Source organism: Jaculus jaculus, chromosome 4 (genome assembly GCF_020740685.1).
Source record: "Jaculus jaculus isolate mJacJac1 chromosome 4, mJacJac1.mat.Y.cur, whole genome shotgun sequence".
In the NCBI taxonomy this organism is placed as follows: domain Eukaryota; kingdom Metazoa; phylum Chordata; class Mammalia; order Rodentia; family Dipodidae; genus Jaculus; species Jaculus jaculus.
This window is the reverse complement of record NC_059105.1, coordinates 125939104-126083282: the sequence shown is the minus strand read 5'-3', so window position 1 is coordinate 126083282 and position 144179 is coordinate 125939104. Positions and strand designations below refer to the sequence as shown.

The following is a 144179-nucleotide window of genomic DNA, read 5'->3' as shown; positions in this document are numbered from 1 at the left end:
AATCATGGAAAGTGTTAATAAAAAATGTGAAATGAAAAAAAAATAAAAATAAAGTTAGAGCCCTCAATCTGTTGGCTACAAGAAACCCATCTCACCACTAAATACAGACACTTCCTCAGGTTGAATGGGTGGAAAACAATATTCCAAGCAAATGGGAATAAGAATCATGCAGGCATATCTATATTAATATTGGATAAGCTGGGCGTGGTGGTGCTCACCTTTAATCCCAGCACTTGGGAGGCAGAGGTAGGAAGATTGCCATGAGTTCAAGGCCACCCTGTAATGACAGAGTTAATCCCAGGTCTGCCTGGACCAGATTGTGACCCTACCCCAAAAAACAAAAACAACAAACAAATATATATTTATATATGGGATAAAATAGACTTCAAACCAAAAATAATCAAAAAAGACAAAGAAGGCTACTTCCTACTTATCAAGGGAACAATCTATCAAAGCTAAACTCAGAGTAGATTAATCACCTCAGTTAGCCCATCACACTCATGGAGATGGAAAATGTAATTAAAAAACCTCCCCAAAAAGCAGTGTCCAGGACCAGATGGCTTCTCAGCTGCATTCTATCAAACCTTCATGGAAGAACTCAAACCAATCTTCCTCAAACTGTGCTACACAATTGGAGAACAGGGAAAGCTACCCAACTCCTTTTATGAATCTAGCATCCCCTTATTCCAAAAGCAGGCAGAGATGCCACAAGAAAAGAAAACTACCGGCCTATTTCCCTAATGAACTTAGATGCAAAGATCCTGAACAAAATCCTCACAAACCGAATCCAACAACACACCAAAAGCATTATCCACCTTGACCAAGTGGGATTCATCCCAGGAACACAAGGGTGGTTCAACATATGGAAACCTGTCAAAATATAATACACCAAATAACAAGGTTAAACATAAAAACCACATGATCATTTCAATAGATGCAGAAAAGTCCTTTGACAAGATTCAACATCACTTCATGATCAAAACATTGGAGAGAATTTCCATGTTTGGTTCATATCTTAACATAATAAAGGCAATATGCAAAGCTCCGAAGGCCCAAATAATACTTAATGGAGAGAGACGGGAGGAATTCCCATTAATATCAGGAACAAGACAGGGTTGTCCTCTCTCATCTCTGCTTTTCAATATAGTACTGGAAGTCCTAGCTCAAGCAATAAGACAGGAGAAGGAAATAAAAGGGATACAATTTGGAAAGGAAGAAGTTAAGTTAGCTCTATTCACTGGTGACATGATTGTATATGTAAGAGACCCAAGAGACTCCATCCCAAAACTCCTGAAGGTTATTAACTCCTATAGCAAAGTGGCAGGATACAAAATCAATGCACAAAAATCAGTAGCATGTTTATATGCAAATGACAAAGATACAGAGAAAGAAATAAGGGACATAGTGCCATTGTCAATAGCAACAAAAAAATAATAATAAAATACCTTAGAATAACGTTAACCAAGGAAGTGAAAGATCTATACAACAAAAACATAAAAACACTCAAAACAGAAATTGAGGAGGACTTGAGAAAATGGAAAGACCTCCCATGCTCCTGAATAGGCAGAATTAACATTGTGATGATGACAATCCTACCAAAGGCAATATATAGATTTAATGCAATTCCAATTAAAATCCCTACAGTGTTCTTCACAGAGATAGAAAAACTGATCTCAAAGTTCATATGGAAAGGTAGACGGCCTCGCATATCCAATAATATCCTCCACAAAAGAAATACCTCTGGTGGCATCACCATACCTAATCTAAAGCTATATTCCAAAGCCATAGTAATAAAAACAGCATAGTACTGGCATAAAAACAGGAGTATAGACCAATGGAATAGACTTGAGGTCCCAGACTTTAGGTCAAGCAACTATAGCTACTTGATATTCTACAAAGCCCAAACAATATAGGCTGGAAAAAAGACAGCATCTTCATCAAATGGTGTTAGATAAACTTGATAACTACATGCAGGAAACTGACTTGATCCACACATTTCACCATGCACTACATTCAAATCCAAATGGATCAAAGACCTCAATAGAAGACCAGAAACTCGAATACTACTGGAAGAAAATTTAGGAAGTACTTTCCATGATATAAGAATGGAAAAAGACTTCCTGAACAACACCCCAGTAGCTCACGATCTTAAATAGTCACTCAACCAATAGGGTCACATGAAGCTGAAGAGTTTATTTACAGACAAGTATATAATAACCAAAGCCAGTCGATTATACACAGAAATGGAGAAAATATTTGTGGGTTATCCAACTGATAGAGGCTTAATCTCTAGAATCTACAAAGAACTCAAAAATCTAAACAGTAAGAAGTCAAACACCCCACTCACAAAATGGGGCAAAGAGCTGAACAGGCAGTTCACAGAGGAAGAAATACAAATGGCAAACACACACTTAAGAAAATGTTCATCATCCCTAATAATCAGAGAAATGCAAATTAAACAACTATGAGATTCCACCTTACCCCAATAAGGATAGCAAATGTCAAAAAATCAAACAAAAATAAATGCTGGCAAGGATGTGGAGAAGTAGGAACACTCATCCACTGTTGGTGGGAATGCAGGATGGTACAACCACTTTGGAAATCAATATGGAGACTCCTGAAAAAGCTGACTATAGAGATACCAACAGACCCAGTTATTCCCCTACTGGGCATTTACTCTAAAACCTTCAAACCACAGGCCAGAGAGATTTGCTCAACCATGTTTGTAGCAGCTCAATTCATAATAGCAAACAGCTGGAATCAATCCAGATGTCCATCACTAGAAGAATGGATAACTAAGATGTGGTATATCTACTCAATGGAATTCTATACAGCAGTAAGAAAATGGCACAAAGAAGTTTGAGGTAAAATGGTTGAACCTGGAACAGATCATTCTCAGTGAACTTACCCAATCACAGAAAAAAGCACCACATAGTCTCATTCATCTACAGCACCTAACTTGAATCTACTCAAGATGCCTTATATACCCAGCAAGCATCTCATGAACTAGACACTAGAATGGATGGGGAGGGAGGAGAGGGCATCAAAGGGGTGGGAAACACTAATCTAGACCCAAATGGTAATGGTACCATAAAATTCTACTTCCTAAAAGGCAGACCAAATGGCTGAACCTTCACCAGGCCCTTACAGGAAACACCTGAACCACAAGACACTGGAGAGGGTAGGATCAATCTAACCTAAACCTTCTACATCTTCCTTCCCTCCTTCTCCCTCTCCCTCTCTCTCTCTCTCCCTCTCTCTCTCTCCTCCTAACTCTTGTATATTAGTTATATTCTTCCTCATTTTCTTAGTGGGCACTGACCTGTGACTCCCAGTACCAACATGGGGCTATCATCCACAATGAGCTTTTGATCAGAGAAGCCTACAAGGTTTCCTAAAAGAAGGACAGATTTCTTTCAGAGTACTTGATGACCCACCAAAGGTTAGTGGTAAGACCCTATTGCTGAAGACTCCATATGCAGCTGACACATAAAATGGAACAGCATGGCTGGAAGCCAGGAGAGAGACAGTCCCCAGACAGTCAGTGCATCTAGTGACAGAAGGTGCTACATGGGCGGCTGGGGGAAATAACCAATATCTTACCAAGCAACTCATGGTCTAACCTACTTACCAGCAAATAACCTGTTGTGATGCCCACACAAGTGCAATAGTGGCACACACCCATGGTGGGGGACCAATTGCTCTTGATTTGGCTAACTTATCCCCTCAGTAGTAAAAGACCCATAGCTGGAGCTTGTAAACAAGTCAGAACCATATCCAAACATAACCCCACTCTCCAATATCAAGCTACCATCAATTATGGGCTACAAGAGGGCATACACCTATTAAACTCTCTATTAAAAAAAGTAAGGGTTATCTCATTTGTCCTGGTGCTAACTTACTCTCCGCTGGAGAATCTGCTTCTCTTTTTCAGATAGATGCAGATCCTAAGGAGAGAGCCACTCCATCATATCTCAAAAGGGCCCCGGCTGAAACTAAGGAAAACTGGTGAAACAAGCAAGGGTGCTGTTTTCCTGATGAACCGGATACCAGCACAAGGGGGAAGGAGACCAACGCAGAGAAAAATCAACTCCTACCAAATCAGAGAGCCAGAGCTTCAGAGGCCCCCAACACCTTAGCACTGAAGCAGACCAAAAATGAACCCAACATGGTTCAGAGACATTTTGAGGAAGAGAGGGCTGAAAGAATGTCTGAACCACATGTTGGGTCATGATATGCAGAGACATTTATCATACCAATAACTGTGGGCTAACTCCACAATGCACTACTCATATACCTCAACAAGGAGGGGCCAATAGGGAGGGAGTAGGACATGGATGAGCCTAATAATGGTACCAAACTGCCTGGATTTGCTGAATACAAAACTAATAAAAAAAATTAAAATTTTTAAAAAAGAATACTTTCAGGGCTGGAGGGATGGCTTAGTGGTTAAGGTGGCCTATTAAGAACCCAGGCTCAATTCTCTAGGACCCATGTTAGCCAGATGAACAAAGGGGCACACGTGTCTGGAGTTCTTTTGCAGTGGCTGGAGGCCCTGGTGTGCCCATTCTCTCACTTTTTCTCTGTATATTTAAAAAAAAAATAACTTTCATTCAAAAAAGAAAGACAAATCCATCGGCCTAATAGAAAAGTGACAAAACAGATGAGAAGATGCTTCTCAGATGACCAATAAAGATGTCATTCACAAATGATTAATAAATATATGACTAAAACATTACTTCATCACTAATCAGAGAAAAGAAAAAAATGAAATCACAGTGAGATTGCATTTTATAGCCATAGCTGTTTTGTTTTGTTTTGACAATAATGCTAAAGAGGAACGCTTAAGAAACTTGTCAGAATAAGTATGCAAAATAAAGCAAGCCTTCTGAAAAACTACTGGGCCGTGTGTGTGTGTGTGTGTGTGTGTGTGTGTGTGTGTGTGTGTGTCATGATATATACACATGTTTGGGTAGACATGCATGCCTCATGTATATAGGTGCAGAGGATGCCACAGGTGGTGTTTTCTTCTGTCACTCATCTTCATATTTCCTTGCATCAATCTCTCACCTGACCCAGACTACCTGACCAACAAGACCCAGAAATTCTTGAGTCTCTGCTCTACACTGGACTGGGGTGACAGGCATATATAGTCAGTGCTTAGCTGTTTATGTAGGGGCTGAAGAATCAAACTCGGGCTCTCTTAAGCCCTCAGGTTTGCAAAATAAGTGTTCTTACCTGCCAAGCCATCTCCCCAGCTCCAGTCCCAGCATTTTGTTGGTTTGTTTGTTTGTTTTATGTACCTGTCAGTCTCAAACTTCTGATCCTATCTCAGCCTCCCAAGTTACAGAATTACACGCATGATCCACCACATCTGGTTCAGTTTGGCTTTTTTAAAGCAGAAAGTATCAGCTGAATGGTGTGGGTCATTTCTATTATCCCAGCACCCAGGGTCTCATACAGAAGGAGAGCCTGGGCCATGTTCCAAGATTGTCTCAAAAAAATAAATAAATAAAGCATAAAGGGCTGGAAGATGGCTCATAAGTTACAGGTGCTTGTTCACAAGCCTTCTGTCCCAAGTTCGACTCAACAGCATCCACGTAAAGGCACACAAACCAGTACATATGTCTATGCTCCAAATGTACCTACCACAATGGGAGATAGAGCTAAAATAATCCAAAAGTCGTAGGCCAACTCAACTGGTGAACATGAAGCAAAGCATCAAAATCAAAGCAAAGGAGACCCTGTCCCAAGCAGGGGAGGGTGAGAACAAACACCCCAAGGTTGTCCTCAAACCTGCATACATGTTCCATGACATACACACGCACATGCATGCATGCACACACACACACACACACACACACACACACACACCATACACATCTACACATAATTTAAAAATAAAATGTAGAGCAGAAAAGAAAGTGTGTATACATATGTACCATTAGATATGTATAAGAAAGTTTGTGGTAACACTTTTTTCTAACAACAAAAAATAACACAAACAACCAAAGATTGAATAGCATAGCACTCATACATTGACATGGATAATTCTCTTAATGAATGTTAAATTAAATTCACAAAAGAATTCATTAAATTTGATTCCAGTTATATTTAGCTGAAAATATGCAAAATTAAATACATCATTTAGGAATTATCTACACATGACTTAAAACCTATAGATAAATAAAACCCCCAAAGATAACCTTAAGAAATCACTTATCTCTGGAGAGAATAAGAAATTTGTTATAACAGGAACTCATACAGGCTTCAGTTATTTTGACAGAGTGCTGTTCCTAAACTAGAATGTGAGTAGAAAGTTAATTGTTTCATATTATTCAAAGAAACTACAATTGCTACTTAGTCTTTTATATAAATGATATATTTAAGTTTTCCAAATGCAGTCACATGTCACTTAATAACAGCTATGTGTTAAGAAGTATGCTATTAGTTAATTCTGACATTATGCAGAATATACTTCCACAAATCTGTATGATGTGACCTCGTGCTCCCAGACTATTAACCCATACTGACCCATTGCTATAGACTTCCAGCGTGTTCTAACAAGTACACTTGTAACTCAATGGCCTTTATATATCTAATCCTAGAAAAGGTGCAGAAAAAAACACACTTGGTGGTAGAAATTTTTTGACTTCATTGTAATCTTGTGAAAACAGTTTTCCTGTATATATGATACACTATTTACTGAACTGTTATAATATGGTGCATGACTATAAATATAAAATGTAAACTATCAAACATATTCTAAACATTAAAAGGCGATGACAAAGTAAAAGATATTATATATCTACTAGACATTTTTTAATTCTATGAATAAAGTTAATATAAACTATATTAAATACTAAAAAATAATAAAAATTATAGGCATATGAGTAAATATATAACAAGACAAAGGAAGTGAAGATCAAAACATGAATGCTTCTGTCACTGCTAGCCTGACAACCAGCTCCAGGGAGATAGAGTGTCTTGGGACACTCAAAATGCCTCAAGCATAAATTCAGAGACTGTAGAGAGCTTACCACTAAAGTTGTCTTATAACATACCTGCCAACACTGAAGGAACATTACAGATTATGGGGTGGAAGGATTTTAAGAGACAAAGTCAGAAGGAGTATTCTGCGGCATTGCCCCTTCCCCCATCACAGGGAACATCAATAACTCCACCATGGGAGGAAAAGGATATGAGTATAACCAGATGGAGAGTACGACCAATACCTAGCAGAGTCATATAATAAAATTTGTAATCGATTTAAAATAGTATAGGGACTAGTTTGAAGGAGGACAGGGGCAGAGGAAGGAGTAGGGATTGGGTAAGAGACAGATAGAGGGGAGGCAACTATGATCTAAGTATGTTTTGTACATACATAAGAATTGTCAATAAAAATAGAAGAGGAGACTGAAGAAATGGCTTAGCAGTTAAGGTGCTTGCTTGCAAAGCTAAAGGGCCCACATTTAATTCCCCAGGACCCATGTAAGGCAGATACACAAGGTGGTGCCCGCATCTGGTGTTCAGTTACAGTGGCCGAAGGCCCTAGTACACCATTCTCTCTCTCCTTCTCGACCTGCCTCTTTCTCTCTCTTTCATAAATAAATTAGTGAAAAAAATATGAAGGACTATCTGTAAAGAAGGGACTCAGTGGAGGGGACATAGGAGAGGGCAAAAGCGGAGGATGAAGGAAGGGGACTATGATTATGGTATATGTTCTATATGTTTGAATGTTTTCAATAACATGTTTAAAGTTTTTGAACCTCACTAGTCATTAATGTACCATAAATCAGAACAACCATATGATGTCATTTTCAATAGTGAAGACATCAAACTAAAAAAGAAGAAAGTATGAAGGGTTACTTATGCTCATCAAGAAGATGATGTTTTCATAAATTAGTTTTCATAAATGAACACAAATGTAACCAAAGCATATGCCATACATACTTTCTTCATTTATTCATCTGTTGATAGACATCTAAGCTAGTTCTATTTCTTGTCAATAATGCAACAATAAACATGGATTTGTAAGTATCTCTGTGGCATTCTGACCAAGAGTCATTTTGAGCATATATCTGAGTGATCTACATAAAGGAAATTATTTATTATGTATTTTTTCTTTGGGTCAATTTGGCAACAGATGTCAAAGGCCCTAATATATGCTTAGTAATCTAGGAATTATGCTTCTAGAAATTTATTCTAAAAGTGAATTATTTCCAGTAACACTAATAAGAAAACTGTCTATAACAATATAAAGTTGGTAACAATTTAAATCATCAATAGTTAAGGACCAGGTAAATAAATTATTGAATGCTGCATATCACATTACACAAATATTATCCTTAGTTGTAGGAAGGAAATGTATTGATAATAATGCGAAACATGAAAAATTGGGATATAGGTAGGATTACTATGACTATTTACAATATGTGCATGAATAGAAAGATAGTAAAAGATATATAATAAAATGTTAACACTTGTTACTTCTAGATAGTTAGATTTGAGCTGATTTTAATATACCTCTTATCTTTTGTTTTTTATAATTATAATGATTAACAAATATTTTTCAAGCTCTGTAAATATAGTACTTAAAAACTAATATTGTATATAAGCCACATCAGATAATATATGTTTTATGAACTGCATACTTTATGGAAAAGCTGACACTTTTTTTTAAATTTATTTATTTGAGAGTGACAGGCACAGGGAGAAAGACAGATAGAGGGAGAGAGAGAGGATGGGCGCGCCAGGGCTTCCAGCCACTGCAAACCAACTCCAGACGTGTGCGCCCCCTTGTGCATCTGGCTAACGTGGGACCTGGGGAACTGAGCCTCGAACCGGGGTCCTTAGGCTTCACAGGCAAGCGCTTAACCACTAAGCCATCTCTCCAGCCCCAAAAAGCTGACACTTTTTAATAGGACAACCTTAAGGCTCAAAAGTATTATGGAGTCCAATTTAACAATATTCAACCATAAAAGATGAGATCACTGCTGAAGCAATTTATAAAAGCCCTATTAAAATGAAGTGACAGATTTAACATAAAAAGAGGCATGAGAACTGGAGAGAGGGCTCAGCAGTTAAGGCACTTGCCTGCAAAACCTAAACACCAGAGTTCAGTTCCCCAGTACTCATGTAAAGCCAGATGCACAAAGTGGCACATGCATCTAGAGTTCATTTGCAATAGATAGAGGCCCAAGTGTGTTCATTCTCTCTCTCTCTCTCTCTCTCTCTCTTTTTCTCTCTCTCTCAATCTTTCTTTCTGTGTGTGTGTGTGTGTGTGTGTGTGTGTGTGTGTGTATTTCTGCTTGCAAATAAATAAATATTTAAATATCAGGAAAAAAAATCTGAGAAAATTTAAAAAGTTATCAGGCTGGAGAGATGGCTTAGCAGTTAAGGTGCTTGTCAGCAAAGCCAAAAGACTCAGGTTTGATTCCCCAGTACACACATAAAGCCATAGATGCACAGGGTGATGCATGTGGCTGGAGTTCATTTTCAGTGGCTAGAAGTCCTGGTGCACTCATGCTCTCTCTTTCTCTCTATCTGCCTCTTTCTCCCCCTCAAACAAACAAATAAATAAAATAATTAACAAAATAAGTTATTAAAGTTCAGTGACAACATCTATTAACTATAAGCCTCCTCCCTATTCTATGAGGAACTTTTAAAGCTATACATTGTTTAAACATTGTTATTCCACTATGGGAGTTTAAACTACACCCCATTGATGCACAATTAATAATGTAATGAGAAGAAAAACAAAAGGGAAGAAGCCATGTGAAGATTAGTAATACAACCCAGGGATTTTCACCACTAGTTCATTGTTGGAATTTAGCCTAGATCAACGATGACTAATAATTATAACCTACACTTCATTCCTAGTAATTGCATGATCCCTTTGCCTTGAGACAATGTACTGTATCCAAAGAACTGGTACCACAGTGCCACTCCTATTGGGGCCCATGATGCTGCAGAAATGACTTTTACCTTTCTCTAATTGGAAGGATGGACATTTTAGGAAGGCAGATGACTTAAACTGTAACCTCTATCTTTTGGCTCAACCTTTCTCACAGTGCTGGTAAGTTTTCACTAGCCACTCAAAAGTATTCTGTCATTAGAAATCAAACTTGATCTGTTCAAAGATACTGTAACTGTCATATTAAATTTGATCCACAGGCATAAAATGTCCAAGCTTTGCTGGGTGTGGTGGCACATGTCTTTAATCCCAGCACTCGGGAGGCAGAGGTAGGAGGATCACCATAAGCTCGAGGCCACCCTGAGACTTCATAGTGAATTCCAGGTCAGCCTGGACTAGAGTGAGACCCTACCTCGAAAAACCAAAAAAAGAAAAAAGAAAAAAAAAAGTCCAAGCTTTCTGTGAGGTCTAATGCATGACTTAAATTTCCCATTGAGGGGTCCCATTCAGTACCTGCCTCTCATATGTTTTATCTTTTCATAGCCAAACATTTTCCCACATTAGTTAGTAGTTGTAATGAACCATTGTGCTACAACTTGCTTAGCAAATGTTCCTTATAGTTTTTTGTTGTTATTGTTGGTTTTGTGGGGTTTTTTTTAATGATTAAGACCCAATGAGTTGTATCTGCTTGGCTTATGCTGGCCTGCCTTCAGAGACTGAATTTATGTGACAAGACACATTCTTTTCTAGAGATATGACTTTGACTGGTGATTGAATAATGCTAAGTATACATGGCGAGGATCCCAAAATCTGACAGAGATGACTGCTTATAGAAATTTAAATTCCATTTGTGAGCATCTCATAGTTCCCAAGAGCCATCACAAACTATTGTTTATTCATGACTAAATATGACAAAATTAATAGGTAGAGGGTTGGGACAAGGGTAGGAGGTTACTGGAAGGATAAATCTGTCAGTTATTCTTTCAGCTAGGAAATGATTTGATAACTTTCTAATGGGAGACTTATTTGGTAATTTATGAAATGCCAGGGTAAAAGAGCATTGTGAGAGCAGCAGAGCACTATAGAATAACAAGAGCTCTGACAAAACCACTTGTTTCAAACCTCTTTCCTATCAAATTTCTCAAGAAAAGAAGCAGAAAAGGAGAAAAAAATCAAGTAAGACTACTTCAAAGAAAGATGTTACTAAAACTAAGTGGATTCTACCTGATCACAAATACTGAATCTTTTTAAAATATTTTATTTATTTATCTTTTTATTTATTTGATAGAAAAAGGCAGAAAAAGAGAGAGAATGGTGCACTACGGCCTCCTACCAATGCAAACAAATTTCAAACACATGTGCCACCTTGTGCATCTGACTTAATGTCAGTACTAGGGAATCAAACTCAGGTCCTTATACTTTGCAGGTCAAAGCCTGAGTCATCTCTCCAGCCCTGAATCTTTATTTTTCTCAAAGATCAGAGCTCATATTTGAAATATGGAAGTAAAGTCAGCTTGGTGTACCAGGTGTTCTTTATTGCTGGGAAGGAATAGGAGAATGCTTAATTGTCTGGGGGAAAAAAAAAAAAACTCTAATAAACAATCCTTTCCAGGTTTCTGGAAAGAATTCTGAAGACCAAAGATCATCCTGAAAACATAGCCACCACAGGATTCAATTAAAAATATTCTTGGTTCTACAGGACAACACAATTCCTTCTAGATAATATAAATGCTTTGACAGTTAGGCAAAAACTGGGATGAACTATTCCATTATTCAGATAGCTTTAGAATGAATGAGATTGCCAACTGCAGTCATGTGTACTACAAGTCCTAATCACACTGAATATTTAAGTGAAAAAATAAATCTCAGGCTATTTTATGACAATAAACATCTTGATTATGTTAAATTATATCTGTTCAAAAAGTCTAATAAATATTTTGATACTTTTTATCCTGTGGCAATAATTAATTTAAGATCATCTCTCTTATTTTGTCAAAAAACATTAGTTTTATCATTTTTCTCTTAAAAAGCTAAGTTCCCTGAGTCCTGCTGAGGGTGATAGAGATGACTTATTTACTACAGAAACAATGAGTGCTTCTCTAACTGCTGGCCTGAGAATCTTCTCCTTAGAGAAGACACTGAGGAAACTCAAAACTCATCCTAGCAGAAAATAAGAGACCGTTGAGAGCACAACACTAAATAAAGCATCTCTATTACAACCCGAAAGGCTCAGAGAACATTTTGAAAGAGATTCCAAAGGTCATGGGAGAAAGAATGTAAAAGCCATGGGTAGGAAGAAGTACTTTGGTTCACTGTCCTTAGGACATAAACTGACTGTACATTCATGACCTCACTGTGGTTGTCCTTACCCCACAAGACCTGCACAGTTCTAAGTTGTGGTGGTTTGATTCAGCGTCCCCCATAAACTTAGGTTCCCCAGGTGATGGCAATTGGAAATTAAAGCCTCCTGGAGGCAGTGTATTGTTGGGGGTGGGCTTATGGGTGTTTCCTCATGCCAGTGTTTGGCACACTCTCCTGTTGCTATGGTCCACATTATGTTGGCCAGGGGGTGATGTCCACTTTCTGCCCATGTCATCATTTTCCTTGTCATCATGGAGCTTCCCCTCCAGCCTATAAGCCAACATAAACCTCTTTTTCCCACAAGCTGCTCTTGGTTGGGGGACTTCTACCAGCAATGTGAACCTGACTGCAATGTGAGCCCATCAACATTTTCATATTAGAGAACAGAGGAGGGTAAGAAACAAAGAATGACTGCTTGGAAAGAGAAAGGTGCTCAGTGGAATGGGTCCAGGGGCAGGGGGAAAAGGCAATGTGTCAGAAATGCAATCAAATGTTCATGTATTAATGTTCCCAATAAAAAAGTGTTTAGTCTTTAAAAACATATTGAAAGCAATAAATACTTATACCCAGATAATGCTAAAAATGCTAACTTCCTGACAACCACTCAAATGTACTAGCAAGATTCCAATTTTTAATAAATCATGGATTTTTGAATGGCTTGTTACTTTTTCTATAAAAAGATAATAAAATGCCTGAGGAAGAAAATCCATTATCAAAAAGACAGCAAAATGGTAAGCTGTCTTTTATATGCCAGTAACACCACAGATTCCTTCCTGAAGGCTTTAATTCCCTATTCCTGTGTAGAGCCACAGCCTCTAATAGTGCCAATGAACAGGGTTATTTGCCTTGGGATCTGTCTCCCTATTAAGAGTTTAGTTCAGTTATACAGCAGACAATCCGGCTGCCTTGTCATTAACTGCTGAACAGTCAGACTCCGTCTGACTCGGCTTTCTGTTGGCCCTGGCTTCCTGTTTGTGCCATGCACATAGTAGTTGGTCCTAGGACAAAATATAACTATGATGAGCTTAAACCTAGCTCACAGTCAGCCTTAAAAATCTGAGAATAGGGCTAGAGCAATGGCTTAGTGGTTACAGTGTTTGCCTGCAAAGCCAAAGGACCCATGTTTGACTCCTCAGGACCCATGTAAGCCAGATGCACAAGGAGGCACACACATCTGGAGTTTGTTTGTAGTGGCTGGAGGCCCTGGCATGTCCATTCTCTCTCTCTCTCTCTCAAATAAATAACTAAAAATAAAAATATTTTTAAAACTTGAAAAATAAAATCTGAAAATAACATATTTTACTAGGTAACAAAGCTGCAGAGTGGTAAAGCAGTTTAGGTGTAGGAAGTTCTTATTCCCTATTTCTTTTAAGAATATTCTGTATTGGGCTGGAGAGATGGCTTAGCGGTTAAGCGCTTGCCTGTGAAGCCTAAGGACCCCTGTTCGAGGCTCGGTTCCCCAGGTCCCACGTTAGCCAGATGCACAAGGGGGCGCACGCGTCTGGAAGCCCTGGCGCGCCCATTCTCTCTCTCTCCCTCTACCTGTCTTTCTCTCTGTGTCTGTTGCTCTCAAATAAATAAATAAAAATTAAAAAAAAAGAATATTCTGTACTGAATTAACTCCTTTTATAATTTAAGTATGTTTCTCCCTTTATTAGTTTCTTTTTTTTTAATGTGGACAATTTTTTTTCAAATTTTTATTAACAACTTCCATGATTATAAAAAATACCCCATAGTAATACCCTCCCTCCCACCCCATTTTCCCCTTTGAAACTCCATTCTCCATCATATCCCCTCCCTATCTCAATCCGTCTCTTTTATTTTGATGTCATGATCTTTTCCTTCTCTTATGATGGTCTTGCGTAGGTAGTGTAGGGCACTGTGAGGTCATGGATATCCAGGCTATTTTGTGTCTGGGGGGAGAACGTTGTAAGGAGTCCTACCCTTCCTTTGGCTCTTACATTCTTTCCACCACCTCTTCCGTATTAGACCCTGAGCCCTCCAGTCACTTCTTTCCAACACCATGTTGCCTTCTGAGTCATCCCAAGGTCACTGCCATCTGAAAAGAGAAGATTCTCTATCAAAAGTGAGAGTATCACTAATATAAGGGTATGAACATTAAGAGAAGTGCTTACTGGGCAGTTTGATAAGCATAGTATATACATTTAGCCAGACAGTAGCAGACATTTCACCCCTAGGGCTCATGTCTACCCCTGTTTTAAGTTTTCAGTATCAGGGATGTATTCCCTGCCATGGAGTGGGCCTCCAGTCCAATAAGAGGGCAGCTGGTTTCCACCATGAAAGATGTGCCACTATTGCATCTGTTGGCTCATTTGGCCTGGCTGGCTAAATATAACACTTGCAGTATCCACTGTTGAGTATCTTCACTGGTGATTTCTCTTTCCTCCATTGAACTGAACTCAGTAGCAAAGGCCAGTAAACTATAAAAGAAATATAAAGGGAACAGAAAGGAAGGGAGGGGGTTACCTAATAGGATGGTACAATTTTTATGTACATAGTGTATTTTGATCATAGCTCCTCTCAACACATTATTTTGTCACCCTCCCCTAATCTCCTTCCACTGAATCCCCTCTGTGATAGTTAAGGTGTTGTCAACTTGATCTGTTTAGTAATCCACAGGCTGCTTCTAGGAAGGATCAACTCTAAAGGAGGAGGTCTTTCTCCCAGGGTGAGCCCTTCCCCCAGAGTGGGCGGTCCCACTCAGAGAGGGACTTGATATAAGGAAGCTCTGGGTAGAAGAGTTCCCTTTTTTCCTTCCTTCCTTCCACTTGGCTTCCGGAGCTGCTCCCTACCTTCTAGCATGGATTGAAGACCAGTGCGGACTAAAGACCAACATCAACTGAAGACACACGTGGATCGAAACCCAGCGGCTCCTCAGGAAGCCTCCAGGCTTTCTGGCTCCTCAGGAGGCCTCCAGGTTTTCCGGTACCATCTGCAGTGCCGGTCGGGACTGCTGAGGCATCTGGCCACGTGGACTGAGCAGCTACCAGGTTCGGTGATTCTCAGGCCTGCAACTGCTATTGGACTACTGTAAGCTAATCCAATAAATTCCCTTTATAAAATAATTCATTCTAGTAATTCTATTCCTCTAGAGAACCCTGACTAATACAGATTTTGGTACCAGAAGTGGGGTGGGGATACAACTGGTGCTAAGGGAGGGCAGGTCATATTTTCATCCAAAACATCTTCTTCAGAATCTAACACTTCAATGTCCCCAGGTTCTTCAGGGTCTTCCCACACATCACCATCCCAAGTCACAGGATCCCACTCTTTTCCAATCAGTGCCCTCACTTTAACTTCTGATAGTTGGTGAGGCTGGGATTTAAGCTTACGTTGCAAGTTAGCTAATCTCATAATGAGAGCTTGGGTTTGGTTTTCTGCAATTTGAGCCCTGTTCTGGCTAGAGAGGAGACTCTCCTCCAGAGCACCTTTAGAAACCTTGAGATCATGTATGTGGGTCTTAAGCTTGGAATTTTCCTTTTTGAGCTTCTGCTGTTCCTTCAGTAGTTTGTCTAAAGATGCTAAAAGCAACCAACCAGCCTCATCATTGGTCTTACTTTTCCACAAATATTCAAATGTTTTAAATACAGAGTCACTAAATTCCTTGCTCCTCACAAGACATGAGTCAGGGTCACCAAATACATCTATCTCATGGAGTTCTTTAAAAAGTTCACACCATGGATTATTAGTGCCCTCTTTATTTCCAGTACAGGCACTCTCCTTATCACCAGTAGGGCCTTTGGTAGCACTGAAATTGGAGAACCAACCCCAGATAGCACTAAGCCCATTAGAGAAATCCATCCTTACAATTCTGTTTCTCTAGAACCACTTAGAGAACCCTGACTAATACACCCTCTTTTTAACTAGTCTCTCTTCTACTTTGCTCTCTTTTTCTTTTTCATTGTTGGTGGTGGGGGGTGGGATTCCTGAACTGTGGTGGTTTGAATTAGCTGTATATGTTCTGAATGCTAGGTCGCCAGTTGATGGCAATTTGGGAATGGTAGCCTTTTTAGAGGAGGTATGCTATTGGCTTATGAGTGTTATAACCAGCTCCCCCGTATCAGTGTTCAACACACTCTTCTGCTATTGACTGCCTTATGTTGGCCAGGAGGTGATGCCCAGCCTCTGTCCATGCCTCATTTTCCCCTGCCATCATGGACCTTCCCCTTGAGTCTGTAAGTCATAATAAACCCTTTTCTCCCACAAGCTTCTTTTGGTCAGGTGTTTTGTGCCAGCAACATGAAGGTAACTGCGACAGCCATCATTCATGACAGAATTATGATGGGCCTAATATTGTGCAGATCTTATACAGGTAACAAAAGTCACTATGAGCTCATGAACACAATGGCCACTTCCTGTCCAGAAGACAGCATTCCAAAGCACTCCTCCGTATCCTCTGGCTCTTATACTCTTTCTGCCCCCCTCTTCCTCAATGCTTCCTGAGCCTCAGAGGTCATTATAGACATGTCTTCTTCAGTGCTATACACCAAAACATCATTATTCTCACCACTTTGATGTGTTTTTGTTTCCCTAGTAGTCACTACCATCAGTAAAAGGAAGCTTCTCTGACCAAAGGAGAGAGCAGAACTAATCATGCCTTCTTTTCCTTCTTCTATGTTTCTATGCCCAAAATTCTTAGACTTTTACCTCTTCATAGAGTCCCAATTGTTTTGAATTCCTGCTCATACCTTCTTAATAATTTTTTCTCTTTTTGGCATGTTTGAAATCCTCTACCTTGTTTTCAAGCTTAGATACTCTCTCCTCTCCTTGATCTATTCTATTGGTGAGGATTTCAACAAGCTTTTGAATTTGACTTATTGTGTTTTTCATTTCCAGTATATCAAACTGGTTTTTCTTCAGTATTTCTATTTCCTTACTTATGCATCTTATATCAGCTTCCTTGTTTTGTTCAGCTGATTGATTTCCTGTATTCTTTTGAGATTCCTTCTTGAGTTTGCTTTTTCTTTGATTCCTTTGGTTTCTTCTTCGAACATACTTGTAATCATTCTTTTGAGTCTGCTGTCTGACATTTCACCCAATTCATTCTTGCTGGAAGCTGTTACCAGATTCATAATTTTTGGAGGTGTTATGTTTCTCGATTTTGTGTGTTTTCTTATATAACTGCATTGGGATTTTTATATCTTGGGTTATTTCATTCTAAAGTTGTTCCTCTGTCCAGGAGCTCATGTTGTGCTAAAGTGATAGCATCAAATTAACAACAACGGTACCTTTGACTTCTGTAACTGTTTTTGGATAAATTAGAAAGGCTGGTATGGAGACTAGGATTTTGGCTACTTACAAGTGGGAGAGATATAGGGTGATCCATGATGGGGACTAGAATTAATTTTGAAAAAGATAGAGCTGGCATAAGTATCTAGGACAAGAAAGTTGGGATGCTGTTAGGTTCCACAGATTCTAAAGGAGGTTAAGGCCATAGAAGTTGATAGTTCTAGAGAAGAAGATTAAGGTATAGTGCAGAAGTTGGAAAAAGAGGGAAAATATATGAGTTGCGTATGGGAAGAATAGTAGCGAGATCACAATAGTAAACATGGCAAATATATGCACAATAATCTCAGAAAACAAAACCAGCATTGTTAAAAGAGATTATTTTTACCTTCTTGTGTAGCAGGCCATAAACTCTGAACACTTTTACTTCAGGTTATATCCTCCACTCTACTTCAGTAAGAAAAGCAACCAAAATTAACACAGGAAAATAAATTAATACAAACTATCACACATAGCTAACTTATTATTACAGTAAACCTTAATTCCATACTAATTCTGTGTTGGACACATTTACTTGAAATGTTCCATCAAATAATTTCTTAGCAACAACCCAAGTCTCTATCACATTAGGCTGTATTCACTCTCCAATCTGCTATGCTCCAGATTGCACTACAAACCCTGTATACACAGACGGTTCTCCTCAAGATCAAAACATTCCTTGTTTCAAAATCCAGTCTACAGTTTTTTCAATTACAAGCAAATCCTTTCAAATCCCTTTTGGCACAATGTAGCTTACACTGCCTCATATGGCAAACAAGGGCCTGCATAACCCAACTATGGCTTGTTTCTCCTGCCTTGATCTTCATTTTTCTCCTCTATACCTCCTTACACCCTTAATGCTAAACTATTCATTCTCAGTACAAATAAATGACATTTGAGGTTGAATATACCTACCACACTGATCTTATTATTACTCACTACCTATATGCCTATATTGAAATATCTGTACCATTAAATGCACATATATTGTTGATTAAAATGCTTTAAATATTAAAAATAAGTAACATACCATTCAGGCACAAATCATTCACATGATTTTCCATAGACATTTAACTAAGTTTCACTTTCTATTCATAAATATCAATTACAACAATGAGCATGTCTTTAATAATTTCAAATAAAATGCATCAGCACTTAGCCACTACATAATCAGCTAATTAAATTTAATTGTCAAATTAAGCACTGGTATGTTGGTATGCCTGTACAATAAGTTAGTATACATTATTGTTCACAAATAATTCATCTATTAGTTTTTATTTTCCATAGGATTTACTGGCTTACTGGGCTACCTAAAGATAATTCAGTCATAGGATTTATAATGAGTTTGTAATTTTGGAGTACTTTATTATTCAATTTCAGATATATAACTAAGAATTTTCCCATATAAATGTTGTAAACACAAATTTAAGGCCAATCCAACTTAAAGCACTACTTGAGACAAATAATATTCAAAGTACAAGTTTATTTATTTATTTTGGGGGGCTCTTTGGGTTTTTTTTGTTTTTGGTTTTTGGTTTTTGGTTTTTGAGGTAGGGTTTCACTCTAGCTCAGGCTGTCCTGGAATTAACTATGTAGTCTCAGGGTGGCCTCGAGCTCATGTCAATTATCCTACCTCTGACTCCCAAGTGCTGGGATTAAAAGCATGTCCCACCACACCGGCACAAGTTTATTTTTTGGGGAACTTTTTGTTTGGGTATATCTTAAATATTCTATGAGTGGGTTCAATGGATAAAGAATTTGCTGTATAAGCATAAGGACCTGAGCTTGAATCCCTAAAATCTGCAAAAGCCATAAGTGAGTGTACAGGTCTGTAATCCTAGCACTCCTACAGGGAGATGAGAGTTTCAATCAGGAGAATCTCTGGAAGCTCCTGGGCCAGCTAACCAGGTCTTAGGCAGCAGTAAAGAACAAGAGACCCTACCTCAAATGAAGGAGACAGTAAAACCAACACATGCATGCCTTGGCATGCACATACCCACACTTACACATGTGAACACACACACTCATCATACACAGTTAAAAATACACAAAGATAAAAATAAATTTTAAAATATGTTCTATGTGTTTTCAAATCTTAGCAATGTCCAAATTAATTAGGAACTCAAAATATCATACACACTTAGAAATATTCAGTTTAAGTAATGTAATTAGAAAGATGGAAAGATAATCAAAATAGACTTATGAAAGGAAACTGACAAGCATTGTTGCTAACTGCTCTTGACAAGTAGCTGGGTAAGAGGCAAGAGTTTTCCTGACAATACCCTCCAGGGTAGGTGTTCTGTGAGGTCTTCAACTAAAGCACAGCTTCCAAGACAAACTTAACTACCCATTCAGTGACTCATTCAACACATTTTCATAAAGAATCACTTTCATGACAAGCACTGACATAGCAGCAACCCTCTCTCCTGTGTGTAGTTTAGTGTCAAATGGGATGAATATTTGATAGGAGCTTATTACTACAAAAAGCAAACTGGCAAGCTGAATTTCTGGATTCTTACCACAGTAGGATGTCCCTCTACTTTACACATATATATAAACTATTCCCCAGGCCTGGATAACTATAATTCAAGTTTGTTTTTTTGTGTCTTGAAAGATAATAGCCAGCATTATAGATCCATTAATTTTGGGAGGAATAAAATTTCCTCACTCATGATCAGCTTTTCTCTTTTCTTCCATTCCCAACTCTCAGCCCTATTTCCTTCTCACTTTTTCTATTGGCTAGTTATACCAGCATCTATTTGGTCTCCCAAGAATGAATTCCAAGTCATCTAAGCTTTCTTCCTCCAACCATATCATGTCTTGAACATCCTGCTTTCTTTGTTTTATTGAAAACTTCCTTTTCCTCCACCCAAATTCCCCCCTCAACTGAATGCCATCTTTTTCCCACCTAGTCTTTCTTCTATTTTGATGAAATCATTATTTCCCTCCTATTATGCAGGTTTTGTGTAGGTAGCATCAGCCACTGTGAGGTCATAAGTATCAAGGCCACTTTATGTCTGGAAGACAGTACTGTATGAACTCCTCACCTTCCTTTGGATCTTATATTCTTTCCATCACCTCTTCTTCAATGGTCCCTGAGACTTGGAAGATGTAACAGAGATGTCTCACTTAGTGATCAAATCTTTACTGTCACTTCTCAGCACTTTGGTGAATTTTGAGCCACCCCAGTGGTCACAACCATCTGAAAAGAGAAGCCTCTCCAACCAAAAGTGAGGGTAGCATTAATATATGCATATATTTGGAGGGCACTTTGATGGACATATATATTTAACAAGAGAGCAATAGTAGTTTTCCCCCTGGGGCTTATGACCTCCCTAGCCATAGGTTTTTCAATAACAAGCAGGAATTCCCTCTCATGGAGTGGGCCTCAAGTCCAATCAGAAAGCAGTTGGTTTCCCCCATAATAAACCATCATTGCATGAGCTGATATATTTGGCCTGGCTGGCCAGCTGTAAAGCCTGCAGGGTCCATTGCCGGTTAACACTATTGACTAATTTTATCCCCTGACAGACTGTATATGTATTTCCAGCATACTGACAGCTAGTTAACAGTGAGGAGGTTGCCAGCTCAAGTCCAGCTTGATTTCTCAGTGACTTGCAGCCCAAACATGTGGGGTCTTCAGCAAAGGGGTCTTACCATTTAATTCTGGAGGGCAACTAACTTTTCTGCTTTCTTTATGCCCTTTAGCCTGACATTTTCTCTCTATAAATACTAGAAAAATTTAAACAGGATTCCAAGTACCTCAGAGATCACCCCTCACCCCTTTCACTACCAATAACCAATAACCAATAACCAATGTAATATTTTCAATATTTAAGTCTATTCAGTCATTTTCCTAAATTTTCTACCAGTGCCCACCAACCATAATTCCAAGCCACTCTTTCAGACCCAAAAGGCTACCACTTTTTGGATCTGCACCTCCAACCTGCCCAAACTTGAATCTATATTTAAACAAACTCAAATGTTCCCATGATAAAATAATAATGCCTTGGTAGCTTTGTATATGTCATTTCCTCTCTAAAAAAAAAAAAATCCAATCCTATTTTTCTGTGAAAATTATGGCAGACAGGATAATGCAGCAAAAGTATGAAGCAGCTTGTCACATTGTGTCTTTAGTCAGAAAGTGGAGTGTGATAGATGTTAGTGCTCAGCCAGCTTTCTCCTTTTAATCCCTTCCAAGATCCCAGCCTATGGGTTTTCCCACCTCAGTTATGCTATCGTGGGGAGAGATTTGATGGCATTTTAAGAAACACAAGACATTTCTTTTGTAAGGTATAAGGAGCAAATTTACCTCAGTTCTTTAGAAGACATCCTGATAGTAAGTACATAAGCCCAGAGGTTGGCCTAATTTAAATGATCCCTCACAGGCATACCCAGAGACTTGGTTCCTATGTGATTCTAGGTTCTGTCAAGTTGATAATCAATATAAACTGACATACACCTCAACCCTTCTTACCAGTTTGCAGCAAGCAGCAACAATCACTGATTGGCTTTGTGCATGTTAATATAGAAAATTCTTCATATCTTGTAGTTCCATTCCCTTCTCTTCTAGCAGACCCTCCTAAAGCTGACTTCATTCATCTGAGACCTTCCCCAGGACATCATATTCATTCTGCCCTTTTCCAGTTTCAGTGTTTGTGCCTTTTCATAGTGGTCCCAGTGCCAAAAGGTGGCACCTCTCTTTTGAAAGTCTCACATCTAGTCCCTTGTGGAATCATCAGGAGTTTCTTTCGAAAAGGTGAGATGACCCTTTTTGAAAGTCACACCTCAAGTCTCTTATCCACCTTGGACCCTTTTTCCTTGGGGAGGGATGCCCTATTAGAAATTTTCTCCACCAATCACCTATATAAACTTAGATAAGGCCCTTCTGTTCCTTCAGACTTACTATCAGGATGTCTTCTAAAGAATTGAGTTAAATTTGCTCGTTATACCTTACAATGGAAAGGTCTTGTATTCCTTAAAACGCCATCAAGTCTCCCCACCATAGCAATGTGTCTTGATTCTAGCTCTCTACCTACTAACATGAGCATGTTTATTTTTCTCCTGTCTTTCCCAATTCACTGTGACATAAATAAGTAGTTTTCTAAACTCTCAAAGCTTGAAAAAAGGCATAAAAAACATTCAATTTATAAAATTATATAAAAATTAGGGATACAAAAATATTTTAAAGATTAAAGAAAAGGAAAATGCTTTGGGGAGAAAGGAATTTTATACAGCAAAGTATTTTGTCCTAAAATCAAAGGATTGTCCCAAGTGGAACTAGATAGAAGCAAAAGGCTAAAGTAGATATTAAGAAGGTTTGTAAAGGAACAAACTTAAATGTTATATCTATGATGATTAAAAGTCAATACATTTTCTAAGGTTAAAGTCTAATACACTAATATAAAATGAAAATCTAATCCTCTGTTTAAACCAATAAGGCTCTCTTATGATAATGATGTGCTCTTATTAACATTTATAAGAATTTGCTTGAAAATCAAAGATTTTATGTTTTAGTAAGATGTCATAACAAAGTCAAAATTTATTTGAAAAATCCTCTTGTATTTGTCTAAGCTTTGCTGAAATGTTACACTGAAGTTAAGTCTAAAACTAATGGCTGGTAAGATTGCCCACTGGCTGTTCAATAGTCAAAGCATGGGGTGAAAATCAAAGGGAACAAAGGGGCTAAGACCAATAGTCTGGCCCTTTCCACAGATCAGATAGGTCCAAGGAGACCCAGGGATGATGAGGCAACTCTAACTGAGTCTTTCAACTCCAGGAAGTTCCATCTTTTGATCAGAGAGGTCTTGGAGACCCAGAGTTTGGGCTTTAGCCACACACTTATCCTCAGGCTTGGTCTACACTGTCTGTAGTTTAACTCACTCTTTAAAACATATCCATTAATTCATCCTATGAGTCTAATGCCACAGGAGTGGGAACCCCAGGACATCACTTGTCAACCAGCACACACTAACTGGCCATTCTTGAAATAGTCTCATCCTATGGCTGCAGAGATTGCTTAGTGGTTAAGCACTTGCCTGTGAAGCCTAAGGATACCAGTTTGAGGCTTGATTCCCCAGGACCCACATAAGCCAGATGCATAAGGGGGCCTATGCATCTGGAATTGGTTTGCAGTGGCTGGAGGCCCTGGCGTGCCCATACTCACTACCTCTCTCCTTCCCTCCCTCCCTCCCTCCCTCCCTCCTTTCTCTTTCTGTCTGTCTCTATCAAATAAATAAATAAATACAATTGTCTCATCCTGAATCTCTCCTACTTCTTAGGGGTTTCCAAAAAAATGTGCCCTTGAGTCACAATAAGCTCTTGCCTCTCATGGTGCTTTAAATCAGATGTCCCCCATAAACTCATATTTTCTGAATGCTTGGTCTCCAGATAATGATAACTTGGGAGGTGAATCCTTGCTGGAGTAGTTGTGTTGTTGGTGGATGGGCTAAAGGTATTATAGTCAGCTTCCCTTTTTCATATCCAGCTCATTCTCCTACTGCTGTTTTTCACCTGCTGTGGTCGATTTGATGTTCAGCCTCTAATCATGCCATGCTTTCTCCTGTCATCATGAAGCTTCCCATTGAGACTATAAGTCAAAATTTAAAAAAAAAAAAAAAAAAAAAAAAGTTTTCTCCTCCTAGCTGCTTTTGGGCAAATGTTTTGACCCAGCAATGAGAAGATAGCTACAACAGAAAAGTGGTAACAGTGGAGTGGGGTAGTTTCTGCCAAAAACCTAACTAGGTGGATTTTAACCTTTTGGAACTGATTTGTGGGAGGAATATGGAAGGTTTTGAAAACTCTGCCTAAGAGACGTCTAGCAGTGCTCTATGCAGTTTGACGGACAATTCTGGTTAGAGTTGAAAGATCTGAATATAGTAAAAACGGTGGACTGTGAGACTTGGCTTATGAATGGAAGAAATTGGGTTTTTTGGATTGAGCTAGAAGCAGTTAGTGTGAGTGTAAGGCTTGCTGCATTCTGTCTGTGTCATGAGAAGTTAAGAAGGGTTGAATTATAAAAGAAATGAGCTGATGTGAGCAGAAGGATATGTCACAGAAAGAAATGAAAGTTTTGGGGAGGGGAAAGCAGCCCAATTTAGATGCAATTGTTTGGGAAATTACCACCATTGAGATACAGCAAGCTGTTCTGCATTAGGACAGCAGGAAGAATGCTGGCTTTTTAAAAGTAGATTGTCTAAATGCTGAGAAGTTTTCCTGTTGCTTAAAGTCAGCTTTATTCCCCTATGGATTAACAAATTCGATAGCCTACCTAGTACTATGGATATATATCAAATACAGGAAAGAAACGCTTATTAAATTTGCAACATGTTCTTTTGGAAATGGCTACTGGATAATATGAGGCAAGGTTATTGAAGTCACTATGTGGGAAACTAATGAAGTTATGAGGATGAACTGTGGGTTGAAGGGGCAACTTCAGAATTGTGGAGATGCCAGGACCATGGGATTGCTGCCAAGGAATGCTACTGGCATTGGATGGCATTTATCCCAAGCCTATGGGTAGCTCAGGTGGAGGGGCAGAGTTGGAGCCCCAGGAACTTTGTCACTGAATCTAGATGTCAGACATGGAGCTACAGGATTTGATGTGTGCCTGGTTAGTTTTAGATCTTTCACTGGTTCAATATTTCCTTGAAATGCCATCTTTTGTAGGATAAATGTTTACTCTATGACATGTGTTTTTATAGTCTAACAGCTAAGAATCCTTGAACTATGGGAGTGTTTTAACAGTGCTAGAATTGATATAAGCTATGGGTAATTTTAAAATAAGACTGAATAAATTCAATTTTACATCATGAATTGTTGTGAGTTTATGGGGACCAGAAATGGAATGTGATGTTTGAAGGTTATTCCCCATAACCTCAATGCTTGGTCCCCAGCTAAGGACAACTTGGAAGATGAATCCTTCCTGGATGAGGTATGGTTCTTGTGGTGGGCTAAAGGTATTATAATCACCTCCCCTCAATAGAATCCAGCTCATTCTCCTGATGTTGTTTTCTACTTGCTATGACTAGAAAGGCATGGCTGAAGGAGCATGAGATACTGCTTATCCTTTGTCCATAGTCAGAACACACACACAGAGATGTAGGAATTGTGTTCAGCTCATTTTCACCTTTTTATTCAACCTGGAATCCTAGCCTGTGGGCTTGTCCTGGCCACATTCAGTGAGTCTTCCCTTCTCAGTTAACCATTTTTGGAAACACCCTTATGAACACACTTAAAGTAGTGTTTATATGATGATTCTAAATCACATCAAGTTGACAAAGTTAGCCACCATAAGTCTTCCCCTTGTCAATTTAAAACCCAAACACATCAATTGTAGATTATAATAGTCCCCTGGCCTCTATAGGCTCATGGTCATGTCATCATGCAAAATACATTCATTCTGACTTTAAAAGTCTCCATAGTCTTTAACAGTCCAAACACATACTTCCAATGTGCAATGTCAACTGAGTAGACACTCTAATTCTAAAAAGAAAGAATGGAGATCTTGCCAAAGCAAAACTGAAACACCGTAAAGAAAATACCAAATCCTATAGGCCTGTTTCCAGGACTTGATGCTTATGATGGAATCATCTGGTGTGCAGTGATTTCAAGCAGTTCAAATCCTCCAGCTCTTCTGCTGACAGCAAATGTAGTTCTCAGGCTGTCTGAAGCTTGGTGCCTGAAGCTTTCCTAAGCATATGCCCCACCATCCTGGCATCTGTAACAATTCAGGATCTCCACTACAACTGTGCCTCATCTTCCTATCTTCACTCATATAAGGTCTGCCAGGGCTTATTTATAGTAAAATGAGCTCACCACACATTACTGACCCCCCTCACTCTTGCATCTTCCATGTCTGCGCATCCAAAACCAAATGGATAATGCTACCAAGTTCTGCTGCCAACTTGAGACGTAATTTTTCACCTTAAGCCACATTTACAAAGGTCTCTATATGCTAACTCGGGGGAAATACTTCTTTAGGCTATTGGTTTTGAGAGGGAAACTCCTTCCATGGCAGTCTCAATGCAGACTCCCTCCTTCTAAATGAATTTTTTCATGATAGAGCCTTCAGTGGGTGGAGTCTTACCCTCAGGGCACCTTTACTGTTATCCTAGTGAATAGCATGAGGTTTCTCTTTAGTGACTCTAACCTCCTTAATAACTGCACATACTTTTTCTGTACCACCTTATCAGCAAACTTACTCATACTCTTACCCTTTTCAAACTTTATATTTTCACAACTTCCTGTTTTCTTTGTGTAGATCTGAGTAAAAACAGTGAGCAGAAGCCATTCTATATCCTGAATGTTATCCTGTCTTAAAATTTTCTCTGCCAAAAAATTAGCCCATTGTTTTTTGTTTTGGATTCAATTGAGTTTTACTGTAATTAATTTATTTATTTACTTATGCAATGATCTCACTCTAACTCACATTGACCAGGAACTCGCTTGTAATGCAGGCTGGCCTCAAACCCACAACAATTTTCCTACCTCAGCCTCCTGGGATTATAGGCATGAACCATTAAGGCCAACCCCAGTCAATTACTTTTGAATTCAGTTGCACTCAGGTTCTCAGGGCACAGATAGAATTCTTTACTAGAATAAAACACAAACTGCCTCTAATGCAATTCCTAATAGAGTCCTTATTCTCCTTTGAAATCTTGGGCCTCCACTGTCTGCATTTCCCTTTGTATTATAGTCTTTCATACTCTGTGTCCTTTATTCTAGGGCTTTCTAGCACACAGATGCAGACTACCACATTCTTATCATAAACTAATTTCAAATGCTAAGAACCATATGGTTAGGCTTATCACATCATTGTCCCACTCCTCCAAGCCAATTTTCTATATTAGTTATTTTTTGTTGTGACAGCATTCCTGATAAAGGTAAGTTAAGGAAGGGAAGCTTCGTTTTGGCTCAAATTATGGTCTGTGGGTCCAATGATGTTAAGAAAAGCATGATAGCAGGAGCATGAGATAGCTGCTCACTTTGTGCTCAGTCAGAAAATAGAGACAGATGAAAGCTGGTGCTAAGTTCATTTTTTCCTTTTCAGTCCATGACCCAAGCCAATGAGCTGGTACTGGCCACACTCAGGGTGGGTTTTCCCTCCTCAGTTAAAGCTTTCTGGAAATATCTTTGTGGTGCTTTGATTCAGGTATCCCCAATAAACTTAGGTGTTCTGAATGCTAGGTTTTCAACTGATGGAGATTTTGGAATTAATACCTCCTGGAGGCAGTGTATTGTTGGGGGTGGACGTATAGACATTAGAGCATTATAGCCAGTGTTCCATTGCCAGTGTTTGGCACACTCTACTGTTGCTGTTGTCCATCTGATGTTGGCCAGGAGATAATGTCCACCCTCTGCTCATGTTTTCCCCTGCCATTGTGGAGCTTCCCTTTGAGTCTATAAGCTAAAATAAACCTTTTTTCCCCACAAGCTCCTCTTGGTCAGGTGTTTTCTGCCAGCAATGCGAACCTGACTGCAACAATCTTTTTTTTTTTTTTTTAAATTTTATTAACATTTTCCATGATTATAAAATATATCCCATGGTAATTCCCTCCCTCCCCACCCCCACACTTTCCCGTTTGAAATTCCATTCTCAATCATATTATCTCCCCATTACAATCATTGTAATTACATATATACAATATCAACCTATTAAGTATCCTCCTCCCTTCCTTTCTCCACCCTTTATGTCTCCTTTTCAACTTACTGGCCTCTGCTACTAAGTATTTTCATTCTCACGCAGAAGCCCAGTCACCTGTAGCTAGGATCCCCATATGAGAGAGAACATGTGGCGCTTGGCTTTCTGGGCCTGGGTTACCTCACTTAGTATAATACTTTCCAGGTCCATCCATGCAACAATCTTCATAGACATATCCAGAAGTATATTTCATAATGATTCTAAATTCCATCAAGTTGATAATGAAGATTAACTATCACGGTGTCCATCCTTCTCAAAGTTTTCCCCAGTCAAGAGTGCATGCTCCTACTCGTATATACCTCTCTGGCCCAATCTAAAAGAGCAGTGCCTAGCTCATTGCTTTTATCCCTTGGTACAGGAATGTGAAGCCTTATAAACTCTATTTTCATTACCCAAATGCTATCATTAGAACTCACAAACCAAATACCCATACTAGCTCAAGAACTTGGAATAATGTAAGAAGAGTTTAAAACCCTCAGTCCTTAGATTGACTGGCTGGTGCTGTAGGTACCATGTTAAAGGAATGATGTTGCTTTTATGTCAGTAAATCTAGACAAATAAAAAATGTAAAAAATTTCAAATATACCAATGATTTTTGGGAACAGGGAGCCAAGGAAGGATTTTCCTGGTAGGATTTTTATAACAAATGTTTGATCTTGGTTGTCCTGTTTGCTTCCCTTTATGGGGCACTTGTTGCCATCTGTCTGCTTCTTTAAGTTAGTCACTGCATTGTGTGTGTGTGTGCGTGTGTGTGTGTGCACATGCGCGTGCATGTGGGTACAAATTTGTGTATGGATGTACATGTACTCCTCCAGCCTGCATGTATAAACTTAAGAATTATACTCTTTTATTTTTAAGACAGTCTTCCATTGGCCTACAGTTCACCAGTTAGGCTAGACTAGCTGGCAGCAAACATTAGGGGGCCTACTATCCCCCTCACCATCCAAACCACCACCAAGGACTGAGATTATCAGCCCATGTTACTATGCCCCACATTTTTACATGGGAACTGGGAATCCAAATCAGATCTTTAAACTTGCAAGGCAAGCACTTTACCAATGAAGTTATTGTCAAGTTCCTCTGGTCCCTACATTTTTAAACTATTTGTCAAGTTTGTTTCTTCTAGGGTCCTACCATTCCATCACAAGATTACACTTTGGCTAGGGTTTGAACCCTACTGCTATAAACCCACTTCCCTCAGGCCTCCAGGACTTTAAGCCTTCTACAACAACTGTTCTGAGGTGTGATTTTCAATCCAAGAGATTCCACAGAGCCCCTGCCAGGGTAACAAACAATAAGTAGAAACATGTTCTAAAATAAATACTAAAGAAAGACCTCCAACCAACTTTACAACATGTATTTATTGTTGTCAGAGTGGATTGTGCACAAAAGGCCATGATTGAAAGATTAGAAAAGGAACAGGTCACTATGATGGAATTTTCAGAAGTCACTTGTCAAAAGTCAAATATTGACCAATCAGGACTGCCCTTGTTTGTATAGTGGGAATTGAATTATGTAAACACTAACCAAAAAGGGAATCATTCCCAAATAAAAGCTGTCCAGCCCATTGTCTTGCACAGGAGGAAGGTGGAAACTGGAGTAGAGAAAGTGAAATGTTCCAAAGATAGGAGTCAAGACCTTGGGTCTGTACTAAATAGTGTTAAGTTGAACAACACATCTAAGCTGAACGTCTCATGAGGAAGTAGAAACAAATGGTTGTTGAAATCCCTTTTTCTTTTTTTTTTTTTTTCATTAAAAAATGAATTCATCTATTCTTATGACTGGAAAGTCCTTTCTAATCTCGTCCTCTTTCCAACTAAATTGAATAAATTCAATGCTGTTTTATAATTCTTGGCACTTTAAAAAATTAACTACAATGGAAGCATCTGCTTAAACAGAGATGTTAAAGAGAAAGAACAAAAAACAATCTTAAATCCCAGCAATATCCTTGTTATATCTCTCTTGTGGATATGTAAACTTTTAACCTCTTACCTTGAATACAGTTTCCACATTTGCCCTGCTCAATCAACAATAAAAGTTAGCTATGTCATTCCTTATATTTCTTCTATTAACAGTATACTATAAATTGTAAATTCTAGGAGGGATTTCCTTTGGTTATTCCACATTCTGCAGTGAGAAAGAAACTAATGCTCACTTATCAAAATAACTTATGTTTTAAAATTTTTAAAAAACAGAGAGAAAATAATAATGTCCATTCTATTTTTAGGTTTTGGTCTCAGGAGTTCCATTGGTATAGGATATTACATACTCAGGGAAAGAATCACAAATCTAGCCAGGCATGGTGGCGCAAGCCTTTAATCCCAGCACTTGGGAGGCAGAGGTAGGAGGATCACTGTGAGTTCAAGGCTACCCTGAAACTCCATAGTGAATTCCAGGTCAGTCTGGGCCAGAGTGAGACCCTACCTTGAAAAACAAAGAATCACAAATCTATCATACTAAAGCAATTACACATTTTTTAAAATGATAAATTTTAAAGTCTTTAAGGGTTTTGGACAATGGCACCATAAAAATTAATTTAAATATTTTTAGAGATTTTGAGACATGTCTTATTTGTAATCAATGTAAAATTTAATGTTCACTAAAGAATAAATAAAGTAAACAAAGATGAAAACCAGAGCATTGAGAATTCTTTTTAAAAAATCAACAACAGGGCTGGAGAGATGGCTTAGCGGTTAAGCGCTTGCCTGTGAAGCCTAAGGACCCCGGTTCGAGGCTCGGTTCCCCAGGTCCCACGTTAGCCAGATGCACAAGGGGGCGCAGGCGTCTGGAGTTCATTTGCAGAGGCTGGAGGCCCTGGCGCGCCCATTCTCTCTCTCTCCCTCTATCTTTCTCTCTGTGTCTGTCGCTCTCAAATAAATAAATAAATAAATAAATTTTAAAAAATATTTTAAAAAATCAGCAACTGGGTTCACATCATCTGGTCTGAGTCCCAGGGTCTGCATCACAGGGTCCTGCCATTTGGCCCACCTCACAGGGTCCACGCCATCAGGTCCGCATCACAGCCTTTGCACCATTGGGTCCCCCCATCACAGGGTCTACACTGGGCCTGTGTAGTCCAATTCCCATGTGCTGCACTATACCCTTACTCTGCCACCCACCTATGGATCAGCCCCATCCTATCCTCCCACCCAGCAACCTGCCTCCAAGACTGTGAGATCTCCAGGCTCCTCTCCCCACTCTGCCACCAGGTCTCCAGGTCCCTATCAGGGTCTCTGGGACTCCTCCCACTTGAGCAGATGGGTCCCCTTGCCATCAAAAGCCTAATCTAGTCGAACCTACAAGGGAACAATCACTAAAGACACTTCATTGGTAAACTACAGCTTCCCCCTGAATTAAATAAGGTTCCCACACTGTGATGGGCAGACCACAATGCAAAAGGAACAACATGAAACAGCAAATGGAAGTAACCCCAACAAGTTTGCCTAGTCCCACAATGGAAGGCTCTAATCAAAACATAGAAAAAAAAAAAAAACAGGACAAAACCCAAAATGAAGGCATAAGCTATGTGACCCTGGCAAGCAATTGGCAGAACTTGCAGAAAATCAACAAAAGACCAACAATTGTGTGACCACTGTCCTTGCTAAGTTGGACCTAATGGGAAAGAAAGAAAAACAGAGGGTCTTCCAGAGACAATTAAGTTAGCCGAAGAAGAGCCAAAAAAGAAGGAGAAGGAGAAGGAGAAGGAGAAGGAGAAGGAGAAGGAGAAGGAGAAGGAGAAGGAGAAGGAGAAGGAGAAGGAGAAGGAGAAGGAGAAGGAGAAGGAGAAGGAGAAGAAAAGAAAGAAAGAAAGGAAGGAAGGAAGGAAGGAAGGAAGGAAGGAAGGAAGGAAGGAAGGAAGGAAGGGAGAAAGAAAGGAAGGAAGGAAGAAAGAAAATAAATCAGCTGGCTAAGCTCGATGAAGACATAAATAAATGCAAGAATGAATTCCAAGAAGCATTAAGAAAATCAGGAAATGAGGTAACAAGGGAACTCAATAGAGGGGTGTATGCTATACAGAAAAAGGCAATAGAAAATACAAACCAAATTGAACAAGTCAAAATCACTCTGGAAGCCATCAAGAACAGAGCCTGTCAGGTGGAGGACAGAACCTCAGAACTGGAAGATAAGATAGAACACTTCACAAGTCCAAAAACTTGAATGAGTTCAAAACATTTTGTGAACAGAACATGAGGAAACTGTGGAATAGCCATAAATGTCCCAACATTCAGATCATGCATATATCAGAAGTTGAAGAAACTCAGACCAAATGCATGGAGGACTTATTCAACAAAATTATCAAATAAAACTTTCCCACCATGTCAAAAGAGAGTCCCCTCAACATACAAGATGCTAACAGAACTCCAAACACACTGGACCATAGGAGAAACACCCAAAGATATATTATCATTAATATTCTAAACAATGAAAACAAAGAGAAAGTCATAAAAGCAGCAAGAGAGAAATAACATACTACGTATATATGTAACCCCATTAGAATTACCTGAGATTTCTCAATGGAAACCCTGAAAGCCAGAAGAGCCTGGAATGGAACACTGCAAAGTTTAACCACCTATGGCTTCCAACCCAAACTACTGTACCCAGCAAAAGTATCCCTCATCATAGATGGTGAAAGGAAACCTTCCACAATAAAAGTCAGCTCTACTAATATATGAACACAAAGCCAAGCTTACAGGGAGTACTGCAGGGAATTTGCCACACAGAAGAGTCAAACAACGAAACTCAAGAGCCTATAAGAAGCAGACACAATAACTAAACCCAGAGAAGGCTCAAAAACTACAAAGTCAAAGAAAACACCAAGCCCATAAAGTACTACAATGTTGCAGGGATTAAATTAAACCTCGCAGTTATTACCCTCAAATTAATGGCCTTATTTCACCCATCAAGAGACACAAGATAACAGGGTAAATTAGAAAAATGGACAACTCAATCTGCAGTCTTCAAGAAACCTACCTCACCAATAAAGACAGGTCCTTCCTCAGGTTGAAAGCATGGAAAATGAAATTCCAAGTGAAAAGAAGTAAGGAATAAGCAGCTGTTGCTATATTAATATTGGATAAAATAGACTTCGAACCAAAACAAATCCAAAAAGACAAAGAAGGCCACTTCTTACTCATCAAGGAATGATCCAACAAGAGGACATCATAATCATCAATCTTTATGCACCAAATGCAGGTGCAACACAATTCATAAAACAAAACCTACTTGACAACAAAACAGAAGTAAACACCAACAACATCATAGTCAGGGACTTCAATACTCCACTATCAGCAATAGATAGGCCATCCAAACAGAAAATCAACAGGGAAGTATGAAAGCTCAGTCACACCATAGATCAACTAGAACTAATGGACATCTACAGAACATTCTACCTGAAATCTACAGAATCGACATTCATCTCAGCAGCCCATGGAACCTTCTCCAAATAGATCATGTACTGGGCCATAAAATCTGCCTTCATATATTTAAGAAAATCAACATAATTTCCTGTATGACATCAGACTAAAATTCTGTAAATCTAAAAATTAACAACAAGAGATGTGTCAGGAACTCTGTCAGCTCCTGAAGATTGAACTACACACTTTTAAACAATAAATGGGTAGCAGATGTAATAAAAAATAAAACTGCAAAATTTTTAAAATTGAATGAAGATGAGAACACATTGTACTAAAACATATGGGACAATATGAAAGCAGTCCTCAGGGGAAAATTCATAGCACTAAATGTCTTCATAATAAAGACAGAGAGATCCCAAATCAATAACTTAACCATCCACTTAAAGGCACTGGAAAAGCAAAAAGAATCCAACCCAAAAAGCTCCAGATGGAGAAAAATGCTTAAGGTCAGAGCAAAAGTGAATTGGAAACTAAGAAAATTGATGAAAAAAGAACTGGTTCTTTGAAAAAATAAACAAGACTGGCAAACCCCTGGCCAATTTGATCAAGTGAAAAAAAGAGATGCTTCCAATTAACAAAATTAGAAATGAAATAGGAAAGATCACAGCAAACATAAATGAAATTGGGAGAATCATAAGGACTTATTTAAAAAACCTCTACAAAACTGGATAATATGGAGGAAATGGATGACTTCCTGTACACATACCACCTACCAAAGCTAAACTCAGACCAGATTAATCTCCTAACCAAGTCTATCATATCCATCAAGATTGAAAACACAATCAAAAACCTCCCCCAAAATTAGAGTCCAAGACCAGATGATTTGTCAACTGAATTCTATCAAACCTTCATTGAAGAACTCAAACCAATCTTTCTCAAAATGTGCCACACAATCAGAGAACAGGAAAAGGTTCCCAACTCCTTCTATGAAGCTAGTATTGCCCTAATACCAAAGCCAGGCAGAGATGTCACAAGAAAAGAAAACAACAGGTCTATTTCCCTGATGAACTTAGATACAAAGATCCTGGGCTGGAGAGATAGCTTAGCGGTTAAGCGCTTGCCTGAGAAGCCTAAGGACCCCGGTTCGAGGCTCGATTCCCCAGGACCCATGTTAGCCAGATGCACAAGGGGGTGCACGCATCTGGAGTTCGTTTGCAGTGGCTGGAGGCCCTGGCATTCTCATTCTCTCTCCCTCTCTCTCTCTCTCTCTCTCTCTCTCTCTCTCTCTCTCTCTCTCTCTCCCTCCCTCTTTCTCTCTCTGTCTGTCACTCTCAAATAAATAAATAAAATAAAATAAATTAAAAAAAAACCAAAGATCCTGAACAAAATCCTCACAAACAGAATCCAACAACACATCAAAAGCATTATCTACCTTGATCAAGTAGGCTTCATCCCAAGAATGCAGGGGCAGTTCAACATACAGAAATCTTTTAATGTAGTACACCACATATCAAAACTTAAACAAAAAAACCACATGATCATTTCGATAGATGCAGAAAAGACCTTTGACAAAGTACATCACTTCATGATCAAACATTGGAGAACCGGGTGTGGTGGTGCACGCCTTTAATCCCAGCACTTGGGAGGCAGAGGTAGGAGGATCACTGTAAATTCAAGGCCACCCTGAGACTACATAGTGAATTCCAGGTCAGCCTGTGATACAGTGAGACCCTTCCTCAAAAAGTTAAAAAAAAAACATTGGAGAGAATAGGCATGGACAGTTTATATCTCAACATATAAAGCACCTAAATCCCAAATAATACTTAATGGAGAGAGACTGAAGGAACTCCCATTGAGATCAGGAACAAGGCAGGGGTGCGCACTCTCACCTCTGCTCTTCAACATAGCATTAGAAGTCCTACCACAAGCAGTAAGACAGGAGAAGGAAATAAAAGGGTACAAGTTAGAAAGGAAGAGGTTAAGTAATCCCTATTTGCAGATGACATGATTCTGTACATAAGTTATCTGAGACCCTCCTTTTCAAAACCCTTAAAGGTGATTAATTCCTTCAGCAAAGTAGCAGGATACAAAATCCATACACAAAAATCAGTAGCCTTTCTAAATGCAAAGTACAAAGATACAGAGAAAGAAATTAGTGACATTTTCCCATTTTCTATAGCAACAACAAAAAAATAAAATACTGTGGAATAACACTAACCAAGGATGTGAAAGACTTATATAATGAAAACATAAAAACACTCAGGAAAGAAATTTAGGAGGACTTGAGAAGATGAAAAGACCTCCCATGCTTCTGGAGAAGCAGAATTAACATTGTGAAAATGGCAATCCTACCAAAATCAATATACAGATTTAATGCAATACCAATAAAAATCCCAGCATTATTCTTCAAAGAGAGAGAAAAAGGGATCTCAAAATTCACATGGAATGGAAACAGGCCTCAGATATCCAAGCACATCCTTAGCAAAAGAAACACCTCTGGAGACATCACCCTACCTTATCTAAAGCTATGTTACAAAGCCATAGTAACAAAACCAGCACGGGACTGGCATTAAAACAGGAATATAGACCAATGGAACAGAACTGAGGATCCAGCATTAGGTCAAGTAACTACAGCTACTTGATCTTTGACAAAGGTCCTAATAAGTAGACTGGAGAAAAGACAGCATCTTCAACAAATGGTGCTAGACAAACTGGATAACCATATGCAGAAAAATGAAACTAGACCCACACATCTTGCCATGCACAAAAATCAAGTTCAAGTGGATCAAAGACCTCAATATAAGACCAGAAACTCTGCTACTACTGGAAATAAAAATAGGGAGAAATTTCCATGATACAGGAATGGAAAAAAACTACCTTAACAAAACCCCAGTAGCTCAGGAACTTAAACAATCACTCAACCCTGGGGATCTCATGAAACTAAAAAGTTTTTTCATGGGCAAACATATCATAAGCAGAGCCAATCGACTAACCATAGAATGGGAGAAAATCTTTGCTGACTATACAACTGACAGAGGCCTAACTTCTAGAATCTACAATGAACTTAAAAATCTAAACAATAAAAAAATCACAAACAACCCACTCACAAAGTGGGTCACAAAACTGAATAGAGAGTTCTCAGGGGAAGAAATACAAATGGCAAACACACAGTTAAGAAAAGGTTCAATATCCCTAACCATCTGGGAAATGCAAATTAAAACAACGAGATTCTACCTTACCCCAGTAAGGATAGCAAACATTAAAAAATCAAACAAAAACAAATATTGTCAACGATGTGGAGAGATAGGAACACTCATTCCCTGTTGGTAGGAATGTAAGCTGGTACAACCACTATGGAAAACAATATGGACACTCCTGAAAAGGATGAATATAGAGCTACTGTTATTCCTTTACTGAGCATTTACCCTAAAGCTCCACACTTCGGTTCAGAGATATTTGCTCAGCCATGCTTATAGCTGCTCAATTCATTATAGCTAAGGACTGGAATCAACCCAGGTGCCCATCATTGCATGAATGGATAACCAAGATGTGGTATTTCACATATGGAATTCTACTCAGCAGTAAGAAAGCAATGACACAATGAAATTTGTAGAAAAATGGTCAAACTTGGAATAGATCATGCTAAGCAAACTTACACATTCACAGAAAGTCAATCATCACATGATCTCACTCATCAACAGTTCCTAACCTAGATCAGCCCAAGTTGCTGACATACCTGAACAGCATCTCCAGGCTTGAACAATAGGGAAGGTAGGGCTTAGGGGAAGGGTGGCAGGGACACAAAACTGAACCCATATTTAACTGGTACCATAGAATCCTATATCCTGGAAGTTAGAGTAAAAGAATGAACCCTCAGCAGGATTTTAGGGGGAGTACCTGAATCAAAGGGCCCCAGAGAGGGTAAGGTGAAGCCTAACCTTAAATTTATCCTGCTTCTCTTTGTTTCTGTGTTTTTCCCCCTTAGCACCTGCCTTTAATTCCTGTACCAGGATGTGGTTAACATCCACAATGAGCTGTTGATCAAAGAGACCTACAAGGTCTCTCAAAACAAATAAGACAGTCTTCTGTCAGAGCACTTGATTAACCCACCATAGGTTAATGGTTAGGACCCTACTACTGAAGACATCATACACTGTCAACATGGACCATGGAGAGACCTGGCTGGAATCCAGAAGAGAGCCAGTCCCCAGACAGTGAGCCCATCTAGTGCTAAATGATGCTATACAAGCTACCAGGGCAAACTGGCCAACATCTATTTGATCAACTCAAAATCTAAGCTACTCAGGAGCAAACAACATGACATGATACTCACACAGGTGCAATAGTGGCACACAGCCATGGTGGATAACCAACTGCACTTGGATTGGCTAACAGATCCATTCAGTGGAAAGGAAAATGTATCTGTAATGGGGAAACAAGTCCAGAATCATATCCAGATAATGAGTTTACTCTCTAATATCAAGCTCCCACTAATCTTGGGCTATAAGAGGGTCTACACCCTTTAACTTCTCTCTAAATTAATAATGGTTATCCCATTTAACCAGTGCTCACTTCACTCTCCGTTGAAGATTCTACTTCTCTTTTTCAGATGGGAGTGGGATCTAAGGAGATAAATGATCCAGCACACTTCACCCCCAGCCCCAGCTGAAACTACAGAGGAGTTGGGGAAATGAGTAAGAATGGTCCTTTCTCAGTAAACCTGATATCAGCACAAGAGTGAAGGAGTCAGACTCTGAGGACACTTAACACTTAGCAAAGTAGAGATCCAGAGGTTTCTAAGAGCTCATCACTGAAGTAGACTTAAACAAATCCAACATGGCTCAGGGAATTTTGTGGAAGAGGAGGCATTCCTAATAAGGAGGCTCCCTTTGCCAGGCGGGGGGGCATGAGGATAAGGATGGTAGCAACAGGTACTGTTTACATATCGAGTATGTCTATAACTAATAAAAAATTTAAAAATTAACTAAATAACTAAGTTACAAAATCAACAAAATATTATGGCAAGGTTCCAAACTGGCAAAGTGGAAGACTATTATTGATCAAGTTCTTTAAACTGCATATTGAAATAAAATAACCAGTTTGCAGAGGGTTTCATTTCTAACTTCATGCTCCATAATACAATTATGGTGAAATCCATCAGCCTGACTCAGCCAAGTGAAGGTTCCAGAAAACTAAGTTTAAAACAAGGAACGATGGACTTGTAGCCCAAAACAAAATAAAACTTCCCATCTGTGTCAGTATCTGAGCTTGCGTATGATAAGTTGTTAGAAAGCACTTTCTTGCAAGGCAATGGATTTACATCATACACTTTCATCTCTCTAAGGAAATTCTAATTACTGGTTCCAATCATTTCTGATTGATTTGACTTTTATTTGTCCAAGATAGACTTTGCTCTATGATGAAATCAAGCCTCTAATAAAATTCCAAATATTTCAGAACAATTTACAAGCTCCAGATGACTGAAAGCTTTCTCATGTCCATTTGGCATTAAGGAAGAGAGTTTCACAGAATATTTTCTGAAGAATGACACATCTGGCAATTGCTAAAATGAAGGTCTCACCAATGACATACTTGAAGCCAATTAGTGCTACATAAGTGCAAAGTTGTCAATATTCTGTGAGGCCCAGCTTCCATGCAGCCACCACATAATTTAGTGAGCCCTCTTCTAACATGCTGGTCACCAGTCCCATGGGGTCCTGTTTAGAGGATATTATAGTGATCAACTAAACAAACACACAATTTGTTCAGTGTACAAGTTTGTAACTATTGGTTAAGCCAAGTATAGTGATGCACATCTGTAGTCTCAGCACTCAGGAGGAAAAGGCAGGAAGATCAGGACTTTAAGGCCATCTTCAGCTACCTAGCAATTTTAGGGCCAGCCTGGGCTACACAAGACTCTTCCAAAAAGTCTAACATATTATACACATACACACATATATATAATGTATTGTATGATATGACAGTATAATAATATAGTGTGTGTTAGTCATGTTATGTGGCCTAGGCTAGTCTACAGCTCAAGACCTCTTGCCTCAGCCTTTGGAGTGCTAGGATTATAGGACCACGCCACTATATCCTGCTGCCTTACCTAGAATGTAATTTATTTATTCAAGAAGACTTCACATCTGTTAAAAGTTCACTTAAATTAGCCCTTCCTTTTGCCTTTATGTGCACTCCAATTCAGGGACAAAAGACAACACAGAATCAAAAATTTTAACAAGGGCTTGCTTTAATCCTGGCTACTATGTCCGAAATCCATATGTGTGTTTATTGGGAGAATACTTACATAATGATGGACAATTTAGTATTATAAAATAATGAGTTTTTTTTAAGCATCACCATGAAGAGCAGCCCAATAAAATAAAAATTTGAACAACATTAAACTTTCACAAGAGTACATAATAGGCAGGGCTATTTATATATTTATATATCAGTCATCATTTTTATCAATTCATTAAGCATACTATAATGTGGCCATTAAGCATACTATTATGGATTAGTGATTAAGGAATTTGTCTGTGAAGCCAAAGGACCCATGTTCAATTCCCCAGGACCCACATAAACCAGATGCACAAGGGGCACATACATCCAGAGTTCATTTGCAGTGGCTAGAGGCTCTTGTGTGTCCATTCTCTCTTTGTCTGTCTCTCTTCTATCTCACTCTTTCTGCTTGCAAATAAATAAATAACTTTTTAAAAAATGTTATAAAACGGCTGGAGAGATGGCTCAGCGGTTAAGCGCTTGCCTGTGAAGCCTAAGGACCCCGGTTTGAGGCTCGGTTCCCCAGGTCCCACCTTAGCCAGATGCACAAGGGGGTGCACGCGTCTGGAGTTCGTTTGCAGAGGCTGGAAGCCCTGGCGCGCCCATTCTCTCTCTCTCCCTCTATCTGTCTTTCTCTCTGTGTCTGTCGCTCTCAAATAAATAAAATAAAAAATAAAAAAAAGTTATAAAAGAATACTATGATTTAACAATGAACTCTTACTACATAAATAGAGATTAATTCATCCAGTCTGGCTCCAGCTATGGCTTCTCTTTCAGCACCTTCATAAGAGAATACAATTTTTCAAACTGTGTGAATCTGGATATTGCCTATTTTGGGTTACAAGGCCAGAAACTGGGTGCTAAATCAGTGATTCATGATTTGGTCTCCAGCATCCCAAGAGTACCCACTCTGGTCCCTCTTGGACTCCATTAGCCTACACCACTACGAGCCACTCATAGAAATGAGCAGCAGGACACATTTGATCCAGACATAAAAGAAGAAGCAAACAAGCAAGATCACTGACAAACAAGGTCAAGAACTAACACCATAATCATACTGAATTAAAGGCACAACTGCATAGTGCATGGTCATCCACACCTGTGACTTTCTTCTGAAATTGAGAATATTTTTCTACCAACAGTCTTAAAATTTAATGTCTCAGCTTCTCCTGAGCTCAGAGTTTATCCAGGTAAATTTATTGGAATCGCCAAGTCCATTCTGTTCAATCTCACATATCCAGATTGAATCTCAGTTGCTGTGTTCCATTGAATGTACATGTGTGGTTCTTTATGTGCCTGTCATACTGAAGTTTCTTAGAGGGGTGGAGAGAAATATGTTAAGCAGAACTTCTAGCAAGGATTCTGAAACTGTAAAACCTGCCTGTGACTCACTGATCTGCTGCTCCTCAGCTGGGTGACCTTGGGCAGGTTATTCTCTGCTACAATTTCCTTTTAAAATACAAATATAATAGTGCTTTGAGTTAGAACACAAAATTATTAAAGTTTCTGAGCCAGTGTGTTTTATCTACTTACCAAAAGTAAGGAAGTATAATTTATCATGCTTTCAATTTTTTTAATAAATGCAATTTTTTTTAATTATTTATTTATTTATTTATTTATTTGAGAGCGACAGACACAGACAGAAAGACAGATAGAGAGAGAGAGAGAATGGGCGCGCCAGGGCTTCCAGCCTCTGCAAACGAACTCCAGACGCGTGCACCCCCTTGTGCATCTGGCTAACGTGGGACCTGGGGAACCAAGCCTCAAACCGGGGTCCTTAGGCTTCACAGGCAAGCACTTAACTGCTAAGCCATCTCTCCAGCCCGTCATGCTTTCAATTTTTGAAATTCAAAAAGCTAATTATCTCAGGTCCATTTATTCCAAAAAAATCTTCATTTTATGATATTGCTTATTATAGGCCCATATTTTTCCATGACTTAGTCATCAAACTATAGCAGACTGAGCACCCAGAGCTTGATTCTTCTAAATACTCTGTAAAGGAGAGGAGAACACAAAAAATATGATGAAACTTTCAGAATTAATAATGTACCCTATCATACAATGAATCAAATTGACTATCTTAAGCTCATAGTAGGCCAGCATGATCAATAATAACAGTAGCAATAGTTAGATATAAGTAACTATAGTAGACAAGTCCATGTTAGTGGGATGAATATCCAACCATACTTTAGGGGAGGAAAGGATTGATTTCAAACTTTCGGATCCAGGAAAGTTCTATCAGTGATTGAATAAGCTGTTTCCATACAAGCAAGCATACAGAAACAACAAAATAGCCAGCAAACCAAAAGCAAAAAAAACACTAACTGGCAACAAGTAGGTCCCTCAAACCTCTCTGCATATCTTTGGGCTAGAAATCAGATCCACCCTCAACACACCTTAGGACTGAACCCCAGGATCCACCCCAGTGACACCTCCTCTAGCCAGGCTGCTAGAAACTCAAGTTATAAGCTTTAATAAAGCACCTGAGTCTATATGGGACATACATTCAAACTACCACAGTAACTTCACTAAAGAGCTGTATATATATATTTAATTTAATACTTGTAAAAATCTATAGCATAAGAACTATCATTATCCCCCCTTTTACATTTACGGAAAGTGAGGTGCAGTGAGGTTAAGTAACCTTTCGAAGTTCATATAGTCAAAAAGACTTTTAGTCTATAAAACTGATGTCCCACCCCTACCTCATTAGGGTATCTGCCATTCCTGAGCCAAGTACTGTGACACAGAGATTTGATGCTATAACTAGCAAAGCCTAGTCCATGCTCACTGATAAATTGGAAAAGAAAAAGAAACCAGTGCAAATCACATAGACTAAAAATGTTCTCTGCCAAACTATGATGCCTGGATTCAGGGATAGGTTATGTATGATCTAGGCAAAGGATAAAGTTAAATAAGGACTGGTAGCATGCCCCTGCTTCTAGTCTGCATCCAGGCTGACATGAAGACTGGACATCTTGGTATCACAGTTAGAAATAGGCTATCTTCTATGTAAGGAGGAGAGAAAGATGCCCTTTGTGTCTTAGGTCTGACAAGCACAGAAATGATTTAAACCACTATTGACGGCAATAATTCTGCCCAGTGACAAGGTTCTGGGCCTTGACCTGCTTGTTGTGCTGACACTGGCTTATTTTCCTTTATCTATAGTGTGGGCCTAGGAGGGGTGTGTGTGTGTGTGTGTGTGTGTGTGTGTGTGTGTGTGTGTGTGTACATTTAGGGGCACTCAGTGAACAGACCTGGTCAAGAACTAACACCATAATCATTGTTTCCAAAGGAAATCCAGGAAACCATGCCTAGAAGATAAAGAAAAAGCAGTGTGATCACTACAGGTAAGCATGCTATGATGAAGACAGTTAAATACAATATAATGACTAGAGATCCGCCTTTCTTTCAGGGATAGGGCTATAGGTAGGTAATAGAGCAACTGCCTAGTCCTGGGTTCAATCTATGGCACCATAAAAAAAGAAGCAAACAAGCAAAAATAAACCAACAAAAATTTTCTTTTCAATTCTTATTAGTCTCACATGCTGTGACAAAGCACCTGACTAAAAGCAGCTGACGAAAGAGAAGTTTTTAATTTGGTTTACAGACTCTAGGAGAAGCATCATGACGTTAACAGAAAGCATGATATGAGCAAAAGCTGGACTTCACTTTCGGTACAGAAGATGGAAAACGGCAGCAGGGGAGTGAGCCAAATAACACTGGCAAGCTTGGGGGCTAATAAATCTCAACTTCCACCCCCAGCAACACATTTCCTCCAGCAAGGTGCCACCTCCCAAGTTGCTCTCATCTGTGAACAAAACATTTAGAACACATGAGTTTGGAGGAGAGGATATCTGATTTAAACTACAACATTCTGTTCCTGGTCCCCATAAATTCATGACCTTCCATGATCTAAAATGCAAAGCATTCAATCCAATTTTAAAAGTCATTATAGGTTTTATCAATCCCAACACTGTTCAAGAAGCCACATAGTGCAAGGTCTTTTAACTGTGAGCCTGTAAAACCAAGAAGGCATAATGGCACAGGGTAAACATTCACACCTCAAAAGATGGCATTGCAAGGAAATATTGAACCAACACAAGATCTAAAACAAACAAGGCAAACATCGAATCCTATATATCATGGTCCAACATCTGTAACCAATGGTGAAGTCTCCAAGTTTCCAATTATGTCCCTCAAGCTGGGTTACCCATAGGCCAGGAAACACTCCATCCCAAAATAACATCTCTCCTTGCCAGTAGTCCCCTAATCCTGGCATCTCCACTATCCTGGGATCTCCAGTGCAATCCATAGTTATTCTCATGGCTCCATTGGACCTCCACAAAGGGGCTCTACAACCCTGCCTCACATTGCCCAGTATTTATTTCAAAAAAAAAAAAAAAACCTGCATTTATCCAGGTGTGGTGGTACATGCCTTTAATCCCAGCACTCTGGAGGCAGAGGTAGGAGGATTTCCATGAGTTTAAGGCCACCCTGTAACTACATAGTTAATTCTCAGTCAGCCTGGGCCAGAATGAGACCCTACCTTGAAAGAAAACAAAAAAAAAAACACTGCATTGTAAATTTTATAATCCTTTCTTTCCTGCATTTGTTATACTTCCATAATATCAGATGCTCTACTAACTTTGTTAATCCAGGAAGCAATAAAGCTGACTTTGAAGAACAGGAAAACTTCTTCACCATTCAGTCCCCTACTATCAAAAGAGCAGCATTCTTCCTAGTCTCCCAATGCAGAACAGCTGGCCCAGTCTCAATGGTGGTAGTCTCTCAAGCAATTGCAACTGGAGCAGGCTGCTATCTCCTGCCCAAAACTTTCACTTACTTCTGTGTCATATCCTTCTGCTCATGTCATTTAATTTCTTCTATATTCAAGTCTGCTCAGATTCTTAGGACAGAGGCAGGACATACTAGCATCTCATACAAACTTCCTCTATCCCAGTCCAGACAAGGCTGTTTCTTCCCCTCATAAGCCAAGCCTCACAGTCCATAGTTCTTATTGTACTTAGGCCTTTCAACTCTTACTAGAATGGTCAAACTCTGCTTTAGTACTGCAAGTCATATGTTGAGTTTCAAATCCTTCCACATTCCTTCTGCAAATTAGTTTCAAAGGGCCAAAAGGCACACAGTCATGTTTCTAGCTGCCTGTTCCTCTGGAAACAATTTTATGTTGTAGCTACTTTTCCCATTGCTGGGACACAACACCTCAACAAAAGCTGCTGATTGGAGGAAATTTTTTATTTTGGCTTATAGTTTCAAAAAGGAAGCATTATGATGGCGGGGAAGCATGGCATGAGTAGAGGTTGGGCGTCACTTCCCGGGCACATCAAGTATAAAACAGCATCAGAAGAGTGAGCCAATCTCTGGCAAGGGGGACGTAACCCTAGGCCCACCCCCAACAACAAACCTCTTCCTCCCAAGTTGGCATCGGCTAGGGACCAAGCATTCCAAACACATGAGTTTATGAAAACATCTGATTCAAACCACTACAATGGGATAATGGCCTATCCTTGAAATACACCCATAAGCTCCATTGCAGGATGAATTTCCTTTACACCAGTCATCAGGTACCCCTAGTGTTAGGACAGTGAATCATATCTATTAGAAGAGAAGAATTATCTAGGAAAACCTCTCCCTCACCAGACTTTCTAATATTGAAAAACAATGATTCTCATGTAGCTAATATTCTACATGGATTCCTCATTCAAGTCTCAAAACAGCCTAAAGAAGTAGAGACTATTATCCTTACCATTTTACAAAGTTGTACCAAAGTTTACAGACCTTAAAAGGTTTGCTCTTGACAGATTTCTTCAGTAGAACAGAAAAAGGTAAAATATAAAAGAAAAAAACTAAACCAAAACTATTGGCTGCCAAAGGCTAAAGGTGGTAAATTAAAAAGATAAGGCAGGGCTGGAGAGATGACTTAGTGGTTAACGCACTTGCTTGTGAAGCCCAAGGACCCATGTTTGACTCCCCAGAACCCACATACGCCAAATGCACAAGGTGACACATGTGCAAGGTCACACATGCGCACAAGGTGACACATGTACAAGGTCACACATGCACACAAGGTGGCACATGTGCAAGGTCACACATGCGCACAAGCTGGCACATGTGCAAGGTCACACATACACACAAGCTGGCACACGCATCTGTAGTTCGATCATAGTGACTGGAGGCCCTGGTGCACCAATTCTCTCTCTCTCTCCCTCTATCTATCTCACTCTTGCTCTCTCCCATAGAAAGGGACATCAGTCTGTTGGGCTTGCCTCAAAAGGAAAAGAAAGGAGAAAGAAAGAAAAGGAAAGGAAAGACAAGGCAAAGAGGAAGAGAAAATGTTCAGTATATATCTGATAAGGACTTGGAGAAAGACTTTTTTTTTGAGGCAAGTCCAACAGACTGGCTTTTCTTTTTTTAGTGTGAGAGAGAGAAAGAGCACTGGCATCTCAGGGCCTCACGCCACTGTCATTGAACTCCAGGTGTGTGTGTAACCTAATGCTCTTGTGTCACCTTGGGCATTTGTGTCACTTTGCGCTTGGCTTAGGTCAGACCTGGAGAGTCGAATATGGGTGGTGCTTAGGCTTCCCAGGCAAGCCACTTAACTGCTAAGCCATCTCTCCAGCCCCAAAAAGACTATTTTTAAAAACTAACTATTAATAGGACTAACAATAATGGTTGGAATGGACTCTTCAAAAAGGAAATTAGATCCATGGACAATAAGCAAATGAAAAAATATATTCAGCAGTAGGCATTAGGGAAAGATAAAATAAAACCACAACGAGATACTACTTTGCCACCAGACTGGCTAATATTGTGAATATCTGACAATACTAAATGTTGGTAAGGGTGTGAAAGAAATGGAAACTTATGTGTTGCTGGTGGTAATGTACAATCAGACAATTACTTTGTTTATGTAAAAGAAAATTTTCACATACCCATGTGAGAATTTCAAGATAAATGCTTGAAACAGTTTCATTCATAACCAACTCGCTAATCTCTCAATAAGTAAACAGAAAATTGAGATCTATCCACACAATGAAATGCTATGTAGCACTAAAATGGAATGAAATTCTACACAGATGCATCTCAAAAATATCCTGAGGGAAGCCAGAGTCAAAACAGTATGATTCCATTCATGTGAATTTATGTAGAAAATCAGTGTGGTGGGGGGCAAAGCTTTAAGCAGGAAGTCAGATTATGAGACTGTTTTAAAAAATCTAGGTAGAAAAAAATGTAATGCTTTAGATCAGGATAGCTACAAATGTCAGAGTGGTCAAATTCTTCATATATTCGGAAGGCAACAGAACCTTTGGGTGGCTGATGTAGAACGTGTGAGATGAACTAGAGGATGACCCAAGGTAATGGATCACAGAAAATGGGATGATGAACTTTCTAATAACTGAGATGGTGGATCTGGCTACAAGAGAAAATGTTAGCAGAGTCATGCTCACTCTGAAGTGTCTGCTAGATGTCTAATGTCTAGAAGGCAAGACAGCAACTGCATACCCGGGAAGATATCAGGCTGCAGATACAAATTTAAGAGTGTTTAACCTCACTTTTTTCACATGAAACAGAAGCAAACACCTGGATAGATCTTACTGCACTAAAGTGAAAATCTATTTTTTAAAAAAGGAAATAAAAACAGTTTAGGAGTCCTTAATGAATGCTGGTGGAGCTATTAGAATTTTCGTAATAAAAATCTTTATTACTGGGCTGGAGAGATGGCTTAGCAGTTAAGGCATTTGCCTGTGAAGCCAAAGGACCTAGGTTCTATTCTCCAGGACCCACATAAGCCAGATGTACAAAGGGCACATGCGTCTGGAGTTTGTTTGCAGTGGCTAGAGGCCCTGGAGTGCCTCTTTCTCTCTGTTTCTCTCTGTCTTTCTTCTCTCTCTCAGTGCTTGCAAATAAATTTTTTTAAAAATTAATCTTTATTACAATTATGACACCCTGTACGTTCAAATAAGGATCGAGGCAGCTCACAAGACATTGTTTACTGTGTCCTGTCCCCTGACATCTGCACTCTGGACTGTCTACACCTACTGCCCACTTTGATAAGCCTTTAAGCCCTTCAAGTTTGCAAGTTATTTTACTTTTTAAATTATATTTGGCTGTTTGGTTCTTAAATGGCATAGCTGCAGTGAAAGCATTTAGAGTTGGAGTTGGAGTATCTGAGATAACTACAGCCTGTGTGGCATGAGTTGATGAAGGAGGAAAAACATATTTTCCTCTATCCAGATTCCTGAAATTCCACCAGTGGTATAAAAATGGCAGCAAAATGTCTAACTTTGGATGCACAGTGTTGGAAATTCCAGCAAGTGGACGAGAGGAGGAAAGAATTGTAGATGGAAAGAAGACTTATTTTAAAAGAGTGTTTGAAAAACCAAAAACAACCCTCTCCACCCCCTACACACAATTTTCTTAGTGTGAGTTCCACTTGGCCCACTGCCAACACCTGGACCCTAGTAGGCCACAAACTTGAGGAAGCCAACTAATTAAATAAATAATCTGAAATAGAAAAGCAAAGGACCAAGGTTAATTTGCTCTCCTAGGAGGCACTTATTTGAGTTAAAAAAATTTAATTCCTGGGGACCCCAAGTAGCTAAGAAATGTTTGCAGGTGAGCCAAGGCAGCAGCGCCTGGCCGGGCTCAGGGGCGCGGGCGCTCTCCCGCCGGGCTCGCTGCTTGGCTCGCCTTTGCGCCTCCCTCCGCCCTCTCTCCCTCCCTGTCCCCTCCCCCTCTCCCTCGTTCTCCTCCTCCTCCTCCTCTTCCTTCCGCAGCCGCGGCCAGACCTCGCCACTTCAGACCCACCGGGCTGTGCTCCCCCGCGCCCTCCTCGCTGCCCAGGCCCGGAGCTCGGCGCAGCGGCGCAGGTAGGAGCCGGGGACTGTGGTTGTCCCCGCGCGCCCTGGAGTAACTTGGGGTGACCTGAGGTGGCCAAAACACCCGCGAAGTGTCCCTCACTGTGCAGGACTGGGAGCGGAGGTGCGCACGGTTGGAGTGCGGTCTGTGTCAGCGCGCGCGCGCGGAGACCCGGGTGACATCTGTTGGCAGGGGTGCCAGTGAGCACGCTGGGCGGATGAACGTGGTCAGGAGGTTCGGGAGACAGAGAGGAGAGACTGAGTGGCATCTGGATGCCACCGGAGCGCTGCGCAGTTCCCGCGGACAGCCGCTGGCGAGCTAGTAGTAAAGAAACGGAACCTGCCCCCCTGGCGGGCGCCTGGTCGGCTACGCCAAAACTGGTACCTGGGGCTGCAGTGTCTGCCACCATCCTGGTCCTAGACAACCCAGACCCTGTAGGTACCTCGGCCTGGACCTGGGGGCTGATGAGACACGAGGGAGCTAGAGGCTCTGGGCTGCGCCTTTGCACATCCCCACCTTTGAAACCCAGTGGTGTGCAAAGAGCAACCTGGAAATGCCGGTGAGAGTGGTGAGAGTTCGTGCTGGGGAGAGGGAGGCTCTAACAGTCTGCTTGGAATTTAGAGATTGCACTGAGATGTTTGCTTTCCTATTTCTTACTTGCAAAAAGAAAAAGAGAGAAAGTTTGAGGTCATTATCTCTTTTCGGCCTTTTGGCTAAGATCAAAGAGAGTCTGAAGCCATTAATAAATATTGATTTGCAGGTAATTTTGCTGAGCTGTGCCAGGAACTTCACTAGCTAGAGGTGAGCATATAGGAAAATCATTAATGTTTAAGAGAGCAGAGATCTGCAGTCCCACTTCTACCTCCAGGGGTAAACGTACACAATCGTTTTTTAGAATGAACACACAACGCCTTGATCCCTTTTTATGGAACCTGCTGTAATTACTATAAATGCACCCCAAATGTCCTCTATATGTATGTAATAAATACAGTCTTGCAGCAGTTTTCTCTTGGCTAAGAGGAAAGTTGAGGAAGGGAGAAAAAAAACACATTGGAAATTGGGTATCCTGTAATGTTAGCTTCCCAACCTCCCTTTCTTGCCTGTTACTTCCCTGCTAAATTTTTTATATTTCCCCACAGCAGATACTAAATTTCATATATATCCTCTGTTTCCCTTGAGTTCACGATGTTAAAAGCCCTTTTCCTAATGATGCTGGCTCTGGTGCTGGTCAAGTCCCAGGACACGGAAGAAACCATCACGTACACGGTAAGGGGTGATGGAATCTGAGTGGGATCCTATGACAGGAGAAAGGCTTTTCCAACCCCAACCAGTATACATGGGCTGTACTCTGTGAAACCGAATAAATTAAGTAAGACTTTACTATGGTTTAGAGCTGAGATCTTTGTAAACTGCCTTGGACTCTTTCAAAAAGTTTGTTTAGAGACTAAAATGTAATGATTTGTACAAGGTCCTCCCCAAATACTCTTAAAACTAAAATCAGTACTCTATGTTTGCAACACATTCAATGAATTAGCCGGTGTCAGGAACCCGGAAGCCTGGAACCCAGCATGCATGCAGATGAAATCAATGAATGCAGAATAGCACTCAAGTCAGTAAGAATGGTGTACATTATGTAAGGACAGTGGCTCATTTGTGCAGTCATGTTCTCATGGAAACGATTTGTATTGAAGTCATGAATCCTGTGCATTCATGTATGGTATAACTCGTGAGTACCTTTTTCAGATACAGTTTATGGTATGTATCACAAGGGTACACTATTTTGCTGAAGTGGGTTAAAAAATGCACTGTGTGTGTCTGTTTTGCAGTTAATTGTTAGCAACTCTGACATTTCCAAGTAATGTTTGATTAATAAGTTAATTTTATCAGCATAGTCAATGTTTAATAAACATTAAAAGTATCATCAGAACACTCCCATTACCAAAAAATCTAGATATGGGAGAAAAGAGCAAGGTGGAGAAGTACTTACCTCGCTGATGAGTTTCTTTCCACCTCTGCTTTGGGTTTCCTAGTTTTCACTCAATGCTGTGAGATGAGTGATATGTGTTCTGGATGAATATATATTAAAAACACATTTTTTCTACTTGTTTCCAATTTCAAAAACTAAATAGTCCTACTCAAAAGAATGTGAAATTTTTTTCAGACTAAAACTCAAAAGTGAGCTAATATCAGTTATTAATAAACCTTATCTCACTTTTTGTACCAGATTATCCTAGAATGCTGTTGTTCACTTGGCAAACATTCCTTTTTGTTGTTCACATCAACTATAAATAAAATAGTTTAATGTAAATATTTTGGTAACAATATTAAATGCAGTTTCTTCCTCTGCTGGAGACAAATAAAGCAAGAGAAATGAATGCATACACTGTTTGTCTTCAAATGAAAATGTTTTGTTATTCAGGCTAAACTTTCTACCTTCTCAGTAAACAAAGATTAAATTTGTTATGCATTTTTATAACAATTTAATAAAAGATTTTGTTGCTTTTTCTTCTGAGACAGGGTCTTGTCTAGGCCAGGCTGGAGCTCAATGTGCAAATCAGTGTAGCCTTGAACCCACAATCTTCCTGTTTCATATTACTGAGTGGATTTTATTATAAATTATTTATCTTATACCCCTTCCTTTTCTAATCACTTGAATCTTATTTACTTATTTATTTATTTATTTTTACTTTCGGCAAAAAATGTTCCCCATGGGTTAAACACTACGGTTTTAAGACTGTTATTGTTAACAGGTTTCCCAGTTATGATGCCCGTTCTGTGCTAAAGTTAGAGCTGTCTGTACCTGTGTATACCTAATAGTTCACAGTAACAGACAAGAGGTAACTCTTCTTGAGTACCTCACTGTGAAGATACTCTCTTTTCATCCTTGTAACCAAGTATGAGGTAAGTGGTATAATCCTTCTGCTAAGAAGAAAGGTGTCTACCTTGCTCAAGGTCCACAGCCAGCAAGTGATGAAGCTAAGTTCTCTTTAGGTTTGTTTAATAGTAGACCACACTAAATGCACAAGTGTAATATACTGAATATACAGCAAACAGTAAGTCTTCCCTATTTACCATACAACTTATTCAAATGAATCGATATTTTTTGTGTGATTCGCAAGATACAGTTCAGAGAGATGAGTTGGTATCCACAAGACAGCCTTATATTCCCTTTCCATATTAAACATAGGGTTTATTCAGCTACTTTTTGGACAAGTATCTACATATGCAACTCCCTTCACTGTCAAAGGAATTTAAGTTTCTTTGTTTACTGAGAAAATTCAACCTTCTGCATCAAGAAATTTTCCCTGGTAAGATGGTATTGAAATCTACAAATAAGATTACTATATAGGTTATACAAATTGCTAAAGAAATAGAAAGGCAAAGAGGTGACTAATGTCAGTAGTAACATATAAGAGAAGCTAGAACTTTGTGCTACTTCTTGAAGGAGGATATGAGCTCAGATTGCAAAAGAGGCCCTGAAGTCAGAGAGGGTGGCATTAGCAAAAACTGGGTGTTTAAAAGAACTAAGAGAAGTCAGGAACTGATGTGGTCAGATCAGCTGGAATAAGGCTGAATAAAAATGCTGCTGAAGTCACTGTGAGCTCAAATAAAAGCAAAAATGACCATCATTGGTACTGTGTGTAAAATATAAAGTCTTGCATCCTCATGAGGTCAAAAATGCTCACAATAATATAGTAATTACAAAAAAGAACAAATTTTTGGAGCTTGAATCATAATAACTGGAGAAGTGGGAGCTGATGTTCTTGGGTCTGGGTTAAAGTAATGGCACTTTGGATAGTGTTGGGGAAAACAAAAGTCTTGGAGGTAACATGAGTTTAATTTTCACCCTGGTACATTTCAGGTATCAGTAAAATAGTTGAATTGATGTCCAGGCTACTTACTTCCTAAGGATTTGTTTACATAATCAATTCTCTGCTCTATAAAACCAATTTGTCTACTCTACCATTGCAGTCTTCTCTGAAGCATCTTCCTTCCTTCACTTTCTCAAATTAATATCTACCAAATTGTTTACTGGGTTTAAAAAATCTGCAGAGGCTTCTCATCATCTGCTGCAGTGTTCTGAAGACAGAGCATATAGACAACTGGAGCACATAGACACTCATCTGGGGTGCTTTGAAAGAAATTCAGATTCCAGGCCTCCTTCTTAGACCTACAAGATCAGAACTTTTGGGATTGCCTAAGAAATCTATATTTTAACAAGCACTCTGGGTAATTCAAAGGCATAATAAACTGTGACAGTCACTAATCTTCAGGTTGATTCTGTTTCCCTCTAGTTAAGGAGGCTTCTAGATGTGGCCCTGCTCAGTTTGCTAACCTTAACCTCCACCCAGAACTATTTTCATTTCTTTCCCTCTCCCTATTTAATAGATTGTGCCTTTGCTCAAAATGGTCTCCCTTCCTAGAATTCCCAAGTCACCCTAGAAAATTCCTGTTCACTCTATGTCATACTTAGCTAGTTCATTTGTCACCTCCTCTGTTAGGCCTTATATTCTGTCCAAACATGCCAGCATCCCTGCCCCTTCCACAAATGTTCCTGTTGTGCTACTAACAAGTTGCTCCAACTTACCCATCCACCCACCCATCTGCTCTTCTGCCATGAGATAAATGATACGGTTTTCACGACCTTACATCCCAGGTCCTGGGATGGTGACTGGTTTGGTGAGTGGATCAGGAGGTCCCAAAGGAGCCGAATGAAGCTCAGAGGCACAGCAGGGCAGGAGAGGGGTTTTAGAAGCCTAAGAAAGCCATCAGGTGCTCTGATGCTTAAGATTTACAGAGGGATGGAAGAGTTCAGAGTGGGAAAAGATGCAAGAAATCTGGTTTTTATTTACTTGTTTCTTTTTGTTAATGTGGATAAACTTAGAAAATAAAAAAAGAGCAATCAGGCATTTAGGAGATTAGTTTCAAAACAGACAGAGAAGGATTCCAAGAAGATGGTGATAGACAGCTGTACCAAACCCAACAGAGGACTCAAGACACCTGAGGAGTGAGAAGAAACTCCAAAGCTATCCAATGAACAGACTTGTATAAAAGGGAAAAGACTAGTGTGGTAGTTTGACTAGATGGCCCCCAATATATCCAGTGTTTTATTAGTTTGTAGTTTGCATCTGCAGCCACCTGGCTGGAGGAGGTGTCACTGAGTGGATCTTGTGATGGTGGGTTTGAGATTTCAATCTAAAGAAGTGTGCCTAGCTGGAGTTCCTGAAGTGTGCTGTACTGTGTGGCTTTTGGTTGTTAGGCTGTGCTTCTCTCTCTGTGTTTAGTCCTGTAAAAGCAGGCCAGCTTCTTCTGCTATTAATGGAACTTCCTCTGGATCTGCAAACTTCAATAAATCCCTTCCTCCATAACTGAGCCTGGTCTGGAAGTTCATCTCAGAGAACCTGAAGCTGTCTGCAACAGCTAGAGAATATTCAGCCACTCATGTCATCATCTATGTAGGATTCTAGACCTAAGAATGATGCTTTCAGAATGACTTCATAGGAAACAAATTGTCTCCTGGCCCCATCTTTCATGTTTTCTTTACAGCAATGCACTGATGGATATGAATGGGACCCTGTAAGACAGCAGTGCAAAGGTGAGCCAACTTCAGACTCCCTATGTGGCACATAGGTTCTCTTTCTATCCTGCATGTATATACCAAAAATATTTGTGCATGTATTTCCATGTTCCATTTCCCCTCTCAGATTACTGACTTATTTTATTACTGACTGCAGATATTGATGAATGTGACATTGTCCCGGATGCTTGCAAAGGTGGAATGAAATGTGTCAATCACTATGGAGGATACCTTTGCCTTCCTAAAACAGCCCAGATTATTGTCAATAATGAACAGCCACAGCTAGAAACATCAGCAGCTGAGTCATCCTCTGGGACCACCACTGGGAGTGTAGCTGCCAGTAGCGTGGCAGCCAGTGGTGTCCTGCCTGGGGGTGGTTTCATAGCCAGCGCTGCTGCAGTGGCAGGCCCTGAAGTACAGACTGGTCGAAATAATTTTGTCTTCAGAAGGAACCCAGCTGACCCTCAGCGCATTCCTTCCAACCCTTCCCATCGGATCCAGTGTGCAGCAGGCTACGAGCAGAGCGAGCATAATGTGTGCCAAGGTGAGTGTGACTTACTATACTAACAGGAAAGTTCTTGCCTAAGTGCATCTCCTGGTGAGGATGATAATTGTAGCTCCCATTCATGAAGGGCATCTTCCCACACTTTGGACATTTGCTAAGTGCCTCCTCTATGAGAAGAAGTGAGGCATCTTTGTCAGTTTAGAGTGGGTGGGCTCCTGAAAGTATAAAACAGGAATGTCTCTGGGTCTATCTTTGCAGTATTCACCACAGTGATCAAAGTATATCTGACTTCAGACAGCCTGAACCCCTCCTGAATTTCCTAGAATTTAAATCTAATCCTGACATTGTGGTTTGGTCAAGTTTAGCCCCTAGAACTTGGCATCATGGCTAGCCTCTTCCTGAACTAGCTTCTAGCCCATACCAATCAACAGTCTATCTGGCTCACCTATTCATACCAGAAGGTAGAGTCCACCACCAAAATAAATACATTTACCAGGGGGAGAGCAAGATCTTTTGGCCAGCTCCTGAAATTGAGGTTGTGGTAATCTTCCCATACCCTCACATGGGTGCTCTATCTGCTCCTGCCCTTCATATGGCAGGAGCTATCTGTACTTTCTCTTCTTTTCTCTCTAAATCTCTTTTCATTTTTCTTTTAGGCCCACATGGGCTCTCAGACCATGTGGGTAGTAGATTCATTTTCCTTCCCTTGGTTTTGATATTATAATTTAATAATTATTCTTCTGAGTTTGGTTTGCCCACTACTTTGGTTAAAAACAAACATGAACCCAGGGTTTGGGGTTCAAGGACTCTTCCTAAACCCCTAGTACCCCATTTCAGTCTGTAGTAGCACATTTAGTCATTGTCATACTCCTAAAAGGTAATAGCTATCAAAGACATTATCATTTTCCCTTGAGCAAATGTAGTTCAGAAAATGTGACAGTGGTTCCCACCTTAGGAGCCTTATTTGTAGTCATTTGGGAGACATTAAAGCTTCTTAGTGGCCAAACCACACCCTAGAACACTCCCTAGAGGTGAATTCCAGGCATCAGTACTTTTAAAAGCTCCCAGTGTGGTTCCAGCATGCAGCCAGGTTTGAGAACCAAAGTTCACACAGGTGTTAAGTGCAGAACTTGCTTTCTAAACTTAAACAGGAGGGTGCCAGAGTCACAGCTGTGAAAAGAGGAGTTATGTTATTTCACTGGGAATTTGAAAGTATGTTATTGAGCTAGTCCATAAATGCCCCCCTTTGGTGTCTCAAGCTTTTTGCCACTAGACTTACCACTAACTTATTTCTCTTACTGGGGAATGAAGAACAAGAGCTCCTGCTTCCCTAGGAGGGAGACTCCCCTTCCATTTCTGTCCTTTTCAAGCTCTTGTTTGAGCACATTTTGCTTCTATCACTTGCACCATGGCACCATCTGCTTGAGCTCTTCTGTTTATTTTCACAAAGAGTACATATCACTGTGTATTCTACAAACAGCTGTAGACTCATGCTAGCAAAGTGATAAGAATCTCAGACTTTGAAGATATAGAGGATAATAGCTAAGTGGACCATGCTAAGCAATTTTGTTTCCCTTTTCCATCTCAACAACTCTTTCAGAGCTGCCTGGTATGGAGATTCTTTTCCTGAGATGGTGTCCTAGGAGCCTGCTTACTCTCTCACACTGCTAGGGGCTGACTAGGCAGACCCCATATGACAGGGCTTCCTGTCAGCACCACTTAGGTATACAGGCCATGACCAGTAGGAAGCTCTGTACTTCTACCTGGTCATGAGAAGGAAGAGAGTGCCTCCTCCCTCAGCTGCTGGTCCCACTAAGCTGTGACATTAGTGGAATATGCACTCCTTACGCCTGCTGAGCAGCTCTGTGCTCCGGGGCGTCGCTTTATCTTCTGGATAGACAGTAGATTTTAAATGGCTTATAAGTGAGGTCAGGAAATCTTCCTTGCTCTGGCTTTTATTATTTCTTATTTTGTGTGCAAATTTTCAGTGACCCCACATCAAGAGCTAACCCTTGGGGTGATGGTGTCACTTTTCATAGGGAGCATCACATGAGCATCTGGTTTGTGTTACTATCATGAGTCAGAATTCCAATATTGATGATGAATGCTTCAGCATGTGCTTGATATTCTGATACTGAATTTAAGAATTATGTCAAGGAGATAAACTGATGAGATGGTTCTTATATATGTATTTGGTAGATTTTGATGAAAAATATCTTCAGCTTATTTGAATATGCCAAGTTTTAGTTGTGTTACTTAAATATATTAGATTGGAAGGCATGGTGTTATTTTTATGAAATTAAGAAATATTGAAAAAATTTTAATATAGATTTTTACACTCTGAATTATTTCTAGCCCTTCAGATATTGTATACTTTAATGATAATTGCAAGAGGAAAAAATGGTTAAATGAATGGGTCATTTTCCAAAGCTTGAATTCAAGAAAAAAAAAAAAAAGCCTAGAACTGGATGAAAAGTTCCAGGGTAGCATATATTCAAAACTTACAAAATATGTTGGTTACAGTAGAAACTATACTGTGAATCATAATGATGAAATTCTATTTAATTTTTCTTTAAAATACTTAGGAGGCCTTATAATTTCTTTTACATATTAAAAAATGTAGTTCTCTTTCCTTTAGGAATTTTTTAGTTATAAATAAAAATTATTAGGTACTTTGCTTGTGGAGGACATAAATATAGTTGTTTATGTTAGAAACACAGAGTATTTCTAACCCAAGCTGTTCTGAATAATTTAGCCAGTTTCTAAATTTTGGGACTGGGGTCTATACCATTGAAAGCAGGGTTAAAAGTTTTTTGGATGACTTAAGACTTAAGTTGTATTTATTCCCACCTCCCAATTTTGCAAAGTGCCCATAAATGTGGATTTACTTAATTGTTGATAAAAGGGGATTATTTCATATGATAACAAAATTATCTGTCTAGGGAATCTGACTAACATAAGTCGAGTCACACTTTTGCCCATTTATTATTGAGCTAATCAAACATGCAGCCCAGCTTCTAATTGCCTGCAGATGTATGACATTCTTATTCCAGGCCAGCGGCACAAAAATAATGCTTTATAACCAATGTGAAAATGTGGGGACATCTGCTTAAACATTAATGTGCTCCAAGGACCTATATTCCTGGCATCATCATACAGTTTGAGGAGCCTTCTGTTTTAATAAAGATCTCCACTCTATTTTAAGTGCTGCATACTTATGTACAGTAGACCAAACATCTTTACCATGGTTGGCTGGATCAGAATAAATTTATGCCTACATGTAAGTCATATTTGTATTAAAGTCTTTTTCACATATATTTTTAACAGGTACACTTTACCATTATATAACCTAAAAGAGAATGTTTGTTATACAAGGGCTGTTTTAGTCTTAATATGAATCGACTATGCCATCACAGAGAAACAACATGAGATTTTTTTTATGTATGCTGTTTTATAAATGTATAATCAAATGTCTATGCCTTAACAGTTTAGTAAAATATGGTGGGATTTTTTTCAAGTAATTTTTACCAAATAAGGTTGCACTAGGAGAGCCATTCACACCAAGTTTCAAAGGACTAGCATCTGAAGCAAAGAAATACATGATCATTTGAGTGTTACATACCTGGAGCTATGTGTAGGTAAATTTTTAGAAACTATTTCCATGTGATATCATTACCTCAATGACAACAAAAGGAAATTGGATGAAAATGAGATAAATTAGAACTCATTAATAGGGTATCTTTGGGCTGGAAAGATGGCTTAGTGGTTAAGCGCTTGCCTGTGAAGCCTAAGGACCCTGGTTCGAGGCTTGATTCTCCAGGACCCACATTAGCCAGATGTACAAGGGGGCGCATGCATCTGGAGTTCATTTTCAGTGGCTGGAGGTCCTGGTGCACCCATTCTCTCCTCTCTCTATCTGCCTCGTTCTCTCTCTGTTACTCTCAAATAGATAAATAAAAATGAACAACAACAAAAAACTTTGAATAGGGTATCTTTAGTCTTCTTTTTAAAAATATTTATTTAGTTAGTTAGAGAGAGGGAGCAGATAGAGAGATAATGGACGTACCAGGGGCCTCTAGTCACTGCAAAAAAACTGCAGATGCATGTGCCACCTTGTGCATCTGGCTTAATGAGGGTTCTGGGGAATCAAACTGGGGTCCATTGACTTTGCAGGCAAGCACCTTAAATGCTAAGCCATCTCTCCATTCCATTCACCCCTAGTTTTCTATGTTGTTAGTCTGTATGAGATTGTCCTAAAAGGAAGTGAAATTAGGAATTACTAGTTCAAGTCAAAATTTGTTTGTTTGTTTTCCCTAGCATACTCCACTTTCTCAAAGTCCCAAGTTTGTAGGAAAAACAAAAAGTCACTTGGTAATTGGAAAGAAAGAAAAAAATAACAGCTACCCAACTTTAAGGAGTTTGCTTAATTGAACTTAAAAAATTAAACATAGAACATTTTGCATAACTGGTAATTAAACCATTATCAACTTGGTCACAATTCATAGGCACACAAAATTGCAAAATAAACTGGGCAATCAAGAATAAACTCAGAAAAGATGCCCAGCGAAGCTGATTATAGAGTCAAGTCCAGAGTGTAAAGCCTGACCAATTTCTGTGTGATGTATGTGTGCACACCATAAGGTGTCATAGAGAGGTATGAAAGCATACCCTAGGGTTTCTAGTTATTTTTGTCTTCCAAAATGATCTTGATATTAAAATTGCAAGTTTCATTTCACCAGAATAGCCTCACACTAAGTCAAACAGGATGCGTGTTCATCCTAGCACAGCTCTATAACCAAACCCCATGGACTGCTAGCAAGCCAAGAGTGAGGAAGTCCTAACTGTAGAAGCATTTTTCAGATTAAGGCAGTGTAGGACCAGTGAAACTACTAAGTTTATTTGAAACTTTCAAAAATCCAACCAAACTTACTGATTTCTTCCTTGCAGCTATTTTCCGTGTGCCATTGAGCAAGTCTGCACACTGAGACTTTACAAAGGGAGAGTACAGAGGCCTTGGACCTGCATGCTTAGATACATGCCATACCTTAATTAGCTCATCTTTTTGTATTTCCAATCGGCAAATACTTCAACTTTAATTTTTCAATTTTATAAAGTTTTTATTTTTTCAACCTATATTTTCATTGATTTTTATTTTATCTTTATTATCATTACCTATGATGTAGAAGCAACTAAAACACTGACAAAACATTCTGATCTTATAAAGTCTAAAGGACAAAAACATACTCAGGGTCAAAAGAAAATTCTTTTCTTGGGGACATTCTATCATCGTCTGCACATTTCTTTATAAACAGGATAGCTAAATTATAATTTTAAAAGGAAAGAAGTAATTATCTATACATGTACATTAGAAAAACAGTTGCAATTTGTTTTTCAGTATCGGGATCCAACATGAGGCCTTGCACTGGTTACGCAGGTATTCTGCCACTGACCTTGTACTTTAAAAAGAGAAACTGGAATTAACATGTCCAGCTTCTCAGATACAGATACCTTTCTTTGATTTCCTTCATCCTAAATTTAACTAGATGTAGTATAATTGGATGGCTCAACACACCTGGCATTATCCTTAGCAAACAGTTTTCAAATGCTGCCCCTGTGTTGACGTGACTAATGTTAATAGGAACTCTTGCTGCTTGGGTGAGTTTTATGAGGAAATGTCTAATTTTTCCTTTGTGTATAATTACATAGCCTAATGAGGAGCTTTGATATAAGAAAACATATTTTACCAAAGGAAGAATATAATTGAGTAATAATGATATTAACCTAAAAATATTTCAAGCAAAAGGAAGAATGGTCATTTAGCCTGCTTATAATCCTTCATTGTTTTCAGTTAATTATCTTTGAGTACCTTGAAATTCTCTAAAGCTATATTAATGGATAAGACTTGAGTTTATAGGGAAAACTTAAATTACATTTTAAATAAGCCACTGCAGTGTGATAGAGGTCACTGATTTTCTCCTGAAAAATATTACATTGTTTTATAACTTACTTTTCAAAATACTGTAGTCACTGAATTTCTAGTGGATTTAAGATAGTTTTCATTTGCACTGGTGAAAACATGTGTACACATCTGACTCATTCACCAAAGGTGTCCTAAAAATTCTTTCATAAATATGATAACTGTCTGCAGTAAAGGACAGAAGAGACCAATCTGAGACTGGCCATAAGACTTTGTCATCAAACTCCCTGATTGAGTGATTCCCAATGGGCGGTTGTCAGACCAGAAGCAGCAAACTTACTGGGTAGCTTATTAGAAATGCATATTTCTGGGTCTCATACCACACATGCAAAATCAGAAACTCTGGGAGTGGGGTCCGGCTACCTGCATTTTAACAATCCTATAATTCTGATGTTGCTCAAGTCTGAGAACCAATGTCCTAACTTAATCTTAGCTTTAGAAAGCTGCATCAGCTATATAAATCAGAGGACAGTGTCATAATATTCTATATAAGCAATGCATAGTAGTAACATGAAAGCATAAAGATTCTATAGGGTAGAATAACATAGTATTTTCCCTTACCACTGTTAGCACTGGTACTCTGATTCCTGAATGCATGGACATTAATCCCAGCTACGATTGTATTCTTGAACCAAGAAAATGACATGTACAATCTCAAGAAATTTTAAATTGTGTTCTGGCTGTGAGTATTGATGCTCAGTAATACCTATGTCCTCTCTAAGGATCCCCCATCAGCTCTTGGCTCAGGCTTGTGATATGAATCAGTGTGGTTTGGAGGTTCAGTTTGTGTGGAGCCACAGAAAGGAAGGAAGCTGACCCTGGCTATGGCCCTAAAGGATTTTTCAGTCACTAAAGCACTAGGGAATCTTTCCAATATCAGACGTGCAGATGACCATCTCATTCCATTCAGATTCTGTGAGTCATCAGATATTTGAAGCATATTCACATGAGTATCTTCTGTTCAATTTAAACTTGATCAAAGATGTACTTCCCATCAAAGATGAGGAGATTCTTGTTAAGACTAGTTAACACTTCATCTGTGGAATGAACTTCCCTCTCCCCACACAAGTACAGAGAAACAGATTAGAGTAGAATTGCAAGCTTGGATAACTTCAGGAATGTGCCCCGGTACTGGTTCCTTATTTCTTTCTTCAGCAGAAAATCTCAAGCTCTGAAATCAACAAGCCCCCTTTTGTAAGGTTTGCCTTTGCACTTGTTGAATTTCTGGCACAATTTATTCTTTGAAACCAAAAAAGTAAACAAAATTTGTCCCAAATGTGTTTGATTTTGCACAAATGTACAAATAAGTTATTCACACCACATCTGAAATTCATTAGCATGCTGCTTTTTCCAGGAGGTAACTGCAAATTGTACACTGAGAAATAAAACTGATCAAGAAAACTGCATTCAAACACTGTCATTGGCAGAAGAAACACTGTCATTACAAGCATTTAGAACAACTGCAGGTTTGTAGTCTAACCCTTGTTGATATGTAAACATTTAATAAAGACAAAGAAAAAAAAAAAACTTGAAAAGAAGCCTGAGTGCCAAAGTATTAGCAACAGCATAGATGGTTTACTTCATCTGAACAGAGATTAAAAGGAGGGAATGACAGTGAATCAATGTTATATGATTATGTTCTAAATAAACTAAAAAATTGAGATTTCACTCAAATTCTGAAACTCTACATTTCAAGTAATTGTACATTTATGCTATTCCAGGGTAACTAGGCAATATTTCAAGTGAAATTGAACAAACATAACCCAAAACTATCCAATAAGGACTCAACAAACTTGAGTTTGAGAGCCACTTTATGTTGTGGTTTGATAAAATCAAAGTACATGGAAGGTGCTTTGATAGAGTCAAGGAAAAGGCAAGAATGAGCATAGAACCTAAGGAACTTGATACTTGACCCACAAGGGACCAAATTACATTGAAACCACAGCTGCTTAACAAAGTACCACCAGATGCACATAATGAGTTGTCAAGTCAAAGGAAATCTAGTTTGTGACAAAGGTAGTCTTACCATTAACTAACATACATACTTAGACCAAAAAAGATGTACCACCAGAAATATGGCCAAGGATAAAAACCTATTTCCTCCGTAAAATGTAGCAGTTAGGAGACACAAAGAGAACTTGAAATTTAAGGCCCAACCATCACAGGAAATAACCATCCTGTAGCCAAGCAGAACCAATAACAAGGATTGTGTCCATGTCCCTTCCATCCAAGAATGGAGAGGTCTCAAGAACAGTTGCTTCTGATGGGACTGGTAGCAAGGAGGGAAGAAAAGCCAGGTCAGAAAGAATGGATGATGCACAGTACATACTTATTTTTGGTTCCATGCCAGTAATTCTCCCCAACAAAGTACTTCACTGAGTCCTGGCTAAGCACCTTCCAAAACTGTTTTATTTAATATTTAAAAAGCACTCAAAATGTTTTCTGAATATGAATGAACAGGTTTTAATTGTAGAAGAACTAAGACTTAAGCCATCTTGGAAATGAACCATTGAGAACCACATGTCTAAATTATCCCCTTCCTCCAAAAGTAAATAAATAAATAAATAAAGGTATGGTGGTCACACTTACAATCCCAGTAATTTGTGAGGAATAATAAGATGTTTGTGAATTTAAGAGCCAGCCTGTTCTATATAACTAGCTCCAGGTCAACCAGGAATACAAAGTTAGACCCTGTCTCAAAAGCAAACTACAATTCCCAATTGTGTTAAAAACAGTCAGCCTGGCTAACATATAGTTATTAGAAGAGATATCCCACCCCTTTAATAAAGAATATCTAAGCTTTATTCCCACTTTAAGTTTATCTCAAAGAAGAATCCATAAAATCTGTTTTTCACATCTGGGTTTATCAGATTTTGATAAACATTAGTAACTAAACAGGCTGTTTTTATACTTATGGAGACACTAAGGGAAAACACTGAAATTATTTTCTGACAAGCCATTTAACTATTGAATGCATGTCTATGCCAGATATTTCATTCCCCAGAAATATTCTGGTGATTAATGAAAATATACATGAGGTTGTTGATATCTGTAGTAAGAAAATCATAAAGCTGAAATTTTTTAATTTAAAAAATGACACTGTTGGAGATTGAACCCAAGGTCTGCATGTGCTAGGCAAGTATGCTAACTCTGAACTACATTCCCAGCCTATAATTTTATTTTTAATTGGCAAGTAATAGTTGTATATACTTAAGGGATATGATGTAAGTTTTGTAGGTGTGTGTGCATGTGGCATGTGTACCTGTATGCATACATGCTTGTGTGCATATAGGCCTCACATGTCTGGGGGTGCATGAACACATGTACATATACATATGGAGGCCAGAGGTTGACACTGAGTGTCTTCCTCTATTATTCTACATCTCATTCTTTGAGATAGTGACTCTTGCTGAACCAGGAGTTCACTGATTCAGCTAGACTAGCTGGCCATTGAGTCTCATGAATTGCCAGTGTCCTCCTCACCAGCACTTGGATTACAGGCATAGTTAGCATCTTATTACTGATATTAAAGCACCTGACCAAAAGAAGCTGAAGAAAGGAAAGAGTTTTATTTTGGCTTACTAACTCAAGGGGAAGATTTATGATAGCAGGGGAAAGCATGGCATGACCAGAGGCTGGGCATCACCTCTGCCACAGCAGGTGGTAGACAGCAGCAAGACAGGGAGCTGAGCTTTTATGTGGGAGCGCTGACTATTAACTCTGCTAAGCCCTCCCTAGTAACACATCTCCAGCAAGGCTTCACCTCCCAAATCACCAACATCTGGGGACTAAAAATTCAGAACACATGAGTTTGTCAGGGCATCTGATTCAAACCACCACATCCCAATCCTAACCCTCATAAACTCATAATCATCTTATTATGAAAAAATGCATCCAGTCTAACTTGAAAAGTTCCCATTGTTTTTTTCATCCCAACAATGTCCAAACATCCACATGTTCCAAAGTCTCTTAAGTGTGAACCTATAAAATCAAAAAAGTCACATACATAAAATAGCACAGAGGAAACATCCACGTATGACATTGGGCATGGAAAAGAAAGATGGAACCAATGCCAGACCTAAATCCAACAGGAAAAACAGCAAATCTTGTAGCTTCATATGCAGCATCATCAACCAGTGACAAAGTTTCTGAGGTTCCAATTCCACCCTCCAGCTGGGCTGTCCAGTCCAGGGAAAAATTCATCTTTGGTCGATAGCTCTTTTTGATATCTTTCCCATAATTCTGGCATTTCCAAAATCTTGCTGTCTACTGCAACACATGTTTTATCCTCACTTATCCATTGGGTTTCCATGCAGAGACTCCAACAACCCTTAATCTCATTTCCCAGTGTCTTATTTCCAAAAGAAAACATCTTGCAAATCAAATGACCCTCTCCTTCCTGCATTTGTTATACTTCCAGTACCAGTACCATGTGTATTTTGCTGCCAGTTTGTTAATCCTGCGGGTAATAAAACCAACTTGAAGCGTAGCAAAACACCTTCAGCATTCTTTCTTCAGGCTTCCTGCTTTCAAAAGAGTCAGCATCCTTTATGTTGTCCCAATATAGAACAGCTGGCTCAATATTAATGGTGATAAATCTATCAAAAACTTACAGCTAAAGTAAGCAGATGTCTCCTGCTCAAAACTTTCAATTTTTTTCTGTGCCATATCTATCTGCTCATAGCAGTTCATTTCTTCTAAATTCAACCCTGCTCTAAGTTCTCAGAATATAGGATGGGCACAGCCACCTCTTATACAAACTGTTCTACTCTAGTCCTGACAATGCTCTTTCTTCCTCTCAAAGCCAAACCTACACAGTCCACAATTCTTTCTGCATTTAAGTCTCTTAATTCTAACCAGAGCAGCTAATCCAACTATACTTACAGCTCTGCAAGGCGTCTCTTAAGCCCAAGGCTTCAGATTCTTCCACATTCCTTCTCCAAGTCAGTTCCAAAAGGCCAAAAGCCACAGAGTAAGGTTTCTAGCACCAATGACTCTATTTTCATTGCTTGGACAAAGCACTTGACCAAAAGCAGGTGATAGGAGGAAGGTTTTTGGCTTAAAGTTAAGAGCGGAAGTGTCATGATGGCAGGAGAAAGTATCATATGAGCAGAGGCTGGACATCTCCTCTGCCACAGCCAGTGTGAAACAGCAGCAAGAGAGTGAGCTGGATTCTACCAAAGGGGAGCTGACTATAACTCCAATAAGCCCAGCCCTACCAACACATCTCCTCCAGCAAGGCCCCACCTCTCAAACTGCTGTCAGCTGGGGACCAAGCCCTCAGAACACATGAGTTTATGGGACTATCTAATTCAAACCACCATAGGTGTGTACTACTATGCCAGGCATGCAGTGTTATTTTTGATGCATGTATATATTATGGATTAATTAAATCAAGCAAAATAACATATCTATCACATTGCATACTTCCTTTCTTAGCAATTTTGAAATATAAATTATGATTGACTACAGTTGCCAGTATGAACAATAGATCTCAAAAATTCCTCCAATCTAACTGAAACTTTGTATACTTTAACAATTCTCCATTCTTCTCCCAGCCCATCCTCTGGCTTCTGACAACCATGTTCTTCTGTTTTGATTAGTTTGGCTTAGATTCCACATATAAGTGAAATTTTGCAATATTTGTCTGCCTATAAGACTCAGAGATATTAATGTGAATTTTGAGATTCTGAAGAAGTTCAAGGCTTTTGATGAAAGTCTGTAAAATAAGAGAAAGGAAAAAGAGATTTGAGAATTCAGCCTTTTAAACTTATTTATTGATTTATTTATTTCCAAGCAGAGATAGAGAAGAGAGAGAAAGAATATGAGTGAGCACACCAAGACCTCTGGTTTCCATAAACTCCAGATGATATGCCACTTTGTGTATCTGGCTTTACGTGGGCACTGGGGAGTTAAAACCCTGGTCATTAGACTTTGCAAACAAGCACTTTAACTGTTGAGCTATCTCTCCAGCCCAGAACTCAGTCTTGTATTTGACATTTCTTTGTACTACAGGCTAAAAATAATCCTTTGCCTGTAGGATCCAAGAAAGACTCTTAGTTGTGTATAGGTGGTTTAGGAAAGAGCAATTCAGAGATGATCATGGAGGAGAAAGAACTTAATCTCTAGGGAAGCAAAAAAGAATACCAGATGTCAGGGCCCCAAGAACCTAGCTTGTTGAAGGCCTCTTGAGAGTTTATAACTGGCTTCTACTTGAATAGAAGGTAAAATAAAAGTGAAACAGAAACTATGGATAGTTTTATCCATGCCCAGCTAACATGAGAGTCATGATAGAATTTGGAACTGACTGTGTGCTGACAGTTAAATCTTAAAAGGTACTGAGGACTATAGTAAAAAAAAAAAAAAAATTTTGCTCTCAATGGCTGTGTGTGCTGTAATGAATCCAACCCTATTCCCTTAAGTGGAGCCACAAAACATAATCCTTAATGGAAAATAATTCCTGGAGTCCCATTTGGTTCCTCGTTGCAGACCAAGTACACCCCAGCCCAGCTTAGAGGGCATTTTTATCCATGATGATCAGATATCACTTGTGACCAATTTTACAACATAGCCTTTCTAGTGCACATACATTCACACAAGCATGCCATTAAATCCTTATTTTTCTTCTACTCACTACAGACTTAAATATCTCAATTTTTTTTCATGTTACCAACATTACAAGTCTGTTTTTTAGAGTTGGTGTTAAATCGTTAGAATTATTGTTGACTTGAAGCTTCTTAGAAAATTCTTAGATAATCATTCTACTAAAATATGTGAGTACTTTAGGGTTTAGGTATCACTCAAGTTTGTAAAACTCATCAATGAACATTTTTCTAATCACTTCTTTTTATAATTTAAGGGCTAAAGAGATATTGTTGTATAATGTGATTTATCTATCTGTCCATTTTCTTTCCTGAGAAGTTTCTGGTACAAAAGGACCCTACACTAAAAAAAGAAATTGTTAAATGATTGTTCAGAAACCTGCCTATTCATTCTGACTGCCCTTTTCCTGCCTGGAGTTAGTGTATTCCAGAAATTTATAGTCATGTATGTGTACACATACAAACACACACATGCATACACATACACACACATGTAGTTATTTGCAGTGACAGTATAGCATCTATCAAAATTAAACTTATTAAAGCTGATGATGCTTTGGAAATAACTCCAGATGCACTTCCACTTTCACCTGTATGAGCAACACTGGTCCCTGTTTTCCAAAGGCAAGCCTTTACTTCTTGAGAGAAGATAGGACACCTTTGGAAGCTGCTGCACTATGTGTTCAATGAAGAATTTTGTTAGCCAGAATACATGGAAATGGCTAACAAAATAGATACAAAGTCACTAAATCATAACCTCTGAGACTTTGTCAGCTTACACTTCTGAAGCACTAGGTTCAATTCTTTACTAGTCTTTCTGAGAATTTTTAACAAAATTAATTTTTTGAGACTACTATTAAATCACCAAGCTCTTACTTTCTGTTGACTTGGGTAATTTTATCATCAGAAATAACTTCAGAATGAAACCACACTAAATGAGTAGGGTAGAAAATCAGTCATTTAGGATGAATTAAATATCCCACTAAAAGTTGTGGGCCTTTTTGTTAAAACATCTCAACACCTGGTATATCATAAGAACCATAATCCAGGGAGTAAGCCTAAGAGAAATTTTCTCCTGTTCTGGCTGGTAAAGGTGCACAGCTTTATTTTGAACTTCAGTTGTATGACCTCCCTCCTTCAGTGATAGGAGATATAAGGAGTAATGATAAAAAGAAGCTAAACAGAAGATGGAAATTCAGTTGTGTGCAATTTAAGCTGCCAATGAGAGTCCAGGAAAACTAATGAAGATTGTTTGGTGAATAGCTCATTTATAAAAAGTTAAATAGAAAACCATTCTAAATTAGAATTCAATTTAATGCAAACTTAAAAATCTTCTCATTGATTTTTCAATTTAAGCATGAAAAAGTATTGTGTAAGTATAACAAGGCAGTAGTTTCCAATAAACTAGCTTATCACAGATGGCTAGCTCCCCAGACTATTAGAGAAAGAGCATTGGCTGGTTGTGATGGCGCACGCCTTTAATCCCATCACTTGAAGGCAGAGGTAGGAGGATCTCCATGAGTTTGAGGCCACCCTGAGACTCCATAGTGAATTCCAGGTCAGCCTGGGCTAGAGTGAAACCTTGCCTCGAAAAGCCAAAGATAAACACAGACACAAATTAAAAAAGAAAAGAAAAAGAGCCTTGACTGTTTAATTGCTATTTTGAAATCTGGCCAGATACACGAGAAGGATGTTAATAGGTAGTTTTAAAGAATTATTGGGGAAACTGCTTATAATATAAAACCAGAAATTTAAAAAATATGCATTACCACAACTTTTATGAATCTATTTCAAAATCATTTTGATCATGTATTATCATAAGTAAAATTCAGTTTCTGGTCTCAGATTTATAGTAACAGGGTATAGTGTATAGTGAACAAGAGAAAATAAAGAAGACCCCAGTAAAGACCTCAAATGAATTGTTTTATTTAAAAATTAATTGTGTTTGGGAGTTTCTCCAAAGGGGGAAAATACATATGAAAGTGAAAAATTGATGAAACTAACAGCAAACAATGGGTCTACCTAGTCCTTAATATAAATCTTTTTTAATGTATAATTTTGTATTGACAAGTCTTTTTAAAATTACATTTTTGCATGTGTGCTTGTATAATGTGTGGTGTGTGTGGAGTACATTAAATGCATGTATGCAAATAGGCGCATCCTGTGCACACACATATGGGAACCAGAGGAGAGCATAAGGTGTCCTTAATTGCTCATCTGCATGTTTGCTTGAGATAAAAATCTCTTATTGAACCCAGCGCTGCTGTTTTTTTTTTCGGTCAGACTAGCTGACCAGTGAGCCCTAATGATTCTCCACTCTCCACTCCCCACAGGGCTGGGATTATAGATTTGCTTGGCCACACTCAGCCATTTACATGAATGTTGGGGACGTGGAGCAAATTATACCCTCTCAGGCTTTCACAATAAGTGCTTTTACACCCCGAGTCATCTCCCCAGCTCCTCTTAATATAAATCTTGAATTAGAAGAATCAATGCAGATTTATATGCAAACCAAACTTTTATATTTGAATGCAGGAGACATTGGTTATTAATTATTCCATAGAAGGCACATCACTGTTAGGTCAAAGCTATTACTCAGCAGATAGAGAAGGGAAGAAATAACTTTTCTCCTCTATACAAAATTAGACACTAGTGAGGGAGAGAAAGCAAAAGAGATCTATTGTGGGGATTGTCTTGTGATTATTGAGGTGAGGAAATCCCACAAATACACCACTGCAAGCTGGAGAACCAGGAAAGCCAGTGCTATGATTCAGTTGAGTCTGAAGGACTGAGAAGAGGGTAGAAAACAGGAGCCACTAGTGTAAGTCAAAGAGTTCAAAGGCCTGAGATGGATATCTGATATCTGAAGGAAGGATAATGTCCCATCTCAAAGAGAGATAGAGAGAGTAAATTTACCCATCTTCTGCTTTTCTGTTCTATTTGGGTTTTGGATTGAACTATATCCACCCACATTGATGGAGACTGTCTGCTTTCTTCAGTCTATCAAGTCCAAAACCATCTCTTCTGGAAAAAAAAAAAAAAGCACTCATGGATACACTCAAAAATAATATCTCACCAGCTATCTGGGAAACTGACACATAAAACTAAGTGGTATAGCCTCCACCTCTCCAGAGAAGCTACCATCACTGAAAATGCATGACTTTTGTGAAACAATCACCATTTAGGATGAAATGGTGAAGCTAACCATTGGACTTCCAGGATTCCTCTGTGATATGACTCAAACATCTAATAAATCAATTTTACTATCCTTTGTAATATTAGCTACAACTATTTAACTTCAAGATGTGGTTTAATATGTTTTTTAATTTCTCTGTATCATGAATGCTAGAACAATGGCTCCCATTCTTCTAAAATGAAAATTCTTAGGACATCTGTTCAAGTGTTTAGGGATGACTTTCAATAGCTGACAGTGTGCTTCCTACCAAGAAGTTACTATGTCCAATGGATTTGTACACTACACTTCCCACAGTAGCAAAGTATGGCATTATCTGGGTAGAATCATAATTATGAGTGGTGATTTTTCTCCTTTGCTTAGATACTCGGTTTCTAAATTACCTTGTAACAACTGAAGCTTAAGTACACAGATATTTCCATTGCTAATTAAAAGAATTTTCTCCTGTAATGGAATGCTTTCATGCTTGAATGCTCATAAGGACTCCAGAAAGTAGTCTTTAGCAGCAAAGAGTACTAGGAAACTCTATGAAACTAAGCAAGAGACTTTCATATGAGTCCTCTCCTAAGTAATTTGTTGACCTATCAAATTGGTTCATCTCTCTGAGCTTCAGTTTTCCTAGTTATTAAATTGCACTATCCTATCTAGCTATTACTGGAAACAAAGTAGAGGGAAGGAGAGAGAGACCACAGCACATAATCTGAGACTAGACTTTCTCTAGGTGCTAAGCCTTGCAGAGATAGGGCAGCACTGTGATTCTTGATTGACATGTAAACTGTTCCTACTTATGGCAGTTCTTCTTTGCTTCTGATGGCATTTTGATCATAAGTGCATACCAGGGCAAGTTAAAATCTGCCCTGGGAAGAATGCAGGTGCATTCTGTAACTATAATAATATTAATGACTCAGAAACAGAAACCCAGACACCTCTGATGTCCTGGAGCTTTATTGACAAAACAGGTGACATTAGTACTGGATGTTTGCTGAATGTCTGAGCCAGATCACTGAAGCCCTAAGATAAGCTCACTGCAACCTTATCCTTAGGCACTGACATCAGTAATTACTGTTGTTCATAGCACAGTGCAGGTTCCATGTCAGCCCTAGCTTGGAATGGAATTATCTAAACTTTTGTGCATGGCAAATATACTTTTGCACATATTAATGTGAACATCTTTAAAATGTAAAGGTTCTAGCACTAAATATAACCAGTATTCTATTGTTTCCTGATTATGAGTTGAGATTCTCACCTTCATCAGAGAAAAGAGTGCCTTTCAGTAAAGAACGTTCTATTTAAAGTCCACAAGTTGTGTCCATTTCAGTTTTTTTTTTTTTTCTTTTAGCTTTGGACTTAAATCAGGCAAACAACCAAAGCAAGATGTCCACAAGGAATGCTATATTTGAGCTGTCTGTTGCTGTGTATATAATACTCCAAAACTCAGAAGCTTAAGTAAACAAAAATTTATTCTCTCCCAGCTTCTCTGGGCCAGGAACATAGGTGTGCATGGCTGGCTCCTTGGCTTTGGGTCTTTCACAGGGTGGCAGTCAGTTATATGAAGGCTCACTTGGGAAAGATCCACTTCCCACCTTGCTCATTAGTGATTTTTGACAGGACTCACAACCATCTCAGTTACACATGAGCTCTAATCCCTTCCCTTATCACATTAGCACTTCTGCATGAAGCATCTCCTAATACATAGCTTTCTTCATTAGAATGAGGGAAGAGAGGGGGCATCCACAAGAGAGAATGATAGTTAAATGAAAGTCACAGTCTTTGTTACCTAATCAAAGTAGTGACAGCCAATCACTTTTGCCATTTTCTGTTCCTTACAAACAAGTCAATAGATCTAGCCACACTCAAAAGCAAGAATGTTTGGAGGCTGCCATTATTGGGAGCCAGGTCAGAAGCTACTCACCACAACATGTAATTAAAATGTCTCCTGAAATGACTGTAGCCAAACTTTACAGTTAAATCTAAAATCTGAAATAGTTCCTTAAAGTTAAAAGCAACATGCATGTCCCTCTGTCCAGCACTGCCAGAGACAGGATGGTCCATTCAGAAACACTGCCCAATAGGTGAGGTCAGCAATAAGGTGTAGTCATGCCCAATAGAAGCATCTGGCATTTCTAGTTGCTACAGCTTAAGTTCACCTTTCTGTCCTTCACCAACATTCATCTTCTCAGGTACTAGCAACTCCTCCAGATTCACTCCTAAATAATTCTATCACCTTTAATTTTAAAACTTTTATTATAACCTTCATTTACTCCACTCTACAAATAAACAAAACCCAGGAAGCAGAAACTTAATGAGCAAGCATTAAAAATTCCTTTTAGTTTTATAGATTAGCATGTGCTTGCATGTCTGTTACATAAAAGTATTGTGCTAAGCACTATTCTTACTTTATATTAACTTTTGTTCTAGACACTCTGATATTTGTGTGTTTCTTTAAAACCACAGAAAAATGTCCTTCACCTCTCTCACCAAGATCCCTATTCCATTTTGATCACAGTTTTCTTCCCACAACCTACTTAGAAGCCTGTTCCTAGAATCCTGTTCAAGTTTAAATATGTTTACATCTTTACTTTTGCCTCAAAACTTTACTAGGAGATATGTACTGAACACAACCTAAGGTTATAGCAGCTTATATAACAGTTGAAAATTCAGAAACAACAAAATTCTACATGAACTTTCTTGGGGTTCCAAGAAATAGGAATATTTATAAGATAGGGACAGAATCCAAATAGCACTTCACAGGAGAGAGAATATGACAAAAGCAAGAGAGGAACAGAAAGGGAGGGCGAAGTGAGAGAGGGAGGGAGGGAGATCTCAGTGGAGAGAGAACCAAGCGCAAGTTAACTGGTGACCTGAAGGAAGGGAAGGCCATTAGTCACACCTATTCTCTCCCAGCAGAATGGTCTAGAAGCCAGATCGTGAATTAACTACAGAAAAAGAATAAAGAAGAGCTAATGAAGCTATTAAGAATAACAAAAATCCAAAGGAAGTTGTTTTGTTTTTTTTTTTTCCTCTTCTTCTTCTTGGTAAAGAAGTTTGAAATGGACAGAGTGATCATAAATTGCTTTGGAAAGTGCATGAAACAGCTGTTCATGAAGCACAGTACATTTACTCTTAGTTCATTCTCCTCCAAATTACTTTTCACACTTGCCTAGGTATCTCTTACACCAATAATAAAAACCTCTATGGGCCTGCTGATGGGTAAGTGGGTGACTCACGGCCAGGTAAAGGACAGCCTTTGGCCTCTGGTGAGAAGCATCCTGGGTTGGTTGGTCTGATCCATAAAGCAGGCAGTGAGAACTAACACAGACCTCAGGGGGCTCCTAGTCAGATCTAGTTCCCTTTACTAGCCCAGGGGCAAGGAGGAAAGCACTGTGCTCATAGGCTTGCCTCATATTCAACCATCCATTTGCTAATACATTTTCTTGACATAAGCAGCCCCACTAAATTCCTCTTTCCTCATCACTAACTCTAAAATGACAGGTTAAGGATTATCTTTTCTGCCACTTACCATGAAACAATTCCAAGCCAGTTTGTTATAGGTTTCTGAGCTTAACCACATAGCTCATAACTGAGTGGATAATCAATCATTCTTTGACTAAATCCATCTGGAACAAATTTGAAGAAGTAGCCATATAGGCTTCTTTGGGGAAAAATCCTAAACTGAAAGCAGAGTTGATCTTTTCAAAAGATCACAAGGAAAAAAATATTAAAAACTTAGCGGTGACTCCCACACCGCCCCTGAGAATTCTCAGAGTGAGGTTTCCTCGGCCTTGCCCCCATTACACATGGCATTTAATCCTTCAGAGACTCTTTGCCAATGAGGAGGAGAGTACACTTCCCAGAGTGAGATCATGAGCTTTTCTATGGTGAAGCAGGAAGGGGACATGGTGTCACCAGATTGTCACCATGGCCTCATGTTGCTTTTACATACCCCCCCCCATACACACACACAGTGCTCAGCCAGGGAATTTTGAAAGCAAGAGACCTTTTCCAGCCCATTCTTGGCTAGATCACTACTTTTTTTGCTTTGTAGGCATTAAAAGATAATTTAACCATCAAGAACCTTAGTGTTTAAGAACTCCTTCTCTGCTAGATTCCAAGCTGTTTGTGTATAATTAGTATATATTTCTGCTGTGCTCTTAAATCTGTACCATTCTTGCATTCATTAGTTCAATTTGTAGTCTTTTATTCTTGGACTCCTGTGCTGATTCATTCAGTTACTGTGTTTAAATAACATTAGATACCTAGGCACAAGGTAGGGTGTTTGTTATTTTTTAATTATATCCCATAGACAATTCGGCTCAATGAGTCATGTCAACAACCCAGTTGAGAGCCTCTATTCCCAGGATCCAATAATAAATGGTAGCTTCCAAACAAACTGGAGGAGTGAGAGGAGAGCCTGGCTTCAGCAACCAGGTGGCAATAAAGGATTTTTCATAGAATTAGTGTTGTATAGGATGGAAAACTAGACTAAGAGAATTCATGTTTCACTGGATGAACATCCTGGATGCAGAATAATGATGGAACAGGTGCCATTGTGGGGAATGAGGGCAACTGTGAGAATAGCAGAAGTAAAATTGGGCAGTCACTGGAAGACAGTTTAGGATCCTGTGTTCTTGGTCATTTTGATTTGGTATTGTCATAAGAAAGAGTTTCATCAGAGAGTGACACAGTTAAAAGACTACTTTCAGATAACTGTAGGATTACAAGGAAAGATGGTTTACATATGTGGTTAAATGTGTCAACCCATTCTAATTAGTGATGAGAGGTGGAGAATGTGAATGTCAGTCCCATTTATAGAAAAGTGAGTTTCACCAGAATGAACTGTATTACTCTCAAGTACTATCTATACATCAACAATGCTAATAAGAGGCATAATATGGATAAACTATTTCAGGAACAGAATTATTAATTTAAAACTATTTCTAATGAGCACATTCATTATTTTGCATTTCCTAATAAGTGAGTGGTTTTAAAGAAGTATTACTCCAAGGAGGTAAATACCAATTACAAATTAATAAACTGCTGGGATTTCACTTTCCAAACTCTATTAAATAATCAATTAAGGGCTGGAGAGATGGCTTAGTAGGTAAGGAGCTTGCCTGGAAATCTAAGGACCCATGTTCAATCTCTCTGCAGATCTCACATAAGCCAGATGCACAAATGTAGGGCAAGCACAAGGTCACACATGCCCACTAGACAGCGAAAGTGTCTGGAGTTTGATTGTAGTGGCTGAGGCCCTGGTGAGACAATTCTCTCTCTCTCTCTCTCTCTCTCTCTTTCCCTAAAATAAAAAATTTTAAATTAAATAATCAATTAAGAAGTAACTAAACCCTTAAATAATTCCTTGAACAATCAGTCTTTCTATCTAATGGCCACATATCCTTAAAACTAATGTTCATTAGTGGTAATATATGACTAGAGGAATGTGGAGCCTCTTCAACTATAAACTATGTCTAAGCAAGACTGTTATTACTATTATTTTTACATTTATATTTTCCATTATATTATTTTATATTTAAGCTGTGATTCCTCCAAATGAAATGAACTCAACCTAAGCAGAGGCAAGCCTTAATGTTGAGTTTTTGCAATTATCAGAAATTATGACCAAAGGCAATTATCCATAGGCTTACTCCCCCCCCCCCCACACACACACCACCACCACCTCTTCCATCCTGCAGATAAACATGAGTAAGGAATAGATAGGGCAAACAGTGCATTTTCCTGATGCTTCTAAGGGAAATACATTTTCCAGTTAAAAATACTTCATTTTAAAATAAGAATTTTAAAGGTATACAGAAAGAGAAGCTGTAATTTGGGAGGCACAGTGAGGATGGGCTTCTAAGCTTCTAAAACAAGAATTTAAAAATATAAGAATATAAAGTTTGTGAAATATAATCCAAAGGAATGTTAGCTGATTTAGATCTCATTTCACTAAGCTATGACTGATTTTACTGAACACTATCCTACAGCTACTTTGCAAAGGTGAAAACACCTGGATTGTCCCTCTGTTGACCTATTTAAGTTTCCATTCTGAAACACCTCATAAATAACAGTCATACATGGACTTTTCCTCTGGAAGTTGGGAGTCTTCTGAGATGATAGTTTGGTTGTCTGGATTTCATACTTTATTGTGCATTGGACTCTGGAATAAGATTGGGAGTTAGATGGCTTTATTATTGGTGGGAAAATGACACCAAACCACAGATGAGGGGTCCTATTGCTAGTTTCCCTAAACATTATTTCAGAATGTGAAATTATTCACCAAGCCTTAATTGAGGTACAGCTGTATAAACTTAGTGGGTACTAAGAATACCCAGATAGGGATGAAAAGATGGCTTAGGTGTTTGCCTGTGAAGCCTAAGAACTCATGTAGCCAAACACAGTGACACAAGCACACAATATCCCATGTACACAAGGGGACATATGTGTCTGGAGTTCATTCACAGTTGGCTGAAGACCCCAGCATACCCATTCTCTCTCTCTCTTTATTCTCTCTCTCTCTGCCTATTGTGTGTGTGTGTGTGTGTCTCTCTCTCTCCCTCTCTCTCTCTCTCTCTCTCTCTCTAAATAAATAAATAATACTAAAAAATAGAGTCAATTTAATTAAAAAAAAAAAAGAGGGCTGCAGAGATGGCTTAGCAGTTAAGGCACTTGCCTACAAAGCCTAAGGACCCATGTTTGACTCCCCAGATCTCATATAAGCCAGATGCACAAGGTGATATATGTGTAAGGTTGCACATGTGCACAAGGTGTTGCATGTATCTAGAGTTTTATTACAGTGGCAGAGGTCCTGGTGCACCAATTCTCTCTCTTTTTCTCACATTCACTCTCACTCTCTCTGATAAAAAATAAAATAAAATAAAGCTAGTTTGTTGAGCTTACCTTAAAAAAAATACACAGATAAAACTTATGGGGCCCATGTACAAAGAGCTTACATGAGGAAGCAGAGTGGCATTAAGAATACTGAGTCTTGGGCTGAAGAGATTGGAGAGCTGGCTTAGTGGTTAAGGCATTCAGTGTGAAGCCAAAGGACCCAGGTTTGATTCCCCAGGACCCACATAAGCCAGATGCACAAGGTGGTGCATACATCTGGAGTTTGCTTACAGCAGCTGAATGCCCTGGCATGCCCATTCTCTCGCTCTCAAATAAATAAAATAAAATGAGTAAAATACAAAATCTATGAATGAAATTTTATAAAATTTTAAAATTTATAAAATTTTTCCTTTAAAGGAAAAAATTATAAAAGAATGAATCTGGGCTGGAAGGATGCTTAGCAGTTACAGAAGGCACTTGCTTGCAGAGCCAAAGACCTAGATTCAATTCCCCAGGACCCATGTAGGCCAGATGCACAAGGTGGCCCATGCATCTAGAGTTGGTTTGTAGTAGCTGGAGGCCCTGGTACACCCATTCTCCCTCTCTCTCTCTCTTTCCCTCCCTCTCTCAAACAAATAAATGAAAATATTTTAATAAGAAAGGAATACTGAGTCCTATTTTAGGGTCCTAGAGAATGTGGCACCAGGCTTCAGTCTTAGAAAGCTGTAGGAATGAGACTTTAGAAACCTCGGGAAAGGAAGAGCAGAAAGAATGTTTAGCAGAATGAGAAACATGTTCAGTGGAAGACAGGAGAAGGGAACAGCGTTGTTTTGAATGACTTTAGTGTAGTGTGTGAGGGTAGATGGGAGACAAAGCACAAAGAGACTTGTATGTCATGTATTAATAGTTAGGGTACATCCTGAAGATGACAAGAAGTAAAATAATCAGTTTTCCTCAGTGTAAACTGACTGATGCTCCTTATCAATTAGAAATTAACATATGCAAATCCAGATAAAGCTATCCTCTTTGCTTACAGGAAAATTAAGTGTGCAAAATAAATTCTAACATTTGCTTCTGAATTATAAATTAAATAATTAAATAATTTTGTTGTAACTAATTAGAACTGGTTTTATTTTCCACTTATAGTAGTGCTACATGGAAACTTAAGTATGCACTTCATTCTAAAAATAACACAGGTCTGTTTGTAAGGCTAATTTTTCATCAAACAATTCAGTGGAGAAAATAGTTCAGGGAAAAGCTGCAGGAGTCAAACCAGCTTTACAACCCCTCCTAGTACTTAATGCATCATTCCTAGCCACTTTCTTAACTGTGTCTTGAAGAGTTTATATTTTTTTGATGTCTGTTCTATTTTAGAGCTTCCACTAAAATTTATTGGACACTGATTTGAAAACAAAACTGAAATTCAGGCTTTACAGAGGCTACAAAGGTTCTGTATACTCCCCTTATTTGCATCCTTTATGTAAAAAGAAGTTTGTCATAGAGACAAATTAATTATAAAAGTACCATGGAGGAATCAGACATTATTTATCTTAAGTGTATTACTTCTTTATAATGTAAGAATGCTAGAATTTGTCAAATCTTGTGGAGAACTAATTGCTGTCTTTAACTAGTTGAGGCTATAAAATTATACAGGCTTCTGATATGTGCCTAGGGTTATACAGCTGCTGGCTTCCTATATTAAAATTCCAGAATTTATTTGTCAGAAAATTTACACAGAGGCTTGGACCAAATGATGTACCATGAGTCGGATGCTTGGAGTGACTTTAATTAAACATGAGGTGGAAAACACCCAGCCGTAACCTCATCAGTTCAAGTTTGCTAGTGCTACTCTTTTTAAACAAAGATAGTGTGTGACTAAAGCTATCAAAAGCCTGTTGGACAATAGGATTCTCACATTGGTCAAAGGAACCTGGGAAAACGAGCACAAGGTTAGCATGAGCTCAAGGGGAATATGTCCTGGCAAGGTAGAGGGCTAGGGGAAGGCTCGCAGACAGAAGCAGAGAAGTGGAAAGAGTGGCCCTGTAAGATGTGCTGATGAGCTGGAGCCCAAGAAAGACTGTTTTGTCTATGGAACTACCCATAGCACTGCCGTGAAAGCTGATCCTACAGAACATGCCATGGCACGGGCTAGATGAGAAGTACCCACAAATCTATGGACTCTAGTCCTTACCACAGAAGTTGCAGCAGTAAGGGCTTTCCAATGGAGAATGATCTAAAAGATAATATGATAAAAATGAATAGTAATATTAATATGATAAAAATGAATATTAGACATCAGAAATGCAGGACAGCTCCCAGTAATAAGTTCCCTTGTTATGGGAATAAGAGACAGTCATACATGAATATAATTTACCCATATTATTTATTGTCCAAAGAAATCAAAATTAACTTTCCAAAACAATACTTTCAGTGTGCTATGATATTACTCTTATTAGTTGGAAAGTATCTCAAAAACTGAAACTGACACTCAGTCATACTTTCCTGTGTCTTATGACTAAGTGGAAGTTTCAATAATGCATAGGTAGGTCCAAGTGGAATAGATCACTAGCATGTTTTGGACCTCCTTATTTGGAGGTTGAAGCATTCCGTGAATCCAATCCATTCATCTTAGTGTTGAACTCTGAGCCTTGACCTTGGAACAAATGTCCAGAAAGTCTTGTCCTGTCTCTATGTGCAGTTATTTTGGTGATATTTGAAAATATTCTATTTTTCTCTAGTTCTGATATAATTTCATTACTGCCTTTAAAATGATAGCTATAATGTCCTTAATATATAATTAAGTAAATAATAATTGCTACTAAAATTTCCATTTTTCTTAGCTAGAATCTACCCATGCAGTAGTTCTCTCTGGCAGTTGGTGCTGTGTTTGCCAAGTAATCTTTATAAATGCTAACCCTCTTTGCCATGAATGGGAACTGTAGCCATGAGAATTCCTCTCCTATCACAAAATATTATGAGCTACAAAAGATGTTTGTCAGAACCCTTTTGTTTGAATGTTTACAATTTCCCTAATGAAAAATAGTTTAAGAAAAAAAAGGCTGGCTCTGCCTGTTCTCATGTCCTCTCATCTGGAATATGTCAAGGGAGGGAAGGTCATGCTGTGCTGGGATCATCCTCTTCATTGGGCTTCAGTCATGAGAACTAGATTCAAAACATAGCAGTCAGCAAGGAAATGAAGATAGCATTCTGATTGTATGCATGCATATGAAAACTCTATTAGAAGTCATGACTTTTGTAATTTTCTTATTTCCTTCGATTTGTATACAATAGAAATATCACCCTGATCCACTATCAACTTTTAGCCTTTCCACTAGAATTCACTGAGCACTTACTATGACCACATCGCTATTTGGGAGTGTGTACTATTTCAGGTAGTCCTCAAAATAGCATCATGAAATTGGTATCTTCCCTACTTGATAGATGTGGCACTGAGACTTTGAAAGGTGAAATAAGTTTTATAGGACACAAAATAGGAATGCAACATTGTATTTGAATAGAGACATCTTTGTTTATAATCTCTTCTGTCTCAATCATATTTATGTCAGTGAACTGCACAGAAAAATTATTCTGCAGCTCTGAAACTTCTAACAAGATCAAATCTTCCCTTCAACTCTTACTACATGGTATCAGAAATTATATACATGCATTCTTATAATAACAAGAATATAAAAAGTTAGAATAAATAACTATAGAAAGAGCAATCTTAAATAATTTAGAACTTGAAAATACAGTGAGAGAATATGCTGACTTCTCTACTTTAGAAAATAAAAAAAGATCAACAACTAAAAGTCACTGACAAGGGACTGCCTTTGCACCCTTCATGGCAGGCTTACAGTCAGCCACATTGACACATGTGTGCCTGAAGCCAAAAGCTTTCAGTTCAGGTTTCCATAAATAAATTATTACATTTCTAGAGAAAAATAGTCCTAGGGTAATTTTTAAATTAATAATATGAATTGCTCAATTTTTCCATTTTCTTCTAAAATGAAAGTTTGGAGTATGATAGACTCCATAGATGTGACCATGCAAAGTACATATAAGAGAGCTGAGAGCATAGAGGGCTTTTCATCTGTGTTTACTTGTGCCAAGAAATCCTCTTGAAGACTGACTTAGTTTGGCATCTATATTTAATACATCCAGCATGAGACTGGCATAAGTCCATCTTTCTTTGCACCCCACCAACACAGAAACCATATGTGGTATATGTCTCCCCACATTTTAGATTATATCACTATGCAGACATTAAGCTAAATATCTGGCAAGTATGTAACTTTACAGGTATATAGTTGTGTATTTAAACATGAAAAAAACCTTTTAGTCCTTCCTTGCTGCTAACATCCATTTACTCCTGACCAGAAAGATGATGTCCATTGCAGGCTCTCCTTTGGTCCTTCCAAATAGAGGGAAAGAGAAGTTTGATGGAAAATGAAATGAGAGTTAAGAAGAAAGAAGCCTATAACCCTGGCCTCAAGAAATCAAGAGTAGGTTTTCAGATGCCCAGGAGCCAGCACTTTATGTTAGAGAGGGGAGAAGAAATTAGAACTAGGAGATGAATTCCTTTTAAACAGCACCCAAGGATTCTTCAAAGAAGCCATTATTTTAGATTCACAAAAATGAAGATCACCAAAAATATATAGTCTAAATTTATCATTCCCACTAAGGAAATATAAGATAAAATGCCCCAGGTTCATTTAAAAGTTCAAAGGCTTATTTCATATGTTGGTTTGGAGAAATCTTCAGAACTAAAACTTTCACAGGACCAGAAATTTTATTGAACAGGCTTCCTATTGTCCCTATTACCTTCAGACACTCCTTTATCTAATACTTGGAGTTCTTTGCATGTTCTTGGTTCACCACACTGAGAAGGTTTTAACTCATAAAGTGAGAGGGGGCCAAAGGGGAGGAATCCCACAGTCTTAAGTCAACACAATTTATCAGAAAATTAAATTTAAGTGTGTGGGATAATTCATGGTAAGTGGGGGGGGGGATGGTAATGATAATATGAATTTGGAACAAACCCAAGAAATCCAATCCTCCTTGGTCTAATGGTTCTTTAAGAAAGAATTGGGCACAATCCAATAGCTGCTCACAGTTAACATTTTGGTCACTGAATAGCCTTATGCCTTAATATGATAGAGTGCCAAGTCCTCCTTCCTGAAAAATTCTTTTTACAGGGCAGAAAGAAGGAAGTAAAAGACTGTTTTTCTGCTCAAGGGGAGAGTGAAAGAACATACACTTCAGATGAGATCTTTCCCTGCTACACTTTATCATCAAGCAATTTGTCAGATGTTACAGAACAAATTGTAATAGTTAACATCCCCACTATACAAAGATGTGTGTGTAATGAAAAAAAATGTACAAATGTTCAATTCTGTTGAATCTTTGCAAATTGCTATATTATGATAGATGTAGCATCTTTTTTATTTTTATAGTTAATATATCAAACTTAAAGGAAGAGTTAACTTGACAGTACAGCGACCTTTAGACACCTACCAACTACATTAAAAAAAAAAAAAGAAGAAATTATTAGCACTGCAGCACTTGCATGTAATGCCTTAGCACTGTTTTCAAACCCAGGTGACTAGCCAGATCCCTGGCCACCAGCAGGGCTCCCCATGTGCCATTGGTGTATTTCCAGAGATAAGATGCTCATTACTTCTTCATACTTTAAAATGTCTAGAGTCCAGCCACTGGGTGTTGAGAGCTGGCTCACTCAGACTACTGCCTGGTTGCTGATATACAAAAACATGACCAGGTTTGTCTACTTGACAATGCCTTTGCCACCATGATGAAACTTCCCCTTGAAACTGTAATCCTGAAGTAAACCTTTACTCTGTCCACCCACCCAAAAAATGTCTAAAGACCACAGTATCTTTTCTTGAGTGTTGAACTAAAATCTATCTTCCTTGAATTTTTTTTCATTTGTTCTACCTTTTGGACACAACATGGTTAAGCTCCTTTATTCTAAATAGTCCTTCAAAATCTTGAAGTTAGTCGGGCACAGTAGTGCATGTCTTTAATCCCAGCTCTCAGGAAACAGAGGTAGGAGGACTGCTATGAGCTCAAGGCCAGCCTGAGACTACAGTAGCCTGGACAAACCTGAGTCCATGCCTTGAAAAAATCAACAACAGCAAAAAAAAAAAAAAAAAAAAAAAAAAAAGCCCTGCAGGCTCCTCTTAGCCAACTGTGACTTACTGAGCACAGAGCAGAAGAACAATGTAAGAAAGAAGAGAGGGACCCTGGGCCCTCTAGGGAGGGGACATATAAATGTTGGTGTTCTTCAGATTGTGATAATCTCCAATTTCACTTTTGTCATCTTCTTTAAACCATGAGCTCTTTTTGAAATACCTTCCTTATTTTCCAATACAAGGCTTCCCCCCAATATTGACATTGTCCTTTTTTTATTGTTAGAGAACATAATCTGTAAATTGCATATACTGTTTTCTTTTAATGTTCCTTCTATACTTCAAAAGGCTATGTATTCCAGACAGTGGTATATATGTGTGTTTCATGTTTTGGTATTTTCTCTCTATTTCTGAAAAGTTTTGTTGGTTTTTTTCAGTTCCTTAATATCTCACCATAATTTTGTTTTGTCTGTTTTACACATTAGTTTTTTTTATCAAGTTTTGCTTTACCTATGCTGAGTCTAAATGACTAAATGCATTTAAATTTAGAATTTCTACATTTTTCTGATGAACTGAAACTTTTGTTATTAGTAGTAGTCCTTTTTTTTTCCTCTAATAACATTTATCCCTTAAAGTCAGTTTTGCCTGATATTATGATTGTAAAGCGAGCTTTCTTCTGGTTATTATTCACATACTTGATTATCTTGTTTCTTAATAACTGTACCCTTATAGGTTTCTCTGGAAACAGTATATTTTTGCTTCTGAAATCAGTGTGGTAATCCCTGGCTTTGTGGAGAGCACACAGCACACCTACATTTACAGACGTGTAGGATGTTTAGACTCTGAGCTACCACCCGCCACTTGCTTCAACTTGTCCTGTTCAGCCCAGCTTTCTTTCTTCCCTTTCTTGCTAAATTCATGGCATGTTTTTATGGTTCTGTTTTCCTCTCAATTAGCTTTCTAGTTTTATGTTCTACTGTTCCTTTATGTTTCCCATAGAGATTATTCAAACATGCATCCCTGAGTGATAAAAATTCAAAATGAATTGGAATTTTTAACCCCTCCTCAATAAGTACAAGAATCCTAAATACATAAACCTGTTTACCCTCCTGCTATTTTGTATGCATTTTAATTTTAAATATTTTAAATATCTCATGCATTAATGGGTTAAATCTTAAATATTTTATAAATTTCTAAAACCCTTTTCAGCTTTTAAAAAATATTTTATTTTTTAATTTTCTTTTATTTTATTTACTTTTATCTATTCACTTGAGAGTTAATATGAGCATGCCATACCAGGGCCTCTTGCCACTGCAAACAAACCCCTGACACATGTCCTCCTTGTGCATCTGACTTTACGTGGGTGCTGGGGAATTAAACCTGGACCAGCAGGCTTTGCAAATAAGCACCTTTAAACACTGAGCAATCTTCCCAGACCCTACTATTGTTTTTCATAGTCAGTCTTCACTTTGATTTACCTACGTATCTGTCTTCCACAACTCTTCATACTGTTGGAATTGAATCAAAAAGAGAAAAAGAAAAGAATTCCGTCCAACTTTGGTGAGTCCAGCAACCCCTACCCTTCATCCTACTCCCCTATTCCATTGTAATTCAGAAAACATGTGGGGAACATATATAACTAGCATCAGATATGATAAAATGCGCAAAGAAATACACACAGGAAGGTTGACAAGACAAAAGGCACAAAGATATACTTTATTGAAAAAAAGTAGTTAGTGCTCGCTTTGGCAGCACATATACTAAAAATTGGAACGATACAGAGAAGATTAGCATGGCCCCTGCGCAAGGATGACACGCAAATTCGTGAAGTGTTCCATATTTTAAAAAAAAAGAAAAAGAAAAAAAAGTAGTTAATGAATTGGAGAAGTATTCCCAAGTTACACTGAATAAATTTTAGTACTATGCCTAAATTGAACAGGCACAAAAACTACTTATTGTTGAATGAGTAACAAGTATCATGTGATTGATCTCATGTAATTAGGTGGTTACCAAACCACACTTGTTATAATTGGCATTGCTTTAGCCAAGGGTTTTGTGACCTCAAGTGATTGCCTGGAGCAAGCCAGGAATGTGTGTGCTTTGGGCTACCAGTCTATCTGTAAAGCTCAGGAATAAAGGCCAAGAATCAAATCACAGTGTTCATGCAGAGCTTAGTGGGCTCAGTCAAATGAAGCTATTCTCCAATCAGTTCAGCACTCTCCAGGGTTTGATTTGGAGACCACAGGAATGGGGGGGTAGGGGAGAAGTAAGGGGAAGTGGTGGGATACCAACAAAACACAACTGAAATGCAAGTGCAAACATAAGGTAAGATTCTCCACTTTTAAACAGGATCATCAACTTATATAGAATAAACTTAAACCTTCCCACAGAGGGTCTTTTATTCCTCATACTGAACCACGCCACAGCAAAGGCTGAGAAAGCTGTTTATTTCAAGGTTCAACTCCCTAAGGTTGCAAAGTGATAAATGAGTATAGCATCCCCAAGGTATCTTTTCCCAACCAACTTTACTGGGCAATTAAGCTTCACAAAAGAAAAAGAGTTTATCTAGGTGTGTATATTCATAGGAATTCCAGAAAAACACTTCCTTGACACTGAAGCAACCACTTATTGCTTTTTTTAAATTTTTAATTACTGAGGATTTTACCAGTGCAGCTGAAGAATGAACATGGGGCCTTTGTTTGCTTGCTCATTCTTCTGGTTCAACCTTTGACTGATGGACTCATTTGATCTGTATGTAGTACAGATGAGTCACAGGTCAGTCATTTACATGCACCAGTTGGTTCTCTTCCCATGTTCATGAATGATGTCTAACCTCATCCAATCAGTTTGCAAATGAATATTATTATTCACATAGGAGACTAGGTGACCAAGGGTCCTCTTTCCTTATTTTTGAAAAAGCATCTCTAATACATGTAACATAATTTTTCACATGGGAATAGCATATTGTAAGATTCTGATAGAACACAGTACAATGCCAGGACTTTGAGGAGACTTGATTCCTTCACCGTCTAAAACAAAGAATGAACTATCATGGAGGTCAGTATGTGTTGATTTTGGTGGTATGTTTATTTATCATTTAAAGCACACCAAATTATTAACAATGTGTTTTTCAGAACTGATAAGAATCTAGAACTATAAATTTACTGCTGGCTATGAATGATGACAGTTCCCTTTTGTAACTTAATAACAGTATCTCTCCCTCTCCACTAGAACTGCTTAGCCTTAGTGAATTCTGATAATTTCAGAAGGGCAAAAGGCTAACTAGAACTGGGCATTTGGCCCAGATATATCTGATTCCAGTACTATGAAGAAAGCAACAAGAGAACTAGAAAATCTTTGACAAAATTTGTTGATAATTGGCTAAAGACTGGGGAAAGACAACTTGGAGAGCTATGAATGTTATTCTAGGCAAAAGAAAGACACAAGGGAGGAACCCAGGTGTTATAACATTAGTAAGCCTCTAAAGAATGCTAAGGAAGCTTTAAAATACACCTGACTACAGAAAAACTTCTGTTATCCAGAACGCCTAAGAAATAAATATTTGTGAATACCTAAACTGCAGAAACAAATGGAAGTCTTAGGCAATTTATCCTGTAACCTACATTTAAGTGGCATTCGCCTTCTTCATGTAATTAAATTAATTAATTAATTTAGGCCATGCAATTACCCACCCATGGGGTTGTTGGGATTAAATCAGAGTTTTGTAAATCTGACATCTTAATCCAATGTAGATCTTTTCATATAGCAAAGCATTTGTCTATTTTATGGTAAGTTATTGTAGAATTTTAACCCTCCTATATAAGGCCATATTCTATATGTTCCTCTTAAGATTTCATTTAGCGTCATTAGCTGTACTGGCTACTGATGTGATTATCAACAACAACATCTACTAGTAAGGTGGCAGTACAACAATGACCTCCATTCTTTAAGGTAGTTCCTTCCTTCTAGAATGATTTTTAACAGGTTTTATTTATTTATTTATTTATTTATTTATTTATTTATTTGAGAGAAAGAGGCAGACACAGAGAGAAAATGGGCATACCAGGGTCTCCTGCCATTGCAAACAATTTCCACATGAATGCACCACTTAGTGGATCTGGCTTTACATGCATACTGGGGAATCGAATTCAGGTCCTTGGGCTTTGCAGGCAAGTACCTTAACCACTGAACCACCTCTCCAGCCCAAGAATGAGTTTGAAGATTAGATAAAGCCTCCAATCTATAAGATTTTCATCAAATGAGCTGCTTTTATTTCAAAAGCTTCATTGATAGCACACTTGTAAATCACATAGACTATGACAGAATCAACATAATTTCAAACCCCTTCCTTCAGGCTCAGTGTATTCCCATTGCTAGTCTGTGGTGGCTTGTGCAAAAGTAGTTGGAAATCATTTTTGATAAACAAAAGCAGCACAAATTAGAAAAGCCTAAGTGACACCAAACAGGGTTCAAGATACAGAGTATCTTTTCCTATAAAGCACACTGACGTGACTCCATGTCGTGGTCAGTTATCAAATTATGGAAAGAACATTTCAGAGATTAAAGTGTTGCATAAGAGAGAAAGAAAGCACCATGAGTCAGGGATTTGGGAAATATGAGTCATACTGGAGGGAAGGAGCCAAGGACAAAAGAAGAAAGGCCTAGGCTGAGGCTTAATGGACACCACAGCAGTATGGACACCAGTGCCTCCACTAGCTTTGAGACAATATCAGACCTGCAAATTCATCGATCAAGAGTCAGTGTGATAAAGAGACTGGAAGTGAAAGCTTACCAAGGATTGGACAGGATTGTTTAAAGTAACCAAGGTTGCCAAAGTCAGTAAAGAGAGAAACCTGCAGTAGGATAAATCACTAGGAGGGAGACTATAGGCACATTTTTTAAAAATGAGGGAATCACTAAATATTGCCTTTATTTTAGGAAGCACATTCTATTATGTTGCCCTTTGGTAATGTTAACATCAGACTATGCGTGTATGGTTCAGAGCTACTTTCTCTATAATGTTGGATACAAACCCTCTAAACTCACCATTAAGGCCTGAATTCTGCTTCTCATGACTTCAATGAGCATTTTATGAGGACACTCTGGCAGGCACTGCACCAGACTCCTCGCCCACAGCCTCCCTACAGACTACAGACACACCGACTTTGGCTTTCTGTCATTCTCTGCAAAGCAGCAGTCTCCAGTGCATTCTAATGGGATCTGCCTTCTGAGAGACAGCCTCATTCTTATAATAATCCTTGCATCTCCTCACCTTCAAACTACAGCTAAGAACCCACCTCCTCTGTGAAACTGCAGAAGCTGCTCCCATGGCTTGCTGCTTCACCTCAGCACTGAGGTCTGCACCCTGCTTTGCATTTTTCCCATGTGTGAACATCTTGCTGATTCTGCTGCATTCCTGGGATCTTGCCTGTTACTCTGCCTTATAAATTTCAATTGCATAAGCTAAAACACTGATCCTACTTTCCTTAAACTCTGGTCACCAGTTCTCGGCAAACAGTAATGACTCACTCATTCATTTAGTGAGCAAATGTTTATTGAAAACCCATCACATTTTGTGCACAGTGCTGGGCAATGAAGTAAAACACAAAGGAAACACAGGCTTCACCCTCAGCAAGACTGGATCCAGGAACCAGGGCATATGTTAACTTACTTCCCAGACAGTGTAAGTGAGCTTAACTGTCAAGGATAAATGATAATTAGAAAGCAAAGCAAAAACTCTTCATTCCAGAATACTTGCTCCTAGGTTGTCAGGAGAAGCATGGCTAACCTATGTCATTTCATTGTTAAATCAAGCATTGCTTTGTTGACTCGGATAGCCTCCCATACAAACAGCTGATTTTGCTTATACTCCTTGAAGGCTCCTGCAAAAGATAATGGCTCTGCTACACTATTAGTGATCTTGGCATGACACTGTACTTTATTATACTTGAGAGAAATAAAAGTGCAATAAGTAGAAAAGAATAAAAAAAGAAGTTAGCAGTTATGATGGTCTTACTGTGACTGAATAGATGTGCAAGCAATCAATGAGAACATCTCTAAGTACAGTTTTCAAAATAACAGCATTATGTAATTAAAATAAATGAACCTTATAATTGAAGATAGTTCAAACAAGTTCGATCTGTCCATATTTTTCAGCATTATATAACCTGTTAAAGGCTAAATAAGAGGATAAATATTCTGCATGATGGTCAGAAGAAATGTAGCTTGTGGGCTATTTTTTGGCCATTATGCCCAGGTAAGTAGAATGTGTAACCACTAGTTAATGCTAGGTGAAACAAGTCTTAATGAAGCTGTCTTTGTTTTGGAGGGAAGAGAAAGGAAAACCATTACTAGCAGTAGAGGTAGTGGTATTTTGATTTTTTTTTGTTTATCTTTATTAAATTAACTCATTTTCATTTTCATTTTCATTGAATAATTCTTCCCAGAAGCTAAACAGATCTGGTTCTTAAGAAAGAGTAGCATAGGTTTGTATGTTTCAAACTGTTCAATGACACATTGATCCCAGTGGAAATTTAGCCTATTTATCAGACTCCCAAACAAATGATGAGAAAGTAGGAAGGAAATTACAGGACATCAGGATTGTGATGAGATGGAGGCAGATTGCAAAGAGATGTCTCCCAGAGAAGAACCTCTGTCACTGATGAGGACTCCCTTGGAAGTGCAACTGCAGCCCTAGGCCTTGATCTATGGCCAGCATGGTCAGAGGACATGCCACATCTGAATGTAACCTGGCCCTAGCTCTCAAGGCTGTATTACGGAGAATGCTGGCAAATGTTCTTGACATAAACAATAGGAATTCTGCTGTCATTTCTGCATTAGCGAGTCATAAAGCTCTGAAGAAATCCCAGTAGAAAGGCTTTCAGCAAGTATATATGAGAAAATAATGCAAAACACAAAAGGGAGCAGATAATTTCCCAGGAAGTTTGCTGTACTGCTGCATGGTACCTAAAAAGGACACTTCATGATAAAAGACTGAAAATAACAGTAACAGTAATGGTACTAATAAATTACAAAAAAAAAAAAAAAAACGGTTAAAGGTTTAAAATCAGATTCAAAGGAATAGTAAGAAAATGCCTTACCAGGTTGTATCCAATGAATACATCACTCAAGTGTCTCTCTCTCTCCTCCTCTCTCTCCCTCCCTCCCTCCCTCCCTCCCATTTCCCACACAGCTGACTGAAGCTGTTATCTCAGGATAACCTCTATACAAATGGAACATCTTGCATTATGACACAATATAGTGTTAATGCAAAAATTCTTGAAAATACAGCAAAATGAAAGCAAACTAGCACAAAGCCCCACTTCTAAAGGAGACAGAAAACAGTAAATTCTCATCTCTGATAGATCTTTTTTTATTTTGTTAAACTGATTTTTATCCACTATATATTTCTTCCAAAGCACTGCCGTGGGTCTACCACAGCAATGATCTAAGACCCCTTAAATCTGTCTTGAGTGTCAGGTAAAACTCATTATCTGGGATTATATGTGTTATATTTTTAATGAAGCATAGTCCTCAGTTGCTGAAGAACACCAAAATTGTGTGGTGCTTTTATTTTTACTATTTTACCCCTTGCTATGGATTAAAATAGATTTGAATGAACATAAAGGTGACATGGACAAGGCAAAAATATATTTCACTAATGAATGGCTATAAATATGAATGTGTGCACATAAATCCACATTACCCTTTTACCTGTAAATAGCTTTGGTAAGTCTTTAAACTTGATTTTTGTGGTAATTATTTCTTTTTTACTTTTCTAAAGCTATGGCCTGCCTGTTTATTAAGGCACATTTGGTGAATTAGTCCCAGGAGCAAAATGCTTTCAGGAAAAAAAATATATATATATATATTTATATATATATATATATATATATAAATATATATATATATTGCTCCAACCACCTACCTATCTTGGAAGAATCAAACTCAATCTTTTAAATTTTGAAATTTGCAACAAAAGATTTACACGTATGCGTTAGTCTATCATTTGTTTAAAAACAACAGAGATATGTAATATTAAAGTTTGAATGAACCCAGCTATTGAACAGATTTATAGAGATTTCTAAGTAGAAATTATCTCAAGTGCCATACATTGGAAAAATTGATAGTATGCAATTTAATTTTTTGTGGTACTAATGATTGAACCTAGGGCCTCACTCGTGTAAGGCAAAAGTGCTGTACCGCTGAACTGTATCCCCAGCCCTCCTTTGACTTTTTATTTAGAGGTAGGGTCTCAGTAAGTTGCCTCAGCAGGATTTGAGTTTGGGATCCTTCTGCCTTAGCCTCCTTAGTAGCTGGACTGCAAGCCTCATTTCCTGACCTGGCTCTTATTTAAAAGTTAAAGCACATAAAATAGTGCTAAATTTTCCAATCTAATACATACATATATATACATACACACAATAAAAAGATGAAAACCACCTCAGGGGGCTGGAGAGATGGCTTAGCAGTTAAAGCACTTGCCTGCAAAGCCTAAGAACTCATGTTTGAATTTCCAGGTCCCATGTAGCCAGATGTAGTGATGCAAGCATGCAATGTCACACATGCTCACAAGGGGGTGCATGTGTCTGGAGTTCATTGGCAGTAGCCAAAGGCCCTGGTGTACCCATTCTCTCTCTCTCTCCCCCTCCCCTTTCTCTGTCTCTCTCCCAAAAGTAAACAAATAAATAAGTAAATCTCAGGAAGAAGCTATGCCTTCTAAGGAGAGTGTTCACTGGTGAACGATAGAGTATGGTTTTAGCTGTAACTGGAATATTTTCTTTCTTAAAATCAAGATTGGTGAGACAAGCATTAGTGTTTGTGAAATATCTGGGTACACACTTGTGTCTCTGAAATTATTTTCTGAGCACTTGAAATCATTTGTTATTTTTAAACATTTTCAATATAATATTATAGTGCTTTGAGGAAAAAAGTTAGAAGTGTAAATTAAGAAAAATGTAATGGAAAGATGGAGGAACTGTCTATACCTTCACAGGCAACCTAACATTCATTCATTCTGTGTTGCATGTCCTCCACAGACATCGATGAATGCACTTCAGGGACTCACAACTGTAGAGCAGACCAAGTGTGCATCAATTTGCGGGGATCCTTCACCTGTCAGTGTCTTCCAGGGTACCAGAAGCGAGGCGAGCAGTGTGTAGGTAAGTCCTGCGGTGCAGAGCAGAGCCTTCCTTGAGCATCTTCATCAAAACCAAGCCCTTAGATTGATTTGGAGAACAATACTTCTTCCATCGACTACCAATCTATTTTCCAATAAACAACAAGAATCTTGCTGGGCATGGTGACGTACACCTTTAATCCCAGCACTTGGAAAGCAGAAGTAGGAGGATTGCCATGAGTTCAAGGCCATCTTAAGACTACGTAGTGAATTCCAGGTCAGCCTGGGCTACAGCAAGACCCTACCTCAATAAACAAAAACAATAGCAATTTTAAAAAAAAAAAGATTCTTGGGCTGGAGAGGACGGCTTAGCAGTTAAGCGCTTGCCTGTGAAGCCAAAGGACCCTGGTTCGAGGCTCAATTCCCCAGGACCCACGTTAGCCAGATGTACCAGGGGGCGCACGCGTCTGGAGTTTGTTTGCAGTGGCTGGAAGCCCTGGCGCGCCCATATTCATTCATTCTCTCTCTCTCTCTCTTCCTCTCTCTCTCCCCCTGCCTTTGTCACTCTGTCTGTTGCTCTCAAATTAATAAATAAAAAATGAACCAAAAAGGACATTTCTTTAAAAAAAAAAAAAAAGATTCTTAAAAGCTGAGCCAGAGCCAGTTCTGAATACAGAAAGGTTGTAGATAAGCAAAAGTAGAAATACGGGGTCTGAATGGGACCATAAAGACAACCAAGTAACTTATTTTAGATCAGGAGGCATTGCACTGACACACTGGTGACATGGGCTTTGTTCACTGCAACACAGCATACCTTGGTACCTGTGGCAAATGCTGAGGTTGGATCCCATCTCACTTCTAAGTCATTTGAGACTGTGGTCAAGTTACTTAAATGCTTTGTGTTTTTGTCCTGTGGAGGTAGAACTAGTCCTGCTTCAGGAGCTCATGGTGGTGGAGCTTAGCACAGGGCCTGCTTCTGAGCTGTGTGGCTGCTGCTACCATCATGTAGTGAGTCAACAGTCTAAAGACTGTGTAGTAAGCTTGTATTGGTGCTAAGCATGCAAAGCCAGGCTCTCAGAGCTTGATGTGAGGGATTGAAGGGACAACTCACTAGGGCCAGGGCCAAGTCAACTCACTCCCCAGTCCCCATACAGTGCCCAGTACATGCAGTGGATGGTCTGTGCATTAATTTTTAATAGGTGGACATTTGGGAGCATGGGAAATAGTGAGGGAAAACAAAGCATTATGGTTCAATCATGGCTCAGTAGTGGTCACAGAGTTCTGTCATTGGCTCTCTCTGCCCATTCATTTACATGCCTATCCTCTTACCACAGACTAGTGGAAAGGCCTGATTTCCTCTTAGGAAAAGAGTGAAAGCTTGGTTACAGCAAACCCACATCAACTTTGACCTGACAATGTGAGCTATTGACATTAAGTATGTCCACACTCAGTTCCTTATGGACCCTGGCTCACTTCTGCAAGCCATAGACTATGTCCACATGCTGGACATGGTATCCAGCCTTGAGAAAGGACAATGTTTGCAGTTATAGAAGTTATGATGTTGAATAAGAAAGCTGGAAATCACCCAGTCACTAAAGCTATGCCCCTTGCATTAGTCAGAAAAATAAACATTTGAGGTCCCAAAAGGTATAGTAATGAACTACATCTCACTGTGGGATAAACAAAACAGAAAAGAGTATATAATAACTGCCCTTGATAAGAAAGTTGGAGACAAATTCACATCTGATCATATGTGCCCTGATATCCCCTCACCCACAAAATTAATTCTGTACTCCTTAGTAGAGCATGAATGGGCTCCTTGTTCTGATCTCATTCAGCTCTATTGCATCAACACCCTTCCCTCCCACTTCAGTCCCACCTCACTAATGGTAGTTCTCTACATACCATGCCACACATCTGTACAAGTTCTTTGCAGTACTAAGAGCACTGTCCCATAGCAGACTTCTATTCCACTATCAAATCTCAGTTCCAGCTCACCTCCTCTGAAAAGCCTGCCATGATCAATCCAGATACAACTAGTTACTCCTTCCTCAAGAAATGATGATAAATATCCTCTTTATTATAACATATATAAGTACTGTAATTTCAAGTTACTATTTCTAAACATGGACTCAGTGTCTGTATTTAATTGTTATATACTGAGTCATGGATCACAATAATCTCAAGCCAAATTGAGTGCCAGCATAGCACTCCCTCTTGTCCTATGTCAACTTTTCTCCTACCCATCTTATCACCCCATGTAGTACAATGTTCCATGCCTATCTTACATACTAGATGGGTGCACAATACGTGTGCACCTGTTAGCATTATAAAACTGCAGTGTGCAATACAACACTAGAAGAGAGCAGTGGTTTGATGGATGGCTGCTGATTTTGAGAAGACATGGCCGCCCATCCATCATATATTCTTTGGGTGTTGTGCTATGAGAAGGAACAAGCAGATTTTACAGAACAATGGCTCTTATGGAGTTATCAGTGATTGTCCCTGCCCATCACTGGAGGCACTAGGGTGTGCTATGCAAAAATAGCCCTTAATTAGTGTGCGGTTTTCATTCATTCAGCTGCTGCCACTGAGCACCTGCTATGCAACCCATGTTCCCAGTGTTCAGCATGTAGTAATGAGCAGAAAAACAGCTTTACTTCTGTCTCCAAGGGAGGAGAGAGGTCATACTTGCCATGCATTTTAGCACGGGACAAAAAAAGGAAAAAAAAAAGAAAGTTTAAGGCAGAATAAGAGAGCAAACGGGACAGAATCAACTTTTATGAGTGATAGAGGTAGCCTCCCAGAGAAGCTAATACCTGAACAAAGGGATAATTGATATCTTCAGTGTGCTGATAAAATCAAAAACATTTTACATCTTTTCTGCAAGAGCTCCCACTTATTTTACCTGCTATATACTTCAGGCCCACTCTGCAGCATGACCCTCCCAGTTCTGCCATAAGTTGCATTGTCGTTGCAAAGAAGAACTGGCAGCTTGAGAAGACCAAGCTGTTAACTGCCAGATCAGAGGTTCAAAGTCAGGTTACCCTGAGGCTACTTAACCATGCTGTTGTTAAAGCACCAAAAGAACCCCCACAGTTGGTTTGTACTCATTTTTGTTTTACCGGAAGGCAAACAGTGTTATGTGGTACGCACATAATTGCTGTTTTCAATTGCAGATGCCATGCTGGAGTTTTCACAAAGTGTACAGTGATAAATTAATGATATTTTATTACACTTCTGAGATGGTCCCACTCTGCAAGTTCTCAATTGAGCATTTTATAGTTGGAAATATTTATCAAAGAGTAACGCAGGATGGAACATTTTGTGAAACCGTTGCAAGGGCTTTCTCAGCAGGTCACTTGCATAGTACTCTTTCCTTCCAAAATGTTCTTCAGTTGACCCTCACAAAACTTCCTAGGATACAAAGTGTGAGCTTCTTGTAACATGCTGCAGAACAAAGCCCACATGGCCTGACTGAGGCGCTGCCGCCAGCCAAGCATCTTCTGCTCCCCAGCTTTGTGCTGCACCACTCCATGCTTCACTGCTCTTTTCTGCTAACCTTATTTTAATATTTCATTTATCTATTCAAGCAGAGACAGGAGAGAGAATGAGAATGGGTATGCCAAGGCATAGTGCCACTGCAAATGAATTCCAAACAAATGCACCACTTTATGTATCTGGCTTTATGTGGGTACTTAAGAATTAAACCCGAGTTATTAGGCTTTCAGGCAAGCACCTTAAGTGCTAAGCTATCTCCCAAGCACCTTCCCTCATGTTAAATGAGCCTTGAATTTCCAAACTGACATTCTCCCGAGTTGCGGAGAGCGCGGTGCGAGGGGGAAATCCCGCACCTGGCTTTTCCTGCGGCTCGAGCCGAAAGTCTGGCGGTTTTCTTCTGCGCCGTGGTTGCGGCGATTGGCCGAGCTGCCGGAGCCGCCCTTCCCGCCTGTGCAGGCTCTGGATGCTCTATAACTCTTCCACTTCTCCGCTGCCACCTCAATTTCCTATACACCTCCCTTTTTAGTAAAAGTGTGTATTCTGTTGAGTTTTTTTGGTTTTTTCCCCCCTAGGCTGCTTTGGCGTGGTACCTACGCCGCCATCTTAACCGGAAGTCCTGACATTCTCATATATGTGTGAAATAATCTTAACTACCTTTCTCTCTTTAAGTCTCCGCCTAACTCATTTACCGCTGAGAGGGGTGTGCAATCAGGTTTTGTTCCTAATTCCTTACCTAACTGCAGAATGACCAACAAATTATATTTAAAAAACATATAACCCAATTTTAAGAGGCAAGAGGGAGAAAATAAGAGGGAGGCAAGGAAGGAAGCTAAAGGCATATTGTTTTTTTTCTTTACTTTTTTATTTTTTTCTTTTTATTGATAGCTTCCATACTTACAGACAATAAATGATGATAATTCTCTCCCCTCCCCCACTTTGCCTTTCACAAGTCTACTCTCCATCTTATCCCCTCCCTCTCTCCACTAGTCTTTCTTTTATCTTGATGTCATAATATTTTCCTCCTATTATGAGGGTCTTGTGAAAATTGTGCTAGGCACTGTGAGGCCACAGATATCAAGGCCAATTTCTGTCTGGTTAATTGCATTGTAAGCAGTCCTGCCCTTCCTTTAGCTGTTACATTCTTTCTACCACTCCTTCCACAATGGATCCTGAGCCTTGGAAGGTGTGTTAGGGATGTTTCAGTGCTGAACACTCCTCTGTCACTTCTTCTCAGCACTATGCTGCCTTTTGGGTCATCCCAGTGGTCACCACAATCTGAAGAGAAACTTCTCTAACCAAAAGTGAGAGTAGCATTAATATATGGGTATGAACATTAAGTGAAGTGCTGATAGGGCAGTTTAGTGAGCATAATATATGCATTCAGCCAGACAAGAGCAGGCATTACATTCTAATGCTCATGACCTCCCCTACCTTTTAGTTAGGTTTTCAGTACCACGTATGTATTCCCTCCCATAGAGCGGGTCTCTAGCCCAGTTAGAGAGTAGTTCATTTCCCTCATAACAGACATGCCACTATGGCAGCTGTTGACTCAATTGGCCTAGCTGGCAAAACTTGAGGCTTGCAGTGTCCACTGTTTTCACCAGTGATGGCTTCTGTCTCCCATAGGGCTTCATGCAGTGCAGCGTTTTCCAGCTTTATATCAGCTGGTCTACCAGGAGAAGGTTTTCACCTCAGCCCCAGTTTGATTTCTTGGTGACCTGGCAGCCCAGGCATGTGGCATATTCACCAATGGGGTCTTATCATCTATTCCTGGCGGGAAATCAAGAGCCTTGGCAATGGCCTGTAATGTTTTGAGGGCATCAGAGGCCTCCCTGGCCAACAACTCACTAGAAGGTATCCCATCCCTGGCACTGAATTTTTTCTAGTAACAGTCTATGGCTTCTTCTGAGTGTGCCATTATCAAAAAAAAAAAATGTAGGTTATCATGTAGCTTATTCACAATATCATAAATTTTTATTACCCCTCCCCCACACTCTTTTTACTCAGTCTCTTTCTTGACCTTGCTCAGGCCATTCTACCCACAGTAATGTGTCCATCTACTTACATTTATACAGTACCACCCCCTTAAGATCACCCCTCTCTTCCCTCCCTTGTAGCCTTTTACTAGCTTACTAGTATCTGCTACCAATTTTTACTCCAACTCACACACATGTATGAACATTTGTAGCTAAGATACACATATGGGAGAAAACATGTGACATTTGGCTTTCTGGGCCTTGGTTCCTCACTTAGTATAATCCTTTCCAGATCCATCCATTTCCCTGCAAATTTCATAATTTCATTTTTCTTTGCCACTGAATAGAAATTAATTGTGTAAATGTATCTTTATTATCTGTTTCTGTTACTATGGCTTTGTAATATAGCTTAAAATTGGGTATGGTGATACTACCAGCCTTATTTTTGCTCAAAATTTTTTTGAGTATTCAAGGTTTTTTGTGCTTCCAAATGAATTTTAGGATTTTTTTTTCTATTTCAGAGGGATGCCATTGAGATTTTGATGGGTTTGCATTAAGTGTGTATATTGCTATCCAAGAACATGGAATGTCTTTCCATTTCCTAGTGTCTTCTGAAATTTCTCTCTGGTGTGTTTTGAAGTTTTTGTTGTAGAGATCCTTCACTTCCTTGGTTAGGTTTATTCCAAGGTACTTTATTTTTTTAAGGCAGTTGCCAATAGGAGTGATTCCCTTATTTCATACTTGCAATGCGTGTTGTTAGTATACAGGAATCAATTGATTTCTGTGTGTTTATTTTGTATCCTGCTACATTATTAAAAATTATTTATCAGCTCTAACAGTTTGCTGGTAGAGTCTTTAGTGTCCTTTATGTATTATATAGACTCATATCATGTGTAAATAATGATAATTTGATCTCTTCATTTCCAATTTGTATCCCTTTTATGAGTGTCTCTTATCTTATTGCTATAGCTAAGACTTCCAAACTAAATTAAATACAAGTGGGAACAATGTACACCCTTGTCTTGTACTTCATTTTAGTGGAAAAGCTTAAAGTATTTCCCCATTTAGTATTATGTTGGCTGTACATTTGTCATACATAGCCTTTATTGTGTTGAGATATGTTCCTCCTGTTTCCAGTTTCTGTAGGACTTTTACCATGAAGTGATGTTGGACTCTGTCAAATGCTTTCTGCATCTATTGAAATGATCATGTGATATTTGTTCTTCAGCTATTTATGTTGTGTTTATCCATTTGCATATGTTTAGCCATTCCTGCATCTCTGGATGAAGTATACTTAGTCAGGGTGAATGATCTATTTGAAATATCTTCTATTCTCTGTGCCAATATTTGGTTGAGAATTTTTGCATCTATGTTCATGAGGGAGACTAGTCTGTAATTTTTTTTCTTTTGTTCTGTCTCTGTCTGCTTTTGGTTTCAGGGTGATGCTGGCTTTGTAGAAGGAGTTCAGTAGAATTCCTTCCTTTTCTATTTTATGGAAAAGTTTGAGAAGCAATGGTGTTAGTTCTTCCATGAAGGTCTGATAAAAGTCCCCAGTAAATACATCTGAGCCTGGATGTTTTTTAGTTGAGAGACTATTTATAACTGCTTGAATCTCCACAATTGTTATAGGTCTGTTTAAATGGTTTACCTCATTTTGATTTAATTTTGGTAGGTCATGTGAACCAAGGAAATCATTTCATTCAGATTTTCAAACTTAGAGGTGGATATATTCTTAAAGCATATCTTTATGATTTTTCTGAATTTCTTTGGTATCTGCTGTAAGGGTGCCTTTTTCATCTCTAGTTTTACTAATTTTTGTCTTTTCTTTCTGTCTTCTGGTCATATTTGCTAAGGGTTTATCAATCCTGTTTATCATTTCAAAGAACTAATTCTTTCTTTCATTGATTCTTTGGAATATTTGGGGGGATTCTATTTCATTAATTTCTGCCCTAATTTTTATTATTTATTTGTGTCTACTGAGTTTAGGTTTGTCTTCTTGTTCTCCTTTTTCTAAGGCCTTAAGATGAAGCATTAAATTGCTTACTTGTGAACTCTCTAATTTCTTAATATAGGCACTGAGAGCTATAAATTTCCCTCTTAGGACTGCCTTCATTGTGTCCCAAAAGTTTTGGTATGTTATATTCTCATCATCACTTGATTTTATGAATTTATTAATTTACTTTTTGATTTTTTCAATGACTCATTCATCACTTAATAGTGTACTGTTTAGTGTCCATGAATTGCTGTATGCTCAGTAGTTTTTCTTGTTGCTGATTTGTAGTTTAACCCCACTGCTGTCAGATAAAATACAAGGAATTATTTCATTTTCCTGTATTTTTTAAGATTTGTTTTGTGTCCTAATATATAATCTATTTTGGAGAATGTTCCATGTGATGCTGAGAGAAATGTATATTCTGCAGCATTTGGATGGAATGTTCAATAGATATCTGTTAGGTCCATTTGTTCCATAACATCATTTAATCCAGATGTCTGTTTATTTTTTGCTGAGATGACCTGTCAACTGATGACAGTGAGGTATTTTTGTTACCCACTACAATTATGTTTGGTATTATTTGTGACCTTAAGTCTAATAGGGTTTGCTTGATGAAATTAGGAGCTCCCATGTTAGGTGCACATATATTTAGGATTGTAATATCCTCCTGTTGGGAGTGTTCTCTTAATCAGTATAAAGTGACCTTCGTTATCTTTCCTCACTAATGTTGGTTTGAAGTTTATCCTGTCAGATATTAGGATAGCAACTCTTGCTTGTTTCCTAGGCCCATTTTCTTGAAATACCATTTTCCATCCTTTTACCCTAAACCAGTATCTATCTTTTATTGAGAAATGAGGTTCCTAGAGGCAACAAACAGCAGGATCCTGCCTTTTAATCCAGTCTGTAAGCCTGTGTCTTTTGGTTGGGGCATTGAGACCACTGATATTAAGAGTTATTATTGAAAGGCATGTGTTTATTCTTGCCATTCTTATTGTTTTGTAGTACTCTCATTTTAACTGTTATTTGACTGTGGTTTATTTTTTCCTGGTCCCTTATGTGTGCGTTTTGCTTTCTCTTGAGCATGAAGGATTCCTTCCCATATTTTCTGGAGCACTAGCTTAGTGTCATAAATTCCTTTAGCCTGTTTTTGTTGTGGAATCTCCCTATTTCTCTGTCATTTTATATAGATAGCTTTTCAGGATAAAGTAATCTTCATTAAAAATTGTTTTTTCAGAACTTGGAATATATCATCCCAAGCCCTTCTGGCTTTTAAAGTTTGTATTGCGTAATCTGCTGTTAGCTTTGTAGGCTTGCCTTTGTATGTGACTTGCTTTTTCTCTCTAACTGCTTTCAGTATATTTTCTTCAGTTTGTGTGTTTAGTAGTTTAATTATAACATGGTGAGGAAATGTTCTTTCCGGTTTTTGCCTGTTTGGTGTTCTAAAAGCTTCCTGTATCCATATTTGCATTTCTTTCCAAATTTTGGGAAACTTTTCCTCTGTGATTTTGTTGAAAATGCCTACTACTCCTTGGGAGTGAAATTTTTTCTTCTACCATACCATAAATTCTTGTGTTTGATCTTTTCATAGTGTCACAAATGTCTTGAAACTCCCATTCATATCTGCCTATTAACTTGTCTTTGTTTTTGCTAGAGTGTATTAGATCTGCCACCTGGTCTCCTACTTTAGATATTCCATTCTCTCCTTCATCCATTCTACTGGTGAGACTTTCCACAGAGTTTTTTATTTGACTGTGTTTTTCGGTGCTAGTATTTCTGCATGCTTTTCTTTAGTATTTCTATTTCCTTTTTCAAGTCTTGTAATGACCTCCTTATTTCATTAAGCTAGTTTCCTGTGTTTTCTTGGGCTTCCCTTAGAAGTTTATTTTCTTCATTAATTTCTTTGAGTATAGATAAAATCATTTTATAAAAATCTTTGTCAGGCATTTCATCTAAAACAGTCTCATTGGGGGTCATTTCTGATGGACTTATAATTTTTGGTGGGATTGTATTTTCTTGATTCTTTGTTTTACTTTTATTATAACATAACAATTTTTGCATCCCAAGTTGATTTGATACTTGGGTTTTATAATTATCTGCAGTGGGCTTAAACTTGGAAATCTAAGCTTATGTACCTTTAGAGTAGGAGTTTAAGGTGCCAAGTGTAGCTCTTGTACTCCAGTCCAACCACAGAAGTAATCCTAGGTGTTAAGTTTGTCTGCTACTTAATTATTCTAGTAGTCTGAGTAGAGCACTTTACTGGCAAATTCTAAACTTCAACTGAGCATTATACACGTTCAATAAAACAATCAGCACAGAGTATACAAGTGTGGGGATTAAAACAAACAGATAACCTTGAAAAGCCAAAATCTCTAAGGGTGTGTGTTGCTCTACACCCTTAATCCTGTCAGCTGGGAGGTTGGGATTTCTGTTCTGAAATTGGTTCCAGGTCAGCCTGGTTCTGAATCAGACCCTGCCTCCAATAATGACAGAAGAAAATGACAAAGGCCCTATGAATCTGAAAGCACCAAAGTCAACAATATTCAACCCCCAAATACAGCTTACTTGAAAATGGTAAAGCCAGCCAAGAATGTGTAACCCATAACCTGCCCTAGCATGGAAGGAGAGATTAGCACTTCAGTACAGGTCTATGTACCTTCTTTTTTTAGTCAATTGGCCTGGTTACCTTTTGGGGAGTCTTCCAATCTCACCAATGCTGAGTACCCACCTCGATTGCTCTGTGTTGTCCTGTGGATCTGATAAGCTGATAAGCTGTACTGCATGCCCTTCCCCCAGGGGCTGAATGAGTTCTCCAGAGGTTGATGGTTCTGATAGTTGTAGAATGGGATAGTGCAGGAAGCCTGGAGTTGTACTGGAACTGCTCAGGTGGTCTCGTCTGTATCCCCTTCACTGGTCTCTGCTATCTCCCTTTCAGGTTTCTTTACTTTCCAAGGAAGCTGATTAGGTTGGAAAATCCCCTTGTTTTGTCTCTGCTCCTGCAGCTCTGAACCAGGCCAAGCAGGTGTACAGATTGGATTGGGGCCGCAAGTGCCTCAGTGGGATTCCAGCCAGTTTCCTCCTTTCTGGTAGATCTCCGTCTCTCTTCTCTGCTGTGGCTGATGATAACCTATATACCCTCACTTTTCAGAAGAGTGTATTTTGCTGTGGTTTGGCTTAAATCATTTCCTAGGCTGGTTTGGCATGACTTCTATGCTGCCATCTTACCCAAAAATCAAAAAGCAGATTGTTTTTAAAGTGAGACCTTCCCTAGGCATGTTTTGTAGGTTATCTTTACTGAGCATAAGCCAGTAATGCTCTGTGTCTGTGCCCAATCCTAGACATAGATGAGTGCACTGTGCCTCCATATTGCCACCAAAGATGCGTGAACACACCAGGCTCCTTTTACTGCCAGTGCAGCCCTGGGTTCCAGTTGGCAGCAAACAACTACACCTGTGTAGGTAAGACTTTTGGGAGTTAATGCTCTAACTAACTGACTTCTGCCTCCAAGAAAAGGGAAATTGTCCCATGGTATATAGTATTTCCAATTTTCTAAGTTCCCAAGTGGACTGGTTTCCATCAGCTTCCCTGAAGTAGTCATAAAAATGAAAAGACAATATCTAATCTATTTTTTAAAACACATCAAGATGTGATGGATGGGCTGGAGAGGTGGCTTAGTGCTTAAGCGCTTGCCTGTGAAGCCTAAGGACCCGGGTTCGAGGCTCAATTCCCCAGGACTAGCTAGATGCACAAGGGGGCGTATGCATCTGGAGTTTGTTTGCAGTGGCTGGTAGCCCTGGCGTGCTCTCTCTCTCTCTCACTCTCTCTCTCTCTCCCCCTTTCTCTCTCAAATAAATAAATAAACAAAAAAAAATTTAAATAAAAAAAGATGTGATGGAAAACTTTATGTTACCCTTAGTTTCCTCTGTCTATGTGCTGAAAAGCAGTTATTGAGATCAATTGATATACATCGCCAGTTAGTCACCAGTTTGTGACACAAGGGCTAAAGGTGCCAAAGAGGTCACTGGAAGTTCAAGTGCATAAGCTTTCCACTGAAGTGTCTGACTTTACCTGCTTCTTTCCTTGTAGATTGCAATGTCATGGCACACAATTATGATATTGGCATGATATGGAAAAAATCTAGTGCGGGGAGGGAGGAGATTTTTCCAAGTATTTTCAGTGCCTTCTAGTACTGCAAAAGCTTGTATGGGTCTCAAAGGCTTATGTTATAATTGTAATGGAATTTAACAGAAACCATTTAGAAAGTAATAAATATCACAGATAAATTTTCACCAGAGTATGCTGAGAGACCATATCAGTGTGAGTGTCATAATAATTATTTATAGACTTGGCATTTTGGATCTGAACAACAAAAGAAAATATACACTGTAATGAATATTTATTAGGAGCATGAATTCTTTTGGGAGGATTTATCAAACATCAAACTGCCATTCCTATAAAAATATATTCTGGGGGCATTTTTAAAAGAAGGATATGACAGACCTTTGAGGTGATTCCAACAAATATGAAACTCAGTGGATTTTCTCCAGTGAGCTTCTGCAAGGCAAAGAATTCAGCTACAGAACTACTCATTTGTCATCAAGTGATAGTATGTTCACAAGAACAAGGATGTGCCTAAAGACATACATGCATATACAAATACTTGAAAACTTTCTTTACAGATATAAATGAATGTGATGCCAGCAACCAGTGTGCTCAGCAATGCTACAATATTCTTGGCTCTTTCATCTGTCAATGTAACCAAGGATATGAGCTGAGCAGCGACAGGCTCAACTGTGAAGGTAAAATATTTTCCAAATAATGTGTAGTAAGAATCTATCTTTGTTACTAAGATTGCTTGATGAAAATAAAATTTTACTCTCAGACATCCTGTTGTAAAACCTAATAAAGGTAATGCAATTATAATCTTGGATTTTTAAGATGTTACCAACACAGAAGAGAAGCAACAAAATCTCTGAAATATTAAGTGCAGCCTAGGTGAAATTGGGAGAAAGGGAACACTGGGCCATGGCCATGTCACCCTGAATGCACCTGCTGTCATCTGATCCTGTAAGCTAAGCCAAGTCAGGCCTAAGACTTGGATGGGAAAAAGGGAACTCTGGTGGAAACTCTTATGACTTGCTTCTCAAAGTGTGGTCCTGGGGCGCCTGCATCTCCTGGGAATGTCTGAGATTGAGACCCTTAGACCACAGCCCTAACTTCTACACATTCAGCTCTGACAGAATCTGCACTTTTTTGGCTCACAAAATGCTGGGGGCATAAATGAAACCAAGAGACTGGGCCTCCAGCTTTACACCTGCCACAGAATGACTGGACCTTGTTTCTTAAGCCACCAGGGCCACAGTTTGCAATCAAGAGGGTCACTCGAAGGGATGGATGGCATTCTGGGTGGACCAAAAGCCTCAGGACAGCATGAAGGAAATGTCATCAGCACTCAGAGTCTCACCTCCCTCATGATCCTTCCCACTATTATTTGGGGCCACAAAGATCATAACACAATCAAAGAGACTTTAGTCCAGCCATGGTGCCCAAACTATAAGGGACTGTCTCAGGACAGCTGCCCTGAGACAGTTCTGACAAAACTACAGGGATGTCACTAATTGAGAAACACAAAGGATTCTACCCCTAAGGTCATATCTTTTCAAGATCTGGACACTTGCTCAGGGATGAGACATGAAGATCAAAGTTCAAATGAGCCCAGCAGCAGAGTCACACAGTTTCTGAGAGAACAAACATGAATCTGCTTCCCGAGTGGGTCTGCAGAGCCCAAAGTGAAGCGGAAAGCATAGCCTGCACTCTTTTCTGCACCTAGGGTTCTTCATGTTGTCAACTATGATTTAAGGAGGCTAGTGGTTGGCAATATCTATGCTGTGAAATCAGAGAGAAATGAACTGATGCTATTAGAACTGGCCTTCAAGTTTCAAATTTGATTTTTGTTTCATTGTTTTTGTTTTCTTTAGCTCAGCTAAAAAAGATGATGCCAAGGCAGTGACAGGAAAACTTTTCAACTTCTGTCCTTGCTCTTGTCTCATTCTGTAGACATTGATGAATGCAGAACTTCCAGCTACCTGTGTCAGTATCAGTGTGTCAATGAACCTGGGAAGTTCTCCTGTATGTGCCCACAGGGATACCAACTGGTGAGAAGTAGAACGTGTCAGGGTAAGTTTATTGCTTTCATACAGAGGAAGTGTTGGGTACTACCCGTGAAGAATATGGAGGAAGTTAAAGAATTTTCTATCATAGACTTTCATGTTTCGCATCTTGAATGTTCAATTTGAGCTATTTTCCTTCATACAGTACACATAAGATACATAAAGGTAAAGTTCTTAACCTTGACTTCTTCAAAATTTGAACTGTTTTTCTATATGAAATAAAATGTGCATATCCCTGCTAAATGGTTTATCTGATCTCTATGAAATTTTATATATATATATACTTTTTTTTGTTTTTTCAAGGTAGGGTCTCACTCTAGCCCAGGCTGACCTGGAATTCACTCTGTAGTCTCAGGGTAGCCTTTAACTCACAGCAATCCTCCTATCTCTGCCTCCCGAGTGCTGGAATTAAAGGCATGCGCCACCATACCCAGCTAAAGAGATTCTGTATTTTAATCACCTACTAAAATTAATTATTTATTAAAATGTCTTAACATGCGTTTGACTGTAGAATGCAAGCTTACTGCGTGGGTTGGGCATGCTGTAAGCCTGGCTCAAATCTCTAAAACACCAGGAAGATAAATTATGTAGATTGTTGGGGGATGAAAGAGGCCTTCACTATATAGCCCAGGCTGCTTTGAATTTGTAGTGCTCCTACCTCTGCTTCTCCAGTATTGGGATCATAGGCATGTGTCATCATGCCCAGCCAACTTATGTAGTATTTTAGTTGTTGAGAAAATAATTAATCTTAGTATATATTAAAATGTTCTTGAACTCCTCATACAATAAGTATTAACAATAATAGCTTACAACTTTGGTCCCTATTATAAAATAAATATTCAGGTGGTCAAGATATCTCCACATAGTTAGAAAAGGCAGCCCTCTACAATGATATATGTGATTCAGAGGCTCCCAGGATGACTAGAAAATATACATCCTCTTCCCCTACCTCTAGTGCCACATGGAGTTTCAATTATCTTTAACAGGAGAAAGACTGTCAAATAAAGCCAAAAATGCAGATAATCTCAGAAAAGCTAGTATAAGCACATTTACACAAAACAGCAAAAAGGAGAAAAAAACATAAGTGAGTACACTTGGGGACAAAATCTACTTAAATCTAACCCAACTGCATTTTATCTGTATAGCATTGAATAAACCATCACTTCTCTAAGCCTCAGCTTTCCCTTTTGGGAAAAGGAAATATAAGAATTGAACAAATAGTGTGTACAAATAATTTGCAAACTAGAAATCCTGAAAACTAGAAATACTCAAAGTGTTTTATGGAATTTGCTCGAGAGTATAAGTGATTAATAGTAAATCTTCTCTAGAGAGTCCTTTCAGCTTGGAATTAGAATGAGTGCACACACAAAGACAAGAAAGATTTTTCTTCTTTTAAAAAAATATTTGTTTATTTGAGGGAGAGGCAGATAGAAAAAGAGAGAATTGGCATACCAGAGCCTCTAGCCACTGTAACTGAACTCCAGACACATGCATCACCTGTGTATCAGCTTTATGTGGATACTGGGGAATTAAACCTTGGTCCTTGGCTTTGCCTGAAAGCTCCTCAACCACTAAGCCATCTCTCCAGCCCAGAAATATCTTTTTGTTTATTTGTTTTGTGAGGTAGGGTCTTTCTCTAGTCCAGGCTGACTTGGAATTCACTATGTAGTCTCAGACTGCCCTCAAACTCACAGTGACCCTCCTACCTCAATCTCCTCAGTGCTGGGATTAAAGGCATGTGTCACCACAGCCAAGCAGAGAGGGAGGGAAAGAGAATGGGTGCACCAGGGCTTCTAGCTGCTGCAAACAAACTCCAGATGCATGCAACACTTTGCATATCTGGCTGTATGTCAGTACTGGGGAATTGAACTCTGGTTGTTAGGCTTTGCAGAAAAATGCCTTAGCCACTGAGCCATATCTCCAGCCCCCAGATCTTGATTTCAAAAAAGGATAAGATTAAGAACATGGACGAATCTCAGTCTATATCTGTTTCATTCAGTTCACAGTGCTGGCAGAAATCACCTGGCCAAGACCACCTTGTGAGGAAAAAAAGGGGGGGGTTATTTTGGCTTACAGACTCAAAGGGAAGCTCCATGATGGTAGGGAAAATGATAGCATGAGCACAGGGCGGACATCACCTCTTGGATAGCAATAACAGCAGGACAGTATGCTAAACACTAGCAATGGGGAGCTGGCTATAATACCCATAAGCCCATGCCTCCCCCCCACCAAAATACACTGCCTCCAACAGGGATTAATTCCCAAATCTCCATCAGCTCTCAGCCAAACACTGGCACAGGGAAACTGGCTACAACACCCATAAGCCCACCCCAAACAATAAACTGCCTTCAGGAGGCTTTAATTTCCAATTCCCATTGGTTGGGGAGACTAGCATTCAGAATACCTAAGTTTATGGGGGACACCTGAATTAAACCACTACATACCACCTCTGGTCCCCATAAGCTAATCACATACATGACATAAAATGCAATGCATTCATCCAACTTTAAAGTCTATAGTTTTTATCAATCCTAATGATGTTCAAACATCCCCATAATCCAATGTTTTTTAACTGAGTCATAATACCAAAAAAAAAAAAGAAAAGAAACATAATGGCACAGAATAAACATTCACACTGCAAAAGATGGCATTGAGCATATTAAAGAAATATTTAAGCAATACAAGATTTAAACAGGGAAAACATCAAATTCTGTAGCTCCAGTCCAACAACTCTAGTCAGTAACAAATCTACAAGTCCAATAATTCTAACCAGCAACAAGTCTCTGGAGTTTCAATTTAGCCCCTCCAGCTAGGCTACTCACAGTACTGTAAAACTTTATCTGAGGCTGGAAGCTTCCTTAGAAGCCACCTCATGATCCCAGTATCTCCATGTGTCTCTACTGCAATCCACAGTTCATCCTCACAGCTCTATCAGGTCTCCATGCAGGCAATCCAGTCAAGCCTATGGCCATTTCCAAAACACAAGACCATGTTGTAAATTCAATGACCCTCTCTTTCCTGCATTTCTTATGCTCCATAATACCATGAGGTTGTTAATTTAATTCAGGGGTAAATAAAACAGACATTGAATAATAGGACACTCCTTCAGTATTCAAGTTCCTTCAAAAGATTGTATTCTTTCTGTTGTCTCAATGCAGGTCAGCTGGCCCACTCTCAAAGGTTGTAGTCTCTCAATTGCAGCTGAACAGGCAGCAGTCTCAGGCCAAAGATTTCATTTTTTCTGTGCCATATCCCTCTGCACACACCAGTCTGTTTCTATATAATGCAACTCTGCACAGCTTCTCAGGACACGGGCATAACAGCAAGCGTCTCACATAAACTGCTTCTTGCTCAGTCCAGGCAAAGCTCTTTCTCACCCTCAAAGCCAAACCTCACAGTCATTTTTCTTACTGCATTCAGGTCTTTCAAGTCTGACCAGAGTGGTCCATCAAGCTGTACTTACAGCACTGCAAGGCATCTCTTAGGCCAAGGTTTCAAATCCTTCCACATCCTTCCTCCAAAGCAGCTGTGAAAGGTCAAAGTCACACAGTCAGGTTTCAAGCAGGAATGACACCATTCTCAGTACCAATTCTACTGTGGCAGTCAGGTTTTCATGGCTCGCACAAATCACCCAACCAAGAGAAGCTTGTGGGGAAAAAAGGGTTGTTTTGGCTTACAAATTCAAGGGGAAACTCCATGATGGCAGGGGGAAATGATGGCAAGAGCAGAAGGCAGACATTACCTCTTGGCCAATATTAGATGGGCAATAACAACAGGAGAGTGTTCCAAACACTAGCAAGGGGAAGCTGGCTATAACACCCATAAGCCTGTCCCCCAAAATACACATTAATTCCCAAATCTACATCAGCTAGGGACCTTGCATTCAGAACACCTAACTTTATGGGGGACACCTGAATCAAACCACCATAATGTCATTATTTCACAGGGACATCCATGACCTGAGATTTTATAGTGTGTAAACAGATCCAGCCACTAATTATAAGCTCAATCACAATGCCATCCATTACAGTGAACACCTTCATAACCCTTTCCAGGTTACCAGGGATTCTACAAATGTTAATTGTGGGAAAACATTGCAATGGTCTTACTTACTAAACTAACTTAGGTTTTTTAAATTAATACTATGTGCAGGAAAATGTTAGCCAATAGGGTATTTTAATCAATTTCTCTGAGTCCTTCAGATAAATGTTTGTGCATTTCTGATCCCAAATGGATTTGATGATCAACAAAAATTGATTTAAATTAAGACAATCTTACTTGCCTGCTCTCTATCTTCAGAAATACTTGTATTTGTCATAGTTAAAGGAAGAAAATGCATTGAAATTGCAAGTGGAAGTTCATGAATATTATCATGTTGAAGATACTAAGCTTCAAAATATTTGATTATGCCAAAACATTTTTCATAACACTTAACACAATTGCTTCCCTCCAGTGAAACCATCCATCCAGAGCACCATCCACAATAGCAAAGTAAACCCAGCAGGTTTAAAGGCTCATTTGTGATATCAAGTAATTGTTCTCATTTCCATAGGCTTGCAGAAATAAAAATTCTGTATGCATAGTGTGTGTATTTTGAATTGCATATTTAGCCAGTTATGGCCTTCAATCCCAGCACTCAGGGGCAGAGGTAGGCTTTCCCCATAGTTAAACATCACTTTATTTTTCAAAAAGGTGAAAAGATTTACATGGCTAGTAAACTGTGACTTCTGAGAAAACTATATTTCCTATTTTCAGCCATGGTTCAAGATGTTTTACAGTGTCTTATAAATTCTTATAACTGACTCTTGGAAACTGTGTGGTTTGTCTAGTTTTCTCCTGGATCCTGAATAACTTTTAACCAGTTGGAAGCTAAAGGAATTTTTTTCTATAGAGATAAGTCATGAAATTATTTTTTCAAGTACCTTACAATGGAAAGATCCCTTCACTACCTATATGAACTAGCAACTTAATTTTCATTTGTTTTCACTCCATATCCAATGAAAATATCTTCCTCAATTAACTCCCCCCAGTTTGTTTGATAGTAACTTAATATTCATCAAAGCTAGGTGTCCCCATACACTAGATATTGGAAGGTTTATGAGGTGAGTGGTCATCACCTACAAGGAGCTTACAAGATAACAGGAATAAACTATATGTATAAAGTTTAAAAATGCAAAGCATGAAAAATAAGGGTCGTAGAAGGGGAACACCAGGCATGAGAATTCAAGAGATTATAATCCCAGCACACATACCATGGCTGGCTTGAAACAACAAGGATTCAGTAAGTTTCTTATGGAGTGGATAATTAAAGAATAAAAATATCCAATTGTAGGGAAGGCATGATTAGAAAAGGCTCATATATTATAACTACTATTAAAATGAAAAGAGAGGTGGACTTACCTGGGGATATTCATACAAACTGAATTATTGCTGTTAATATAAAAGTATATCTTGCAGGTAAAACTCTTCTTTCAGTGCTCTCTGGGGCTTTTTACCAGCAAAATCTAAGCTCCACCCATGTTCTACCTACCTACAGGCCTCATGCTAAGGACTCTGTTCCCCTCTGGCTTCATTTGTACTGCCTTTTCCTGGTTTGCCTCCATTGCTGGCAGTCCCTTCTTCCATGCAGTGTGAAGCAGAGTACTTCACAGTGCCGCCTCTGCTGTGTCACTTGCAGACAGCACTCTTTTCCAGAGCATCTCCCATCCTTTGCATGCTACTGCTTACTCAGTCTACCTCTCTAGAGGTCTTCTCTCTCCTGGTCTCCCGAGGCAGGTAACAAGCTGCCCTCCATGTTGTTTTCTATTCCTGAAAAGCGTTTCCCACTTTAGGCATGAAAACTTCATCTAACCACCACTCTTGAAGGCCACGTTGAAATGCGTACTCTTTCCTTCAGCTTGCATTAATCCTCGCACAGAATAAATGAATTGTATGTCCAGTCCTACAGAATATTTACTGAACTCTTATTTTTTTATTTATTTTTTTTTCTCAATTTTTATTAACATTTTCCATGATTATAAAAAAACCCATGGTAATACACCCCCCCCAACTTTCCCCTTTGAACTTCCATTCTCCATCATATCCCCTCCCCATCTCAATTAGTCTCTCTTTTATTTTGATGTCATGATCTTTTCCTCCTCTTATGATGGTCTTGTGTAGGCCGTGTCAGGTACTATGAGGTCATGGATATCCAGACCATTTTATGTCTGGAGGGAGCACGTTGTAAGGAGTCCTACCCTTCCTTTGGCTCTTACATTCTTTCCACCACCTCTTCCGCATTAGACCCTGATTCTTGGAAGGTGTGATCGAGATGTTATTCAGTACTCCAGTCACTTCTTTCCAGCACTGTGATACCTTCTGAGTCATCCCAAGGTCACTGCCATCTGAAAAGAGAAGATTCTCTACCCAAAGTGAGAGTAGCGTTAATATAAGGGTATAAGTACCAAGAGAAGTGCTTACTGGGCAGTTTGATAAGCATAGTGAATACATTTTTTCCAGACATCAGCAGATGTTACACCCCTAGGGCTTATGACTATCCCTGTTTTAAGTTTTCAGTATCAGAGATGTGTTCCCCCACCCATGGAGCAGGCCTCCAGTCCAATTGGAGGGCAGTTGGTTTTCACCATGACAGACCTGCCACTATTGTACCTATTGGCTCATTTGGCCTGGCTGGCCAATTATAAGGCTTGCAGTGTCCACTGTTGAGTATCTTCACTTGTGGTATCTCTTGCTCCCATTGATCTACATGTAGAATGGCTTCTTCCAGCTTTCTGTCAGCTGGTATACATGGAAGAGGTTATCAGCTCAGTTCCAACACGATTTCTCAGTGGCCTTGCAGCCCAAGTACGTGGAATCTTCAGCAATAGGGTCTTACCATCTATTCCTGGTAGAAAACCAAGGGCCTCGGCAATGGCCTATAATGTTTTGGGGGCATCAGGGACCTCCCTGGCCAACAACTCACTGGAGGTATCCCATCCCTGGCACTGAAAATTTTCTAACAATGATCTATAGCTCCTGAGTGTTCCACTGTCTGAAACCAGAGGATTCCATATGATTTATTTATATCCTCTTAGATTTTGATTAGCCCTCCCTCCACCATTCCTTTACTCAATCTCTTCCCCTGACCCTACTTTGGGCCTTTTCACCCCTGTTAATCTGTTCTTCTACTTACATATATACAATACCAACCTATTAAGTACCCTCCTCCCTTCCTTTCTCTTCTCTTTATATCTCCTTGTTAACTTACTAGCCTCTGCTACTGAGTTTTTTCCTTCTCACACAGAAGCCCAATCATCTGTAGCTAGGATCCACATATGAGGGAGAACATGCAGTGCTTGGCTTTCTGGACCTGGGTTACTTCACTTAGTATGCTCCTTTCCAGATCCATCCACTTTCCTGCAAATTTCACAACTTCATTTTTCTTTACCACTGAGTAGAACTCCATTGTATAAATGTGCCACATCTTCATTATCCACTCATCAGTTGAGGGACATCTAGGCTGGCTCCATTTCCCAGCTGTTATTAATTGAGCAGCAATAAACATAGTTGAGCATGTACTTCTAAGGAAATGGAATGAGTCCTTAGGATATATGCCTAGGAGTGCTATAGCTGGGCCATATGGTAGATCAATTTTTAGTTGTCTTAGGAACCACCACACTGATTTCCACAATAGTTGGACCATATTGCATTCCCACCAACAGTGTACAAGTGTTCCTCTTTTTCCACACCCCCACCAGCATTTATGATCATTTGTTTTCATTATGGTAGCCAATTTGACAGGAGTGAAATGGAATCTCAATGTAGTTTTAATCTGTATTTCCCTGATGACTAGGGACGTAGAACAATTTTTTACATGCTTATACACCATATGTATTTCTTCTTTTGAGAACTCTCTAGTTAGCTCTATAGCCCATTTTTTAATTGGCTTGACTTCTTATTAACTTTTTGAGTTCTTTGTATATCCTAGATATTAATCCTCTATCAGATATATACCTGGCAAAATTTTTTCCCATTCTGTAGGTTGCCTCTTTGCTTTATTCACAGTGTCTTATGCAGTACAAAATCTTTGTAATTTCATGAGGTCCCAGTGGTTAATGTGTGGTTTTATTACCAAACCAATATGTTGAAGGGTTTTCCCTACTTTTTCCTTTAGCAATTTCTGAGTTTCAGGTCTGATGTTACGGTCTTTAGTCCATTTGGATTTAATTATTGTGCATGGACAGAGAGAAGAATCTATTTTCATCCTTCTACAGATACATTTCCAGTTTTCCCAGTACCATTTGCTGAAGGGGCTGTCTTTTCTCCAATGAGTATTTTTGGCATTTTTATCGAATATCAGGTGGCTATAGCTACCTGGACTTCTATCTGGGTCCCCTATTCTGTTCTGTTTATTTATTTGTTTATTTTTATTTATTTTGTTTTTGTTTTTGTTTTTCAGGGTAGAGTCTAACTCTACCCCAGGCTGACCTGGAATTCACTATGTGGCCTTGAACTCACGGGTGATCCTCCCACCTCTGCCTCCTGAGTGCTTGGATTAAAGGCGTGAGCCACCACTCCCGGCTGCACTCTCATTTAATTACATTTTATTTTGTAAGTAATTGCTACTCTATCTATATTCTCAACTAAGTCATCATCTCCTTAGGGTCAAGAAATGATAATGTTTGGCTGGTATTTTGTTTATTTTACTTTATGTAAGCAGAGTCAGTGGTTAGAATTTGGCTTTGACATCAATAGATGAAATATCATCAACATGATGAAATATCATGAAATATCATATATCAACCTATACAGAATGGCTCAGGTATATCTATCCTGATTTCAGTACAATAAACTCAGATCCCACCCAGTCTTTTGTCTAAAAGCAAACTGAATAAGTCAGACATAGTGGCACGCATCTGTAATCTAGCACTCAAGAAGCTGAGGCAGGAAAGTTTTGAGTTCAAGGCCATTTTGGGCTATATTGCAAGACTCTGCTCCCCCACAACAATAAAAATAAATTAAATTTAAAAAAACTAAATGCAGTCCAGATTCCCTCACACATCCTTCCTTGCAAATTAGAATCTTCCACTCATCTCAGTAAGCTTACATCTGTGAACTCTGTGATCCTGCAGATATAAATGAGTGTGAGACAACCAATGAATGCCGAGAAGATGAGATGTGTTGGAATTATCATGGCGGCTTCCGTTGCTACCCACGAAATCCTTGTCAAGATCCCTATATTCTAACATCTGAGAAGTAAGGAATATCAGAACTTTTGAAAATGAGAATTTTCTAGTCTTTTCAAGCCAAATTGTAAATACTTTTTGGTTGTCTTTACAGCCGATGTGTTTGTCCAGGCTCAAATGCTATGTGCCGAGAACTGCCCCAGTCCATAGTCTACAAATACATGAGCATCCGGTCTGACAGGTCTGTGCCTTCTGACATCTTCCAGATTCAGGCCACAACCATTTATGCCAACACCATTAACACTTTTCGGATTAAATCTGGAAATGAAAACGGAGAGTTCTACCTACGAGTAAGTGTCCTGTGAGCAGCAATAGGTGTTGAGAAAGGTTCACTTGGGAAGAAAGCTAAAATTTAAAGCTATATGTGCTGACATTGTGAAAAGCTTTCTGGTGTATATTATCTCATTTAACCCTCCAGGTAACACTGTCAGGTAGATGTTATTATTGATCCCCAATTTTTAAAGAAAACTGAGACTTGGAGATATTAAGTAGCCTCCCAAGATTCTCCCAAATTCCTAGTGGTAGACCAAAAGAGTTGTGTGTGATTATCAAAACATAAGCACACACATATGTACATACAGACACATACATATACATGTACAACACATGCACATACCCCACACACACCAAATAGCTATCTACCAAGTGTTCATTACATAAACATCCTAGATAGCTTTTCAAAATTCATAAATTTTTTCATGTATTGCATGACAGTAGACTACACTTAAAATCTGTCACTCTTGGGAAAATGACCCACTGCCTTGCATAGTGTGTGCCAGTAGTTTAAGTCTTTGTATAAACTTTAGGCACTGTGTGCTCACTTTTGACTTGTACCCACCTTCAATTGCCTATACAGATGGCCACTTCTGTTTTCACACAGTCTCCTATGTTATCTTTACTTCCTATGGCTCAGCCTCTCCCAACTCCTTCAGTCTTCCAAGTAGATCTCCCTGACTCCAGAGCCTCGACTTTACAGTCTCCTACAAAATCCTGACCAGTTCCTTCATGTTAAATCTGACAAACTTGAATATGGCTCACCATTTCATAGGGCAATGATGGCTGTCTGCCAAGCAGTATGTAAGCTGACGGTGACTGTTTCAGATCACCAGTGTTATTCATCCATTTAGACTTTTCTCGAAAATTCTTTGGGAACACTTCATCTTTAATCCAATTTTGAAATCAGTATTTAAATTTAAGAATATGAAAGTAAATTTGGAAATCCACACTTGTGCTATAGTTTATGAATTTTAATGTGTATTAGTTTTATTCTTTCCTAATATGAAAACTAAATTTCTTTAGTATTTGCTGTTTTAAACTTGAGATATGTTAGGTGTGTGTCAGAAACTTCCTCTTAAATGAGTTCTACATAGTCCAGATGCCAGTTAAAGAGATCAAACACATGGCATTATCAGTGATTGCATGGTAGTAACATAGGTTCATCTCAAAATCATCTTTAAAAATAACTTTATAAAATTCACCAAAGCAGAAATCCCAAAGCTGCTGAGATCTCAACACTAAAGTGGGTGTAAAACACACCCACCAAGGCTCAGGAAATTTGGTGAAAGAGGAGGAAGAAAGAATGTAAGAACAACAGGGTGAGAAGGAATATCTAGAGGCATTGTTCCCCCCCCCCCCATGATGGACTGCTGCTCTCACAACTCATTACCCACAACTCCGTGGTAAACACCAGCAATCCCACTAAGGAAGGCCTTCAATGGAGTGGGGGCAGGGAGGAGGGAAATGATGGTACCAACACATGATGTATCCATACAAAGTTTCTGCTTAATAAAAGAAAAAAATAACTTGTAGCCATAACTTAAGAAAATAAAATTTCCTAGTCTAATCATTAATTGAGTTGATGAAGTCCCAATACCATGTTTTCTCTGCTATAATCATGGCACTTTGAAACTTGTTTTTTATTTATGTCTGCATTTATTGACTTGAGTTTTCAATCAAAAGTAATTTTTTCTCAAGTAAAATCCTTTCCTTGTGAAAGATATAAAACATTGCCAATTTTGACAAAGCTACTGTTAAACTTAAAAATTCCAAACCAGGTATAGTGGTGTGTACCCATAATTCTAGCACTTAGAAGGCAGAGGATTGTGAGTTTGAGGGCAGGCTGGACTGTATAATGACTTCACTGCCAGCCTGAAGTCCAGAGATAGAACTTGTCAAACAGCAATTTAAGACAATAAAAATAGATGTTATAAAACTATTTGTTATCACATAATTGCAAAAGCAAGTTTGTATCCTACAAGATTCCTCCACTTACACTTATAGTACTTAATGCTTCCTCCACTTACACTTATAGTACTTAATGCATAAAAGCCAGCCAGAAGACTTTAATTCAGCACCTACTATGTTCTCAGCTTTATGCTACATGCTGTGAAAAACAAAATGTCATGCAAACCTTTCCTATGCAGCAAAAGTGAACATCTGTGGAGAAAAATAAAAGGCCAATTTAGTGGAGTGTTTTCCCCTATGGTCCAAAAATATCAAAAAGTAATTAAAAGAGATTTCTTTTTTAAATATTTTTTAAAAGTACAACATTTACTTTTATTTTATTATATTTTATTTTATTTATTTGAGAGTGACAGACAGAGAAAAAAAAGAGGCAGATACAGAATGGGCATGCCAGGGCCTCCAGCCACTGCAAACGAATTCCATATGCATGTGCCCCCTTGTGCATCTGGCTTACGTGGGTCCTGGGGAATGGAGCCTTGAACTGGGGTCCTTAGGCTTCACAGGCAAGTGCTTGACCACTAAGCCATCTCTCCAGCCCTGAAAGAGATTTCTTGATAGACATGATAATTGACCTGACTCTTAAAAGTTATGTGAGATATAGAATTTTATTTATATTCCTTCTTGAAGAAAACCTTCTCTAGAAAGGGGGCATTGGTGTAAAGAAATCATGAATGAAATTAAAGGTAGAGTACACTGGCCCTCCCACAATTATCTGTACAGCTTTGCTGAGCCTTAGTTTTATCCATGGCCCTGTTACTGCCTAGTAGGATGTTCACTTGGCTGTTTTATAATGAGAAGGAACACTTTCTGTTGGTTCACTTTATGCCTGGCACGTAACTCATGTTCAAAGTATTTGTAAAAGAATTTTTAATGTATTTATTCAGCACCTTCAAGACATTACTATTAGTATTGCTACAAATATTGCTTTACTGGGTCTGCAGTGACCTACTCAATAACTGATCTTTCTTCCTTAACCATCTCCTCACTCCCATTCTCTGAACCAGTCTGTCACCACCCCTCACTCCACCCAGGAACCCTATGTGAACTCTATCATCCATCTTACCCAACTTGTCAGCACAGATTGGCATGCTACCAAATCTTAGTGTCCAATGGATCCTCAATGTTTAACAATTCTATTATTTTTCTTGTTTTAATTCTATGTTCTTCAGTCCCTGATCTCAAATGCCCCCATATTTATTAAATCCTTACATCTTTTATTTGAATACCTTAGCTCACCTCTCCTCTGAAACCCTTGACACCAACAGGCAAGAGTTACCTGAGCCCTGAACTTTCCATTCCACCCCACTTCAAATTTACATCTCTGTCCTTCATCTCATTGCCAAAGATATTTCATATCTGTTAGTCAAGACCAAACCAGCATTTGTATTCCTCATTACATCTCTTCTGGAACACTATTCTATCAAAGGCCCCTATACTTCTTATATTTTCAGTGTGATTCTTCCTGTAGATTTTGTCCATAGTCTGCTATGTTCTTTGAATTCAGTCCATAATCTGGGCTTCCTCACTTATCTGCCTTCCATTTCCACCATAAATTGCATCCATAATGTTCCATCCAGGTACACTTTCAGTTCCAATATTTCATTTTCCTTTGTTCTACCTACTTTTCTGCTCTCTACATCAGCGTCTATACTTTCTCAGCTTTGTTCTTTGATTTCTCCTCTGCCCGCTCCTTCAGTGTCATCTTCTCTAAGAACTCCCACTTCACCACATGTACAGCCTCCCTCACAGTTTAGTGCGGACCCTTGGCAGTGATTGCCAAGTCTTAATTGATGTTTCTAACCATTGCCATTCAAACTCATTCACTGACTTACTGGCCCCTCCTCTCTCCAGTGTCCATCCATTCTTCCTCAAAACTCAACCATGTGACATTCTTCTTGACATGCCGCTATGCAAATCTTGATCCCTAGAGATGTACTTCAGTAATCTAGGACTTCTATTTTCCTTGTGTCTGCATACTGTGTGAACTCCATGGTGTTAAAAATGTGCCACAGTCTATTGAAATTAACTATCTACCCATCTCCTTATCTACTAGAACATAAATACATGCACAATGTTAGGAAAATTACAAATGGTAACTTTACCAGTTCAAAGATTATAAGATTTCTCATATGAACTCTTTTGAAAGGCTAAAATTTATATATAATACAAGGGTAGAAATTTTTAACATGTAAAATGTTAACAGATGTCACTTAAATGTGAAAATAAAAATTATTTGAAAATAAAGCCCGTGTAACTTGGAACTAGTGAAGATGGGTAGGCAAGGAATGAAAAAGGGTTAGAATCAAGAAGGGACTATTGTTCTTTTATCCCATTACTTCCCTTAGTTTTTATAGGAGGTATAATAACAAATAGTACAAACTCCAATCCAAGATGAATTATTCTCCTCACCCTTTTTTCTCTTTGTTTCAGCAAACAAGTCCTGTAAGTGCAATGCTTGTGCTTGTGAAGTCGCTATCGGGGCCAAGAGAATATATCGTGGACCTGGAGATGCTGACAGTCAACAGCATAGGGACCTTCCGCACAAGCTCAGTGTTGAGATTGACAATAATAGTGGGCCCATTTTCATTTTAGCTTTTAATAAGAGTCTACCATGGGCATTTAAATCAGCCAAAGAATCTTGTTACCTTAAAGCACTATTTTATTTATAGATATTCTAGTACATCTACATATATTCTATACACTCACCATAATTCAAACAATTACACTATGGTATAAAGTGGGCATTTAGTCTGTAAAGATTCAAAGTTTATCTTTATTACTGTGTGCAAATTAGACATTAACCTATCACAGTCTTCTTCAAGAGATATAAGCCATATATATATATGTAAAGTCCAGTGAAACTTGGATTCTTTCTTGTAAAAATGGGACCAAGCAATTCTGCTCTTCTGCAGTGATAGGGACACATCCAGCCACACTGCCATTTTGTAAGGAGGGAGTCATCTTAACATTGAGTATAGCATGCAAGGACAACTATGAGGTTTTTAACTGCTTTGTAAGAAAATGGAAAATGTCAATAAATATATATATATATATTTCTTTAGAAAATGAGCTTCTGCCTTACTTGTGCTGGTCTTTTATGATTAGTTTACAAGTGTTTGTTTATACATAGCAGTACAACATGATTGTACAATATACTGGTCTGTGATATTTTAAGTTTTGCCTTTCCTGATAAGTATTAAAATAAGGAGAAAAATTTACCCCAAAATTCCCAAAATGAATCAGATACCCCTTGAAAGTTATTCCTTTGGGAAATCTGTAAGGATCAAATGAAAAAAGAAAAACTTTTTTCTAACAGCATTTTAGAATTGACTGAACAAATAAATTTATGACATGTAATTACATCCCTGAAGTCAAGATTGACATAAGATAAAGAACAAAGTGAAGTAAAGGTATTTTATTGAAGAGGTTTCAATTTCTAAATAAACCTTAACTTTTCTCTTATTTTTACTTAATTTGTCTTAAATGACAATTTTCATGTATGAACAAAATAAAATTTGTTCATAATCGCTTCACAATAACTTTTGTCCCCTTCCTCCTTTCACTGAACTTCTTTCCAACTAGTCCTTCTTTTATTTTGATGATTTTTTTTGCCCACCTCTATCAACTGAGTCACATGTTGATGACTCAGTATATGTGGAGGTCTCCAGAGGTTATGATAACCATTGTGATCATGAAGTAATGAACACAAAACTACAAGATAGTGCCCTAAAGTATTCTTTCTTATCCTCAGACTCTTACATTATTTCCATTCCCATTTTCTCCATTTAGCAGAATACTGGCTACAGATTTGTTATGTATGGCCTTTATTACATTAAGATATGTTCCCGCCATTTCTGGTATCTCCAGTGTTTTTAGGATGGAGATTCACTTTTGTCAAAAGCCTTTTCTATCTATTGAGATGACCATGTGATTTTTATCCTTGAGTTGTCTGTCATGTGATGCATTACATTTATTGATTTATGTATGTGGAACCATCCCTGCATCTCTGGAATAAAGCCAACTTAATCAAGGTGAATGATCTTTTTGATTTGTTCTCGCAGTTTCCAAGTATTTTTATTGAGAATTTTTGAATCTTTTTTCATCAGGGATATTAGACTATAGTTTTCTTTTTTGTTGTGTCTCTATCTGGTTTTGATATTTATGTAATACTGGTTTCATAATAGAAGTTAGGGAGCAAGGCCTCCTTTTCTATGTTAAGGAATAATTTAAGGTCTCAGATAATACTTAGAGATCTGATAGTATTTGCAGTGAATATGTCTGGATTTGGATTTTTATTGGCTTGGTGATTTAAATTAGTTCACCTTGGGTTAGCTGTGGTAGATAAGATGCAACTAAAAAAAAGTCATCCGTTTCTTATAAATTTTCCAGTTTGGCAGAATATAGGTTTTTGGTGTATATCTTCATGATTCTCCCAATTTCATTAGTATCTGTAGAAACATGTCCTTTTTCATCTCTTATATTGATTCAATTCTTCTCTATTTTTCTATTGGTTAATTTGGCTGAGGATTTGTCAATCTTGTTTATCTTTGCAAAGAACCAGCTCATTGTTTCAATTTTTTTTTTAATTTCTATTTTACTCATTTCTGCCCTGATCTCTTTCCATGTGGTACCTTTGGGTTTGGTTTGTTCTTGTTTATGCAAGCATTATCAGATGCATCATTAAGTTCTTTATTTGTAGTTTCTGTTTTTGTAATGTAAGTACTTATAACTATAAACATCCATCTGAAGGATTGCCTTCATAGCATCCCACATATTTTGTTTTATTTTTATTTGCATTCAGTTCTAGGAGCTTTTGTATTTCCTTCTTATTTCTTCAACAACCATTGATTATTCCATACTGTGTTATTTTTTAATGTTTTTAATTTTTATTTATTTATTTGAGAGCAATAGACAGAGAGAGAAAGAGAATGGGTGTATCAGGGCCTCCAGCCACTGCAAACGAACTCCAGATGTGTGCACCACTTTGTTCATCTGGTTTATGTTGGAGAATCGAGCCTCAAATCGGGGTCCTTAGGCTTCACAGGCAAGCATTTAACCGCTAAACCATCTCTCCAGCCCCTGTACTATGTTTTTAATCTCCATAAGTTTGTATTTACTTATTATTATACTGTCATTATTTTCTGTAGTTTTTCTTGTTAATGTGTAACTTTATTGCATTTTGTTCAGATAGAATACAAGGAGTTATTACAATGTTCTTACATTTATTGAGACTTACTTTGTGTTCAATTATGATATATTTGAGAGAAAATTCCATGGGATGCTAAGAATAATATATTTAGATGGAATGTTCTAAAAGATTGCCTGTTAAAGCCACTTTATTTATAATGTCATTTAACCCCAATGTTTCTCTACCTAATTTTTTGTCCAGGTACCCATCTATTGGTGAGAATGGGGTGTTTAAGTCACTCACTACTGTGGTGCTATGATTTATCTCTGATTTTGTATATAATAGAATTTTTTTATGAAATTAAGTTCACTTATGTTTGAGATATATATATATATATATATATATATATATATATATATATATATATATATACACACACACACACACACACACACACATACACACACACAATTGTAATGTTCTTGTTGTAGTTATCTTCTCATTACCAGGACAAATGCTCAAGCAGAGGAGCTTATGGGAAGGAATGGTTCATATCAGGCTTTCAGATTCCAGGGAAAGCTTCACTGTAGTAGAAGAAGTTGGCTCACCTCATCATATTTCCATAGCAGACAGATGACCTAATAGTGAGAGCACAAGTTAGCTGTCTACATACAGAAATGAAGCTAGACCCAAAAGCCACCTCCAGTGACACGCCTACTTCAGGAGGGCTCTTCCTGCTAAAGACTTAGTAGATAGCTTCATCAAAACTACCTAAGTCTATGGGACCACTTACATTCAGATCACCACAGTCCTCTTGGTTGGTTGTCCCTTTAATAATTATGAAGTAGCCTTCTTTATCTTTATCTTTTTTGTTTGTTTGTTTTTGAGGCAAGCCCAACAGACTGGTTTTTTTTAAATGTATGTGAGAGAGAGAGAGAGAGAGTATTCTAACATTAGTTTTATTTTTTTCCATTCTGTCACCTCTGAATTGTTTTTTTATTAATTTTTTTATTAGTTTTCTTTTTTTTTATGCTTTTGGTTTCTTGAGGTAGGGTCTCACTCTGGTCCAGGCTGACCTGGAATTAACTCTGTAGTCTCAGGGTGGCCTTGAACTCACAGTGATCCTCCTACCTCTGCCTCCCGAGTGCTGAGATTAAAGGCGTGCGCCACCACACCCGGCTTAATTTTTTTATTAGTTTTCTATTCAGCCAAAAAAGGCAGTTTGGTACCACTATTAGGCTCATCCATGACCTACCCCCTCCCCAATGGCCCCTCCTTGTTGAGGTATATGGGTTGTGCATTGTGGAGTTAGCCCACAGTTATTGGTACGATAAATGTCTCTGCATATCATGACCCAACATGTGGCTCTGACATACTTTCCGCCCCCTCTTCCACAAAATTTCCCTGAGCTATGTTGGGTTCATTTTTGGTCTGCTTCAGTGCTGAGGTGTTGGGGGCCTCTGAGGCTCTGGCTCTCTGATTTGGTAGGAGTTGATTTTTCTCTGTGTTGGTCTCCTTCCCCCTTGTGCTGGTATCTGGTTCATCAGGAAAACAGCACCTTTGCTTGTATATCCTTCTGTTCAATACAAATTATTTGTTGCAATCAGGTTAGCATTGCTGATAGAAATCACCCAACCAAAAGCAGCTTGTGGGGGAAAAAAAAAAAAAAGGCTTATTTTGGCTTAGAGGCTCAAGAGGGAGCTCCATGATGGCAGGGAAAATGACAGCATGAGCAGAGGGTGGACATTAACCCCTGGCCAACATAAGGTGGACCATAGCAACAGGAGAGTGTGCCAAACACTGGCATGGGGAAACTGGCTATAGCACCCATAAGTCTGCCCCAACAATACACTGCCTCCAGAAGGTGTTGACTCCCAAATCTCTCTCAGCTGGGAACCTAGCATTCAGAACACCTAAATTTATGGGGGACACCTGAATCAAACCACCATATTCCGCTCCTGGGCCCCATAAACTGATAACCATACATGATGTAAAATGCAATGCACTCATCTAACTTTAAAAGTCCCTGTAGTTTTTATCCATTTCAATGGTATTCAAACATCTCCATAGTCCAAGATCTTTTTTTTTTTTTTTTTTTTTTTTGGTTTTTCGAGGTAGGGTCTCACTCTGGCTCAGGCTGACCTGGAATTCACCATGGAGTCTCAGGGTGGCCTTGAACTCATGGTGATCCTCCTACCTCTGCCTCCCGAGTGCTGGGATTAAAGGCGTGCGCCACCACGCCCGGCTAGTCCAAGATCTTTTAACTGAGCCACATAATACCAAAAAATAACCTCAAAAAATGCCCCATAATAAACATTCACACTACAAAAAATGGTATTGAGCATAGCAAAGAAATACTCACGCAATACATGATTTAAACAGGGCAAGCACCAAACTCTGTAGCTCCAAGTCCAACAACTCTAGCTAGTGACAAGTTTCCAAGTCCTATAATTCTACCCAGCAACAAGTCTGGAGTTTCAATTCCACCCCTCCAGCTAGGCTACTCACAGTCCTGGAAAACTTCCTGTTGCTCCAATGAAAGTCAGATGACCCCATCAAAATGGCTGTAATCTCTCAAACAATTTTCAGGTAAACATGCAGCAGTTTAGGCTCAAAGATTGTATTTTTTCTGTACCATATCCCTCCGCTCACACCAGTTCATTTCTATGCAAAGCAACCCTGCACAACTTCTCAGGACAAGGGCATAACAGCAAGCTTTTCACACAAATTGCCTCTAGCCAAGTCCAATCAAAGCTCTTTTTCACCCTCATAAGCCAGACTTCACAGTCTGTTGTTCTTACTGCCTTTAGGCCTGAATTTGACTAGAATAGTCCATCAAACTGTACTTACACCACTGCAAGGTGTCTCTTAGGCCAAAGTTTCAAATCCTTCCACCTGCCTCTTGAAAATCAGCTCTAAAAGGCCAAAGCCACACAGTCAGGTGTCTAGCAGCAATCCCACTCCTCAGTACCAATTTTCTGTTGCAGTCAGATCTGCATTGCTGATAGAAATCACCCAACCAAAATCAGATTGTGGGACAAAAAAGGATTAGTTTAGCTTACAACCTTGAGGGAAAAGCTCCATGATGGCAAGGAAAGCAACGGCATGAGCAGAGGATGGACATCACCCCCTGGCCAACATAAGGTGGACAACAGCAACAGGAGAGTGTGCCCAACATGGGGAAACTGGTTATAATACCCATAAGCCCACCCCCAACAATACACTGCCTCCAGAACGTGTTAACTTCCAAATCTCCCTCAGCTGGGAACCTAGCATTCAGAACACCTAAGTTTATGAGGGACACCTGAATCAAACCACCACATTATTTCTTTAGCCTGCCTTTATCACAGAAAGTTTTTTCTTTCTCCTTCCATTACAAGAGATACTTTTGTTGGGCACAGTAACTTTAACACATGTCATTTGCAATATTCTTCATCCTTGAATTCCATGCTCACAGAGGAAGAGGTGGTTCTTATTCTTAACTCTCACATTGACTGTGACCTTAAAGCAAATTCCTTCTCCCCAGTTCTACAAAAAAAGTTTTGTATCTTGTTTGTTTAGAATGTGATTGCTTCACTTTAATATATCATATTTTTAAATAAAAATAAATATTCTTTAAGAACATCCAATTGTGGTGGTTAAAATATAACCACTTACAACCAATATAATTTTTGGCCTAACACCTTCTAAGATTTTTTAAAGGTAGAATATTGTCTATAGCTCTCAAGGGATTATAGAAGTAACAGGCATCTCTAAGATATTTATGTACAAACTCTGGTCCTCCTGCTACCTTCAGATGAAGTATACATAATCTAGAGCTCTACAAGCCATTGCTATCAAAACTATGACGGTCCTTTTGTCCACAACCCTGGTTCTATCCACAAACCATAAATACATGGAAACAGTTAATATGCAGAAGCTCAATTCCTTTATTTTAATTGTGATAAAATACACATCACACACAAAAAAAAATACGCATCGCATAAAGTTCACTGTTTAAAAAAAATTAAAAGCCAGGCATGGTGGCGTATGCCTTTAATCCCAGCACTCAGGAGGCAGAGGTAGGAGGATCTCTGTGAGTTTGAGGCCACCCTGAGACAACATAGTGAATTCCAGGTCAGCCTGGGCTACAGTAAGACCCTACCTCAAAAAAGAAAATTCCCCATTTTTTGTACACAGTTTTAAGGTGTACAGTTCCACAAAGCACACTCACAAACTTGTATAACTGGTAAACATTACTGGTTTTGTAGTTATTTTATTTTTTTATTTCTATTTTTACAAGTTCCAGAAATTTTTTTTCAAGAGAAAACAAATCCCCTTATCCTTTAACAGTCACTCCCAGTCTCACTTGTCATAAGCCTTGCAGGAGATACTACTGATCTACCTACTTTCTGTCTCTCTGGATTTTCCAATTCTGGGCATTTTACTTAAACAGAACCTATATATGGGTTTTTGGTGTGACTTCCACTCAGCGTGATGTCATTGCAACTGTGGCTGTCAGTACTCCTTCCATTTATGATGTTGTATTGATTCACCGTACTTTGCTTATTTCCATTGCTGGACACCACTTAATAGACTGCTTCTACCTATACCTCTACTTGTTTATATCATCATGAATTTCAAATCAAACATTCCTATTCATTCATTTTGTCGCCTAAATTCACACAGTTTTGGTTTATTGGCTAAAAGAAATAACAAGTTTAAAAGTTTTAATTATGGGAATAGAGCCTTGGGAAGAATTTTGAGCAGCTAACATATGAAATGCTTTGTAGGTCCAACCTCCTCAGTAAGCATAGAAATCTGTGTTGTCCTTTGCTATAGCTTGAAATTCAAAATAAATGACTAACAATGAAGCAAAGACAAAGCCCCACTTTATTTTAAGAATACACATTGTTCCCTCCTGCCCTCGAGAATCCCTGATCCAAGCTAGTGCCCAGTCACTGTCAGGCACAGTAGCCTTTGTTCTCTTGGCACTCACTCATCAGAATTGAGAATTTCTATGGTAATCACAACACTGAACATTCTAGAAGAATCTTTCTAACCTAAACAACTTAAAGACCTAAGCAATTTGCACAGTCTCTCAATTTCTTTATGGGGTAGTAAAGAAATAGGGAAACAGAAATCTGTTTCCTGTTTTAAAGCTTTCTAATCCCCACATCAGGGGTGCAGTGGATACTCTACTGCCCACTCATCTGCATATTCTTTGAATGTGGCAAATATTGGAATGCACTAAACCTTGCTGAGGAAAATAATTAACAACACCCACCCCAAAGCAGATCCTCATAATATAGGCTTATTATCTGAAAACATGATGAAAAATCCAGTTTTGCCATAATTGTGTGTGTGTGTGTGTGTGTGTGTATGTGTGTAATTTATTTATTTATTTTAGAGAAAGAGAAAAAGAGACAGAGAGGGAAAGAGAAAAAATGGGTGCACCAGGACCTCAAGACACTGCAAACAAACTCAAGAAGCATGCACCACCTTGGGCATCTGGCTTATGTGGGTCCTGAGGAATTGAACCTGGGTCCTTTGGCTTTGCTGGCAAGAGGCTTAACTGTTAACCTATCCTTTCAGCCCTATAATTAATTTTAAATTACAGTGCAAAATACACTTTAAGTATTCTCTTCTAGACTGTGTCTTTGTTCCTTTCTACTCTACTAACTGAAATATGGTTACTCATGTGAAACTGAAATCATTTTACTTTCATCCATGGAGAAAGGCCATCCACACACTGTCACATACATCCAGGGAAATGCCTTTGTTTTTCCTCTGTATCAATGAGGACTGATCTAGATGTTTCCATTTCACTATCCTAATGCCATGACCCAGGCTCAGGTCTTCAGCTTCCTGAATGAATGGAGTGGTTTTCTGATACTGCTTAATTAAAAACTCTTGGCTGGGGTATGGTGGCACACACCTTTAATCCTAGCAGTCAGGAGGCTGAGGTAAGAAAATTGCTGTAGGTTCAAGGCCAGCCTGAGACCACATAGTGAATTCCAGGTCAGCCTAAGCTAGAGCAAGACCCTGCCTGAAAAGAGGAAGGAAGGAAGGAAGGAAGGAAGGAAGGAAGGAAGGAAGGAAGGGAGGGAGGGAGGGAGGGAGGGAGGGAGGGAGGGAGGGAGGGAGGGAGGGAGGGAAGGGAAGGGAGGGGAGGGGAGGGAAGAAAAGGGAAAGGAAGGGAAGCAAGAGAGGAAGGGGAAGGGAGGAAGGAAGGAAGGAAGGAAGGAAGAAAACTTGGAGGTTTTAAGTCTTCTTAAAAAGGAGGTTAACTTTCCTATGCTGTCAAACCCTTGCTCCAACTAGTCTGACAACTTGCAATTTCTATTCCCTCCAAACAAAATTCTCTCCTATTACATACCTCTTTTTTAAGTAACCATAGGATTCAAGATAAAATCTTCAAATCCTCATGTGTTTAAGACTTTTTTAAGGTCATAATGTGTTGAGCAAGAGTACTGTGCCCACAATGAAGGCCATTACCAGAGCTTTTTTTATGCCCATACTCCAACTTTCAACACTAGCAGCAGCCCCTTTCATTCTGAGCTCTTTCCTACAAATGCCCACTCCACATGACAGGTCAGCTTTTTTAGTTACATGACCAGTTTTCACTGTCACTGTAGTTAAACTGAAATCATACAGATACAAACTAATAGTAATTTATTCTCTGAAGTTGTAGCTAGTTTGTTCTCCTTAACAGAGGAAATAGGCATGTGTTATGTCAAATATCCCTCTACAAGTGGACCAATTGTGTAGTTTATTGAGCTTGAAAGAATAGCAATTTCCAAAAGAAATAAAAGCCAATTAGTAAAAGTCCAAAGGAGCTTTTCTATGTAGGACTCCTGAGAGGCAAAATGGTGAAGATGGGCTGAGACTAATGCTCTGACGGCTCAAGGGCAACTGCATGAAAGGGATGAAAGAGCTCTTTGCCATAAGGATCTATGTAAGGGAAGGGGCTACTGTAAAGAATATACATTCCTTGACTGGTGTTGCAGTCCGGTTCGCGTTGCTGGTAGAAATCACCTAACCAAGAGCAGCTTCTGGGAAAAAGAGCTTTATTTTCGCTTACAGGCTCGAGGGGAAGCTCCAAGATGGCAGGGGAAAATGATGGCATGAGCAGAGGGTGGACATCACCCCCTGGCCAACATAAGGTGGACCACAGCAACAGGAGGGTGGGCCAAACGCTGGCAAGGGTAAACTGGCTTTAATACCCATAAGCCTGCCCCAAACAATACACTCCCTCCAGGAGGCATTAATTCCCAAATATCCATCAGCTGGGAACCTAGCATTCAGAACACCTAAGTTTATGGGGGCACCTGAATCAAACCACCACATTCCACCCCAGCCCCCATAAACTGATATCCATACATGATGTAAAATACAATGCATTCAGTCTGACTTTAAAAGTCCCCATAGTTTTTATCAATCCCAATGATGTTCATACATCCCCATAGTTCAAGATCTTTTAACTGAGCCATAATACTAAAAAATAACCTCAAAAAACCCATAATGGCACAGAACAAATATTCACACTGCAATAGATGGCATTGGGCATAGCAAAGAAACATTCAACCAATACAAGACTTAAAACAACCAGGGCAAACATCAAACTCTCTAGCTTCAAGTCCAGCAACTCTAGCCAGTGACAATCTTCAAGTCCGATAATTCTAACCAGCAACAAGTCTCTGGCATTCCAATTCTGCCCCTCCAGCTAGGCTACTCACAGTCCTGGAAAACTTCATCGGGGCCGGCAGCTCCTCGGCAGCCATCTCATGGTCCCGGCATCTCCACTGTGTCTCCACTGCAAGCCACAGTTCATCCTCATGGCCCCATGGGTCTCTATGCAGGCAACCAGTAAACCCGCTTCACACTGCCCATGGCCATTTCCAAAACACAAAACCGTGTTGCAAACTCAATGACCCTCTTTCCAGCATTTCTTATACTCCACGATGCCAGGTAGGGTGCCAATTTGTTAATCCAGGGGGGAATAAAGCAGACTTTGAGGAACAGGACACTCCTTGAGCACTCAGGCCCCTTCAAAAGAGTCTACATTCTTCTTGTTGCCCCAGCGCAGGTCAGCTAGCCCAGTCTCAAAGGTTGTAATCTCTCAGTTGCAGCTGAAAGGGCAGCAGTTCACCCAAAGATTTTTCTTTCTGTGCCATCTCCCACTGCTCACACCAGTTCATTTCTACGCAAAGCAACCCTGCACAACTTCTCAAGACATGGGCACAAGAGCAAGCTTCTCACACAAACTGTTAGCCCAGTCCAGGCAAAGCTTTTTCTCACCCTCATAAGCCAAACCTCACAGTCCATAGCTCTTACTGCATTCAGGTCTTGCAGCTTAGACCAGAACAGTCCATCAAGCTGTACTTACAGCACTGCAAAGCATCTCTTAGACCAAGGTTTCAACTCCTTCCACATTCCTCTTGAAAACCAGCTCCAAAAGGCCAAAGCCACACAGTCAGGTGTCCAGCAGCAACCCCACTCCTGGTACCACTTTACTGTTGCAGTCTGGTTTGCGTTGCTGGTAGAAATCACCTAACCAAGAGCAGCTTCTGGGAAAAAGAGCTTTATTTTGGCTTACAGGCTCGAGGGGAAGCTCCATGATGGCAGGGGAAAACGATGGCATGATCAGAGGGTGGACATCACCCCCTGGCCAACATAAGATGGACAACAGAAACAGGAGGGTGGGCCAAACGCTGGCAAGGGGAAACTGGCTTTAATACCCATAAGCCCGCCCCCAACAATACACTACCTCCAGAGGCATTAATTCCCAAATATCCATCAGCTGGGAACCTAGCATTCAGAACACCTAATTTTATGGGGGACACCTGAATCAAACCACCACAACTGGTTAATAACCCCAGGCTATTATTGAAAGAGAAAATACATACAAAACATGAAATAAAGGCCTGGAACACAATATCATAATTAACAATTCATTATCAGTCAAGGTTTTCACTCCTTTTAAACATTTAAATTAAGAAGTAAACACAAGAAGATTTTTTGAAAATAATTATCATGTTAAAATGTAAGCATTCAAAAATAAAAATTAACTAGAATGCAATCCTTAATTGTAATTACTATAGCCATCTATAACACACTATAAAAGAGATGTTTTAATGAGCTAAATGATGGACTGGAAAGATTGCTCAACAACCTAAATCACCTGGACACAGCTTAGGGGGATGATGATCTGGTGTGGAAGCCTCACAAGTTTATTGTTGAATCATGTTTCCATGACTTCAAGCAGTTGCTTATGTTTCGAATACCTACATATGTTTCTAGCTTTCTAATGCTTCTTTTAAAATACAAAACAGCTGCTAAGCTGCTCATATGTTATACATAAGCAGCCCACAAGGGACAAAAGCCCTCCATTAATATGTTGAATTATTTTAAACACACTTATATTTCTATCCTGAATCATCATCCCTAGAAGATGGCACAGTTCCATCTTCCCATCTGTGGGGAGCACCTGCAAAATAGAAACTCAAACTGTGACACATCTGGTACCAAAAACAAACCTTGTTTCATCTGACCCACAGACTAAAATATCAAGATGATTGAACAGAAACAAGGCAAAAAGTTAACTGGTTCTTATATGTAGTTGTGGTGGTTTGATTCGGGTGTCCCCCATAAACTTAGGTGTTTGGAATGCTAGGTTCCCAGCTGATGGAGATTTGGGGATTAATGCCTCCTGGAGGCAGTGTATTGTTGGAGGCAGGCTTATGGGTATTATAGCCAGTTTCCCCTTGCTAGTGCTTGACACACTTTCCTATTGCTATTGTCCACCTTATGCTGGCCAGGAGGTGATGTCCATCCTCTGCTCATGCCATCATTTTCCCCTGTCATCATAGAGCTTCCCCTTGAGTCTATAAGCCATTCTTTTTCCAAAAGCTGCTCTTGGTCGGGTGATTTCTGCCAGCAATGTAAACCTGACTACAGCAGTCATCAACACAGATGTCTAGTCAAGCTGTTTATATTGTAAGTACATGTGTATGTATGTTAGCACAGACCCCTTTAATAAACCAGAGTTGGAATATGAATACAAGAGAATTTTAAAGATTCATATGCAATAATTCAACTGTTTACCTTCACACAGAAACCAAATCAGTTCTACAGACCAGCATTATCTTTAAACATAGGCATATAACACAGAAATTATTTAAATTAGTTATTTAGGTATCTCCAAATTATTTCCTTTAAAAACTATATTCTATGTTTTCCTGTCTTAACATTTAGATGATGTTTCTTTAAGTGGTAAATCACTTGCACATGGCTTAAAGCAGGTGTCTTGGTTTGTTACCCCATGAGCAGAACCTGACATCAGAATTTTGCTCAGATGGTTTAAGAGGTTGTCTCATGGAGTACTCTTATGAACTGAGCCAGGAAAGGGGCATATCCCCATAAAGGCATTAAGGAAGGAGCCACCTGTGTGGGCAGTTGTAGCCCAGTTCTTCTGGGATTTTCTACAAAATCCTGTGGGACCAGAAGGGTTCCACCAGAAACAAAATAGACTGGGAGATCGCCTACCAGCCTGAATGCACATACACAGAGAGAGAGTGGGGAGACAGACATACACACACACACACACACACAAACATGCCTGCCTGCAAGCAGGTGAACTCTCTAGTACTGGAAAATACCTCAGGCAGCAGGGACAAGAGCCTTTACATGGGGTCCTGTGTATAAACTAGAAATTTCTACTGTAGTCCCCAGTAAACTTTTTAGGGTGGGGTGGGACATCAACATCTGCAAAAAGTAGAAATGTTCTTTCCTTTTAGGTTCTCTGTTACATTTTTCCTCATGTTACATGGCACTGAGGTAGGTCACAACAATTCTTGGGAATACAGGCTAGAGAAATTGAGGCAGGAAGGTACCTTCAGTTGGCTTTGATAATAGTAGTTGTTCAGAAGGAAAGAGCCACCATGCTTGGTCGTCTAGGCAGCATCTACTTTTAGATGCAAAAGCCAATTCTTCTGGACAATATTAAGGCTTTTCAGGTGGCAGGATGGACTATCCGCACAGGATGTGCACTCTATCTCCATCCCAGCTCTTTTAGCTTAGAGTCAGCTCCCCTGTTTCCCTTAGCTACTGAGTCATCTCCTTTGTCATGTCCAGGACAGTAAATCACACCCAACCGTGTTGGTACCAGAACTGCATCTAGGAGTCTGAGGATCCCTTCAGGGTGTTTAACATGGATCCAAGTTGTAAATGAGAGGCCTCTTTCTTTCCATATTGTCACATGGACATGGAGGATTAGAAAGTAATATTTAAAGTCAGGGTAAACATTAACTCTTTTTCACTGAGGCAATTCCAATGTCTTAATTAAGGCTATTAATTTGGCCAGCTGGAATTTTTAGGCAGTGGCTCTGAATCAAGAATATCAAAATCAAAGACCAATAACCAATATATTGGCATCCTTCTTTTATAAAGGAACTCCCATCAGTTTACAGTATTAAGCCAGGGTTTTCTAAAGGCTGATCTGAGAGATAGGGGCGAACTGCATAATTCTTCATCAGGACATCTTCAAAGGAGTGAATGGGTCCCTATCTGCCCTCAGGTAGACAAGTGGATGGATTAAGATTTGGGCAGGATTTGAGAATGATTTCAGGTCCCTCAAGCAGGAATGTGAATTTTTCTTAATTTTTTTCTTAGCAAGCTCATTATTGGTGTTGCAGTCGGGTTTGCATTGCTGGTAGAAATCCCCAACCAAGAGCAGCTTGTGGGATAAAAAAGAGGTTTATTTTGGCTTACAGGCTTGAGGGGGAAGCTCCATGATGGCAGGGGAAAACAATAACATGAGCAGAGGGTGGACATCATCCCTTCCAACATCAGGTAGACAGGAACAGAAGAGTGTGCCAAACACTGGCAAGGGGACACTGGCTATAATACTCATAAGCCCACCCCAAATAATACACTGCCTCCAGGAGGCTTTAATTTCCAATTGCCATCAGCTGAGGTAACTAGCATTCATAATACCTAAGTTTATGGGGACACCTGACTCAAACCTCCACAATTGGTAAAATCTATTGATTTTGCATGTTCATTTTGCAAGCATTTTTAAAATATTTTTATTTATTTGTAAGAGAAAGTGAATAAGTAGAGGAGTATGAACACTCCAGGGTCTCCTGACACTGCAAACGAACTCCAGATGCATGTACCACTTTGTGCATCTGACTTTACATGGGTAGTGGGGAATTGAAGTAGTCTTTGCAAGCAAGTGCCTTTAACCAATGAGCCCTTTTCAGTTCTGAATGTTCATTTTGTGTCCTACAACTTTACTGTGTCTGTTAGGTCAAATAGTTTCTGGTGGAATGAGCAGGATGCTTTAAGTATAAATTTTTTTCATTTGCAAATAGGGATGACTTAACTTTGTCCTTTTCAAGTTTTATCCCTTTAATATATCTTTCTTTTGTCTTATTGTTCTGTGGGACTTCAAGTACTGTATTGAATAAAAGTGACAAGAAGTAGGCATCCTAGCCTTGGTCCAGATTTTAGAAGAAATGTGCTGTTTTCCCCCACTTAGTACAAGTGGCTGTAGATTTGTTAAATAATAATTTTAAAGTATATTCCATCTATTCCTAATTTCTCTAGGAGTTGTATCATGAAGGCACATTGGACTTTGTGAAGTGCCTTTTCTTCATCTATTGAAATGATCTTGAAATTTCTGTCCTTAAGTTTATTTATATGGTACATTACATTTATTAATTTATTTTTGTTGAAGTAATCTCATATCTCCAGGTTCAAGCCCACTTGGTCATGATGTATGATCTTGATATATTCTTTTTTTTAATGTTTTTTTTTTATTTTTTTTATTTGGGAGTTACAGAGAGAGAAAGAGAAAGAGAGAGAGAGAGAGAGAATGGGCATGCCAGGGCCTCCAGCCACTGCAAATGAACTCCAAATGCGTGCGCCCCCTTGTGCATCTGTCTAACGTGGGTCCTGGGGTATCGAGCCTTGAACCGGGGTCCTTAGGCTTCACAGGCAAGCGCTTAACCACTAAGCCATCTCTCCAGCCCTGATCTTGATATATTCTTACAATCAATTGTAAGTGTTTATTGGTCAGCAATTTTTTTGTTTTTCTGGTTTTTGAGGCAGGGTCTCACTCTGGCCCAGGCTGACCTGGAATTCACTATGTAGTCTCAGGGCAACCTCGAACTCACGGTGATCCTCCTACCTCTGCCTTCTGAGTGCTGGGAGTAAAAGCGTGTGCCACCACACTTGACCTGCAGTTTTCTTTTGTTGCTGTTGTTTGTTTGTTAGCGTTTTGTTGGTATGTCTTTATCTGCTTTTGGAATCAGGATAAGACTGGAAAGGCACATGTGAGCACTGGTGCCAAGCAGGCCTTGAGGTGGCTGACACCACTCTACTCATTGGCCTTTGGTTTCATTTCACCATGAGAAAGCTTGGAAAACAGACAACGTGTACAGAAAGAAGAACAAACAGGCCTGGAACTAACTAACAGTCTCTGCCTGAATAGGCAGCATAGAAAAAGAGAGAAAGAGAACAGTTTTCTAATTCCCAGATTGATTTTCAGCTTTACCCACTTTTCTGCTAATCCTCCATCTCTTCTCTTTAGTGTGTTTCTAGTGTTCAGAGCTCTCTTTTAGTGCTACATTTGCATGCATTTTTTATATTTTATTGATAAAAACATAAAAAGTGTACATATTGGGCTGGAGAGATGGCTTAGCAGTTAAGGTGTTTGTCTGTAAAGCCAAAGGACCTCGGTTCAATTCCCCAGGACCCATGTAAGCCAGATGCACAAGGGGGCGCATGCATCTGGAGTTCGTTTGCAGTGGCTAGAGGTCCTGGCCCACCCATTCTCTCTGCCTTTCTTTCTCAAAGAAATAGATAAAAATAAAGTGTGTTTTTTTGGCTTTGCAGGCAAACACCTTAACTGTTAAGCCATGACTCCAGCCCAAGTTTTCAATTTTTAAGAAAAAAATGTTTATGTGAAACTATGACTATATAGTATAATTTCTAATAAACAAATAAAAAGTTTAAATATATATAATAGGAATGGCTAAATTAAAATACAACTGTATGTAGAATATAAGTAATTAAATTATATTTATAAAGAGATTTTATGGGATACAGGATGCTTGTGATATAGTATTAAGTAGAAAATGCAGATGGTACTATTTATTTTATTTACCTATTTACTTATTTATTTATTTTTGGTTTTTTGAGGTAGGATCCTGCTAGCCCAGGCTCCAGGCTCCAGGCTCCAGGCTGACCTGGAATTCACTTTGTAGCCTCAGGGTGGCCTTGAACTCTCAGCGATCCTCCTACCTCTGCTGGGATTAAAGGTATGCATCACCACGCCCAGTTTAGAAGGTACTATCTTAATTACATAAATATGTGCATGGCATGGAAATAAGAAAGTACACCAAAAGTTAACTACAACTACTTCTGCAGTAGGATTAACATTGTACTCTGTTTTCCACACTTTCTTATGCCTGCCATGTAATTTTTACAGTGAATTTCATATACAGAGGCCTCTAAGACCCTGCAATAAATATCAAGAACCCCACCGAGGAGGACCCTCAGTAGAATGGGAGCAGAGGGAGGACATATAAGAGAACATCCTTTTTATATTAAAAAGGATCAATTAAAATAATTTGTTTTTTTTTTAATTCAAAGCAAACTCAAGGAAACCATAGAAGACTTGTTGCTGGGACAAAACACCCAACTAAAAGCAGCTTATGAGAAGAAAAGGTCTATTTTATGCTTGTAGTTTCCTGTAGAAACTTCATCATGGAGGAAGAAGCTGGCTCAGTTCATTATACATCCACAACAGAAAGAGAAAAAGAATGGCCAACCAGAACACACTTTAAGGCTGGATTCTACCTCAAGTTCCATATCTCAAATGCTCCAAGCTGCGGACTTAGTAGGAAACTTAACTGAAGTGTGAGGTGTGGTTTATCTCCTTGGTCACTACCATCTGAAAAAAAAAAACAAACAAAAAGATTCTCCAATGGAAAATGAAGTCAGCATAGGTTAAATGGGATAAGCATTGTTAATTTAGAGGAGTTTTAATGGATACAGCCCTTCTTTTAGCCAAAGACTAGAGGGGCCTTGTCAATAGAGATCATCTTTGTCTCCATAGGATTCTAACCTCCTGGTTTACAGTTCCAGATATGGCTTCCTTTCCACAGCAGATCTCTTAGCCAATCAGAAAGCCATTGGTTACCCACCAAGGCTGTGTGCCACTGTTGCACTGGTGTGTACTTCTTGTCAGTCTGGTTGCTTCTGAGTAGCTCAGAGCCCTGCTTGCTCACACTGTTGTTGGCCACTTTCCCCCAGTAGCTCATGTAGCACTTTCCAGCACTAGACATCACTGGACAAGTGAATAACAACACATAGTTGTGGTCCATTTACACAATGGAATTCTACTCAGCAGTAAGGGAAAAAAAATGATACAATGAATTTTGTAAGAAAATAGATGGACTTGGAACAGATCATACTAAGTTAACACACACAATCACACCAAATTTTCTCACTCATCTGCAGTTCAAAACCTGCAATACCTGGAGTTGCTTGCATACCTGACAAGCAACTCCAAGCCCAGGCCATAGAGATGGAAGGGTTTGGTGGAAAGGGGAAGGGGAGACTGGGGGAAAGAAACACAAAATTTAACTCAAAATGAACTGGTATCATAAAAACCTTCCTCCTTGATGGCCATTCCTAGAGGCAGATACATGATTCCCAGACCCCAGGCAGTTGCCTTCCTACCTGAATAAAGATAATACATCAGGCTGCTGAGGCTTTAAGTCAGAGTTATCTGTTTTGATTTCTGAATGACTCAACTAACTGTCCTGCTGATATAAAGAGGAACACAGGGCTGGAGAAATGGCTAAGCAGTTAAGCACTTGCCTGTGAAGTCTGAGGACCCGGTTGAAGGCTCAATTTCCCAGGACCCACATTAGCCAGATGCACAAGGGGGTACATGCATCTGGAGTTCGTTTGCAGTGGCTGGAGGCCCTGGCACACCAATTCTCTCTCCCTCTCTCTCTCTCTCTCTCTCTCTCTCTCTCTCTCTCTCTCTCTTCCTCCCTCTTTCTCTCTCTATCTGTTGCTCTCAAATAAATAAATAAAAATAAACAAAATTTTTTAAAAAATTAAAAATAAAAAAATAAAGAGGAACACAGACGCTATCTCCTGCCTGTATAGAAATTATGCTGAAATAAATATGTTCATCCCAATGGCTGCTAGACAAAGACCACATTCATGAAGATAGCCACATGGATGACACTAGCTACATGGATGGCATTAGCCACTTGGATGGCACCAGACAAAGTCATTATGTGGTGCACACTCACCCCTAGGACAGGTGGGCTCCTCTCAAATTGCAGCCACAATAAAGCATTTCCAGTACTGAAGAACAAAATTTCACTTTAAAGGCAGTTACATTTCTATTTTTTTTTAATTTTTTATTAATTAGTTTTGTATTCAGCAAATACAGTCAGTTTGGTAACATTGTTAGGTTCATCCATGTCCTACCCCCTCCTCTTGGCCCCTCCTTGTTGAGGTACTTGGGTAGTTAGCCCACAGTTGAAGGTCTCTCTGATCAAAAGCTCATTGTGGATAATAGCCACACACTGGTACTTGGAGTTAGAGGTTAGTGTTCACTAAGAAAAGGAGGGAAAAGATTTAACTAATATACAAGAGCTAGAGAGAAGAGAGAGAGAGGGGGGGGGAGGGAGAGAGAGAGAGGGACAGGGAGGGTGGGAAGCTGTAGAAGATTAAGGTTAGTCTTCATCATACCAGTGTCTTATAGTTCAGGTGTTCCCTCTAAGGGCATGGTGAAGGTTCAGCCATTTGGTGTGCCACTTAGGAAGTAGAATTTTATGATATCATTGCTGTTTGGGTCTAGATTTGTGTTTTGCACCCCTCCGTTTCCCTCCCCTCCATCCCGCACCATCTTAGCATCCATTCCACAAGATGCTTGCTGGGTATGTAAGGATTCTTAGGTAGATTCAGGTTAGGTGCTGTAGATGACTGAGACTATGTGGTGCTTTTTATTTTTTTTCTGTGATTGGGTAAGTTCACTGAAAATGATCTGTTCCTGGTTCAACCATTTTTCCTCAAATTTCATTGTGTCACTTTTTCTTACTGCTGTATAGAATTCCATTGTGTAAATATACCACATCTTAGTTATCCATTCTTCTAGTGATGGACATCTGGGTTGATTCCAGCTCTTCACTATTACAAATTGAGCTGCTACAAACATGGTTGAGCAAATCTCTCTGGCCTGTGGTTTGAAGGTTTGAGGGTAGATGCCCAGTAAGGGAATAACTGGGTCTGTTGGTATCACTATAGTCAGCTTTTTCAGGAGTCTCCATATTGCTTTCCAAAGTGGTTGTACCATCTTACATTCCCACCAACAGTGGATAAGTGTTCCTACTTCTCCACATCCTCACCAGCATTTATTTTCATTTGATTTTTTGACGTTTGCTATTTTTTGCTATTGGGATAAGGTGAAATCTCATAGTTGTTTTAATTTGCATTTCCCTGATGATTAGAGATGATGAACATTTTCTTAAATATGTGTTTGCCATTTGTATTTCTTCCTCTGTGAACTGCCTGTTCAGCTCTTTGCCCCATTTTGTGAGTATGGTGTTTGACTTAAACTGTTTAGATTTTTGAGTTCTTTGTAGATTCTAGAGATTAGGCCTATATCAGTTGGATAACCTGCAAATATTTTCTCCCATTCTGTGAGTAATCTATTGGTTTTTCTTGTCTGTAAAGAAACTCTTCAGCTTCATGTGATCCCATTGGTTGAGTGACTGTTTAAGATCGTGAGCTACTGAGGTTTTGTTCAGGAAGTCTTTTCCATTCCTATATCATGGGAAGTACTTCCTAAATTTTCTTCCAGTAGTATTCAAGTTTCTGGTCTTATATTGAGGTCTTTGATCTATTTGGACTTGAGTGTAGTACCTGGAGAAATGTGTGGATCAAGTTTCAGTTTCCTGCATATAGTTATCCAGTTTGTCCAGCACCATTTGTTGAAGATGCTGTCTTTTTCCAGCCTATATTGTTAGGGCCTTTGTCGAATATCAAATAGCTATAGTTGCTTGACCCAAAGTCTGGGTCCTCAAGTCTATTCCACTGGCCGATACTCCTGTTTTTATGCCAGTACCATGCTGCTTTTATTACTATGGCTTTGTAATATAGTTTTAGATCAGGTATGGTATATTTCTTCTGCTGAGGATATGCAAGGTCTTCTGCCTTTCCATATGAAATTTGAGATCATTTTTTTCTATCTCTGTGAAGAACACGGTAGGGATTTTAATTGGTATTGCATTAAATCTGTATATTGCCTTTGGTAGGATTTCCATCTTCATAATATTAATTCTACCTATCCAGGAACATGGGAGGTCTTTCCATTTTCTCAAGTCCTCCTCAATTTCTGTTTTGAGTGTTTTTATGTTTTCATTGTATAGATCTTTCACATCCTTGGTTAACGTTATTCCAAGGTATTTTGTTGTTGTTGTTGTTGCTATTGAAAATGGGACTATGTCCCTTATTTCTTTCTCTTTATCTTTGTCATTTGCATATAGAAAGGCTACTGATTTTTGTGCACTGATTTTGTATCCTGCTACTTTGCTATAGGAGTTAATCACCTTCAGAATTCTTGGGATAGAATCTCTTGGGTCTCTTACATATACAATCATGTCATCAGTGAATAGAGCAACTTAACTTCTTCCTTTCCAAATTGTATCCCTTTTATTTCCTTCACCTGTCTTATTGCTTGAGCCAGGACTTCCAGTACTATACTGAAAAGTAGAGGTGAGAGTTGACAGCCCTGTTTTGTTCCTGATCTTAATGGGAATTCCCCCAGTCTCTCTCCATTAAGTATTATTTAGCACTTTGGAGCTTTGTATATTGCCTTTATTATGTTAAGATATGAACCAGCCATGCAAATTCTCTCCAATGTTTTGATCATGAAGTGATGCTGTATCTTGTCAAAGGCCTTTTCTGCATCTATTGAAATGAACATGTGGATAGCGTGGGTTCTGGGGGGGTTGAGCCTCAAATCAGGGTCCTTACACTTCACAGGCAAGTGCTTAACCACTAAGCCATCTCTCCAGCCCCATTTCTATATATTTTGATATGACAACATAGGCTTATAAATGTACTCACATAAATTAAAAATAAATTGGCTCAGCTCCCTTTCAATTTACAATGTAACTAGAATTCTAAACAAAGCAACATCTTTGGTCCCTTTACTTGTATTACATGTTCTTTATCATATGCCTAAGGCAGACCAGGAACTGTCAGGTTCATGTTCTTTCCATACAGCCTGTCTTGATGTCCAAAAATTAAACAATTAGCTGGTTGTGGTGACACATACCTTTATTCCGAGCATTCAGGAGGCAGAGGTAGGAAGATCACTGTGAGTTCAAGGCCAGCCTGAGACTACAAAGTGAATTCCATGTCAGCCTGAGCTAGAGTGAGACCCTATGCCAAAGAAAAAAAAAACACAAAAACAAAAAATTACTAAATCTTTGACCATTAAAACTTATAATTTTTAACCACTAAGCCATCTCTCCAGCCCAAGAGTTCTGATATATTACAGTATATTTGCACTATTTTATCTCCACATTTTTAGCTTTAAATACTCTTTTGGCTTTTAAAGAAAATGTTTCTTCATGCTTATTGTCAACAGTAAACAGAATTTTAAAGATAAACAAAAATACTAAACTTCAGTCCCACCTTTTAACATTGGTTTAAAGGTCAAAACTTTTAGATGGTTTCTAAATGTTTATTCTAATGACTTAAATATTTATCATATCAGGTAATTTTGTATTTATTAATAAAACACAGGACTATTAATATGCTTTGTACTTACAACATTTTATCTTTAAAATAGTCATGTGTAGTAAAACAAATATGTTTTATGTTAATAAGAATACCTGTGAGAAATGTATATTAAAAGTCCTCTGTTAAATTAATTGATTAATATACAGGTACCAAATGTAAGGTTTGTACTTTATGTACTGGTCAGGAATGTTATTTTTTTTCTCAATTTTTATTAACATTTTCCATGAGTATTAAAAGTATCCCATGGTAATACCCTCCCTTCACCCCCAAAATTTCCCCTTTGAAATTCCATTCTCCATTATATCTCCTCCTCATCTCTATCAGTCTCTCTTTTATTTTGATGTCATGGTCTTTTCCTCCTCTTATAGATGGTCTTGTGTAGATAGTGTCAGGCACTATGAGGTCATGGATATCCAGGACATTTTATGTCTTGAGGGAGCACTTTGTAAAGAGTACTACCCTTCCTTTGGCTCTTGCATTCTTTCTGCCACCTCTTCCACATTAGACCCTGAGCCTTGGAAGGTGTGATCGAGATGTTACTCAATACTCCAGTCACATCTTTCCAGCACTATGATACTTTCTGAGTCATCCCAAGGGCACTGCCATCTGAAAAGAGAAGATTATCTACCCAAAGTGAGAGTAGCATTAATATAAGGGTATAAATATTAAGAGAAGTGCTTACTAGGCAGTTTGATAAGCATAGTGTATACATTTGTCCAGACATCAGCAGATGTTACACCCCTAGGGCTCATGACTACCCCTGTTTTAAGTTTTCAGTATCAGGAATGTATTCCCTCCCATGGAGTGGGCCTCCAGTCCAATTGGAGGGCAGTTGGTTTCTACCATGTTAGATGTGCCTCTATTGTACCAGTTGGCTCATTTGGCCTGGCTGGTCAAATAAAGGGCTTGTACTGTCCACTGTTGAGTATCTTCATTGGAGATATCTCTTTCTCCTATTGAACTGCATGTAGAATGGCTTCTTCCAGCTTTCTGTCAGCTGGTCTACATGGAGGAGGCTATCAGCTCAGTCCCAGCAGGATTTCTCACTGGCCTTGCAGCTCAAGTATGTGGTGTCTTCAGCAATAGGGCCTTACCATCTATTCCTGGTGGGAAACCAAGGGCCTTGGAAATGGCCTATAATGTTTTGGGGGCATCAGGGACCTCCCTGGCCAACAACTCACAGGAGGTATCCCATCCCTGGCACTGAAAATTTTCTAACAACTATCTATGGCTCCTGAGTGTTCCATTGTCCAAAACTGGAGAATTCCATATGATTTATTTGCATAGTCTTAGGTTTTGATTAGCCCTCCCAACACCTTTCCTTTCCTCAATCTCTTCCCCTGACCCCACTTTGGGGCTTTTCACCCCCATTAATCTATTCTTCTACTTAC

At 39.0% G+C, this 144179-nt stretch overlaps 1 protein-coding gene and 1 non-coding gene across 6 annotated transcripts; both read left to right on the top strand.

Annotated features, from left to right (window-relative positions):
• Positions 1 to 48665: 48665 nt before the first annotated feature.
• Efemp1 (EGF containing fibulin extracellular matrix protein 1) lies at positions 48666 to 120902 on the top strand. Of its 5 annotated transcripts, none has more exons than XM_004668965.2 (12): positions 48666 to 48795; positions 49545 to 49585; positions 49964 to 50050; positions 54332 to 54380; positions 54520 to 54906; positions 92652 to 92774; positions 103537 to 103656; positions 104878 to 104997; positions 106256 to 106375; positions 115479 to 115602; positions 115687 to 115882; positions 120267 to 120902. In XM_004668965.2, exons 3-12 carry the CDS (start codon positions 49970 to 49972, stop codon positions 120426 to 120428), a joined length of 1482 nt encoding a protein of 493 aa, XP_004669022.1. In that variant the 5' UTR covers positions 48666 to 48795; positions 49545 to 49585; positions 49964 to 49969; the 3' UTR covers positions 120429 to 120902. The 5 variants fall into 5 exon arrangements, with proteins under 5 accessions (XP_004669022.1, XP_045003828.1, XP_004669023.1 ...); XM_045147891.1 differs by having other exon boundaries at positions 48699 to 48907; XM_045147892.1 differs by lacking the exon at positions 48666 to 48795 and adding an exon at positions 49088 to 49218.
• LOC123460363 lies at positions 85350 to 85457 on the top strand. Its single transcript, XR_006636928.1, has one exon. It is a non-coding gene; the product is annotated as a U6 spliceosomal RNA (small nuclear RNA).
• Positions 120903 to 144179: the final 23277 nt, after the last annotated feature.

What these genes read in the sequence shown, in the direction of transcription:
- Efemp1 (XM_004668965.2), top strand. Translation starts at nt 49,970, where the DNA reads ATGTTAAAAGCCCTTTTCCTAATGATGCTGGCTCTGGTGCTGGTCAAG. An exon ending in CGACAGGCTCAACTGTGAAG is followed by an intron (nt 104,998 to 106,255) that starts GTAAAATATTTT and finishes CTCATTCTGTAG; the next exon opens with ACATTGATGAATGCAGAACT. An exon ending in ACGGAGAGTTCTACCTACGA is followed by an intron (nt 115,883 to 120,266) that starts GTAAGTGTCCTG and finishes TCTTTGTTTCAG; the next exon opens with CAAACAAGTCCTGTAAGTGC.